This window comes from Lissotriton vulgaris, chromosome 7 (genome assembly GCF_964263255.1).
Source record: "Lissotriton vulgaris chromosome 7, aLisVul1.2, whole genome shotgun sequence".
In the NCBI taxonomy this organism is placed as follows: domain Eukaryota; kingdom Metazoa; phylum Chordata; class Amphibia; order Caudata; family Salamandridae; genus Lissotriton; species Lissotriton vulgaris.
The window spans coordinates 62,996,529-63,140,707 of record NC_141695.1 but is presented as its reverse complement, the minus strand read 5'-3'; the positions used below and the strand labels follow the sequence as shown (position 1 = coordinate 63,140,707).

Sequence of the window (144,179 nt, the reverse complement as noted above, 5' to 3'; positions counted from 1 at the left end):
GCGCTCCGGTCAGCTTCTATGGTGAAAGTTTCGGGGTGATTTGTCAGACGGGGGTCGAGAAAAAAGGGGGTCCCAAAACGTGTTTTCTCCATGTTAATTTCCATAGGAAATTTTTGTTGTAGCTACAGCCCGAACTACTGAATGGATTTACACCAAATCGGGTAGAAACTTAGATATTGGCCAGATCGTTAAGATCCTCAGGAACATCCAACAGAAGCAGGCAGCCCGAAATGACAATCTGGACTGGTTCATGGACAAAATCGATGACCAGACTACTGTGTACAGAAACATTGTCACCTGCCTCTGCCAGATTGCCACCAACATCTCCACACCTTTCTGTGTGCATACCACATCCAGTGCTACAACATCTGCACCATCCATATTTGAATCCAGCATCCAAGTTAGACCCTCCAGCCAATGTGGGAGAGTTTAATGACAGTCAATGAAGTGAATGCTTGGCACAATGGAGGATATCAGGAGCAGATAGTCACTTCCTTTGGGTGATGCGTAGCCATCTGTCTCTCACCGTTTCTTCTTTGGACAACCGACTCCACAGTTTTCCAGGGTTTTTCAGGGGACCCTCATGTGCAGGCAGCCACAAGTGGCTGCCTGGACATGAGGGTCCCGTGGAAAACTGTGGAGTCGGTTGTCCAAAGAAGAAACAGTGAGAGACAGATGGCTACGCATCACCCCCAGGAAGTGACTATCTGCTCCTGATATCCTCCATTGTGCCAAGCATTCACATTGTTGACTGTCATTAAACTCTCCCACATTGGCTGGAGGGTCTAACTTGGACTATGGATTCAAATAACTGTGAATACACTTTGGAATCGCTCATCTACAAACACTACCAACTCAAATCTGCACTTATTTATGACTTTTCTGGTTGAGTACACCATCATGATGTTGAATGATTACATCACATCATGCACTAAAATAAATCACTCTGCACCCATAAATTGGTCATGTTGTATCTTTGAATGCCAAATGTAATAGTTAAAATGATGTTGAAAAATTCAAAGAAGAAAGTGTCTACAACATTGGTAACATATCACTTTGAAGAAGTAAATTACTGGCTTGGGAGTATATGTACCTTGTCATAGCATGATAGGCTGAGTCCCCCATGTCATGACACCACTTGTAGGACATGCTACAGATGCAATGCAAGTCTATTGCTTAAAATTCTAACACCATCATCAAACACAATAAGCCAACATTGTTAGCAAACTAGTGCTTCATGGAGCATGTTCAGTTTCAAAATACCCTTTGGATGTGTGAAAACAGACAAGGCACAACTCATTGTGATACAAACTTGTGCCTTAAACCAATTTCAGAGGGCATCACACAGTAACAAAAGACTCTTAAAGTGAAGAGAAATGTTCATCAGTCCAAAAGGAAGTGCATGCAATGGATTTATGAAACAGACCAATGTTTTACTTGGTCACAGAATCAGGGGTCTGGTGAGGTCACAACTTGCAGGTTGACTCAGTAAAGTACCCTGCTAAGGAGAAACATAGTACAGAGTTAGGCACACAGGACTAAGCCTGTTCACTTTGGCAAACAATCTAATTTGAAGGACAACATTTTCAGTGTGGACACTAGCTATGAGTCACGGTAACACTATACATGTCAACTTTTCCACCCCATTTTTTTTTTCTTCACACAACTAACATCATGGCAATTTTCAAACACTCACAAGCATACATACACATTTTCCACCAGCAACACAGCAACAAACACTTGGGGTAGTCCCCTTCTTTAATGACATACCACGCTATCATCATCATCCCCACTGTCATCATGATTCCAGCCCGGGATCATCCCTTGCTGGGGTCTGCTGGTCTCTCTCATTCTATATGAATGGTATTTCCATCCGTATAGCCAGGTTGTGGAGCATGCAGCAAATGTTGATGATGTGGCACACCTAAAATGGTGCATATTGTAGGGCTCCTCCCGTCTGATCAAGACAGCAGAATCTTGCCTTCAGGAGGTCAAAAGTCTGCTCAATGACTCGCCGTCTCCTACCACGGGCCTCATTATACCGAACTTGGGCAGGGGTGACTGGGTCACAGTGTGGTGTACAGTGTGGTGTCAGTAACCAAGGTTGGTTGGGGTACCCAGAGTCTCCTACATTAAAAACAGAAAATAGAATCAGTTGTTGGTTAGCAGCATTATCTGACATGCAAGCTACACACAACACACACATGCCACAAGACCTACCAACAAGCCAGGCATGGTCAGGTTGTAGCTGAGACATCAAACGGGATATGGCACTGTTCCTCATGATATATGCATCATATGCAGATCCTGGAAAACATGCACAGACGTCGGAGATGGACATGTCCGGCAAACATACCACCTGCACATTGATGGCGTGGTAATCTTTGCGGTTGCGATACACCACCTAATTTGCCTGTAGTGGTACCAATGCAACGTGTGTGCCATCAATTGAGCCAATTTTATGGGGTATCCCTCCCAATTTATAGAAGTCACCCCTGATGTCTGCCAAATCGCCAGAGGGCAGATACATCAAGATTCCGTTTTGCGAATCTCAAATTGCAAAAATTTAGCAATTCGCAAAACCGGATGTATGTATGTAATCGATAAATATTAGCGATTTCTTAAATTTCGCAAAAAAATCGCAGAATCCCGTTTTGCGATTCCTTAATAGCGAAATTAGCAATTTAAGAAATCGCAAAACCGGGAATCTGCAATGCAGGTGCAGCTTGATGACATCACAACCAGGAAGTGATTACCAGCACCTGACGGAGCCATACCCAGTGGCAGTTAGGAGTGTGTTTGGAGGCTGCACAGCAATGCTAGCTCTGCAATGGAGTCACAGAGGCCACAGGAGGGCATGGAGCCAGAAAAAAGAAAAAGGAAGCATACATTTTCAGAAAAGGAGCAGGAAGTATTAATTGAAGAAATGGTTTGCAGCCATGAACTGCTTTTTGGAAAAAAAGCCTTGAAGGTACCAGAGTCAAGAAAACGGAAGATCTGGCTTGAAATACAACAAAAGGTAAATGCAGTTGGAGTCACCACGCGTACCATAGATGAACTGCGAAAAAGATGGTACGACATGTGCCAGAGATCAAAAGAGAGGGTGGCAGCCAGGTTGAAGGAGGCACAAAAAACTGGTGGAGGTACTTCAACTGCTGAGCAACCAACACCACATGAGGAGCTTGTGGAGGCCACTCTCCTGCCGGAGAGTGTTTGTGGAATGGCTGAGATTGACAGCTCCGACCCTGCTTCCAGTACTCAAGGTAAGATGCATGGCAAATACATTGAATCAGCTAGGTATTGCATGCACAGTGTAGAATAAGGGACAATAGGTAAACATATTTGACTCTGTTCCACTCCCTACAACACACATACAAATGCATCATGGGAGTTGTAGTATGATGAGGGAAGTTTTGTAAATGAGAGCAATGACACACATGCTTAGATTGTGGGTTGCATTGAAGGTAAAATGAGAGTGTCAGGATTGATAGTACTTCAAATTTGAAAACTGTATTTGGTCAATGCATTACAAAACACAAACTCATATGTCCTCCTTTACATCCACAGCACAATCAAGGGCACCAGGGGACATTGCTGCGGGAGAGGACTCCCAAATTAATGTTTATTACGGCAATGAAGGGGAACGCAGCGAAGAAGGTATTACAACACCAATAGTACGCAGGAAGTGTAGACATGTGCCCCCTCTGCCTCCTTTGGAGGATGACATGGACAGCACAGGAAATGCCAGAGACAATAGTCAGGACACTCAGGAACCAGGTGAGAGCAGAGGACAACAGCAACCACAGCAGAGATCTCGCACATATGGAGCACAAAGGTCTTTGTCCAGGAGTAGTAGTGTCAATGTAGAGGAGAGCACTGTAATTTGCAGGACTGGAGCAGGACATGCTTCAAGGGCAGTGCCTGCAACACAAGGCACTGCACTCAATAAACAGGCAGCTGAGCACTTTGAATAGAAATCAGCGTAACATGAGTAATGGAATGATGGCCATGGCAGGTGCAATAGAAAAATGATGTACTACACTTGAGCACACCGAAAGTTCCAGAAACAGGGGTGCACAACGTGCCCATGCACGTGTGCACAGTTATACGAAGGCTGTGAACCAGCTGTGCACAGCAACAAGCAACCTCACACAGCGCAGCATCACCATGCAGATGGAGAAGACTCACTGCAGCCAAAACATTGCTAAAGGTTTAGAGCAAGTCACTAATGCTGTGGAACTGTTGCAAACAGCCAGCTCTGGTTGCAGCACCCTAATGGTCTCAGGAGAAAGTGAAGAAACCTCTAGCAGGAGCAGTAACAGTTCTACATTACCACTGACTCAACGCCGGAGTGCCAGACATGGTGCTGCTAGTAGCCACAAAATGGAGAGCACACAGCCTGAACACAGTCCTGCACCCAGCTGCCACCGTAGGAAGTGAAGTGGCTTTGGACACTAATGTTTGAAATGATGAAGCAACCAACCTAACGTTTTTCTTTAAATTACTTAACAGTGCCATGACTGTGTTGCAACGTGTTATGGGTTCTGATATCAAAAATGTGTGTGAAGTGTCAATAAACACAGCACCTGTAACACACATATTTTGGTACAATACATTAATTTCTTACCTTAAAGTAGTTCCGTGTGATCCCAGACCGTCTCTAGCATACAGCCGCTGCCCCTACTCCTGCTGCTGTCCTGCCATTGGGGAGGTGTGCAATCATCATCCGATGTGTCTGAGTAGGTCCCTTCAATTTCAATCTCTTTCCTCATTGCCATGTTGCAGAGCATTCCGCAGCTTGTTACTATTTTACAACATGTTTCAGGGCTGTACTGCAGTACCCCTCCACTTTTATGTATGCATCTGTAACAGATTTTCAAAATGCCAAATATGTGTTCTTTGATGCTGCGCGTTGACTGGTGTGCCCTGTTGTACCTGCTCTGATTTGCTTTTGCTGGATTCAAATATGGCGTTAGTATGAAGTCTCGCACTGCGTAGGCACTGTCACCTGCATGGATGGAAAAGAAAAGTAAGTCAATGTTCCTCTGCAAAATGAGTAATGGATGGATGGATGGATTTGTGATATGTATTTACCTAGCAGGTATCTCGACTTAACATGTATCTGGGCACTAGGGAGCAGAGTGTCGATCCTAAATAACAACACAAGGGGTGAAGGTTTTTGTATCATCAACGTGTACATACAGAAAGACGAAATACATGAGTATAAAGCAGAGTTGGATCATTTAAAAAAGGATTTAGAGAACTTACAAGAACTCTACCCAGGAGATGTGATTTTAATTTTGGGGGATTTTAATCATAGATTTAATCCCCTAAAAACAGATGCCTGGAATAGTGATATACTAAAAGCATATAACATAGAGCCTGCAAAGTTCATCAGCACCGAGCTCTCAAATCAGGATGTGGAGCTTGGACGGCTGCTGGGGGCTATGGGTCTGGTTTGTGTGAACGGTAGGAAAGAAGGAGATCGGCCCGCTAAGCGTACATTTAAAATAGGACAGCAATTGTGCCCGATTGATTATGTTTTTATTCAGGCCTGGTGCTTTCACTCAATTCTACATTTCGAAATTCTTCAAGTAGAGGGCAGCGATCATTTCCCATTATTGTTAGAAATGTTGGTAAATAAGGCTCCCCCAAGACAGAAGGTGTTGAACGTTGAGGTTGAGTATCCGAAGTGACTTACAACTCGGATAAGTGAAGAACATCTAAACAAACTGAAGGACTTTCAGATAGTAGCTGACTTAGAAAACCTAGTAATGGGGGAAGAGTTACCCTGGTATGAGGAAATGATAAGACAACTTGTAGAATGCCTCAGAATAAACATTAAACGGGGGAAGCAAAGTTTGACAACGAAACTCCCATTACATGCTACTAATAACCCATGGTTTGATGCAGATTGCCGCAAAGCAAAGGCCGCTATTAGAAAGAGTGAAAGAAGCCTCAGGCGTAGTTACAATGAATTAGAACATCAAACTCTTAAGAAACAAAGGATAAAATATAAGGCATCAATTAGAGACAAAAAAAATATTTTAAAGAAAATTGCTGGAAGAGCCTATTAGTGGCAATTGAAAAAAAAAATGTCAAAGGCTTCTGGAAATTGATACAGGAATGTACAGGGAAAACAGCAGGGTCCATGCAATGTTCTGTTCCAGAGGATAAGTGGTTAATTTACCTCGAGGAGATCTATGGCAATTGGCCAAGGAGGGAGGCAATACAACCATCTAGTTGGCCAGGAGTGAGGGAAGAAGTAATGGAGCCGTTCTCCCGAGGTCACATTAAAATCGTAATAGCTACCTTAAATTTAACATGAGCTGCTGGCCCAGACAAAATACCCGCCATTATTATAAAAACAAATATAGATTGGTGGGCACGTTTTGTTTGCAAAGACGTTCTTAAGTATACTAAAAACAGGAACTTTACCAGATAGCTGGAAAGGGGCTATCATTAGACCCTTACACAAAAAAAAGGTGATGTAGACTCCCCCAAAAACTATTGCCTGATAAATCTCTTGGACATTGGGGAAAAAGTGTTCTCTAAAATTATTTTGGGGTTGCTAAAAGATTGGGCTGAAGATAATGGTATAGTACCTCCTAAACAGGGGGGTTTTAAAGAAGGTCATTCAACTGTGGATCATTGCTTTGCCCTCTGGGCGGTAGCGCGGATGTCTACAGAGCAAAGGGGTAACCTGTTTTGCTGCTTTGTGGACTTCCGCGCGGCATTTGATCTTGTAAGCAGGGAGCAAATATGGTCTACCTTGAAAGGCTATAAATCACATGCAGACCTGTTAGCCCTTATCCAGGCCTTGCATACAGACAACTGGGCCCAGGTAGTCCTGGATGAGGAGGGTGAATTATCTGGTAGGATCCAGATTGGAAATGGCCTGAGGCAGGGGTGCGTATTAGCCCCGTTGCTCTTTTCTCTGTTTATAGCGGACCTACCTCGGATTCTAAAAGAGGTTAGTGGGGCGAGCCCAAAGTTAGGGGGTAACCATATATCCTGTCTGCTTTATGCAGACGATCTGGTGATCATGGACCAGACGGAGATAGGCTTGCAGAGGAAACTAGATATGTTCCATAAATACTGCGTAAATAAAAAATTGGTAGTAAATATGGAAAATACCAAAATCCTTTGTTTCGGCAAAAGTAAGACCCGGTTCCCTTGGTATTTGGGTACGGAACTTCTTGAGAGGGTATCGGAATATAGATATTTGGGAGTATGGTTCACAAGTAACCTGAATTGGACCACCCATCTGGAAGCTTTAAAAATTAGGGCAACAGCTTCTATAAAGGGCTTAAAAAGGTTTAATAGCTTTTACGGAGACTTGTCAGACGGGCTGGTTATTAAGGCCTATCTGGCAATGGTCCCAGCACAATTCCTATATGGATCAGAGGTTCTCCTCCTCAGTGGGAAAAAAGGTTGGGATAAAGAGGAGGGTATGATCCTGAAAAGCTTATTCTCGTTATCAGCTATGGTACAGGCAGCAAGATTGGAGATGGGAGTCACTTCCTGGGCAATTGCAACCAGGATGGCACTAATACGGTTTTGGCAGCATCTGGAGATAGGTGAGGCGCCCAGAAAAATATCACAGTGGTGTAGAGAGGAAATTACCTCCAGTGAGTTATCATGGGCTAAAGAAGACAGACTCTGATTAAAGGAAGCTTATGGGAAGTTAGGAATAGAACTAGATGCCCAGTTAGGACACACCAATATAGGCAAAAAAGAACTACAGTCATTGGTAGCGGATGTGTCCCGTACATGTGATCACGAGTACCTTTGGCAAAAAATATCAGTGTCCCATATGATCCAAGTATGGACTTCAGAAGATAATCCCTACCCGTACTTGGATATGTTGCCGAATCAGAAACTAAGAAGAGAGGATTTAAAACTGAGAATGGGTGTAAACCCCTGTTATGTAAATACCAGGGTTAAAAACCTCATGATTAATAGTAATGGCAATTGCACATGTACGTTAGGCTCCACCTGTGACATTACTCATGTTTTATTAGACTGTAGGAGGACTCTTGATATACGTAAGGAGATCTTAGGCCCGTTATTCAAACATTATAGGATTACGAATAGGAAGCAAGCTGCAGAGCTCCTGGTGGGGATGGGAAACCTGGATATAGCCTGCACTTTGGGGAAATACATGATTCGAGTTAGGGGGTTCCTCCAGAATACAGGGGTATAGGCGTATGTTATCGAGATTGTACTTTAATGCATGTATTGTGTTTGGAAGGCCTAGTCAAATATGTTTTCTCTGTGCTTTTAACATCTCAGGAGGATACTGTTAGAAATAAGGTTGTCGGGGGTATCCTCCGGGAAAAGACTGAATCGCAATTTTATAAATTTTAATTCGTGTTTTTATAAAGTTTTATAAATGTATAGTGTATACTTTTATGGTTATAACAACTCAAATAAAGTTTTAATGACTGACTGACCTAGCAGGTATCCCTCTCCAAACTGTCCAGCACTCAGACGTCCATGTATCCTACTATGTCGGAAAATGAAAGAGTCATCATGTCTACTGCAAGGATATTTGGCCGCAATGTCATTGATGATGTATTTAGCATTGCACACATCCTCTGGTAGCCACTGTGGCACAAACACCACCCAGGGCCCCAGCTTTCTCTGAGGAGGAGAGCCAAACTGTGCTGGACACACTCCTGCCACTGCACAGCCAGATGTATGGCAAACCAGAGGAGCAGGTGAGTGAGGATAACAGTGCATTGCCCTTGGACATGTTCAAATATCATGCACTACTGGCATTAGGAGTCTCATTTGTACACATTTTATTTGGGTTTTTCAAAGTTTAACAGTGTGTAGGGAACTGTTTTGGACAGGTAAACTCATGTAGAAGTGTGTGCAATGGGGCAAACATATCATCACTGTTGTCATTGGACAGAGTTGTCATTGAAGACAGGACTAATGTACATGGTGCCACACACATGACCTATGTGTAGTCACATGACGCATGTAAACTAAGGGACTATCACCATGTCATCCTTACAGGTTAACTCCCATGAGAAGGCAAGGTTGTGGCTGACCATCGCCAAGAAGTGCATGACGTGGGGATCGCATATTTTCATGTCCCACATTGACGCAAGAGGTGGCAGACCGTCATGGCTGGGCCAAGAAGATAGCTGAGGTCCAGTTGGGCCTGTCACAACCTGGCAAGAGAGGTGGTCAGTGAACTTTGTACCCCACATTCTCCGCATCCTAGCAGTGGGTGGTCTTCCCTGACCTGGATGAGCAGTTGAAGGCCAAACAGCAGCAAGGAGGGGGTGAGTATGTGCCTTGTTGCACTTCTATCTTGCATGTTGTTTGAACTTAGCCTGATGGCACTTTTACAGGTCGTAAGTCTGCCAAAAATGCAGTTATTTTCACCAGATGCATATGCAGAATGATAAATAGATGACAGGTTATGCCCCTTTAATCAGGGGCATGTGAGTGATTTATGTTCATGGTAGTAACAGTAGTGTCATGCACATGTGTTCATCCAAAATCCTGAAAACATGTGGATGAGCTTCAATATGAATCCCATAGCTTGACATGTGTCTGCACATTTACTGATGGGTGAGCTGGTTCTCAGAGTGGTTTGAACAAATCATTGAAAAATGTTTTGATTGGAGCAGTTTTTAATGTAAATCTCATGCTACACATTTTGGCAGACTGTGTTGTCTGGATTACTTTGGCTTGGTCTGTGTAATGACTTAGTGTAATGACATGTATCCCACGGGACAGTCACAGCTAGGCTAACTCTGGGCACATGTCACACTGACCTTACCCATGATATTTTTGAAAATTCCTTACACAACATTGTACAGAGTGAGTCCATGTGCAGGTCTTTGTGAGGGTAAAAACACAAGGCACTCAGTGTCAAACACAGGTTGTCACTGAACACAACATGGCTGCACTTGTGAGGTATGATGTGAGGTACCCAGTCACAACAGTTGACATGTATGTTACTGGTCTTGACTATTCCAACTTGATAGCTTACTAAACAATGTGCTTGATGCATCACTGTCTGATTCAGAGATGTCAAATATGCATCAAATGTGAGTTGGTTACCCAAATGAGATGTTAAACAAGAGCAACATCAGTGGTACAAAGTGTGCATAGTGTGCAATCAAAATGAGGGACATTCAGACTTGCTCCATACAATTGGGGACTTGTCTAGTCTAGCCAAGATTGTTCCACAGTGTTGACTGTACTTATGATGGATATTGGCTCAGTAACTAGAGTCTCTAAAGTCATTGCATCCAGATGTGCCAGTGGAATGGTGTTCCACCTGAGGCATTGTGAAGCTGCAAAGATCAGACTTGGAAGTTTGTAGACATTTTTTACATCTGTGAAACTTGAGCTCTGTTATAATTTGCAAATCATGTGGATTCTGCTACATGACACCATACATAGATGACACAGGATAGTGTTCCACATACCTGTCAGCGCAGCTATGCATAATGCCTTGGTTTTTCCGCAATAATGCTCGTATCCATGAACTGGCGACCCTTGACCTTGCTGGCAGGTCGCTCCCCCACCACACAGCTCCGCTTGTGTGTCCTGACCCTGCACCAGCTGCCGCTGCTGTAGAAGTTGAGACCCTCCTCCACCGGCAGGCTACTAACTGCGCCTCATCCCTGGTGGCCAGTGGTAGGCCTTAGGTTTGTATCAGTGTTGTTGTCTGTCTGTCTTCCCTGTACTGCCCATGCTGTCTTCTAGTGTCTGTGACCGCTGTTGCCTGTGCCTGCAGTCCTATCTGTGCCCATTTTCTTGCCTCCTATTCCCTGATTGTGCTCATTTTTCTTGCCTCCTGTTACCCTGATTGTGCTTGTTTTCTTGCCTTCTGCTCCCCTGATTGTGCTCGTTTTTCTTGCCTCTGCTCCCCTGATTGTGCTCATTTTCTTGCCATCTGTTCCCTGATTGTGCTAATTTTTCTTGCCTTCTACTCGCTGCCCCTGATTTATGCCCATTTAATTGCCTTCTGCTACCCCTCGCTGCCCCTGATTTGTGCCCGTTTTCTTGCATTTTGTCTCCTGATTGTGCTCGTTTTCTTGCCTTCTGCTCCCCTAATTGTGATAGTTTTCTTGCCTTCCAAGCCCCTTGCTGCCCCTGATTTTTCCCTCACCCCCGTGCCCACTGCTCACCTCCCGCCGCTGCTGCCCCTGCGGCCCGACCCCATGCCCATTCGCCATCCCCTGCCTCCCACCTCCCAGCTGCTCCTCCCTCCCAGCTCCCCTTCAAATGCTGGCAGTTGGGCGGCCACGGCACCGGTGCGCAGAAGGCACGCCTAAGGCAAGCCCGTCTGCGCCCATCCGCGCCTGGACCGTGCCCAGCGCCAGAACCCCTGTACCCCAAAAACGCCACGACACCAGACTCCACTACGACCGCAGCTGCCTCCACGCACTCAACACCGGCTGAAACCACACCTGCTTCCAGGCCACCCCGAAACGGACCCACGGACCTTTTTTAACTGCTGCACATGCAGCTTCACCTGCGACAGAACCACCAAACCTCCAAGGACTGGACCCAACCACTTCCGCTGCATACTCCTCAACACCCGCTCTGCACGCAAACATGCCATCAAGCTCTGGGATCTGCTCGACACTTCCGCCCCAGATGTAGCCTTCCTGACTGAGACCTGAGACTCCTCGGCGCCCGACATCGCCATAGCCATCATGGACGGCTACAAGATCACCCACAGGGATCCTGCCAATGGAACCAGAGGAGGAATAGCCATCGTCCACAAGTCCACCCTCAAGGTCGCACCCACGCAGACGACACCCTCCACACCACTGAACACCTGCACTTCCGGATCCACACCAACCCCAACACCACCCTCAGAGGAACACTCATCTACAGACCCAACAGATCCCGGGCTCAGTTCAGCGACTCCATCGCCGACCTCACCAGCACCCACGCACTCACCTCCACGGACTACATCCTCCCACGGGGACCTGAACTTCGACCTCGAGAACAGCAACGACCCCAACTCCGCCACCCTGATCGACAACCTAGCCAACCTCGGCCTCAAACAACTCGTCCCGCACCCACCCACGCCGCCAGCCACACGCTGGACCCCGTCTTCTCCACAGGCATTCACGTTGTCTTCGACCACACCACCAAACTCCACTGGACCGACCACCGCTGCATTCATTTCACCTTCAAGAAACCAACCACGCACCACCGCACCCAACAGCTGCCTCGCCGCTGCTGGAGCAAAGTCACAAATGACCGGCTGATCACCACCCTCGACCAGAACCCACCCACCGACCCCACCAACCCAGACACCGCAGCCCGCAACCTCAGACAGTGAATCAACGACTGTGCCAACACCCTCACCCCGCTCAAGAAACCCTCCAACAGCCACACCAGCAAGATAGACACCTGGTTCACCGACAAGCTCCAGACCTCCAAAAGCGCATGCCGGAAACTGGAGAAAATATGGGCCCATGAACGCACACCGGATAACCACAAAGCCCACAAGGACGCCACTCGCAGACATCACCACCTCATCAGATTAGCCAAGATATCCTCCTTCAAAGACCGCTTGGACAACAACACACACAACAGCAAAGAGCTCTTTAGCATCGAAAAGGAATTCTCCGACCCCAGCACCAACACCAACGACATCTTGCCCTCACAAGAACTGTGCGACTCACTAGCCATCTTATTCCACCGCAAGATCGCTGACATCCACAACAGCTTCAACACCACAACCACCCCGACTACGCCAAACTCCACTTCCCCTGCGAACACCACCAGCGCCATCCACCTGACCTCCTAGTCCAACGTCAAAGGCAACGAGACACGCAAGGTCATGAACTCCATCCACTCAGGATCTCCGTCAGACCCGTGCCCACACCACGTATTCAACAAAGCAGGCGCAGCCATCGCACCCCAACTAGGAAGGTCTTCAACATCTCTTTCGAAACAGCGACATTCCCGGAAAGCTGGAAGCACGCCGAAATCAACACCCTCCTCAAGAAGCCTAAGGCAGACCCCAAGGACCTCAAGAACTTCCGGCCCATCTCCCTGCTCCCGTTCCCGGCAAAGGTCATCGAGAAAATTGTCAGGGGCCAACTAGACAACGGCGAAACATCAGCCCTCATCCTCCTGGACCTGTCAGCCGCCTTCAACATTGTCTGCCATTGCACTCTAAAGACACACCTCCTAGAAGCCGGAATCCAAGAAAAGACCCTTGACTGGACCAAGTCCTTCCTCTCCAGCAGTACCCAGAGCGTCTGCCTCCCACCCTTCTGATCCGAAGCCACCGATATCATCTGCGGCGTCCCCCTGGGCTCGTCCAACACCTACATGGTCCCCCTCACACAAGTGGCCTACCAGCACGACCTCAACATCATATCCTATGCCAACGACACGTAGCTCATCCTCTCCCTCACCAAGGATCCACACACCGCCAAAACCAACCTCCACGAGGGAATGAAGGCCATCGCTGACTGGATGAGGAGCAACCGTCTGAAGCTGAACTCAGACAAGACGGAGGTACTCATTCTCATACCCACTCCCTCAGCCTGGGACGACTCCTGGTGTCCGAAAACAATGGGAACAGCACCAACACCCACCAACCATGCACGCAACCTATGATTCATCCTTGACTCGTCCCTCTCCATGGCTAAGCTGGCCAACACCACGTCCTCCTCCTACTACAACACCCTCCGCATGGTCTGCAGGATCTACAAGTGGATCCCGACCGAAACAAGAACGGTGACACAGGCCCTCATCAGCAGCAGACTGGACTACGGCAATGCACTTTACGCAGGAATCCCAGTCAAACACCTACAACGACTACAGCGCATCTAAAACACCTCCACCCCGACTAATCGTCAACGTCCCCCGCCGCAGCCACATCACCCCTACCTGAGAGACCTACACTGGCTACCCATCGACAAGAGGATCACCTTCAAGCTCCTCACCCACGTACACAAAGCACTCCACAACGCCGGACCAGCCTACCTTAACAGCAGACTCAGCTTCTACACCCCCACATGCCAGCTCCGCTCTGCTAGCCTCACCCTGCCAGCCTCGCCCTCACCGCTGTCCCCCGCATCTAAAGAACGACCTCAGGCGGCAGATCCTTCTCCTACATCGCCGCCAAGACCTGGAACACCCTCCTTACCCACATAAGGCAGACCCAAGACCTACTCGCCTTCAGAAGACTCCTCAAGACATGGCTCTTCGAGCAGTAGCAGCACCCCCTCCCCTCAGCGCCTTGAGAGCCTCACGGGTAAGTAGCGCGCTCTACAAATACTCTGATTGATTGATAGATTGACTGCAGTAGAGAAGCAAAGCTACAGGACAAATGTTATCAATCACTGTTAACTGTGTCACATGACTCATGCAATGACTATGCATTGTGAATGATTGACAAGGTAGACATTTGATAAGTGACATAAGAGGCAATGGTTCCACATTTGATGACTAAGGATAGCAAAATGTATACCATGTCTCAATGCAGATCTGAGATTTATATTCCTATTGTGATGGCTATACTCATCTGCAGGTGAGGAGACAGAAATGTAAGGACACCAGACCATCATGCGCACAAGAGAAAACATCCCCTGCTACAAACTCCCATTAGTCAACCTTGTGGTTATGTACTTTGATGTTGATACACCCTATGCTGCTGATCACATCATGTGTGCTTGAGCAATGGTTAACTGGTAGACTAACAAGTGTCAAGTATGTGAATGCAGCAAGAGCTAATTGCACAACTCATTGTTTGGTCTGATATCTTGGATCTGTGAACATTTGTGATGTTACCTATGTGTCAAGTACATATGGATGACTCATGAAATTCTTTTTTATTCTTGGTCACAACATCAACAGAGGCCACCGGAGAAGACAGCGCATTGGATCTGGTGGGAGCAGTAAGTCAGTCTGGGTCCAGTGAAGAGTCATCAGAGGGGGGACCCAGTGATGGAGAGGGTGAGGGGAGCCTTACTGGGAGCGGCTCTGCAACTCCATCTGCAGGTTCTGAAGCAGATTACAGCTCAGGTGACGAATCCCATGTGGTGGTGGTGGACACAGTGACTGCATCAACAACCTCAGAGTCCACCACCACCATCTCCAGCCTCCCACCTGCTCCCAGTACCAGTGACTGTGGCAGGGGAAAACTCTCCTTTGGGTCAGGCACCACACCCCCTGCACCTGTCTCCTCTGCTGCCCTCAGTGTGGAGGCCAACAACCTCCTGAGGTAGATCTCTGAGGGGCTGACATCCATGCTGAGTGTCTACCACGCACACATCACTCTTTTCCCAGAATTATCATTGTACATGGAGGGCGTTCCCTCTAACATGTCTGCCCTACAGAGATCTACTCAGGCTATGGCCTGTACACTGATGGCAGCGCTGTCCCCTTATTTATTTATTTATTTGCAAAGTTTTATATAGCGCTGGCTAGACCCGGAGGTATCAGAGCGCTTTACATGAGGATCAGCAAGTCACAGGATACATAGTTATATCAGTTGAATCAGCGAGTTACAGGTTATGTAGTTACAACCATTTGGATCAAAGAATCACGGAGTGAGGGGGAGTGAAGGAGACAGGAACGGGAAGAAGAGGAAAACAATGTCAGATGACCGGCTGGGTAGGTGACGGCCAAGGGGCCAGACTCCTCTATAGCAGCAGAGGACAGCTCCACCAGGGATTGGTCAAGGTTGCTGGGTCTCCGCGGTAGGTACAAACGGATTTGGTATCCACCCAGGTGGTGTTGTCATTGTTCCCTCGAAGGGGGAGAGAAGGAGACACATAACGGGGAGACGAGGAAAAACAATGTCAGATGACCGGCTGGGTAAGTGACGGCCAAGGGGCCAGACTCCTCTATAGCTGCATAGGACAGTTCCACCGGGCATCCGCCAAGGTTGCTCAGGCTCTGTGGTAGGTACAAACAGTTTTGTAATTTACATCAGCCAGTTACAGGTTACATAGTTACATCAGTTTGAATCAAAGAATCAAAAGAGGGAGGAGGAGGGGGAGGGAAGGTGACACAAACGGGGAGACGAGGATAATAATGTCAGAAGGCCAGCTGAGTAGATGATGGCCAAATAGGTGCTGGAGAATAGTTACATGAGTTACAAAAGCATCGCATAAACATAGGGTGGAGGGGGTAAGAAATACAACGGGGAGTTGAGAAAAAAGTGTCCGACTTCCGGCTGGGTAGGTGACGGCTGAAAGGTGAACCCAAGCCAAATTCCTCTTTAGCTGCATAGGGTAGCTCCACTGGTCATCAGCCAAAGGTTGCTCGTGCACCGTAGTACATACAGAAGGTTCTAGATTCTGCCTAGGGGGCATCGTTAAAAAGTTCCATCATGGGCGCTGGTCAAGGAGTGTCTCTTGCCTGAACTTGATAGGTGGCGTCTGAAGTGTAATTCTCGGAGCCGGTGGAGTCTCGCAGTCAGAGATGACCTTTTAACATTTTTTTAATCTGCATCCTGTTCATTGCCTCTCGCAGCTGATCCAACTGGTGGGCGGAGCTCAGGGCCTCAAGCCGATTGTCAGTCAGTTTCATCACCTTGTCACGCAGCTCGTTGCGCAGCTGCATGGCGCTCTCGGCCTCGCTCTCCATGCATTTAGATATGAGTGAGCTAGAATGAGAATTCCTCATCAATGGTGTGGCAACCTTGGTGAAGAAGGCAACGAGGAGTCCGCCATCTCCTCAATGTCTGAATGCGAAGACGCAGACTGATGTTTCAAACCACAGACACGCACACTCAGGGGCAGACAGGACACTCTCCACCAGGACGTGACAGCACACGACACACATGCATTCAGAGACACTCCACATACCTCGCAACCTTCTGCATCCGCAACCCCTACCCTTTCCTCTCCTGTTCCCCCCTCAGCCCAGGCACACACCCTTGTCCCTATAGAATTCTTCCCTCCCCAAACACCCCCTCCTCCCAAGAACAGGAAGTACCTACCACCTGACCCAGCATCAGCATCTGAACCTCGGAAGAAACAACCGAACAAAACTCCTGTCCAAAAATCCCACCGGTCCAAAAATAAAACATCCACTCCTGCAAACCCATAGCTCCCCAGACATGCCCAGTACCTCTGTCTGCCAGAAAAAAAAACACAAACAAGACTTTTCCCATTCCCATTCCCAACAGACCCCTCAAAAAATGTTAAATTCCGAAATTAGTTCGGGTCAGAAAATCCCCAGTTCCATTTGCACATACCTCTACAGCAGCCCCTCACAATTAGAGACAACCGCTGCAGTGGAGTCCAACCCTACGACATCAGAATCTACCACTGAATTGGACTCTGACACTCCTCCTGATCTCATTCTTCCCAAAACACAACCCAGTCCCCATTGGTTTGTCCTCTTTGATGCCTGGCATGCTCCCTAGATGCCCCTCCAAGGAGAGGTGTCCCCTTGCAGGCATTGTGCAGGCTAGACTATATGGGCTTGATGTTGATATTTTAGGTTCATCAGGACATCAAACATTGATGGAGTGGCCAATGGCCGTTTGCTATTCATTGAAGTTTGATTTTGAGGCTGAATAAAGCAAGTTCTAATTTTTGTTTACAAATTTCTTTGTCCACCAACTTGTGTCTGAATTAACTGCATAACATGTACTATTGGTTGTTTCTATGTACAATGATGTTAGTATGGCATGGTTTGCATTTGTTCCAGGGAGTATGAGCACTTTGACAGTATGTATTGAAGAATGTTGGGTCTACATTTTATGGATGTCATTGCCAACTTAAGTTTTCGATAAGAGTGCGACATGAAGTCACCAACCTCATAATTGTTTTAACACACTTACTAATGGGTCTTGCTTCCATTTGTCAACATTGTGCAAGTGTCTCAAAGTGCAACAGTTTAGGCAAAGCATACTGCATATGTTTGTGATGTGCAAAAAGGCACCAGTCTCATCTATTCACCTGGAAACATATGGATGTTGACTGCATGGCAGTGACTTTCTACACACTCATATACACAAGGGGATGTTGCAATATTTGTATGTGACTTGAAAGTGGTGAATCGATGTCTGTGTCTTCTTCATATCTCGTAGTATAGTGGCAAGGTCAACCTAGCATCAGATGTCATGCCACTGTGGGTAAAATGCCTTCATGGCTGTAAACACATCTGGTGCATTTCCTGAGCCAATGGTGAGTGTAAGGTGAGCAGTATTCTTACAGTCTTTCAACCCTCTGCCTCAACAGGACTCCAATTTCTGCATGGATTTTTGTTAGGCAAGGTGTATGTTGTTTTAATATTCTATTGATTACTCATTCATACATCGGTCATGCCATCTTGCTTTTGTTTTGTGACATTACAAGTATGGTGTTTATGGATTGTCCCAGCTTGGATTTCATTTTGCAACCTCACACCTGTCGTAGTTGGGCATATGAATTGCACGTTGTTTGAATTTTGTGGATGACTGACAAGGGTGTTGATTTGAGCTTACATCCATGCTGTTCCATGTCACACCTAGCTGAGCTATGAGTGTTGTGAAGTCTGTTGAATTGCCAGGTGGTACATGTGGTAAGGCAAGTGCACAGTGAGTGCACAGAAAGGATGTGGGTCTGTCTATTGTACAGATGCTCTAAGATCTGGAGTTTCTACCATGCTCTTGGATGGCACACATGGGAGGATGTGCTAATGTGAATATGTGTCCTGGCTACAGATGTATAGTCAAGGGTTTGTGTAGCATGTGCTGAGCTACCTTAAACAAGGGTAAAGTTGAGAGTGAGTAGTATTTTAAATTTTGGTTTGAGTGGAGATACATATGTCATGGTGGCATGACAATGTAAGTGATTGTCATAGAATGTGAGGTATGAGTTGAGTGCATAGGCAGATCTTGTGTAGGAGAAATGAGGTATACACATTCACCCTATGTGAGTGTTTACTGATAGAATTATGTGATTCGGGCTATGCAACTGGCTAAGTCCTGTGCAAGGTATAGGATGAATAGGTAGGTATGTAGGTGTTAAAGCACTTAGACAAGGTTTCATTTGGGGAGCAGAGACCAAGGGGTCCATTAGGATGTCGGGCGGTGGCACTACGGCGGTGCTGGCGATGTAGAAAAATTCATTTTCTGCCCGCAAGCAGCGGGAAACACGTCCCCCATATTAGAATAGCAAAACATAGGCCTATTCCAGTCCGCCGCGGTGCGACGCGCACCACCATCAAAGTGCGCCCCCCACTGCAGCGGTGGGAGCCAATGGAAACTCACCGCTGTGCGGAATGACGTCCGCCCCGCTCCACAAATTAGGATGGCCCAAACAAGCAGACGCACCACAGAGGAGACAGCCCCCAACCAGAAACGGCAGAACCTCGACAGTGGAGCGTGATACCAGAGTCCCGGTCCACACCACCCGGTCACAACCGCCATGGACCCAGCTCTACATGTGTTCCCGGTGCTGTACTTGCTACAGCACTATCAACTCATGGGCCGCCCTGGACTCCGCTACAGGTACGCAACTACACAAATATAACACACAACATACGTGCTGACACAGGGGTCCAAATCCACCACAGACACCCTGCTGGGGGCATTAACACAACCACAAGGGCACCCACACATGACCCACCTGCCACCAAGTCACCCGTCTGCATCCAGTACACACATCGACCGCGAACTTGCAGCAACGTCTCAGTCACGTCACCACAGCGGTCAATACATTTGCACAATGCAGAAGGCTGGGCCAGTCCAACACATATGCAGGGCACAAAGGCCCCAGGGACACACATCCCCCACCACACATCAGCACACCCCATGAAGGCACGAGTCAGTTGCCCATCCTGTGCACTACCATGCACAACAACAAGCCAGGTCAATTCACACCCTGCACCACACAACAAACAAACAGGGAGACAGCCACTGCGGGAGTGGCTGCACAGGAACACACGACACACAGCACAGTGCCAGGGAAACACACACATAACAACGCCACCACACACATAGAAACAAACATGAGTTCAAGCACCAAACGAACACATACAAAGAACAAACATACAAATGGACACAGCCTGCATAGTCACACATACATACCACACAGACATCCCAAATGCCAACAGCAATGGAGCACAACAAATCTGCAAGGCAAAGTGGGATGTACACAAATGGAAGTCCATGGAGACACACAACAAGCATGTGCACATCACATGCAAGACAAGGAACACAGAACACCCTCCTCAGACAATCAAACCACACATGGCTGGTACAGTCAGTGAAGTTAAACCACAGGCACCACAGTGCAACAACACATGGAGACAGCAAGGCATACCAGGTAAAGGCACAAGGAAGAAAGGAAGGCCTGGAAGTCCAACTGGGAACAGCCCCACCTACATACAACCACCACAAAGGAGTACACCTGCAGCACAACACACAGGGCCCATATACATACTCCATTACTGACAAACACCAGGAGTCTTGTACACACATAACCCCATCTCAACAGAAGCACACAACACCAGTGCCACACACAGTGAAGGCTGCCAATACTTGCCAGTCCATACACACACAAACAAACACACACCTTGGGTGTAGCCACAAACATCACACACACACAGCGATGCCAGAACAGATGTCTGCATAAAACAACACACAAACACAAAACACAACTGAAACACACACAGAACCCCAACAGAAACAGACATACCCTGTCAGCCAAACTGTGGAAAGGCAATGGAAGCACAGACACAAAAGGAGTGCACAACCTCATCACTCAGGAACAAAACACACACAATATACCACAAATCACACAAGAAGTGCACCTTCACAGAACCACACAGCCACATCAATCCAACTACAGATGCACAGGGAAAAAGAATTAACAAACACTGCAGGACATCAGGGGATGCACATCAGGCATGGTGGCCACAGTCATCAGTTTGGAGACAGTGGCATGAACTGGGGGCCTGGACACAACCCGATACATCCTGACCCAATAGTAACAGGTTGAGTAACAACCAGGGACAGGGGGGACGGGGGAGCTGGGCACAATGGCATACATGCACAATTATGTGTAGCACACTGCACACCCACAATGATCGTGGAACATGTCACTGATAGCCTTGGCACACTGCAGCACACATAGAAATGCCAAGTGGGCCCCCGTCCACAATGTGCACAAAGGGGCCCCTCCAGATCACCAATATCACAACCGACCCATGCACATGTGCTGAATCCAGCAAAGCAGCAGCTCTGTGACCCACACTGAGTGTGCAAGTAACACTGCATGCCAACAGCATGGTAGCAGCCCAAAAACATGAGATGGCCCACGAATCGACATGGCGGTAGCCCAGTGCGGATCACTCTCGTAAAGGAGCAGGTCACACTCTGACATGTCCACATGCACACACAACCCATGCCGTACAATACACGCACACAGAGAAGTAATTTTATCTGAAAAAATATTGTATTGAATTGATCAATGAATACATATATATAAGGGGATATGGTGAACAAATCAAGTGCAAACAAAAAATGTTTTGGACAGAGATATATACAAATCAACACATCAGTTCATAACAGCTCATCAACTCCTGTAAATTATAAGCAATAACCAGGTCAAACAATGTACGATGGTTAATTCTTTGTGCAGATGAATTGCTGGAAGCATGCCGAACTCAGCTCCTCCTGAAGAAGCCATCAGCAGACCCCACCAACCTCAAGAACTACCGCCCCATCTCGCTCCTCCCGTTTCCTGCTAAAGTCATCAAGAAGACCGTCAACAAACAGCTTGCCGCCTTCCTCGAGACGAACGGATCCCTCGACCCCTCGCAGACCGGATTCCGAGCCAACCACAGCACCGAGTCCGCCCTCATCGCAGCCACTGATGACATCCGAGCCCTGCTTGACAACGGGGAAACAGCTGCCCTCATCCTCCTGGACCTCTCCGCAGCGTTTGACACTGTCTGCCACCGCACCCTAGTACAACGCCTCAGCAACGTCGGAATCCAAGAGAAGGCTCTGGAGTGGATCATCTCGTTCCTCGCTGGAAGAACCCAGAGAGTCCACCTCCCCCCGTTCAGATCCAAGGCCACCGAAGTCATCTGCGGCGTACCACAAAGATCATCGCTCAGCCCCACCCTCTTCAACGTCGACATGAGCCCGCTCGCAGCCATCGCACGCCAACACAGCCTCAACATCATCTCCTACGCCGACGATACCCAGCTGATCCTCTCCCTCACCAACGACCCCGCCACCGCCAGAACCAACCTACACGAAGGGATGAAAGACGTAGCCGAGTGGATGAAGAACAGCCGCATGAAACTCAACTCAGACAAGACGGAAGTCCTCATCCCGGGACCATCTTCCTCCGCCTGGGACGACTCCTGGTGGCCCCCTGCCTTAGGCAGTGCACCCAAACCGACGGACCACGCACGCAACCTGGGCTTCATCCTGGACACCTCCTTCTCGATGACCAGACAAGTCAACGCCATCTCATCATCTTGTTTCAACATCCTACGCATGCTCCGAAAGATATTCCATTGGATCCCCACCGAAACCAGGAAGACGGTCACTGGACTACGGAAACTCCCTCTACGCTGGAACCACCGCCAAACTTCAGAAGAGACTCCGGCGCATCCAGAACGCCTCCGCACGACTCATCCTGGACATACCCCGTCACAGCCACATCTCCGGACACCTGAGAGACCTGCACTGGCTCCCCGTCAGCAAGAGAATCACGTTCCGTCTCCTCACCCACACACACAAGGCCCTCCACGACCTGGGCCCCAGGTACCTCAACAACCAACTGACCTTCTACACCCCATCCCGCCAGCTTCGTTCGACCAGCCACGCCCTCGCCGCTGTTCCACGCATCCGAAGAGCCACCATGGGAGGAAGATCCTTCTTCTACCTGGCAGACAAGACATGGAACTCCTTCCCCATCCACCTCCGTCCTACCCAGGACCACCTCTCCTTCAGGAAGCAACTCAAGACCTGGCTGTTCGAGCGGTAGCAGACCCCCTCCTCCCCCAAGCACCTTGTGACCCTCCCGGTGAGTAGTGCGCTATATAAATTTCATGATTTATTGATTGATTGATTGACTGTGAAGGTGAGTATTAGCTGTGGCCCCATTGCATATCAACAACAATCTCATGGCCCCCCAAGTAGGCACACATCCATGTGTTGAATAGAGCTGTGTGTAGGTGTGATCAAATCTGTATCAGGCCAAAAGTGGTCTCCTCCATTACATGTGACAACAGAACTTCACAACGCCTACCAACTTACACACATTTGTGTTGACACATTCTGTTTGATATATGACATTGCTCCACATGGTCAGAGGTTGGACACCATACTCATATTGCTGAAGTCACGTAAGTGCACATGTCAGCCAGCACCTATCCCAAAACAATGTCTGGCTCACAGAGGTTGAGCTTGCAAAAGGGACACACCCCATTGCACATGCATCAGTCAGTTCCTCCCTGTGTAGAGACAATGCTCATTGTGGCACACGAGTGGGCAATCAAATCAACACACCTCACAGTTAGACATCAGTGGGGCGGCATAGACTTTATTGGCATGTGTCAGCACGGACGAGGCAACGGCCACAACAGGCAGGGACTTGCTTAAGACACTTGCACGCAGCAAGGGTACATGTTGAGGCTCAGAAAATGTTGGTGCAAAAATGGACAACAATTATCACGGATGGCAACGCTCCCAGCCCACCATGCCTTGCTGGATGAGTCATGTGTTGTTTGGCATCTTCCCACGACTCACTGCCCATGAGATCTGCATAGTGCCCTGCCACCGGAGTGCTCAGATTGTCTGCTCTGCTGACAGTGAGCAGGTGAAAGGGTCTGACAGGCTCACATGTCATGCTACATTGCCATGTGCGTACTCTCCCCCAGCAGTGTGTCCGAATTGGCAATGTTGCCACACGACGCTGTGTTGCTCCGACAATGGACCTGCATCACCTTGCACAGGTGTGTGTACACACGTATTGTTCCACACACAAGCATCCAGTCCCTGGATGATGGCAGACGTGTCCTCTGTTGTGGTGGGATATGTGAGCAATCCCCACATTGCAACAAGTTGTTGGGACCTGTGTTGTCGGTAACAATCGGATGTGTGCACTTTATTGGTCTTCGTGACCGAAATAAAGTCTTTAGAATAGAATGGAATGGATGTGGCTGCAGGAACGTAGTTACTTGTCCATGAATACCCGCGCAGCTTCATGTGCAATGTGTTCCAATAGTGCGTCATTGTCGTGTTCAAGAAACACCAAGGTAAGCCAATCCATTAACTGGTCCGGGCAGGTGTGCTCAGTACACGCCGTTTCACCAATCCGCAACACAGCCCAATAGGGGAGCGCCTCGATGTGGTCACTGTACATGAGGAATTGTGCAATCTCCCATGCACTAGTGCCAATAAATATGAAGTATGTCAAGGCATCCCATGCATGGTTGTCTCGGTTACACTCCTGTTCGTGATCTAACAAGGGGCGCAGACACAAGTCATAGTCCAATTCATCTACGGTTGTGTTGGATAGGCAGACATCCATGGGACACTCAAACGTGCATGTTCGGCAGTGGAACCAAGGTGTACGCAGGTGACGTAGGCAATGCGGAAGCTGAGCCGGTAACTGATCCGCAGCACTGCCAGTGGCACTGTGCCCAGTAAATGCAGCATACGTGCACAGTACTGTTCCACATGACGGGGGTTGTGCATGTGCCCGGTATGCCCTGCCATTGCCTTGGTGCGTCTCGTGGAACCATCACTCTTCTGAACTGCAGCAGTTGTGTGGAGGATATGCCACAGCTCTTAGCAATGATTTGAATGTGTGTGCAACGTTGGTCAGAATGGGTTGCTGGTTCCGTGAGTGTCAGTGCCATCCCATGTGGGGGTCCCTCAGGCAGGGGCTTCTGTGTGTGGGGAGTAGATAAGTCAGAAAGTTCATTTGCGCAATGCATGGTGTGGGAGGCGTCCCCATCTGCCATGGAATCTCTCTCAGGGTGTTCCAGGTGCATTCTGGAGCAAGGTGAGAGGTGCAGGTGTCCTCCCGCCTTCTGCATTGGAACAATGGAGCTTTCATCCCTGATGTTTGTCTGACTACTACTTGCATTTTCTGAATGTGATGTGGCTTTGGCATTGAGATTGGGACACGGCATTGGACTCATGGTGTACGTATGGCGATACACACACACATGTTGGCATGTGGTGCCAGGTACCATGCAAGGCCTTGCGCTGCTTGTGCAATCTCACCCCGTCTCTCTCGCTCTCTCTCTCCCTCTCTTTCCTTTGTTGGGCACATGGCACACATTCTTCTGTTGGATTTAGTCTTCCAGGTTGTGTTCTACAGATTGTCCAGTGAGGACCCGCTAGGTCTCATCTGAATGGCTGTTTTGGCTTTTGTTTGTATGGTGTTTTGTGTTGGTGATTTCATTGCTGTATGACTAATTCTCCAAGCCGTTGGCTTTTTATTGGGGCTTTGACTGCTGAAGAGACGATACTCTGCCTGTGTGCCTACCTGTGCTCACTCCGACGCTGCAGCTTACCGCACCCGCTTCGCCGGTACCTCTTCGCGTCTGGGGTCTCTTGTGGGTGCTGGTGACCACTGTTGGGGCCGCTGAGCCCGGGACCGTGAGGGCGAGTGTGCAGGCTGCTGGAACATCGCGGGGACTCAGTCATCCAGGAGTCCCTGCGCGAGCCTGCACACCTGGGATAACTTCAACAATTGGCCCCGCCCACTCACCACCGCCTATATAAACGACCTGCCCGCGCTGCACGGGAGCGCGCTAGTGCGCCGGGCTAAGCCCGGGCAAAGGGCCGGCCCTCTGTTGCCCTCCGAGGCCGGAGGAGGCTGGGCTGGGGCACCCCCCTTTCATCTGCCTACAAAGACGGGCTATTTTAGTAAGTAAGCAGAGCTGGTGTTTCATTAGGTCTAAGCACTATAGGGTTTTCATGAACATTTTCTGTAGTTAGTACTGCTGTGGGGGTTACTGTTTATTGTTATTGTAAAGCATACGCACCAACTTTTTTCTTGAACGTCTTTCGCTATTATTGTTAATATGCCAGCGAAAGGGGTCCCAAAAAATGTTATCTCCCAAACTGTGACTCTAAAGGGGACAATTGACCACTATTTAACCCGGGCCTCATCTGCCATAGAACGCGAAATTGTTAGAGCAGAACATAGGTTATCATTAGAATCTCTCCCCAATAAGCGCCTGTCATCAGTCCGTTCTGACTCTGCGAATGTCATCATCACAGGAGGCCAATGAGACAAAAGACTCTACTACTGATATTGGGAATATTGGGGATTTGGGTCAAATCTCTACTAATACTATAGACAGCCCCAACTCTACTAAGGGGGACTCAATTGTTATTTTAGATGTGCCAAATCCCCCTGAGGAAAGTCTTTCTGGAACATTAGGCTCCACCCCTAATGATAGTAATATTAACTCTATCACAGCTAAGCAGATCCCAGCTATAAAAAGGAAGCGTAAGGGTGCCATAAATAGGGGGAGGCTGGCTAAGCAAGCCAATTTGTATCTCAGCCCCCCCAAGGTTCTTACTTTGAACGCATGTGCCCCATTCTATTTCTCAATCCCCCTTTTGGTCCATATTGAAGACTTAGTTAGATCCCTAATTTTGCCGCTGGTTGAAAGACTCAAGAGACTAAATGATATGGTGGGACAAATTAGGGACCTAACTGATGCCAATAATGCGGAAATTAAGAAACTGGTCCAAAATAGTTGTATTGACGACCATATATCACCTAGTATGCCTAAAAATAATTTGGTTAAACATTCTAATTTAAGTCAATCCGTGGTTACTAGACCTATCTACCCAAAGGAACATGATCCAAACCATTCTAAGGGTTTGACCCCTCTATTAAATACTACTCCCGCAAAGATCATGCCCATTATCCCTAAAAAGCCAGTAATTCCTGATAAAGGGCAAAATAACAGAATCAATACTAGAATTGATTTACCCGCAGAGGCTGCCCCCTTTGTGTGTGTCCTCTCTGGGGTTCCAGAGTTAAGTTTCGGGAAAATAGAGAGCCAAGAAGAACTAAAGAATAACGTTGACTTTTGGCTTAGTATAAACAGACCACTCCCCACCAACATTGATGGACGAATTTTAAATGTTAAAAGGGTTGGGTTGCTTGGACATATGACCATGGATATACCGGGAGACTTGGTCATTGTCAATTTTAAGAGTACCAGGGTGATTCCATTTTTAAGAAGTTGGCAACCACAAATTGGTGACGGTTGCATAGTAACATGGGAACTATCTGATTTTTACCCCAAAGTACGATACATTCCACATGTGAGAACTAGGACAAACAGTACACTACTCCCGGGTCCTGCCAGCTTGCTTAATATTCAACCGTTGATAGCTTATGGCAGATATGCTTCACTGTCTCAACTCGATGAAAATGATTGACATAGTGTTGTTAGTAATTTATCTACAACAGGGGTTGACAGGGGTAACATGCTAGATGTGAAAGGTCTAGTGGCCTTGCCACCCTCCCATAGCCCAGGGTCTATTGTTGACTCCAACTTTTATCCCCCTGTAGCTAACACATGCTCAATTTCATCGGCTGAATCAACCAGCCCGACTACGATCATGAATGAACATTTGCCGGCCATGTTATATACTAAGGTTGCAGGCTGGAATATAGCGGGGCTGGAGTCCAGACTGTGTATACCCGTTTGGGGGGTATTTATAGATAATGGTAATTTCTGGTCCTTTCAGGACACCTGGGCGGCTGCACCTGTATTTCGTGCAGGCTTCCTAAATTTTTATAAACCAGCAATAAAAGGTTATAGAGGGCGCCCAGTAGGTGGTTTGACAACATGGGTCCGCCAGTATGAAGGTGTAACGGTTGAGGAAATCACAATAGATAGCTCAGATGTATTGATTATTAGGATTCGGTCGACCAAGGGTCTTAACATTTTGCTTGTTAATATTTATGCCAGGGGTCTCCAGGGTGGGAAAGTCTCCCCAACCTTAATACTTTTGGATGACTTCCTTTCTAAAGTACCGGATGAGGGGTATAAGGTTGTGGTGGGGGATCTCAACACTTGCTTCGAGCCACTGGGTAATGAGGATGGCATACGTACTGAGGCAGAAGATATGTCATGGGGAATTCCCCATTTAGAATTGTCACCCATAAGAAAGTGGTCGCAATCTGCCATGTACATTAAAGGAATATGCCTAAACCTAGGGTTAAGGGCAGCAAATGGCAGGGTGAAATCTGACAGCATGGGCAGGCATACCTTCAACAACGGCAGACACAGTAGCATTATTGATTACATCTTGATCGACATGCAGCTGTGGTCTGCCGTTGTTGATATGGAAGTTATGGCTAGACCAGAAATCGATCACGACCCGCTAGTGTTGGCCCTACTGGATTACAGTTTCCTGGGGACCCCGTCTGATGACTCTAATGCTGTTCCAGCTCAAGTTCTTTTAAAAAACGATTTGAGAAGGGTTTGGTGGCCCAAGATCGGTGTTGACTAAGTAGTCAGAACAGAGATAAGACTCCTAGTTTCTCACACACTTGAAGTATTAAAGAATTGTGGGTCACAGAACTTGATTAACGCTAAAATTCCCAGTGTACATAGCGAGCTGTTTCAGGGGCTTAAAAAGTTGTTCACTAAGAACATTTCTAATCGGGGTAGGAAAAGCACACCAAGAATTGCTACCTGGTATGATGAGAAGTGTAGGCAGTCCCAAGGAGAATTGTTTTTAGCACTTGAATCAAAAGCTCACGGTTTAATTCGAATCTGTAGAGCTGCTTACAAAGAAGCACAAAAAAATGCTTAAACACAATGGGATGAAGAACGCTGGAAGGCCCTGACAGAGGCGTGTGGTGGTAGAAATATGCAACAGTTCTGGCACCTCCTTAAATGGGGTAAATGCCTAGATGATCGGCCAAGTTCCTCTTTTGTGGACCAATAGCAATGGGTAAGCTTTTTTGAAAAACAGTTTAGGATAAATAATGATGCCGTGGTAGTTTTACCTCTCCCAATTTCTGATGAACCGCTTATTTTTACCCACTCAGAGGTAAAGAATATTATGAAATCCATTCCGAGTGGGAAAGCACCAGGCCCCGATTGTATTCCTGCTGACTTTTTTCTGCAGGAGCAGGACCTATGGGTGACTTATATTACTATTCTGGCTAATGCCCTAGCATCTGGTGCGCAGGTCCCCGATTCTTGGTTCGGGGCAGAAATGTTACCGATTTATAAGAAGGGCGATCGATCTGTCCCGTCCAACTATCGGACGATCAGCCTAATAGATGCGGTGCAAAAAATAACCGCCCGCCTAGTATTGGGACGGATCCAGTTATGGATTACTGAATTTGATATTCTGACACCACTGCAGGCGGGATTCCGTAGCCACGTGGGCACCCTTGACCAAGCATTCCGGTTTGTGTTGCTTTACTGGAAGACAGTTTTTATTGGGGGGGGGAAATTATATGCGGCCTTCGTGGACCTTAGGTCCGCATTTGACCTTGTCCCGAGGTGAAGCTGTGGGAATGCTTACTGAAATTGGGTATGCCAGCTGAGCTGGTGAGGCTCTTGGTGAGTCTTCATGTCCAAACATTTGCACAAGTATGCTGGGGCAAGGCTGGTGAGGTCACTGATAGATTTGCAGTTGCAAAAGGTGTACGACAAGGGTGCATATTGGCCCCCACTCTTTTTTCCTTATTTATTAACGGGGTCATAAACTACTTTTCTAATCACCCTACAGACGCCCCTACCCTGGCGGGAATGAAAACACCTTTGCTCATGTTCGCGAACGACACGCTGTTAATATCGAAGACGAGACAGGGTCTACAGTTGGCCCTGTCTAGGTTTGAATTGTTTTGTCGCAAGCATGAGCTAGAGGTCAATGTATCCAAAACCAAGTTTATGGTTTTACGAGGGAAGAACCCTATCTCAGCCAGGGTAACAATGGGTGAAACCACCCTTGAACAGACCTCGCTAAATTGGTGGAGCCCTACTTAAAGAATATAAAAGCTCCTATACAAGGCCTATGTCTCCACTTATGAAGATCTAGTGCTCAAAAATGTTACCTTCAGTGCTTTATGGTGCAGAGCTATGGGGATTTAGCAATCTAGACCCCTTAAAAGTGGCCCAAAACTAATTTCTTAGGACAGCTGTAGGTCTACCGCAATCCACACCACATATTCCCCGTCTTTATGATTTAGGGTGTCAACCAGTGGAGGATATAGCAAGATATAGACCCTTAGCGCTCTGGCGGCGCTTGTGGATTACGCCAGAACTTTCCCTTTATGCGAAAGCGTGTCTGGAAGTTAATGATCTTCAGGGCTCCCACAAGATAGGCTGGTTGAGAGATTTAAGAACCACCCTATATGACATGGGGTTGGGGGAACTGTGGTCTAATCCGGACACAGCTACTTTTCCCCCCAAAAAAGTGTTGAGGATCTTGTATTGGGAGTGGATTGTATGTAAAAGGCATTCCCTATTGACAGACGGTACTCTTACGGCATCCTTTGTGCAAGTGAAGGATGCCTGCCAGCTTGAAAATTATTGGGATTTTATTGCTAGGCCTATGGACAGCAAGTTATTCCACCAACTTAGAGTAGGGTCACTTCCGCTTAGGGGCCTAACCAGGTCCTGGTGGGTCTGGTCACTGCCCACTGTGTTTAGGGTTGGGTGAAACAGTTGATCACTTTCTTTTTGTCTGCCCTTTGTAGCACGTACCAAGACAACAGTGGTTACGCCCAATATGTAGAACACTGGGCACACGTTCAGCGAAAACAGCCAGTAGAATTTTAAAAACTGATACATCATCACTGGTTGTAATTGGGGTTGCAAAATTCCTGGGCTGGGCATGGATCCTACGGGCAAGGCTGATCAAGTCTCTTTGGACTGCCCCGTAAACTGCTAGTTAGAACAGTAGTCTGTTGTCCCATTGAATGATATGTTTTTTTTAACTGTTTTTATATAATTGGATTTATATTGTGTAAATGAAGTCTTGTTGCTTGTGATTTAATACTGTTCATAGTTTGTTCTTAAATGTATATTAATTTATTGTTTTAAAATATTGCTCACATTCTTTTATCTGTAACTTTAATATATTATTGGTTGTGTAGCATGTCTTTTATGATGAAATATCGAATAAAGACTTCTTTGACTTGACTTGACTTGACTGATTCCCCATTTTCTGGCCACGCATGTATGTTGATTTCGCTGCTTGTGTGACATCAGGCAAAATATTTGTTTTGGGATTCGTGGTGTTGGTGTGCAGTTTCTTGGTCCGGGGTTGGTGGTAGGCCTGTGGGGGTTTTGCGGGCCTGGTTGTGGTGTCAGTGGGTGTTGTGGTCCTCTTGGGTGTCCGTGCTGCATGTTCAGTTGCTCAGGGGCATCTGTTGTTCTTCATGTGTGGCTCTGGGATGTGCTCCCTTTTGTGGTGAAGACTGTGGTTCGACTTTACACCAGGTCAGAGCAGGTGTTAATTTCCTGCTGCTAACGTGCCTTATCGCCTGTTTTGTGTTATTTTTGCAGTTCTGTCTGGTTGTTGTGAATGTTGTGGTGAGGTGTTGTTGCGACTTTTGGCACGGGAACGCCTAGTCTGCATCTCATTAGCGATAGTTGCGGGGTCCCATGTGGCGTTGTTTTTTGCGGCTTTTATCGTGCGTAAACTGGTCCTGAGGGCTGTTAACACCTGCTTATGAATGGGGGGTAAATTTATCACAACTTTTTTTTCTTTAAAACTTTGTTTATTGAGATTTTCAACAAAGAAAAAGAAACTATAAACATTACAGATGCAACATCATCTTATGCAGAGTTTCCAGAAAGACACTAGAGAAAAGACTCAAATGAAATCAATTGTTAACAAAAACTACCACCAGTTACCTGTCTCTGTGCCATCATTCCGCTTTGTAAGATTTAACAGAAGTACATTCAATGCAAAGTTGCATCTGATCATTATCTATACCATTGGGCATCGGGTGAGTGTGAGTCAATTACACGTAACAGCAAATTTTGTGTGGGCACACCACAGGAACCAACGCATTTAAGTGCGGGACGGACAGCTCCGGACATCCTGTGCAGTAGATTTTCCATATCTACAAAAACACACATCAACAACAAACATACTTAGAAGCACCCTGCCTATATACAGCTAATATACCTCCTATGCATGTATTTGAGTATCATCTGTGACATCTGGTGTGGGGGAGCTTGCCCTGGCCTTTGCCCATTGCAGAAACGGTTCCCAGATGTTACGCGGTCTGGACGCTGGAGGCATAAATTCCCAGTATACACCCAACTGTGTGTGCCCACATGTTACGTCAGTTAGCCACGCATCAAATGTAGGTATTTTCTGTCTACCCCAATGGATAGGTATTTGTCTCCGTGCATAAAGTAGTAAAAGGGCATGCAGCTTCCTGCTTTGGGGCACAGTGTCACACACCAGTCCAAGTAGGCCCAAGTGTGGGGATGGGGGATCATTCCGTCCAATTATTTGATTTATAGCCTCAAATATCTCTCTCCAGAACTCAGTCAGCTTAGGACAATGCCAAGCCATAGGTAAAAAAGAGGCCGGTTCAAACCCACACCTCCAGCACCTCTCATCTTCTCTCAAGTACATCCGGTCGAGGCTGACTGGAGTTCGGTAAAACCTGTGTAGAAATTTAAACTGTATGAGTCTCAGCCTATAGTTGGAGGACAATTCCAGCAATTGCTTGCAGCAGAAGGATCATTGCTCGTCCGTCAGCTGGGGATCTAGCTCTTCATTCCAAACCTGCATGGACCTTGGGATCACGACCGGGGCTTGATCTTGCATAGTTGTATAAAGTCGAGTCACTATTCTACGCGGTGAAGCCCTAGCAAGAATATTCTGCAAAGCTTTTAGTGTGGGGGAGCAGCCTTCAATTTATGATAGGCAAATGTCTCTTGGAATGAGACCTCGTGTCCCTCCTCCTCCACTGGTGGTGGCCTAAATATGCCATCTGGGTATAAATCTGCAAACGAATGCATCCGTGTATCTCCCATTACCACCTCCCCGCCGCTCTCTTCCAGACAATCCAGAATCTGGTTTTTCCGCAAGATGACAGCAGGTGCATAGAGCAGGGGAAGTCGAGCACAACGTTGCAGTTCCCGCCATGCCCATCTCAGGGTGTCTGCTGTGTCTATAGCCAGCGTAGGCCGAGGGGATTTTTTATAAATTGCTACAGATAGTGGCGTTGGCTTCACTGAGTCCAATTCTACTGCCTCATGTGGTTGATATGGGGTTTGATATATCCAAAAATGTAGGAATTGGGACTGTGCACAAAGTGCGTATAGCTGCATATCTGGGGCACCAAGGCCCCCTTGTCTCAGTGGAAATGTCAGGTGAGCCCACAACACTCTGGCATGGCCTCCCGCCCAGACAAGCGACAGCAGCTGGGAGCAGAGACGTTGAAAGAAATGCTTCGTGAGGGGGATTGGCACATTTCTAAATAAATATAAAAATTTGGGCAACACCACCATCTTTGACAACGCCACTTTACCTGCAATAGAAAGTGGCAGTTTGGACCAGATCGCTACTTTGCCCTCCAGCCAGTCAACAGCTCGCCCAAAATTCAAGTTCCAAATTTCCTGCATATTACGGCTAATCCAAATCCCCAGGTATTTAATCTCTTCTGCTTCCCAGCGTAATGGGAATTCTGACCTGTCCTCGGGTGTGTTGTCCATTAGCGGGAAAATTACAGACTTTTTCCAATTTATGGTCACACCGGACAGTCCTCCAAATTTAATGAATTCACGAAGAAAGGGATCCAAGTTCTCTGCTGGATTCAGAACATATAGAGTCACATCGTCCGCATACAGAGATATTAATAAGCTATGAGTGCTGTAGCCTATTCCTCTGGCCGTATGGTGTTGACGTATTCTGGCTGCAAGGGGCTCCATGGCAATAGCAAAGAGCAGAGGTGACAGTGGACAGCCTTGTCTGGTGCCACGAGTCACACCAAACACCTCCGAAATCATGCCGTTCACCCTGACTCTAGCCAGTGGTGCTGTGTAAAGCAGCTATATTTGGGTCATAAACAAAGGACTGAATCCCATGCACGTCAGCACCCGAAATGGGTATGGCCATTCTAAGGAATTGAACGCCTTTCTGGTGTCTAGGAAAACTGCAGCAGCATGCACCGTAGGGTGGAGGTAATGCAGTACCGAGAAAATTGTTCGAAGGTTATGTGACGTTGACCTGCCGGGAATAAACACCGATTGGTCAGGGAGAGCTACCATCATGAGAAGGGGCTGGAAGTGGTTTTCTATGAGCTTGGCATACATTTTAACGTCCACATTTATTAGGGACAGCGACCTATACGAATCCAATGCCGTGTCTACCTTGCCTGGTTTTAATAAAGTCATTATCACTGCCTCCCGCATTGAAGCTGGTAATATTCCTGTCTCCAATGCCTCCGCATATACTGCATGAAGTCTTGGGGCCAGTTCCTCTGCGTAAGTCTTATAGAACACTGTCGTTAGACCATCAGGTCCTGGGGCTTTATTCAAAGGTAACCCGCTGATCACCTTTGTAATATCTGAAATTGTTGTAGGTAGGTCCATGTATCGGCGATGCGTGTCATTGAACCATACCAGTGTAATGGAGTCTAGGAATTCCTGCAAGTGTCCTGGGATTGTCGGCTGAGTGGTGGTGTATAGGTCAGAGTAGAAGTCCCTCAACTTGTGCGAGACCTCGGTTTGTCCTGTAACGGTTCGTCCCTCGGGAGTAGTGATTGTTTGTATAAAAGTGGCTGAGTTGGATTTGCGGATCATTTCGGCTAGTGTACGACCTGGTCGGTCCCCCTCTCCATATCTCCTCGCCTCAGCATATTTGCCCAAGAACTTGAGCTCTCTCTGGGCCTCCTCTGCAAATTCCAGTAGTTTCACTTTTAATTCCGCCGCCACCCCGGGTTGGGGATCAAGGAAGAACCAGTGATCAAGTTCTTTAATCTGTTTCTCGAGCGTTGTTATCGTACCCCTGATAGCCTTCAGGACCTCTGCTTGCCGGGCTATACATTCCCCCCGTATCACCACTTTGAAGGCGTCCCATAAAGTCGCTACGGTGGCTACCGAACCTGAGTTCAAATAAAAGTAGTCTATGATCTCAGTCCCAATCTCCTCTTTAAAGGCATCATCTAATAGCGCGTGCAGAGGGAGTCTCCAGGTAAAAGCCCATGTGGGTGCGTCTGGGAGTGATAATGTGAGCAAGCACGGGGCATGGTATGATAGTGAGCGAGCTAAATGACCTATTTCTGTTGTCCAGGAGGATACATCTGAGGACTCCAGCCAAAAGTCCAATCTGGACCAGGCCGCATGTTGGCTTGATATACAAGTGCCCTCCCGTGCCAGTGGGTGTCTGACTCTCCAGATGTCAAGCAGATTGCCTTCAAGTATGATATCATGTAGGGCATTACAGGCGTGTGGGTGCAACTGACGTGCTGCCCCTTTTCGGTCTAGTTCATCATTTAATACTACATTAAAGTCACCACCACAGATGACAGTGGAACAGTCTATAGAGGATATACGTGCCCAGAATTCCAGTGAGTCTACGTTTGGCCCGTATACAGCAGCCAGTATCACCGACTTGCCTCCCAAGCGCCCGTAAAGTATTATGTATCGTCCACCCGGATATACACCATATTCGCATTCCAGTCTAGACCTCTGCGAACAAGGATTGCCACCCCTCTTGCGTAGTTTGAGTAGATTGCCGAATGGATCCCCTCCCACCTACTGTGTTTCAGTCTCGGTGATGGTTGCGAATTGAGGTGTGTTTCTTGTAGGAAACAGATGTCAATGCCGTGCACCGCTAAATATGCATGCATTAGACGAGCTTACCTGCCATCATTCAGTCCCCGCATATTCCATGTCAGGATTTTAATAACTTCAGCATTCATCCCCATTGGAGTCCCCACAAGAGTACATATATATATACATCATCCACTCACTCGCTTTCCAACAGAGCAACTCAATATTCTTCTTAGAGCACAGATACTGGTACACTGTAAAACACCCAACAACCCCAGTCCACCCCCCTCCCGCCCCAACCCCCCAAACAGGTTCTGTCATATCCCCCTCATATCCACATAAGAAGTGGAAAAAAATGAACTCAGGGAAACACCCCAAGAGGGCGAGGAAGCGCAGGCATACTCCCCTGTTTTCACAGGGTGGCCGAGTGGAGTGGAATTGCTAGCTGCAATGGAACAGGTAACCTGTACGAATAACAGTGATGGATTAGACTTAGGTGCAACAATAGATCTCCTCAAGGTAGAATTTCCAAACAGACTGATCCATACTGTAAACTTGCAGTCTCCCGGAACTATGCGTGCAGTTCTAAAAATCAACAGATCATGAACATGTCACCTGCAAGTATCACACTGCTAGTATTAACTAGGTGAGGAGGCAAGTCAATCATTATCACTCAAGTGGTAGACCTCAGTTCACGCCCAACCTGCATTGTTTTTGATTTCGGACCGCAGATATGTTTGGCATATTTAAGAGCTGATTTGGCATCAGTAAAGAAATGCGTGGACCCATCATGAGTCACCTTGAGCTTTGCAGGGTATAAGAGTGAGTATGGAATTTTCGCCTACAATAGTAGACGTTTAGCAGGGAGAAACTCCCTATGTGCCGCCTGTACCGTCGGGGTGAAATTGTGGTAAAAAGAGATAGAATTTCCCTTATGAGTTATTTGACCCTTTTCTCTCGCCAGCCTTAGGACAATGTCTCTGTCCTGATAATTCAGCAGTTTTGCTAGGATTGGCCTTGGAGTGCCGCCCACCGGTGGTTTCGGGCCCAGCGCCCTGTGTGGCCATTCGACCATAAACACCGGGGATAGATGAGGATCGAACAGCTCATGCAGAAGGTCCGTAATATAAGTCACGATTTTGGTTATGGCTTTAGTTTCCGAAATTCCAAGGACTCGAAGGTTGTTCCGTCTTGAGCGGGCTTCCAAGTCATCATTCTTATCCCTCATGACTGTAAGCAACTTGTCCATGTGGAGGAGCTGCTCTTTCGTTTCCTGCTGGAATTCGTGAGATTCAGTATGTCTGTTCTCCTAGCAGTCTAATCTGGTTTCGTGCATGGACACTTGGGTTTTGACCGAGTCAAGCTGAGAGGACAGGTTATCTTGCTCAGCATCTATGTTGCGCAAGCTAGAGCGAATCTCCAGCATCAGCAAGCACAAATCTTCTTCTTAGCCTCCTGTTTCTACATCACCACCGGTGGCTCCTTGTGTTTCTGGGTCAGGCCCTGTGGGTTTGCCGATACGCTTGGCCTCAAAGCTAATTTTGGCCTGTCTCGTGTCATTTTTTCCCATGTTGTTTTCGTGCCAGGGGACTCTTAGGTTGGAGACAGTATTATGCACTCCATTGCTCTCGGTCATCTCTTTCCGGCCAAACCTCAGTCCAGTGGGGTACCCCAAGTGGCGGGGGGGAGAGGTTACACCCCACCAAGGCTCGTGTATGAATTGAGGAATCCGATCACCACCACCAGCGCGATCCGGCACGGTCAGCAGGGCCTTCACATTTTGCAGTCACATAAGCTTGTACAGCAGCACCCAGCCCACATCAGCGCGAGCAACATAAGCTATTTTCAGTGCCCAGATGCTGTATATTCACACAGTTTGCACCTCATTTCTTGCAGGCCAATGTTTGCCACCCCCGCGTCAGTTCACAAGGTAGTGCGGGCCTCTGCTCATAATACTATCCCCAGGAGGGGCCCTTTGTTTGCAGCCGCGATCAGAGCGAAACAGCAATCCCAGCTCCCTTGGACTACGAGCCTATCGGTCAGTCCGATATCCTACTGCAGCAACTGGTATTATCTCAGTAGCCCCGGCACCTCTGCCTCTGCTTGTTTGTCCCTTAAGTAGGCCGTTACATTTAGTCCCAGAATGTTAGCAGGTTAACTTTCCCCGCTTCCAATTAACGCGGCGTCCCTAGACGGGTCAGATGTAAACAGGAAGTGTTGCACTATGTCCTTTACTCATTCAGGGCAGCGTCACCCCTGCTCCTCCACCACCCGCCGGGGCTGTCGCAAAAGGTGCAGTGTGTGGGGCTTCCAAAATAGGGTCCTTGCTGGGCCTCAGATCCGCCCCACCGTACCTTGGGCTTTAGTGCTCCGTTGGCTCCCGATTTGGCTCCCTTGGCAATTTGCAGCATGCAGCGGATGTCCTTTGCGCTCTGCTCAGCAATTCGGAAGTGGCTTCTGCTGGTCTCTAGTCACGGTGCAGTTGGGCCCACACGTCCCCGGCCTCGAGTTTGGTGTCCAGCAGACGAGAGCCTCCTAGCATCCGGCCCGCGGTGGCGGAGTGCACCAGCCACTTCAAACACTGACACAGGGGGTTCAGATCGCCTCCGTGAGTCTGGAAACTGCGATCATCTGGTGCACCGGTGGTTCCGCACTTCGATGTGGTGTCACCTGTTCCTTGCGCCCATGATTAAATCAGGATTTTGTCAGGATTTTGCCCTCAGCCGGCGGAGCTCGCCTAGAGAGTGGCCCGGCTAGCCACGACCCCAAATTTATCACAACTTTGGCTGCGCTAAAATGCAATTAATTCTGCGATAGCTCCTTGTGAATATGCCTCTAAGAGGGACGGTTTGCTGCAGACTTAATCAGGCTAAGACAAGAAGTGGATAAGCTGAATGTCAATGAGTCCCACGCCCACCCCATAAGAAGACTGGGTCCTATGTTTGGGAATCTCAGTTTTATCTGGATAAATGAAAGGTGGTTGAAATTTACAATATTTATGCAATGAAACAGAGCCACGAGGCAAAGAGAGGCTAGATCCGACCATAATGGCAAATATCACAAAGAGGGCGTTTATCCTCCAGCCAGAAAAATAAATTCCTTTCACCATAAAGAACTGACATCATATGCGACATATCCACAAAGGGGACAGATATTCCAAACTTCCACGGTGGATGCAGTGGCATTACTGGGGTTTAGTTCACTGACACTGTTGGTCCTGTTCCTACTGTTCACTATGACATTGCCAGTGTCATTGTAATGCAGGAGTGATCAGAGATTACACATGGCTAAATTGAAGTTTCTTCGATATCGGCAGAGGTGTGACTGGAGGTGAGAATATAATCTATACGTGAATATGAGTTGTGGGATAAACGGAAATTGGCGCTTTTTCTGCTAGATGCAGAAAAAGCGTTTGACCGAGTGTCTTGGGAGTATCTTTGGACTTTAATGGTTAAAATGGGTTTTGGACAGAAATATATCAATGCTATTAAAACATTATATGTTAAACCTATTGCAAAAATATCTGCACTGGGAGGACTCTCTGATCCTGTTAACATCACTAGAGGGACTCGCCAAGGCTGCCCCTGCTCCCCGTTACTATTTGCTTTATATATTAAACCGTTTATTGAACAATTAGCCAGAACCCTTTAACTCCTCCCTTTATTGTTTCTGATTTTTCCTTTTCAGTCTTCGCCTATGCGGATGATATTGCAGTAGTAACAGACACACCAGAAACTGCCAGTTTAGAGATCAAAAGGATGGCGAAAGAATTTGGAATTATAACGGGGTACGAACTCAATGTATCCAAAACTCAGATTCTTTGTTCAGATGCCATAACTTGGGAGGATGAGAGGGTGGTGGGAGAGGTTACTTATTTGGGGATACGGATTAAAACAAATATGGTTGAACTGGTTGATGTAAACTGGAGCAATGTATATCATAAAATTAAGACCTATTTGGAGAGATGGGATTGTTTATATTTGACCATTATCGGAAGGACTAACGTTATAAAAATGAACGTCTTGCCTAAAATCCTTTATCTATTTTGTTCAATTCCTTTGGAATTCCCAAAACCCAAGCTACAGGCCCTACAATCACTTTGTGGTAAATTTATTTGGAGTCCTGGGAAACCTAGGCGAGCGATGAAGTATCTGACCCTATCCACTGAAAGGGGAGGGCGAGGAGTACCTGATTTATTTCTTTAATATACAGTATGTTTTTTGCTAAGAATGAGAGTTTTGACAATACGAGGATCTCTGGAGTATGCACATAATTACCCTTCTATATTTGAGATTCTGATAGGAGCACATGTGAGACAAATCTTTTTCAATGAAATTGATGGTAACTACTACAAAAGGACCCGATTTAAGGTCCTCATTAGTGCTCATAAGACTTGGAAATGGTTGACTCGCACTATAGACATGTTAAAGTTGTCGTATTACACTCCCTATTTTACATCCAGATTATTACCTATGATATTCTCAGATGATATTCTCAGATGGGATAGCTCGGAACTGGCAAAAAAAGGGGGTGACTTATTTGGGGGATTTTTTTTCGAGTGAAGGTAAATGTAAATCATTTGTTGAAATGAGCGAAGAGTTTGGTTTATCTAGAAGTTACTTCTTTAATTTTTTACAAATAAGGGATTACCTTATAAGACATAAACTATGTTTAAAAAAGCATCAAGTAGTAGAGGGGATCGCACGACAGGTGAAGATTGGAACTCTTTATCGAATGCTTATGGAGGAGAAATCTGATGACTTGGAGAGAATAAGGGCAAAATGGGTGGATTTATTGGGAGATAATGAGATTGATGTGGAAAATTTGATATTGCTCTCTAAAGATGTTCTGATGTCAGCTAACCTAAAAGCTCAATTTTTCAAAACCTTATTTGATTTATATTACACACCATCACAAACGTTAAAATGGAGAAGAGGCTTTGATGGTAAATCTTTTCGTTTTAAAGCTGATAATGCAGATAGTCTACACATTTTTCTTTCTTGCCCAGTTTTAAGAAGGTTTATACAAGATATTGAAAATGTTTTGTTTTTAGTGCTTAATGTTTGTGTAACGATTACTCCCTCTATGCTGGTGCTGGGGAAGATTCCCAATGACAATCGGTTTAATGAACTTTATCGTTTTCGCTATTTCATTTTTTTCACCATGGCTGTAGCACGGCTATGTAATGCCACAGAGTGGCTTCAAGAAAAACCGCCACTATTTCAGCAGTGGCAAGCACGACTGTATAAATTGTACAAATTAGAGTGGAGTCTTTTTTCGGTTTCTGGGTCAAGGAGGAGGGTAAAAATGGGACGGAGAATTTGGGGGACCTTCTCTGATTTTTATGAAGATTGAAAATGTACGTCTAAATCTACTGTGTTCCTTTATTGAGTAAATTTGATTATGTGGGGTCAGTATTCATAGGTTATACATTTGAGTTATGTTATGCTCTTTCGTATTATGATGTATTCTATGATTTATTAAATATTTGACTGATGTATTTTGTCGTGAACCAATAAAAAAAAAAAAAAAAAAAAAAAGAATATGAGTTGTGAATAGAAAGTGTAGTCTCTCCCTGTGGGATTCTGTAGTCTCCATGAGTCTATCATGTTAAAACGATCCCGAGATTAATGAGTGCTTTATGCGATTTGTTTGAGCGAAAGGGACAGCGAGAGACTGTCTAACAGAGGGTCCAGAGGGAGATTAAGGTCACCACCCAAGATGTGTGTCACATTGTCTGGTATCGTGTTAATATGGTCGCACAACTCCTTCCAGAAACCCGGGTCATCCTTATTAGGGCCATAGACATTGGTGACATAAAATTCCCTATTATCTTTCGAGAGTTTTGTTGAAACACATCTACCCTTGGCATCTGCAGTGCTCTGTAACACGTCAATATTGGCATTTTTGGCAATTAGAGTCAAAACTCAATTTCTTTTCCCTAGGGCATCCAAGCCTAGTGCCTCACTGTACATTCTGTTCTTCATAGAATTAAAATGTGACAAGTCAATATTCGTTTCTTGGAGTAGTATTATATCACCCTTTTGTTTGTAGATATAATCAAGTATTTTCCTTTTTTTGATCAGGTGGTTGATGCCCTTTACATTGAGCGAGACAATTTAAATTTTTTGTGAGCCATGACATTAGAGGGAGTAGCTTTGACAACGAGTCATGCTGTGTGTACTATATGTTTCCCTAATTACCAGGCACACTTGCGGTATTGGGCGAATGAGCCAAGATTTAGGCGCATGTGGAATAAAAGCGAAGGCGATAGTGTAGTATAAACCTATTGTTCCGTCACATATTGAAAAGTACTCAAGTCGGGCACTGTCACTGAAGTACAAAGAGTAGCTTTTTAAGGCTGAAATCAGACTGAAAAATAAAAACAAAAGCACAATGAACTACAATACAATCAGGGTCCCCTCCCAATCCCCCCTCTCCCCAATCCCTCCCCACCCACCCGAAAAGTAATCCAAAGACATGGTGACAAGGGAGAAAAAAGCAACAACTCTTCCCCCATGGCAAATACAGAATTCACCCTGCTTATTTGCTATTAAATATGAAAACAACTAGTACTAACAGAATCCAAGAGCTGAGCCTGGGATTGTTACATATAGGTTTAACGAACATTAATTAGAAGTAGAATACGCAGCTTATACATTAAATGAATGCTAGCAATAGTTGACTCTAACAATACTACATCTGGGACTACATCCTGCCACACCATGGAACATATCATGGAGCATAATACAACTGCGGTTTACAACCACCATAAGAACTGCAAGTGGTCCGGGCTATGGGCCAGAACCAAAGGTTAGATAACTGTGTATTGACAACAGAACTGTAGGATCACAATAAGTGAACTGTAGACTGGAAGAGTAAATATTACACAAGTTAGACCATGTGCCACACAATCAAGACTGTTATCGGTCAAGGAAACCTGTGAGGAGGTGACAGACAGTCAGAGACTGCGACAAGAGAACGTTGATATAATGCCAAATGCAACAATGACAATGGAATGCCTGTGGGCAAAAGAAAGCCTACTGGCAGGCCTGCTGGTAAATTATGATATTGACATACGGTTTGGTAGGATTAGAAAGCGCATGCGGTGATCGTTAAGTGCCCACACCAGGAGCACTCAATGCTGCGTTGTCCTTTGAAGAGTCATCCGGGCCATCGAGAAACTTCTTCAGATGCGTCGGGTCCGTGAATATTTGCGGGACACCTTGTATCAGGACTCTGAATCTTGCTGGGCCTACAAAGCCATATTGATAGTTCAGATCACGTAACCTTGGTCTGAGAGCAAGAAAGGCTTTTCTTGTGTCCACTGTCTCTTTGCTATAGTCTTGGAAAATAAAGATTTTGTTAGCTTTCCATAGGAAGTGATTTTTTTTTGTGCATGAAGGCCATGATTTGCTTGACGTGCTGATATTTACAGACAGTTGGTCTAGGTCCCCTTTGACCTGATGCAATACGGGCTGGAGCTCTGTGGGCCCGATCGAATTCTAACGGGTCGGTGAAGGAGAGGTTAGTGGCTTGCGTGAACCAGGACTCCAGGAAAGATCTGCAGGAGCCATCTTTATCCTCCGAACCCTCTAGGATTCCGAAAATATGCAGGTTCCCAATGCGGTTCCTGTCTTCCAAATCAGACAGTCGTCTTGTAAGGGATATCGTTGTTGTTGATAGCTCCTTGAGAGATTTGCTCACTTTCACTTCAGTGTCTTCCAGTTGACTTATTCTGCATTCTGCCTCGGAGAGTGTGACATTTGTGTCACTGATATCCTGTCTGACAGCAGATATTTCCTCTTTGGTAGATTTAGCCAGATCATGGACCTCAGCCAGTTTGAGCAGTATTGTGTCCAGTGTTGCGTTGATGTCGCGCTTCCCCTTAGTCGGCGATTCTGGGTTCAATGGGTCGGCTTTAGGCCTTTTGAGATTTTTAGCTTCTTTTTCAGCCATGGTTAAGGAGCTGATAGCCGCTGTAAGTTGTAGGTCACAAGTAGTAAGGCACGGCGCAAGATTAAATCAGTATACTGAAGCTATTGTCAGATAGTTGTATTCATATAATTATTTGCAGTTCGCTGAGCATAGATAGCACATAGAGGCTGAATTCCGCACTCCGTTAGATGAATGAGGTCCAGTGATGTGACAAGAACCAGCCCCAGTGCTTCAATGGATCAATAAAGGCAAGAAATGTCCATAGTGTTGGCCATCTTAGGGTCAGGCAATGATATCGATGCTGAAGGATCCTTTCACTCAGCATCCATTTTGAGGTCAGGAATCAACAAGCTGTTAGCATTAGGTGAATTAAGGCAAATATGCAAGTTGTGAAATGTATGTTACGTGCATCAGGAAAAGACATTGTAGAAGTGGAGTTATGTTGGTCGCGCTCTGTTGGTCGCGCTATTTTCAGTTATGACCGGCTATTTCCCGCCAAGAAAAACATGTCAGAACGAGCTCCCTCATCAAGATCTGGCATGGAGCCGTAATTGGGCGCAGAGCCAGTTAGCCTCCTCTTTGTCGAACTGGTGCAGCCGACGAGAGGAGACACAAATAGTTCTTCACGTTATCAGAGCTGGCTCAAACGGCCGCTATTTTGGGAGCTAGCGAGTATCTTACTTCAAAAATGAAGGAGAGCATAGAGGGGCGCTCGCCAGCGTGGAGAGGTGATGCTTGGCCGCTCGGATGGTTCGGTGGCAACACAGGACAGTGGATCGTTCAGGATGCCATGCAAGTAGCTTCTATCACTGCTCAAAGGTACGTTCAGGAGCGCATATAAAGCAACCAGGCGCTACCTTCAGGTGCCATGCATGTTCCCCTGCATTACCCCACTTTTAAGGCAGGTGATTGGTTGCAGGAAGGTGCTGAAATCTTGAACAAACTCAGCGCCACAGGAGGAGAGAAAATCTCACGCTGCGATCTTCTCCGGCGTCCAAACCACATCCCTAATCTCTCAATTCTTTTCCAGAATTCCCATGCTTCATGGAATGTATTCCCGTTTTATTACAAATAGTTTAGTTCCTGTTGAATCTTTGTAAGAAAGCCAGATGTTTGAATTCATGAATGACGTTTCAAGCAAAAAACATCTGTATCTGCGGGTGAATGTTTGATATGTTCAGGATTCCGTCCATCATCTGTTCTTTTTGCATATGTTGCCCTAAGTTGGCAGGATATGCTCAGATGTGCGTCCCTTGCTCACTTTGCCACCGGATTCAAGCTACCCTGGATGATAAGGGGTGTTACCCCAAACCGGTCGCAGGATGCTTGTTTCTGGCTTGGCTGGCTGGGCTGTTCCAATGGGTAGCAGGGTCAAGACTGATTTGCATATTGCTGGGCCCAAACCTAAATGGCATCGTGAGCAAAAAACAATGTATTTAACCAAGATCTGTGACTTCAGATGAATGTTTGATATGTTCAGCATTACGTACAGCATCTGTTCTTTTTTTAATTCTCACAGGAAGCTTTAGCAAGGTCTTTTATCAGAGTGTGGATACTTCTGCATTTGCAAAGTTCACTGCATGTGTTGTGTGTTATCGCTACGACCCTAATACCTGTGTGCAAATGCTTTAAACTTACTTTGGTATGTATTTTGTCCTCCTTTAGGGATTAATAATATCATAGTAATAAAGAGAGTCCAGGGCTAAAGGGGGCTTTTATTGGATTTGTGGAGAGGTACTCATGTAAAGGTGCAAAGATAAAGGGTGTCAGCTTTGGAGGTGAAGGCTCAGTGATGTGTTACTTGTTGTCCAGGGTATTGAGGTGTTTGTCAGTTTTAGTTTTTTTGAGGTTTGAGGTGTTTGAATGACTTCAACGTTACTGGAATTGTGTATGGCTCAGGGTTGTACTGCCCTCCCCAGCCCGGTAGCATGCAAATTACAACAAAACACATGGAGCTCCATTGTGCACTTCTTTAGTCTTCAGAGTGCAACCGTTAACTGTACGCGCTGCATCATAAACTTTAATAACCACACCCAGACACACCTGATCAATTACATCATTATCCTACAGAGTCCATCAGGGTCCAGAAGAGTCCTGCTATGCATATTCACAAGAAAATAGACATCTCCCCCTTTGTTAATTAAAAAGTACAAATATTACATGTATACATCATAGTTCCTTAATGAGGTGTTGGTGCTTTAACCAATCTTCCATATCTCGTTGTGTAAGGGTGAGGTGTAGAAGAGAGGCCTACCTCGGGTGCAGGCAATGCAGAGGCAGATGTATGAGTTGGGCTCTCTGAACATGTCTCACTTATAACATCTGGAGCTGACAAGCATCGAGGCAGGTGCATGAAATGTGATAGGTCTCTCGCGATGGACTCTCTGGGACATTGAACAGTCAACATATGTCCTTTTCTTATCACAAACCTCTTGGGACCAGCAGCAAACAGAGCATCAGGCTTGTATTTCCGTTTTTGTTTGACCAGGACCCAGTCTCCATCCTTGAAACTGTGACCCGAGCACATCAGTATTTGTCAGCATCGGTCTTCATTCTGGACTTGTGAAAGGAATCCATTGTATGGATCTCCTCAGCATCTGTTGACCTATTAGTTGTCCATTGTGGCAATACTGCTCCCATGGCTCTCCCAAACCTCAAGCTGGTGGAGCTTTCACCTGTCGTGGAATGGGAAGTTGACCTGTAAGTACAAAGGGCTGAACATAAAGCTGACTTGCGGTCACTTCCTTCTAGCACAGCGCACTGAACTACTCCCTTTAAGGGTGACCACAAATTATTGAACAACAGCATTTGCCAGTGGGAACAGAGGTGTACTTTTCTGATGTTTAACAATAATATTGGTGAGAAAGTCCTTAAACTCCAGGCTATTGAAAGGTGGGCCATTGTCAGACTTAATAATGAAGGGAATACCCAATGTTGCAAGAATGTCAATTAATGTCCCAGTGACCTTGTCATGAGTGGTTCATGATAGGTCTTCCATAATGGGAAATTGTGAGCGCTCATCAATGACTAATGTTTAGTTTTCCAATAGATTTAACTGAAATCCTCTCCAACACTTGCTTTTGAAGGTTAGACATAACTACTGGATGCTGTGCTGTTTTGGCAGATAAGCAGTTACACAAATGACATGCCTTTAATTCACTGTCAACTCTTTCAACAAGGTGAGGAAACCACACTCTGTCTAGGAGAGGTCGCTTAGTGGCGACAATGCCACGATGACCCTTGTGTGCTTGTTCAATGGCTTGTTGTCTCAGACTCTCGGGAATGACATCTCTCTAACCTCGTAATATAATGCCTTCTTGAATAACAGACAGTGCCTATCTCACATATTTGAACCTTTGATTTTCAAACTCATCCGTAAGAAGATGAGTATGTTTTCTCCAGGAATGCTGTGTAATAATGTCCTTGAGGGCAAGCATATCTCGATTGGTGTTCGTAGCAGCAATTTGTTTCACAGATATAGCTGCAGGTGTGATTTACTTGACTATGAAGTTAATATATGCCTCAGCTTCTTTAGATGTTGTTCTATGACACTGAAATTGTACTCATGACAAATAGTCAGCAGGTTTTTGATCTTTCCATGACCTATTCACAATAGTGTAATCATACTCTTGCAGTAGCAACCCCTACCTCTCAGTTCGAGGGGGCATCTTGGATTTCCGAAAATAGTGAGCAATGCCTGGTGATCAGTGCTGTCCTTTCCATATAGAAACACATGAAAGTATTCACAATCCCACACTACAGATAGGCTTTCTTTCTTAGGTTGGAATAAGCATGTTTGGTCTATTGCAGACTATTGCTCGCATAAGCCACAATGTGTCTCTGAGCATTGTCCATTGCGCTGGGCAAGGATCGCACCCAGCACTACCGGGCTTGCATCTACCACAGTTTCTGTATGGAGTCCCGTTCTCAATTGCATGTTTGATTTTCTTAAAACTCTGATCATATTCATGAGTCTACTTGAACAGAGTTTTCTGTTTTGTTAAATCTCTCAATGGGGCACTGACTGTGGCAAAGTCACAAATGTTCCTGGAATAGTAAGTTAACATGCCGAGGACAGATCACAGCATGTTCACATCCTGTGGGGACAAATGGATGATAAGGTTTGCACTTTAGCTGGATCTGTTCTAATCCCCTTTTTAGTGAAAATATGCCTGAAGAATTTAGGATTTGTTATGTGAAACTTAAATTGTTCTGCTTTCAAAATGAGACCTGTGTCAGCAAGTAAATGGCATATTTGTAAGGGCTTTGTCATATTCCTTTTGAGTGGCCCCAAATACCAGTATACCAGCACTGTAATAAAAAGCAATGGTGACACGCTGTATTATGTGGCGAATAACATCCTGAAAAAGTTCTGCAGCTGACAACACCCCAAAACTGAGGTCCTGATTTAATTCTCAGCAGATGGAATACTCTATCGCAAACTTGAATACTATCCTGTCCACCATATTACAATCTCCATAGGAAATATTGGGATCGTAATACGGCGACAAGATATCTGTCACGTTTGAGATGGATGATTCCCCTCTGCCAAGATCTAAATCAAGCCCTTCGTCTTTTATATCTGAACAAACCAACATAGGTTGGAAAAGGAAGTAATGTACCTGCAGTTTTCTTCTAATTTAAGTTGATGATACCCCTTGTTCAGATCAGGGTGAGAAAATTCTTTGGTGCCATTCAGCTGTGTAATCATGTCTGCAATGTGGGGACCTGGATGTCATTCTCTCTCCATTGCCTAGTTTGCTTGGCGCATATCAACACAAATGCACAGAGCACCTCCACTGTCACTTTTGGCACTACCACTTTGGGCGAAACCCATTGCATCGGACCAGTAGAGTGTTCAATCATATCATGCTTCAACAGCATTTCGAATTCTTTCTCAAAAGCTTCCTGTAGATGGAAAGCAATTAAAATTTCCTACCGTGCCTTCTAGGAATATTAGGAAGAAGCAGTGTTCATTTTCACCAAATATTGGTCCCAAAAAAATAAGAAACAGTTCATTAGAACAGCTGTATTTTATTTTCTCTCGAAGACAAACAGACATTCAGTGTATGAATGAAAGAATGAACACCAATAATGAGGTATTAATAATCCAGATTCCATATCAAGTTATCTACAAATATTCAGAAATGCTACCAAATAGCACAGCACAATACACTATATACGACATTCAAATCATGACAATGCTGCATAAATTGAAACTAACAACCTTACAATGAAAAACAAATGAAAAGGACATTACATGCAATGTGAGAAAAAGACCTTTAAAAGAGACTCCCACAAAATACAGCCCTTATGAATCCAAAGTGAGCAGACTAAATTATCATTGATATTCTAGCAAAGCAGATTGAGGCAATGCAATCTCATAATCATTTTAGTTTTGTATAAAATGATTTTCTAAATTTCCTCCTCAAATTGAATATAATAAAATGGCTGGTTAATTAATGTTATTTATTTATGCAGTGAAGGATTAATGCTGCAGGGTTTATGTCTTCAAAATACCTCTTCTAAAATGTGCTTTAAAATGTGATTCGAATAAAATGAAAACCTCCCACTTTCTTCATGTACTGGACATAGTATGAAAGTTGAGAAAGTCTGCAGTAAAGTAGTTATTGAACTTTCACTTATGGTGGACTGGAAATGTATCTCTGTTGAAGGCTGTTAACTCCTTTTAGCCCAGGTTCTTCCAACTAGTGATGGTATGTCATCGCACTATGTGGAATCAAAGCGTAGTGGAACAGTTTCCTAAAGGAGACCATGTGAAAGCCTAAGTGAAATTTGTCTTGAGGGGTCTAGGTTTCTTGCATTGTGCTGTCCTACGTCAGCCTATAATATATAAAGGCTTGATTTAGATCTTGGTGGACAGGTTACTCTGTCACAAAGTTGACGGATATCCCACCTGCCAAAATATAAATCCCAAGGGATATAATGGGATTTATATTATGGAGGACAGGATATCCATTATATTTGTGACAGAGGAACCCGTCCGCTGCGATCTAAAAAATGCGCTAAGTTTGTTGGTCTTGCTCTGTCGGGGTGGAACGATAAAAGAAGTGAGAACTTTGTGGTTTTGCACATTCTAATGCTGGAATCTAGGTCAGTTCATACCGAGATGCTGAGAACGGAAGCCACCTTTGATCGTAGAGGGATGCTTACTGAGTGCACTGCTTGTAACACAAGAATAACTGGAGTAAGGAAGAAGTGAAGATACCACACCATGCTCATCATCGTTGTAAGCCTTCTGCCATGGGACATAACATTTGCATTGTGTCCCAGCCTCAGGAACAGTGTCCTTTGGTGCCTGAGGTTGCAAAAGACCATCAACAATGTGTTTCCACAAACAAACACTGGCTCTGGAATCCTAAATGTGCTGACTAAACTTCAACCCCAAAGATTTAATGTCTGGAGTGTTCATTAGATGGCTGTCCATAAACCCACAGCTCACATGATTGCATCACCAATTAAACCTAAAAGCAGATTTTACACATATCCACTGGTTCGAGGACATACACGAAGCATGGTGTATCTCTCGTGCTCTGTAGGCTCCACAGCTATCACCCTGGTCCCACAAGTCTCCACTCCGCATTCTCACTCTGGAAGAAATGAGAAGGAGAATAAAAACTGTGCTTTTTATGCACCATAGCTACTAGATAGTTGTCTCTGTCTTATATTCAGTTGAAGTTCAGTTTATCCTTATTTGCATCACTAGCAATCATTAACAATAGGTTTTCCGCAATGTTATTTTGTTTGATGTCATATGCTGAGGTTTTGGAATGTATTGTGACATTGTTAACTGCATGCCCCCTTTACTGTTAAAGTGTTTGAATTATTAATATCGGATCACTTCCCCACCATTTGTTCACCCACTAGGACTGATTGATTGGTCACAAAAGGTCTTAATTACTCTTTCCCACTGTAGGGTATCTGCCACAAGGATAACAGTGGCCTGGATGGACACTGAATGATCGCAAGTTTTACAAGAAGTTATCAAACTGAACCATAGGAGACAAACTGGAATGGAAAGTAAAGTGAAGTAAGCTCCGACCCCCCACCGCCAGTCATAAGCAGCAACTCTCTGAGATGGACCTCGCAGTGAAATATACATGTATACTTCAATATACCCGACTATGCATTTTTCTACCTGTAGTTTCCTGAGGTTATTTACCCACTCTTTACTAACCAGACCCTAGGCTTTTTTTATAGTGTTAAAAACTGGAATGTCCTGCTAATCCATATACCCCTGTGACTAGGTAGCTGTAATTAGTGCAGAATGCAGCCACTTCTGATGATGAGGTGTGTCCCTCTCCTTTCGAGCTGCTTTCAATGGTTATTATGGATCCAACATGTCAATGTCATGTAGATACTAATGGCCTGTAAAGAACTGCAGGGTCCACCTGCACTTTCAATATGTGTGTGTTATAGGTCTGATGTTAACCAGGGATGGGCCTAGCGATACATTCCCAACAGCTCCTACAGGTTTTTGTAGACCCTTGCTAAGGACTGTTTCTTTAGATTTGTTGTCCTTGGTGAAGGTGCAATGGACCAGAGCTGGAGATAGTGGTGATATCTCATCTTTAACTGGAAGAAGATGGGACTCCTATTTCCTCTCTTAGGAAGAGAGACATCATAAGGATTTATGCGTCCCTGGGCAAGCTATATTTTGGGCCCCCCGTTTGAAGCAACGTTGAAGTTATTACCACTTTTCAGCTGATTTAAGCCTGTGTGATGCTAAACAAAATCAAATTGTATGGTAAACCTTCAGAAACATGAGTCAGGAAAAAAAGCCACATAAAACCTAAAGAAAGCTTGAACAAGCATTGATAAAGCCATTTATTTTTAGAGTTTAGAGCTAGATTTTTTTTACTTGTAGCAACAATATTTTATTGTGGAATTCCGTGTCTAAATTGCTTGTTGCTTCCATTGTAGGAACAAAACACTAAGGTTAACTTGTTTTATTTTTAGTGAACTAGTGCCTGATTCTAAAGTAAGACATATGCACATAGTGCTTGAAATTAAAGCTTTAGTATCTGAATATTTGTAACCACAAATATATCCCTCTTCACTACTGGAATACTTCCTGCAGAAGTCAAACTTTAAGGCACTGCTCTGAGGATTTTCACCATTCCATTGGAAAAAATCCAATACTTTCTCTTAATTTTTCATCCCCTCCTTGTCCTTTTTCTATTCTTTATATGTGAGCACTTCTCTGGCTCAACAGTTACATGTTGCCCTGCTGAGTAAAAGGAATGGGACCAGCCACAATCCAAGAGATGTACAGGAACAAAGAGTATTGCAAGAGAAGTGAAGTAGAGAGAGAAGGGGGTAGAGGCATGGATAATATAGCAAGCTAAATGAGATAGTGAGAAGTGAAGTAAATAAAGAAAGGTGCGGTAACCAGAAGAAAGAAAAGTAGATGTAGAAAGAGGACCATATAGGTAGAAAAAGACAGGTAGAGAAAACTATATGGTTTTAAAGTGTGGTAGAGAGAGCTGGCGATAGGGAGAAGGAAATCGATAGGCAGAGGAGTACAAAGCTCCAAAGGGTGGGATCGTGTATAAAACAAGGAATTAGAGCAGTGTAAAGGCAACAAGAGGTAGGCATAGACAGAGAGAATCGAGTAAAAACAGAGGTAAGGTAAAGAGAGCCAAATGTGGCAATGTATAGAAAAATATGCAGGTATTTATGTCTTGTTTATGTTTTGACGTGTTCTGTTTACAATAATCAGTTACAAGAATTGTTTTAGATTATATGTGGACACTTTTATTATTATTACTATTATTATTATTATTATGCTTGTGGTATGGCCAGCCTGGCTATCTTCCATAGATCAAGCTTTGTTGTAATAGGAAAAAATAAAAAATGGGTGTTTGGGCTAATCCACCCACGTCATGTGGTTAATAATGCTAAATGGTGCTGAGAGGTGCAAAGCAGAGTAAAGCGCTATTTGCTCTGAGAAATACGCACCTTTCTACCATAAAATAACTTTTGTGTTGGAATGTAAATGCTCTTTTAAGAATTTGTGTTGCTTTGTGTCACTTTGTGTGCAAATGATTGGTAAACAACGCCCTACATTTCTGCTGGAAAAAGAAAAAAGTGGCTGTTTTGTATGAGCCACAGAAGACGGGAGCCCTGGGAAAATCCCCACTTTGCTCATGTCTTAAAAAGTCTTCGCTTGGGCATGCCAAATAAATATGACACTGGTCTCTGCTCCACATGTGCAAACCAAACTCCATGTGCTCTGATCCCTCCAATGCTAACACCTGTGCTGGTATAGAACGGTGCTTGCTTTCCTAGTAAAGCGATACCAAAGGGGACATGGCTTGGCAGTTCTGGCTGGACTGTTCCCATGAGGCACAGGGTCAGACTGATTTGCATATGGCCATGTCTGAACTGAGGTGGTGGAATGAGCTAAAGAATGATGATGGATTAAACCCAGATCAGTTGACTGTGGGTGTGTGTTTGATTTGCTCAAACGCTCCATTCATCATCCCCTTTGGTATCGCTTTGTTCGCCCTACATTGGCAGGATATGCCCAGATGTGGGTCCCTTGCTCACTTGGCCACTGGATTCAAGCTAGTCTGGCTGATATGGCTGATTAGCCAGAATCCGGTCCCAGGATGCTTGTTTCCGGTCCAGGGAAGACATGGTTTGGCAGTTTGGGCTAGACTGTTCCCATGAGGCAGAGGGTCAGACTGATTTGCATATGCCATGTCTGAACTGGGGTGGTGGAGTGAGCTAAAGAACGATGATGGATTAAACCCAGATCAGCCGACGGGGGTGTGTGTTAGATTTGCTCAAACACTCCATCCATCATCCCCTTTGGTATCGCTATGTTCGCCCTAAATTGGCATGGTATGCACAGACATGGGTCCCTTGTTTACTTTGCCACTGGATTCACACTAGCCTGGCTGATGACGGATAATTAGCCAGAAACCAGTCCCAGAATGCTTGTTTCCGGTCATGGAAGACATGGCTTGGCAGTTCGGGCTGAACTGTTCCCATGAGGCACAGGGTCAGACTGATTTGCATATGACCATGTCTGAACTGGGGTGGTGGAGTGAGCTAAAGAATGATGATGCATTAAACCCAGATCAGTTGACCGGGGGTGAGTGTTTGATTTGCTCAAACACTCCGTCCATCATCCTCTTTGGTATTGCTCTGCTTTCCTAGTAAGGCAGAGTTTTCTATATATTTATAGTGAAATTATCAATGAAATTGTGGTTTGGGCATTGAATACCTCACAATACAAAATCTAGGAATCATATTCCTGTTCACTATGTGACTTCTTTAACATTTTAGGTCTCACAGTTAGTTTAAGTTGTCTGTTGACAAACATAGCTATGAAATCCAGTTTTGAAAGACAGTGGGTTTTGTGTCCACTCTTTGGTCATGATTCGATGACTTCCAATGAGTCTTTAAAGTAATACTTTGACTCTATGTTGCTTCCCTTAAGTTGTATGCCAGCTTCGACCCACGAAGAGAACACTAAGGCTTGACAATTAAATGGGACAAATTGGAAACAGTAAAAATGCAGTCATTTGAGACACTCTGGTGGCGCAGCAGCCAGCTCCATATTTACAAGGCCTTGTAAATTTTGCTCCCTTTGATGCAGTTTGCTGCATTAAAGGGGCATTCCATGGGTGTTGCTTGGGGTTTTCTCAGCAACACCCATGGAATTTTGACACTGCCCCAGATTAACAACAAATTTAACTCTGAGGCAGAGCCAAAAACATACGCCTCCCCAGGGGAGGCGTAAGGGAGGCGTAACGAGGAGAAATACCTTTATTTCTCCTTGTTTTTCCTTTTTCTATATGTGCAGAATTCTGCAGCATACATAGAAAGAGAAAAAAGTCCTTCCTTCACAAAAGCAATCATCCCTCAGCGCAGGTCCCCTTGCAAAATTAGCCAAGGGTGCTTGTTTTGATGCATGGCAGACCCTTGTGCATCAGCACAAGGGGAAAGGACAGGAATCACCATATCTGATGAATACAGCTTATTCCTGCCCTTTGCTTTTGCTGTAGGGCAGCACAGGAGGAAAGCCTGTGGCACTGCCCTACAACAAAATCTTGTAAATAAGGCCCTTAGTTTATATCACTCTGTTTGGCTACTGTCTCACAAACGTCTCTCCAATCTCACTGACTTTAAATCTGTCTAAACACAGTGCCTTTCTGAACACATTCATCTCCAATTAAGATGCACAACGCAACTAACTACCAAATAAGACCCTCTGCATTGTCAATCACAATAATGCCTATGAACACAACCACTAACAATATACAATTCTGATACTCTGGCAATTTCTCCAAAAATATAGATTTACAACTCTTGCCGTATAATCCATATCTGCTGGATAATATACAGATTCGGTGTGGTTTCTAACTCAAATGGATCAACAGTTCCCTAAAGAAGCATCACAAGGTGCAATGCAGTGGCTGCAACTTTGCAAAGGTTAACTGATCACCTTGTAATGTTTTATTTGATGGTATTTATTGTTCAAGTGACATAATAGTGGAAGAATATCACAAAAGAATATGCCATATTATATGACATAATGTGAATTTTTGTAGGATCATTTATTGAGCCGTGCCACATCATTCGGTAGCCCATTGTCACATAATTGTAGTGGCACTGCCTATGGCCAGTCTAGTGATATAAAGGGGCTAGGAAGACATTTATTTGTATACACTCTAACAGGTCTGCAGATCACCTTAGCATGGAACAGTTTGTTCATAGCACTAATCATATGTTATAAAATTGCCTACTTGTGTCCTTGCACCAAGGAGTCATTCGGCCACATCCACCAGTTCTTCGTCTTGCTGAAGCGAAAAGCAGTCCAGAGGAAGTCTGCATCATCTCGCTTCCTGTCCAGTAAATCCTGAAAGGGATAATTGTACATTATTGTGTGGTTATTTATATAGCGCTTTTCAGACCCCTGACAGGGTCTAAATATTGGCACAATGACCACATTTTTCATTTGTAGGACAGAGTCAGAGCCACTAGCTGTATTCCCCAATACGCCCAATGTCACCATGCAAATGCTTCTTCCATTCGCATGCTTTTATGTGCAGAAGATCACAACAGGCTGGTGCTATGTTTCTGGAGTTGTTCGATTGAAGGAGATGGAGAAAGGGAGCAAGAGGTGGAAGGGAAAACGATATTATCATGTCAATCATGCTCCTGATGGAGTTGAAAGTCATTCACTTTATCGGATGTCTATCATTTAGTTGCATGTTCAATGACGGCCCAGACTTGTCCCTATAAAATACTTTGCTGTTGCTGGCTTTTTTGTAGTCTTTATATTAAATTAAAGGATGTATATGCAGGGTGTAGCTCTAATGGGGGAATTTAGGGTGTGAAACGCCCAAATAAAATACATTCTTTGATTGGTAGTTTGGTCTGGGGTCCCTGAGTTGGGTCTGCTATGTCTGTGTTGGGTTTTCTCATCATCCTCATTTCAGTAAGAGGATTTATTGTGTTCATTTTGGATCAGCAATTTGAATATATATATTTCATATAGTGACAGGTTACTGAAAAAGTGTTAAATTTACACCCACAGAAGTTTTACTTAAATGAGTGCTAATTTTGAATTGTTGCTATTCACAAACAATATTCGTAGTTGGCTTGATTCCTGGACCAGTCTGGGGTTTCCAGGCATACTACTGGCAATCAAACACTCAAAAGGTGATGAGACAAATGCTTGCCAATAATCTAGCCACTGGCGTAGAGTTCCACCCCAACATTTTTCTCCCACTGTGCCAATCCAGAGGCCCATCAAATGGAAATCAATACTGACGTTGTTCCTCATGGGAATAATCCATTCGAAACCGTGGCCATCTCACTCCTCCTCCTTTTTTTAGTTAGGAAATTTGAGATTTACTCCACCTGGGTCACACTGACTAATCTTCTCCCTTGTTTGTATAATATCAGTGAAAAACTTACGGTACACTTCATTATCAAAAGTACTTCATACTAAATTGCAGTACAAGAGGAGAACGCAGGGTTAACATGAGATCAGGAAGTTTAATTAATTCAAAAAGCTCATTGGTGAAGTGATGTAAGCCCTACTGCCACCAGTGTCAGGGTAAGAGACTTGTTTATTTTAACCATCCTCTGTTGAAACCTGCAAGGAAACAGGCTTTTTTCAGGTCCCCCCACACCTTTTACCCGCATTTTGACTATTAACTGCTGTTTTTTCAACTCTGAGAGTGCACTGACATTTCATAGCTAGACCTCAGGGCCAGGGTTCTAACCCATTACAAAGTGTATTTGGATTTACTCTCCAATTGGCATAAGCTGATTTACTTATAAGTCCCTAGTTTATGGTACCCAGGGTAACCAGGGCATGTAAATGGAGAGTCCACCCACACCTTCAGCCCTGATTGTGCTCCTTATTTGATATATCAAAATGATATGGTGCATAGATAATAGGGGTTCTCTTATGAGTGGGCACAGGCTTCCTCTATCAATCCCAAGGTGCTCTTCTAGGAGGTAGAGTGGTCAAGCAGCCTTAGGCGTATCTTAGAGGAGCGCAAGACATCTGCAAATCCACGCAATAGTCCACAAATGATACACAAGACTCAAGAAGAAGAGCCACACCAATTTATAAAAATAGCAAATATCTTTATTTATGTTTAGGCACCAGGATGAATATTTTTTAGGTAAGTATGTTTTAAAAGAAACACATTTTAGAGTTCAGAACATTGACACAGTGCAATTTTTGAGATCTGCAATGTTAACCTATGGAAGCAAAATCAATCGTGATTTACCAGTTTTTGTCAGCCATCAAGACTAGAGTCAAGAAGAGTCAAGTCACAGTATAACACATCGATTGTGACACAGGAGCATTATGAAAGGCCTGGAGGAAGAGGTGAGTGTGCAGGGAGTTCCTGAGTTTGAGGAGATCCTTCTCAAGTCTCAGATGAGGTAGGGAGTAGGTTACGTTCGGCAGAACCTAGGTAGGATAGTTTGGGTAGAGCCTATGAACAACCTAGCAGTGAGCCTGGAAGTTTTCACTTTCAATCTTGCTTGTATCAGCAGTCAGGGGAGGAATAACAGTGCAAGCAAGATATGGCCTTGATTCATCAGGCTGAATATCAGTCAAGCCACACAATACTCTTTATAGCCTAAGGAGTGACTTCTTGCAGTTCTTTGAGAGACAGTAATTGAAACGCCTCCTCCAGTCCTCCTGTGTTTGTAACACAACCAGGCACGCTGGGCAATGCACTGTGCTATGCATGCAACAGGTTAACACTAAAGCCATCAACTCATAACCAACTAACTGAAACATGAATACCAATGTTAAAAAATATTGCTATCATAATAAGAAGGCAGATATTTTCAATATGTTTTATAATCAATATCTATAGGAAAGGTGATTACTGCTCTTGTAATCACAGTGATAAAGTAAATGCCTCTATGTAGAAAAAAAAGCAAACTACTATATTAAAATGCGAGAAAGTAAAATATTAGTTGGGGTGGATGGTCGTCCACTGCAAGCAATAATGTTACTATTCTTGTTTGGTCCACAAAAGGCTTCAGCCATTTAAACCTGAGCTCAACGCCTTGTAGCTATGATACAGAATAGATATACTCTACTTAGGAAAATAAGTAAAGCATTTACAAGTACCAGAAGAGTTAAAATTATGAAAATACAACACCATGACAAATCCCACTACAACTTATAAAGCAACAACAAAATTACAAAACTCCATTAAGGGAAACCAGAGATATACATTTGTAAAGTTTTAAATAAAAATAGCTCTACAAAGCACAACTGCAGGTAACTGGTCGCGCTAGACTGAGACAAGAGTAAGGTTTAAGGACAACCACAATGGAGTGCGGATCAGATTTGCTCCAGTCGGAAAGTTACCTTCAAACTTACAATATTTCAGGAAAGGGAGCGACCCTTGACCTTGTTAGGTAGGTCGCTCCCCCTCCACACAGCACCGCCTGGGCGCCCTGACTTTGCCCCAGCTGCCGCTGCTGAGGAAGTTTAGGCCCTCCTCCACCTGCAGGTTACCACCTGCGCCTCATCCCTGGTGGCCAGTGGTAGGCCTTAACTTTGTTTGTCATTTGTCATTTCAATGTATTGCACTCTCTTGGTGTCTGTGACTGCTGTTGCCTGTCTCACCCCTGTGCCTGTATTCTCTCCTGCGCCCTGTGTTTTCCTTCTGTCCCCTTCATTGCTCCCGTGATTCTGTGCCTCTTTCTCCTTCTGCCCCCTTTGTTGCCCCCTTGATTCTGTGCCTTTTTCTCCTTCTGTCCACTTCGTTGCCCCCGTGATTCTGTGCCTTTTTCCCCTTCGGTCCCCTTAGTTGCAACCTGTGATTCTGTGCCTTTTTCTCTATCTGTCCCCTTTGTTGCCCCTGTGATTCTGTGACTTTCTCTCCTTCTGTCCCCATTGTTGCCCCTGGGATTCTGTGCATTTTTCTGCTTCTGTCCCCTTCGTTGCCCCCGTGATTCTGTGCTTTTCTCTCCATTTGTCCCCTTCATTGCCCCAGTGATTCTGTGCCTTTTTCTCCTTCTGTTGCCTTCATTGCCCTGTGATTCTGTGCCCTTGATTGATTCCCTGCCGCTGGGTCCCCTGTGGCCCCGCCCCCAAGACTGCCCATTCGCTGCCCCTGCCTCCCGCCTCCCAGCTGCTCCTCCCTCCCACCTCCACGTATATGGAGCGCCGAAGGCGAGCCTAAAACTAGCCCGTCTGCGCCCATCCGCGCCTGGACTGCACCCAGCGCCAGAACCACTGGCCCCCACGTCCGCCACGACGACTGCCGCTGCTACGATGCCAAAAGCAAAAACAACAGTTGATGGACAGAATGCAGAACAATGTCATACATTCACCCCAGTACAGAGATCTGGGCCTACATCCATCGTTTTTTTGCTCACCACACCACCCCAGTTCAGACATGGCCATATGCAAATCAGTCTTGACCTTGTGCCTCATGGGAACAGTCCATCCCTTACTGCCAAGCCATGTCTTCCCTGGACCGGAATTAAGCATCCTAGGACCGGTTTCTGGCTATCAGCCGTCTTCAGCCAGGATAGCTTGACTCCAGTGGCGTGGAGAGCACGGGACTCAAGTGTGAGAATACCAGTCCCACTCGGGGTGACAAATGCACAAACAACAGTTGATGGACAGAATGCAGAACAATGTCATACTTTAGCCCCAGTATAGGGATCTGGGCCTAAATCCATCGTTTTTTTGCTCACCACACCACCCCAGTTCAGACATGTCCATATGCAAATCAGCTTTGACCCTGTGCTCATGGGAGCAGTCCAGCCCGAACTGCCAAGCCATGTCTTCCCTGGACCGGAATCAAGCATCCTAGGACTGGTTTTCTGGCTATCAGCCGTCTTCAGCCAGGATAGCTTGATTCCAGTGGCATGGAGAGCACGAGACTCACGTCTGAGCATACCCGTCCCACTCGGGTGACAAATGCAAAAGCAACAGTTGAGGGACAGAATACAGAACAATGTCATACATTCACCCTAGTACAGAGAACTGGGCCTAAATCCATCGTTTTTTTGCTCACCACACCACCTCCGGACAGACATGGCCATATGCAAATCAGCCTTGACCCAGTGCCTCATGGGAACAGTCCAGCCCGAACTGCCAAGCCATGTTTTCCCTGGACCGGAATCAAGCATCCTAGGACCGGTTTCTGGCTATCAGCCGTCTTCAGCCAGGATAGCTTGACTCCAGTGGCGTGGAGAGCACGGGATTCACGTCTGAGTATACCCGTCCCACTCGGGGTGACAAATGCAAAAACAACAGTTGATGGACAGAATGCAGAACAATGTCATACATTCACCCCAGTATAGAGATCTGGGCCTAAATCCATTGTTTTTTTGCTCACCACACTACCCCAGTTCAGACATGGCCATATGCAAATCAGCCTTGACCATTTGCCTCACGGGAACAGTTCAGGAGAATATTTAGATTATATGTTGCAGTGCCAGTATGACTGTATGGTGTGTACGAGCATCGCACCTGGATACCCTCCACCCCCCCCCCCACCCCCAGGTGATTAGCATGCTCTACACATCCCTGTTTGATTGATTGACTGATTTACTATTTACTGATTTTTATTTAAATATTTCAAAATGGAACAAAATGACTCAATAGGACCCCACATTCCGAAAAATAATTGTGCAGAGCACAGATCAAGGTCATTATCTGTCCCATTATGTAGCCTGCAAAATTTGAGTGCAAATTGTCACTAATTACCTGGGGCCCGATTTAGGTAATCCGAGATTACCGATTCTTAAATACTGAATCATACCGATTCGGTATTTAAGAACTGCAATCGGGATGTAGGTAATTTTACCGAATTAATTCTCGAATCGGTATGATTTGGTAATTAATGAATCAGTATTTACCGATTCTGTAATTGCCATTGATTCCTATGGGCCTTGAGGCCAATAGGAATCAATGTCAATTACCGAATCGGTAAATACCGATTCGGTAAAATTACTGAATTTGCAAATGGGACAGGGTGTCACTTTGACACCCTGTTGCACCCCTGATTCAGGCTTGTGTGCCATGTGGCACACATACATGCCCTAAGGGCCATATGCAAACCTAAGGGCATGTATGTGTGCCACATGGCACAGGTGTACATGCACAGATGTGCATGTACACAGGAATTCGTTATTTACCATTGTTAGACCTGTCAGCCTTAGGGTGGGCTCCCCTACATTTTTGCCCTTTTTGCCTCCCATTTTGACCTTACATTTTGTTGGACTTAGGACTCTGGGTGCCTCACCACTGCTAAACAGTGCTGACGTGCGGGTGCTCTCCCCTAAAAACCTTGTGAGGCTGGCATATCTGCCACAAGCCACTGCTACCGCAGTAAGGCTAATCCTCCATAGGCTGATATTGGGAACCTCTCCTTATGGGATAACTTCTGACAGGGACATAATAAGTCTGTCATGTTTGGTCTTGTTGGACTCGGGGCGGGGAACCCTTTCCAATGATATATAGGGTTTGGGCATTACTACGCTAGGGATCCCACTTTTATAAAGTAGACCTTTTCCTGCCTACACTTAGATTAGGCTGCAGACTCCCCCCTCCCCTCTGCATACTGATAGCCTGCCTGGGTTGGGAGGTGGGAGTGGTGATTCACACCTTCTTCCCTGGGATGAGCTGTGATGGGCTGCCCACTGTAGCCTTTACGGCCTGTCTCTCGTCACTGTGACAGCTAGGTCAGGGAAGGCAGGGAGCATACCAGAACTCCCTGGACTCTTCCAGAAACCCCTGCCCCCAGACCCTTCCAGAGACTTCTACCACTTTCTAGCCCTTAGACTGAAAGATATATAAGGGAGGGTCCTGGCCTCACTTCTTTGTTACACTGCTGGACCTGGAAGAATCCCTGCTGGAGTGAGGACTGCTGCGCAAGAGGATTGCCACTGGGGAAGGAGGCTTACTGCTCCAAGGAACTGCTGCCCCACAACCTGCTGAGCTGCCCTACTGTCTGCTGATCCTGCCCTGCAAGAGGAGACTGAAGAAACACCTCCAGAGTGTCTCCACATCATACACGGAAGCGTTGACCGTGTCATATAACTTTGTTTCCTCTTTAAACCATGTTGCAAAGCAGCCTGTGCCAAGTAGACGTTACCGGGCACCCGGGGATGGGGCCCCCAGGGCCAAAAGCAGCCTGGGATGGGGGACTGAGCAGCCCCCTCTCCACCATTGAATTTTGGCAGAGCCCCTGGAGATGGGGTCCCCGGCCCTAAATCAGCCTGGGTTTGGTAGCCCCTTCCCATAACAAAAGAGGACAAAACAGAGTGCAGAAAAACAAGCAGAAACGTTGGTCAGCTATTGAGAGGGAGACCTTTGCTGTGGTTTGGGCCCTGAAGAAGTTGAGGCCATACTTGTTTGGTACTCACTTCCTAATTCAGACAGACCATAAGCCCCTCTTGTGGCTAAATCAGATGAAAGGTGAAAATCCCAAACTGCTCAGGTGGTCCATTTCCCTACAGGGGATGGACTTTACAGTGGAGCACCGCCCATGGACTGACCATGGTAATGCAGATGGTCTCTCCAGGTACTTCCACTTAGAACATGAAGACTTATCTGGTCAAGGTTAAGTTTAATGTCCCTGCGTTTGGGGGGGGGGGGTTGTGTAGGAGAGTAGGGTCTGCTATCCTATGGTCACCCCAATTTTTGCTTTTTGCTTCACTGGTTTTCGACTTACTGAGGCTGTGGGCCTGCTAATAAGACCCCCAGCCTGCTGTTCTCTCTCTAACTTTGCAATACATGTGCTATAGGTGCATACCACAATTGGAAATGGACTCCTTGTCAGCCCCTGTACCATGCACTATAGGTGCTCAGGGCATAGGTGCCACCAAGGCCTACCAGGGGCTGAAGAATAGCTTTTGCCACCCCTGGCTGGTTCTTAAATTGACACAACTGGCTGATCACTCAGCTGGGGCAAGTGGGTGTAATCACCCCTTGCTTAGATATAGTATACCTATATCTAAACCTATATCTGGACACATATATAGCCTGTAAGCCACTCCTATGGAAGGCCTCATCAATCCTGGAGGCAGAGTGCGTGGTTTTATGTGAGATGGAGCTCTGGCATAAGCTGAGCCTGTCTGCAGCTGTCGGGAACAACTGCCGAAGCTGATCCGGGATAATGCCATACCATATACTCTTAAGCGCCTTATAATCCTCGCGGTTATATAGCAACTTTGGTTTGGCTTTATCAAAACATGTCGTGTAAGGTGTCATACGAATTGGAATACTACCCCCTCGCCAATTCTGGCGACGGGGGTAGCCTTCCACCCTTCTAGAGGGATAAGACATGTTACTTTACTAAAATGCGGTTGATTTAAAATGAGCCTCGGATCCACAAAATGGATGCCTCTGCCACAGACACAGGTCTGGCCTCCTGCGGCTGACCGAAACTCAGCATATGGTGGCCTGGACAAAGGGTTTCCTGTCGCAGACAGGAGATAGTGGATTGTAGTAGGGAGGTTTCAAAGAAACCCAACACTGCCTGGGGAGCACAAGGCTGCCCCTTGCATAATCCGGCCAAACCGGTTCTGGGGCCTCCCAGCCCCAGTCCCAGCGCGGCCTGGATCAAAGGAAAAGGGTGTAACCACCCCCTTCCTGGGTCCCACCCATAGGAGGGGACCTAGCAGGATGTCCAGCCCACCAGATTCGAATAAGAGTGGGAGCAGTGCCAATGCAACTCAGATCATCCTGAAGAAACATAAGAAACGAATTCTGGACCCTTCGACATTCTATTCATCATAGAAGACGGAAGAATCTCCCTTGTGGTCAAGGAGTGACCACCCTGTGCGAACAGGTACCAACCAGCCCTCGACCCTTGCTTTGTTGCAGTTCCCACCGGAACTCGAGCAACAGAGATGGACGAGATTAAGCTTGCCTGCTTTCTCCCAGCCCGATCCACAGTCCCTGCAGATCTGAGACCAGTGGAGGCGACCGGAAGCGTGGGGCACGCCATCTTGAAAAGGCCACGAGACGCAGACCGTGCAGCCCACGAGTGATCCTCGAAGCTGTGCACCGGGGTTTGAGAAGCCCCCACCCGAGCTACACTTGCACCAAAGCTACCCCCTCCACACTTGACGAGTGCTGCGTGGGGCCCTTCTGCTTGTTTTGGCTCGACGCGTTGGCCCAGTCACTTGCCAGCTGGCTTGTGGCCCCTGTGCCGACGAAAACTTGAATACGACTCGCTTTTCTGGTTGCTCCAGATCTGCACCAGCTCCTGTAAAAAGGAGCCCCCACTCTGACCCTCCTGGTTCGAGTGATAAGCAATCTCCCGGTTCCGCGTGGATTGCTTTTGCCAAGTGCTGTTTGCTGCAATCTTGAAGCCGACGGTGCTGACGGCGAGAACCTACGTGGGACAGATCGTGACCTGCTCCTGGACGTCGCAGATGCCCCAGAGCCCATGTGACAACGGAGAGAAGCCTATCGACAACCACCTGATTGCGCCCGACATTGCCTGGTTCCGTCCTGGTTCCACCCTGGTCACTGCTGAGTGACCCAGACTCTGTCCTCTCTGCTTTCAGGTACTTTTCGACTTCGAACCACCCTTGGATCATACCGGACACTTCTGCTTCACATCGCCTGCAGCCTCAACAGCTCCAAGCACCAAGAGCCTGCGTGTCAAAACCCGACGCCACTTCGACCCTGTGCACCCACGGCCTGTGGGTGAGGTAACATTGCAATGCCGGTGTTCCTACACTGGTACACACCTCTAGGGTCAGTGTCTAAAGTTTTGTTCCTCTAGGTTCAGCGGAAGTATCTTTTAACTCACTTTGTGTAACTTTTACGCACCATTGACATTGCATTGGTGCAAGCCGCACTTCCCGTGCTGCACCCGAGTCCCGTGGGCTACTCCCGACTTCAGCATTGCTAGTCCTGACTGCTCCCAGCGATTCTCTAGGCCCTAGGCCTAACCACTGTTCGATTGGTATCTCTTATACCACTTTTTTAGTATATGGTTTAAGTGGCCACCGGCCCTCATCCAAAATTGTGCAACTTTGTATGTATACTGTGCTTTTGATTTAACGCTTGTGCCCCTTTCCTCATAAAGAGTACTGGGGATTAATTTAGAAATAAACACATATATTTTTATAATATATACTTGTGTGGTGTCCTTTCATTTGATTACAGGATTGTATGTGGTAAAACAGCTCGCTTAACACGACCTCTTAAGTTAAGCCTTTAAGGCTGCTTAGTCCATGCTACCACTAGGATAGCTTGTCTAACAAGGTTAACTTACAACCAGACATCTTTGGGGTTTGTTTGGACTGATACTAAGTGCTTTCAGAATTGGAAACACTACATATCAGGCCAACTTCTCACACATGGTCATGACGAGCTCAGCTCGTCTTGAACAAGGGGATTCAAGGAAGTTCAGCACACAGGCAGAGTTCCTGTAGCATTGAAGGTGTTAAGTAAATATGGTAATGCACTTAACACCTCTACAAGCTCTTTTGCCCTATCAGTTTGCTTTGACGAGATATTTTATATGCATTACCACGTCAGCAGACTGCAAGGGAGGCATGCAGCTTCACTGGTCTATAGGCCATCAGGCTGTTCTTACAGGCCCAATATTTGGCTGTTTGTGGCCGGTTTTATGGGCCGGTTTTTACTGTTGATTTCCCTGATGAACACAACCACATGGAGTGTCGCCTGTCTTGTAAAACACTTATGGCCTGATTTAGATCTTTTGGACAGGTTACTCCATCATAGCGGTGACAGATATCCCGTACACTGAAATTTAAATCCCACTTTTCCGATGGGATTTATATTTCAGCGGACGGGCTATCTGAGAACTAAATCAGGCCCTTAAACAGCATCTTTTTACATGTTCAAAACTGCCCTAATTTGCAAATGTGGGCCACCTTTTTAGAATTCTCATTCACTAATGGAGGCTGCTTGCTGCCCAAACCACACCTGAAGACACATGCATGACTACAGTAACAAGCATTGGCAAAGTCAATAGGTGTTACCCATGCAAGATCTTTTGGCTTTGTCAATGTTTTATTAGATATTTGGCACAGCAGCACAGGCTTAAAGTACAGAAAAAAAAGTGACATGACACAGCCAGCGTTGACCGCATCATAGAACTTTGTTTCCTCTTTAAACCATGTTGCATAGCAGCCAGTGCCAAGTAGACGTGGCCAGGCACCCGGGGATGGGGCCCCCAGGGTCAAAAGCAGCCTGGGATGGGGGGCTGAGCAGCCCCCTCTCCACCATTGAATTTTGGCAAAGCCCCTGGAGATGGGGTCCCTGGCCCTAAATCAGCCTGGGTTTGGTAGCCCCTTCCCATAACAAAAGAGGACAAAACAGAGTGCAGAAAAACAAGCAGAAAAAGCAAAATGCAGGGCAGAAAATCTAGTAGAAATGGCAAACAGGGGGCAGAAAAATGAACAGAAAGCCAAACAGAGCAGAAGAGGTGCAAAACAGAGGGCACTCACACACCCACTCACAGACCCACTCAGAGACTCATGCATGTACTCACAGACCCACTGAGATACTCGTACACACACTCACAGACCACACTCAGACACTCAAGTACCCACTTACAGACCCACGCAGACACTCACGTACCCATTCACAGACCCACTCAGACTCACACACCCACTCACAGACCCACTTGGAGACTCATGCACTCACTCACAGATCCACTTCGATACACATGCACTCACAGACAGATTGACTCGCACATTCCTGGAGACACTCATGAACTCACTCAGACACTCATGCAGCCACTTAGACACACACTCAGACACTCTTGTACCCACTCACAGACCCACTTAGACTCACACACCCACTCAAACACTCAGTGAGACACTTAACACAGCCACTCCCAGATGCACTCAGACACTCCCATTGAGGCACGCACACTCCCTCTGAGACACTCATGTACTCACTCTCAAAGATTCCAGCTTCCAGTTAGCAAATACAATTTTTAAAAACTTAGAAATTTACTGAAAAAAACAAAGGTTACAGGGACATTATAGTTAGGCTCAGATTTCACTCTTACAAAACCATTGAAATTCAGCAGTTATAGTTACCTGAGTTTACTATAACTTATGCCCCTGGATTGCACTGCTTATGATCTCACATATTACATCAGTCAAAACATGGTCAGTGACCTCACTGATGACATCTCAAATGACATTAAGATGACATCATGATGACATCATCCACTAACCCCTCACACCCCTATACAGCCTCTGGGACCTCGAGGTTATATATATTTAAACTGTGAGCTAACAAAACAATTTCCACATTTAATTGTATAAGAAATAACGGAGCATCATCATATACTATTGTGATGTAAGATTTACCAGAATACCATATTTTGCTTTGGCGATACAGTCTGTTAATACTGCCCAAGTTACCTATACATGCTAAAGAGTGATGGACTGTCTGTATCATCATTGGAAAATGTTTTATTCTGGCAAACCTTGGATTATGATATTGTTACAGTGTTCCTTTGTCTTAGTGCCCATTTGTTGGAGTAAGGAATATGATGATGCTTCATTATTTACCAGAATGCCTCATTGTTGGCAGAACTGGACTGTTTATAAGTTAACCTCAAGAAAGGACTCACTAACCGTGAGCAAGACTCGTCAAGAATCGAAACACAGTGGTGTTTGCCAACTTCCTAATAAAGTTGTGCATTTTATGAGACATTGGAGTGTGGCATGATTATAGATTGTAAGCTGTTTAAAATCTATGTGGCTTGGCCTGTCTCCATCTGGTACTGGACAGATCACGTTATCTAGCGATTTTAATGTGTTTTATTTAATGTATTTAAATGTAATTGCTCTATAAATGTCTCATATAATTTGAAAAATCTGTACCAAAATGTGCTGATTGCTGGGGTGTGTTGCTAATATAATATGCAGGGTATGTGGGTCTTATGTACTTTTTAGGATTTTACATATTTGTACTTTTATGATCTGTGTGTAGATCAAAATAAAATTATGGTGATGATGCTGTTTGATACTCGAGATGATTTCAGATGGCTGAATTGTACTGTAAATGACTAAAATTCACTGGACATTCAAACATGAGTAAACATTTGTCAGATAAATAAATGTCCAAACATATTTATTGCTGCATCATTCTTTACGCTAAGCACAATAAAAATGTGGATAAATACAAATAAAGTGAGCAAAAAAAAAACCATGGGCAAATACAGACAGAACTGTAAAAAAATTCAATACCATATGCCGGGAGCCCTAAATATAATACAACAGAAGAAGAAACAGATAGCGCAGACTATGCAATAACAAGTACAACGCATGCATTGTGGATACCCTTCTGTGCTGTGATGCTCTCAATGCCAGTAGCTGGGGGGGTTGAATTGGTCATTGTGACGGCGTTCAAGGGCTGACACACCAGTACATATTGACATGCAGGGGCGGCTTTAGGGCAGTGCGACTGGGTGTTGACTTGGAGGGGAGCCCTCACCTCGGGGTGCTGTGTTTAGCAATAACTGACGATTTACAAGCATCAGCTGAAGAATTCCTTGTGCGTCCATATTTAAGGCAGTAATAAAAATGGCAAGTCAACTCTTGTGATTAATGTTCCTGCTGGAGAGAGAGATCAGACATTTGGCTGGTGGCAGTTTTGACTTGCCATAAAATAGTGCAGAGGGTTAATATGCCTATGTCAAAGATCAGGGGTGCTTTTTATGTTGATAGCTTAGTGAATTGAAAAAGCCAGCTTTTACCAGCACTTCAAAACAAATTAAATGTTTGTGACCGAGGGGCTATGGAGAGGTAAGGGGCACTTTTGGTGGTAGTGAGGGAGTCTGAGGAGGGGTTCATATTGGGGTTGGCAAAATAGTTTGTTGCACCAGGGCCACCAGCGCTAAGGTCAGCCCTGTTGACATGACTGTTAAAATTTTATTGGGAGACTACTTTAAAGGCAACATCTGCACAAGTAATGTCTTACCATCTCAGTCTCATCCTGAAGGTCAAGGAGGTTGGATGTCTGTGACCGACAGTGCTCCCAGCTGGACTGCCATGACTTCTGAACCTCAGAGAAGAAGAAGCACCGTCCTCTGGATAGGATCCATCCGCTGGGGCAAACTTCACAAGGAGATTCTCCTGGGAAGAAGAATATGTTCAAACCTTAGGAGCTGTGTTAGACCTGGCATCTTTTGGCATGTTTCCCCTGTCTTTTTGCTCTCTGAACGCCTGTTTTGATGGTATGCTGACTTCATTTTTGCGGGTTTAGTATCTCTGTGCACTTTTTCACTGCTATTCAGTGCTAAAGTGCCAGTGCTCCTAAGGTAAATTGTGTTATGATTGGTTTTCCATTACTGATATATTTGGTTTATTAGTAAGTCCCTACTACAGTGCACTGTGTTTGCCAAAGGCCTGTAAAACAAATGCTACTAGTGGGCCTCGTGCACTGGTTGTGCCACACACACAAGTATCCTTTCAAAGGAGTCTCTTACCTGCCATTGCAGTGTCTGCATGCAGTTTTTACTGCCATGTCGACCTGGCAAGTGCGCCCACTTCCCTTCCCTTTTCTGACAAGGTAGCCTGATGGGCAAGGTGCAGTGTATATGAAAGGTGGGACATGCAGTAGTGTGTGTTACATGTCCTGATAGAGAAATACTGTGCATTTTGTTTTTCACTACTGAAAGGCAGTCTTTTCTATGGGCGGCTCCTCCAGTAAAGCGGAGGAGCGCCGCCCCACTGCTTTCTCTTAGTGCGAGAAAGCCAAAACATAAAATGGTAATAACTTTTAGTTACATTGTGCATTGTGAGTAGGCAGATGGGTGGGCTGCTCTGCTCTTTGAGCAAGTTAGGGGAGAAGTAGATTGCACACTCTTCACTTCTCCATGCAGGCTGCATTGTGCCCCACCCCATTAGCCCCTGGCTGGGTGCCGTCCCAACCAATCACAATTCTGCTTGCAGAGTTGTAATTGGCTTAGGGGAGGGAGCCTGGCTATCAGCTTACTGTTTCTGTTGGAGGCAGGAGAGCAGGGGCATTGAAGACAAGGGACCTGGCGGAAAGGTCGTTTTTTAATTATGATTTTTTATGATCCCCCTCCCCGCATGACCCCCACATGCCCGCCCCCCGCCCCCACCCACAAGCCTTTCCGACTGCTACTGCTGTCTTTCCCAAAGGTGATCATTGGAGCTGCCTTGAGACGTTTTACAAGTGTAACTTTCAATTGGGTAAAGATAGAGAAATGTAGTTTAGGTTGCTTGAGCTCAGTATTTATTAACACATATTTTGATAATAGTGGTCTTTAAATTGTGTATTTGGAAATGCCACTTTTAGAAAGTGGGCATTTTCTTGTTTAACCCCTTTTCTGCTACTGTCGGGTGTTGGCCGTTGTGAGCACTACCTCCATAGTGCTGCACACGTCCGTTGGTCGACGCAGCCCTGTCCACTCAATGGAACGCCCGCTCCGCTGCGGAATGCCCGCCGCGGTTAAGGCGGTGTCCATTCTGTGTACCTCTGCCTGTTTACGTATTCACGGTCTGGGTTTGAAGTGGCAGGAGCTGGGGATGTGTATTCACTCTAGACAGTCACAAGGGGGGGATGACGTGTGTCCTGCCTTTCTTAGGTCATTCATAGACAGGCTGAATAGACCTTTCTGCATTTAGAGTGGTGAGAGAAGTTTTCACTAGCACCTGAATAGGCTGTGCCTGCTCTCTACAATGCTTTCTCCACCTCCTGTAGTGAAGCAGGACTAGAGAGAACAAAACGGTTTTCTCATGAGCAAGAGGGACTTGTTACCTAAAACTTAAAAGGGAAAAATGTAGTATAAATATTGGGGTCCTGACCCCAGAACTTGTCGACTAAGGACCCTGCTAAGAGGAAGAGCTGGAAGAGCTGCCAGGAGGCGCACTCCCCATTTGCTTTTTGTTGCTATGTTGGGTTGGCCTGCAGTTGCTGCTTTTGTCTTGAGCAGTGAAAAGACTGGACCAAACTAAATTGAATCCTGCTGTTAAAATTTCTCCAAGGGCTTGAAGTAGAGCTTGTCTCCTGTTGGAAGTCTCAGACACACCAGACTCTTACCCATCCTATGGGTACCCTTTTCTGGAACTGCATGTTTCAGCTGCCACAGAGGAACAAGAAACCCAACACCATCAACAAATCCGCTGCCTGCTCCCTGACCTGTTGGCACCACAGAGATCCCTGCTCTGCTTTGCACCACAACCCTGCTCCCACCGACAATGACACCCAACACCACCACTGAGTGCGCTATGACCTGAGGGCTCTGCACTTCGCACTGCCTTGCTTCACATCGCTGCCCTGGTAACCCAGATGATGCCGCTCCACACTGACATCAATGTCGCTACCTGCTCCATGGCCTGGGGCCACCTCTCATCAGTTACTCAAAGCCCCACCCAATCCCACACCACAGCCTTGGCCCATCGACGGCGGCGCCATCGACTCAAGATCGTGTACAGATGACAGCGTTTCAGCTACAATGATGGCACTACTTGCAGCATGTCCTGCCAGCAATGTGATGAGCACAGCCCACTTCGCACCACAACCCATGTCTCCCTGATGCCTATGGACACCGTCTCCGAGCTGCTACCTGCACTGTGACCTGAGTGCACTGCACACCACACAGCTCCACTTCACACCCCAGCCCAATATGTGCCAACGCCGGCGCTCCTGACTTCAACCTCACTGAGTTCGATCTACAATGTGTGTGATTTCAAAGGCCCGACAACTCCTGCATCGTCCCATGGTACCGATGTCTGCCGACATCGGTGACGTCACCTTTTTGGAGCTCATCGCATTTCCAATGTACTGTTTGCGAGTCTTCCCAACACCGTAGCTGGCCGGCGATGCTGCAGTCAGCCTGAACTGTTAGATTTGTTTGTTCATGATTTTGTGATAGCCCCAGACGGAGCTATCAACTTCAAGCAACTCTATTTTAAGTCTGTTTTTGCAATATTCTTATCTTGATCACTGAATGTTGGTTCGTTAACGTTTTGGTCTTGATTTACAGAGATAAATATTGCCTATTTTTTTTAAACTGGTGTGGTGTCCTTTTGTAGTATGTTCACTGTTTTACTGTGTGTTATGTGCAAGTGCTTTACACGCTGCCTCTGAGATAGCCTGAGTGCTCATTCCAAGCTACCACGGAGGCGTGCAGGGGTTATTTTAGATTGGTAATCTCCTTACCCTGACTAGAATGAAGGGTCCCTATTTGGACATGGTGCATACCTCAGCCAACGAAGGGCTGCCATTTCTAACAAGCTGCCTCCAGTGAAGTGAAGGACACCAGGTTCATCTGTCCTAGGGAAACAATGCAGATATTATTCTGCCCCCCAGGCCACTGGTGGGTTAGGCCCTTCTGAACATTCTGCGTTAATCATTTGATCTTTTGGATGGTGGTGTAGCAAGGCAGACAAGGGATCTAATGTCAGTAAGGAATTTACCCCCATCCCTAGGCTTGGCAGTAAGAACAGCTGTAAATGGGGTTTAATGTACCTCCCAAACACCAATGCACCTGCTGCACTGATGATACCTTCCTCCCTGCTCTTGGATGTATTAGCAAAATAGAGCATACTGAGGAATTAATTCTGCAGCACACACAGAAAGAGGAGAAAACCTCTTGTGATTGTTTTTGTGCAGTGAGGTTCTCCTTCCTGCAGAAATAAATTGTACCAACAACACGGACAACAACACGGACACCCTTGCACCATCATGCAAGAGTGCCTGCGTTGACGCATGGATGGAAAATGTGAGCCGGCTGAAAGGACAGACGTGCATTGTATCTTGTAAATACAGTGCATTTCTGTCCTTTCAAATTGGTGTAGGGCAGTGCAGCAAAATGATTTGCGACACTTCCCTACAGCACTTCCTTATAAATATGCACCTTTGTTTCTCACTCCCCCCCAACCCTCACTTTAGTGTCACATCACTGACAGCCTGAGAGGGGCAATAGAAACGCAGCCCCTAACAACACTGCAGTGTGTTACACAGTCATTGGAAGGTGTATTGTCCATACCACTAAACTGCATCAGTGAGGAAAAGGTGGGACGGAACATCAACCTCTTCCACCTATTCCAGCTGAACAACAAACTGCAAGCTGCGAGGGCGTTTGGTGAAAGGAACAACTGCTCAAAAGCCAACGCAATAATATTGTTTGGCGCCCCCCCCCCCCCCCGTGACCTCCTACTTTATGCATTCCCTCACCACCCTCCAATAGTGCCCGCATCTCTCCAAAGCCCCTCTTACGTTCATATAATTTGTTTTATAGAGCTACTCATTCCAGTTTAAGGTGTCAGAGCACTTTGCATCAACACATTATATAGAGACAATGAACAATATGGCTGTAAATCAGGTTTTGAGAAGGCCAGCTATGGACAGTACAACTGCTCTTTTGTTTACTTCTGAAGTCCTATTGCCAACTCATGAGGGAAGCAGCTTCTTAAAACCCTCCCACAAGCACTGGAACCTGCTTGCTTTTTTGTGGTATCTTCAGTGATCACACTAGCAGTTTGGAGTTATTCCTGAACCCTATATTTTTAAACATGTAGCCTATTGTTCTTCGAAGGTCTGCAGTAGCAGTAATAAATCCAATGCCTACACGTATCGTTTCTCACATAGCTGTTGTGGAGAAGCGCTTTAATTCATAAATTTATCCATCCACTCATTTGTTCATTGATTCATTCACAAATTTCAACTATGACACTGTCCTCAACAGATCTTTGTAGAACTACTTTTACTAAAGGTTGTAGGTTATCAATTGGGAACATTCACTATGTTTTACCTAGCTTCTCCTTAGTTAAAATGAAACAACATTAGAAACATGCCTGGATTTTGGGGTGCTGTTGAGGATGATGCCAAATGGTTTGGTTGAAAAGAAGGAAGAATTTGAAGGCTTGTTTCGGCATAAAGTGCAGTCCATCCCCCTTGACCATAGTATCACCCCATCAACTCTAAAAAGCAAAAGGTAAGGTCATTGGCCTTCTGCTGCAAATATAATTGATATCACCCTCCCTCATCACTTGCACTCACCCTCATTACCACTCTAAGAAAACCCTCCCTCCTAGCCCCTTAGCATAATCACCACAGCAGCACACATGACCTCTAATGCTCCTTAACCACCCTCATTCACTTTTCCTTTTCACTGCCCATTTTATTCTTCTTTTATTCTTGCACTGCCCCCTCCCAGCAACCGCACAACAACTCGGAATCATTCATCCAGATTACCTTAATTTTCTCCATCTCATCTACACTCCTACATTTCCAAATGCAGACATCTGCACATTTCAGTTCTGTAATAATATATATCACCCAACAGTCTTTGCATTTCTTTCATGCCACCAACTGGAGGGAAAACTGAAATTTTCCATGGCACCCAGCACTGTGCCTCTTAGCCCCTCTGCAGCCTGTCCAGCTTTACACCACGTTGCCAACCGCTTATGTCTCCACCATCCTCTAAATGAAGATCCTTATTCACATATACCTGAAGGTGTAAAGAAGGCTAATCCCTATAGTGCTAGCCATTTACAAATATGCCCTTCAGCAAATACAGTGTTTTGATGAGAATCCAATAAATATTGTTTTCTCTGCTCTTTGTGTGTCTGGGGCCCATGTGTTTCCTTGTCCTCTTCGTGCTTCTGAAGATGGACAGATCCTTTCACCCTTGTGCAGACAACATGGTAAAAGGGTTCACACCTATTAATCTTACTTGTTTGTAAATTGGAATAGCAAACTAATAATTGTGCACCCTCTCAATGTGTTGCTGGTATGAGGCCCACAACTTCTGCCAGCACTGTTGTATATTTACCAAAAAATGTCCTTCTTGTGTGCTTCTTACATCTATGTCCTGGGATTGTGATATTTTCAATGCACACGCTTTTGGATTGATAAATCTCTGCCAAAGTCAATATATCCTAAAATGTGAATGTATTTGTATCTTTCAATGAAACTTCTAAGTCAGACATTAGTTTGATAATATCTTCCTTCTATGAGAAACATAGGAACAAACATTACTCTAGTTTAGACACCTCCAAAACACTTAGGGCCTTATTTTGAGTATAGCATTTCAATGGACCACCAAACCCATGGTGGGGTGGTCCCGCCACTCTATAGCAAGTTGGGTGGTCAGACCACCATGGGGCCCATTATAACTGGTGGTGCGGATGTGGCACCACCTATGCCTATTAGGAGTTTCCTGACCGCCACAGCTTTGATGGCGGTGAGCCAGCCATGATAAGTGTGGCGGTGAGGAAACAAAGGAGGCTATCCAGGGGTCCACTGGTGACTTTGCGGCAGGGGATGCAGGGCATGGACTTGACAACCCAAGTCCTGTAGAAACGTGCAACGGCGTTCCCATTGTGGTGCCTAGCTAAGGTACGCATAGGAGCCTTAGCACCGCACCACTGTGAGCCAGCCTCTGCAGGACTGCCCGACCTGGATTTTGTCAAATTCCTTGGGGGAGTCGCATTGTGGCTTTGGCTGTGTGGCAGCGGACTGCGGGCGTGGCGGCCCGCTTCCATCCTGCCAAAGTCTTAAAAGGCGCAAAGCCTTGACTGGGTTTCACTTGAATGGATAAAGTTGTATGTGAAAGAACCTCTGTTGGATTCTCCTCAGGTGTTTATCAAAATTATGCATATTTTGTGTTTACTGACCAGGGACAGCTTCTGGTTTAATGGCCAACACGCGGGTTGCACCATCTGGCTCACCTTTAGCTTCCTCTTTGGCATACAGGGTAAGGGAGAAAAAGGGAAACCAAGAGGCTCTTCAATCATGCATATTAATGTAAATAGCTTGGGATATTTTGAGTCACATAATAAGCAAAGTGAGTGACGATCAGCTTGAAGAAAGACCATGAGGAATACATTTTAGGATTAAAATTGCAACATTTAAGTTCCATCTGTTCTTTCCTTGTTTCCATTCGGGGTCTACCGACCATTGTGCACCTATGAGAATGAAGATATCCTGGCTCATATGCTATATAATTTGAAAACATATTGCCCTTCAACCTTAATCGCCACTGCACCGAAGATCATCTACCAGGGGCCTCATCATACATATGGCACACTTTCCTCATTTGCACCAGGTGCCCCTTTTAAAAGGTGTGTCCGGTGCAAACAAGGAAAATGCACTGTACGAGGTGAATGCACTGCCCCATGTGAAAAATGGAGCGGTTGCTTTGAAGCCGTTCCGTGTTTCACAGTGCAGGTTACTACCCGCCTGCACTTTTAAGGGGAATTTCAGATCCCCTTGCACACGGTGCGGTGAGTGACTGCACCTGCCTGCAAGGGGATGTCTGGGGGTCTATCGGACCCCCCCCCCCCCCCACAGAGCTGCCATCCGACACTCACTGTGCACCTCATGGCAGCTTCTTTGCCTCTAAGCCGGGGTCTGTAATACTGAGCAGGAACAGAGGCAAAGGGATTCCCGAATTTTCAAGGCACCACGCCCTATGTAAATGATGGCACACCCTCTGATGATAGCGCTGGCACTTTGTGTGCGGTAGCGATATAGGTATTACAGAAGGGGTTGCACAAGCACCTGCATCCCCTCCTGTAATTTCAAAGTGTCCGAGTGGGCATGAAAAGCAGTCGCAAATGCCTGTATCGCCCCCGGGACACTTCTGTAATACAGCCCCAGGTTTGGACTTGGCGCTGTCTTGAGCCAGTGAAGTAATTGCTCTACTACTCTACCCTGTCCACTCTTTGCAGACCATGTGAACTTCCATGTGCCTAATCTGAGGAGTGAGTGCATGTCTGATTGTTAATTCAGGCATGGCCTTTATTGACTGAATCCTTGACCCATTGGGACCCTCCAGCGGATCGTAGAGACCTTCGTTTGGACCTTGGCGCTTTGTGTGGAGTTTGCGCGCCCTGTCACGTAAGGATCCAGCCAGCGCCTCGCCGGACCCGCTTCGCGGGTCCCGCAGCGCTTTGTTGCCTGATTGACTGACTGGGCTAGCCTTGTGGAGTGTGGGGCAGGCGAGCGAGTCAGCGGGGCTGCGAGCATTGAAGCAGGGACTCCAGTGTCCAGGAGCCCCTGCGCGCCCAACCAGCTACACCTGGGCTGGTCTCCCCGCTGGCCACGCCCCCCGCCGACGGAGCTAAAGGCGGACTGAATCCTTGACCCATTGGGACCCTCCAGCGGATCGTAGAGACCTTCGTTTGGACCTTGGCGCTTTGTGTGGAGTTTGCTCGCCCTGTCACGTAAGGATCCAGCCAGCGCCTCGCCGGACCCGCATCGCGGGTCCCACAGCGCTTTGTTGCCTGATTGACTGACTGGGATAGCCTTGTGGAGTGTGGGGCAGGCGAGCGAGTCAGCGGGGCTGCGAGCATTGAAGCAGGGACTCCAGTGTCCAGGAGCCCCTGCGCGCCCAACCAGCTACACCTGGGCTGCTCTCCCCGCTGGCCACGCCCCCCGCCGACGGAGCTAAAGGCGGACTGAATCCTTGACCCATTGGGACCCTCCAGCGGATCGTAGAGACCTTCGTTTGGACCTTGGCGCTTTGTGTGGAGTTTGCGCGCCCTGTCACGTAAGGATCCAGCCAGCGCCTCGCCGGACCCGCTTTGCGGGTCCCGCAGCGCTTTATTGCCTGATTGACTGACTGGGATAGCCTTGTGGAGTGTGGGGCAGGCGAGCGAGTCAGCGGGGCTGTGAGCATTGAAGCAGGGACTCCAGTGTCCAGGAGCCCCTGCGCGCCCAACCAGCTACACCTGGGCTGCTCTCCCCGCTGGCCACGCCCCCCGCCGACGGAGCTAAAGGCGGACTGAATCCTTGACCCATTGGGACCCTCTAGCGGATCGTAGAGACCTTCGTTTGGACCTTGGCGCTTTGTGTGGAGTTTGCGCGCCCTGTCACGTAAGGATCCAGCCAGCGCCTCGCCGGACCCGCTTCGCGGGTCCCGCAGCGCTTTGTTGCCTGATTGACTGACTGGGATAGCCTTGTGGAGTGTGGGGCAGGCGAGCGAGTCAGCGGGGCTGCGAGCATTGAAGCAGGGACTCCAGTGTCCAGGAGCCCCTGCGCGCCCAACCAGCTACACCTGGGCTGCTCTCCCCGCTGGCCACGCCTCCCGCCTATTGGCCACCAAGTAGGCGTAGTAGAGTACAAGACTGAGTAGGGCTTCCGCTTCGCGGGAGCGTGCCGGGAGAAGCCCGGGACAATGCTCGCAGCCCCGCTGACATTAAAAGAGTGGAAATTAGATTAACCATTCTCGAGGCCACACTAAGCAGCATGAAAAACCCGGCCAATTCCCACGAAAAGGCTCTTAAACCTATTGTCACCCCAAAAGCCCCGAAAAGCGTACCACATCCTGCTCCCCCACAGGCTGCCACTGCGGCCGTCCCATCACAAACCCAGAGGAATAACCCTGCCCCAAATAAGCCATCTAACTCTACAGGACCTAGCCCCCCTGCAACTGTAAACACCGTTCCTCCATCACAGCCCAAAGACAGTGTTGCACCCACCCCATTAATGAAGCCGCCCTCTAGGCCACGCAGACCCAACTTACCACCAGAGGCGAATGACTTCACAGTAGTCATGGCGGGCGTCCCCCCACTAAAGGAGGGTGAAGCCGAGGATTTTTGTACCTTAAAAAGTAGGGTGGTAAAGTGGTTAAACCTGAACAGACCCTTACCTGCACATTTAAGTAACAAGATAATAATGGTCAGAGGGGTACCCTGGATAGGGAGAACACGTAAATCCATCATAGGGGATTGCATATTGGTGAGCTTCAGGGACACTGGAACAGTTGCTCACATATGCCAGGGAAGGAATAGATCACAGGTGACAACAATCCAAACCCTCCCCGTATCTTTTTTCTTTCCACCTGTCCCGGTTCGTGCACATGGGACCCGCCCTTATGACAACTGGGAAAGGGTGGGCCGAAGGGGTGTTCACCACGAGTTCAATCCCAGGCCCCCATTTAACCGCCCAGAGCCACCCTTCCATACATTTAATCGGTTCCACTGTCTGGATGGCCTTGAGGGGGTGGACTGACAAACAGAAAATGGCAGGCGGGTCATTGGGGGTAGAGGTGCCCAAAATGCAGAGCAGCAGAAGCACAGCCATGTGCCACCAGGTGGTGTCCGGAGCCAGGTGTTGGATGTACCTAGTGTTGCTGATATTGCACGCATAGGTGGGGCTCAAGGACTGGTCCCGGGGGAACAAGGGCGAGAACCACTAGGTGGGTTGCAGCGAAGCGGGGTACGGGTGGGAGACACACTAAAAATTATTTCATGGAATATAGCCGGTTTGGCTGGCAAAGTTAATAACAAAGAGTGGCTCGAATACATCAGGAAATTCCATATAATATGTTTGCAGGAGACCTGGGCCCTGGAGAACAATTTCCATTTGCAAGGGTACAAGTCTTTCTTTGTACCTGCGCAAAAATCAAGATCAGGGAGAGCCATGGGAGGTTTGGCTATTTATACAGATTTGAGCCTACCGGGAAATTATGCCTGCCTTGATTGTAACTCTCATAGGATTCAGGCAGTCAGGTTCACCGGAAAAGGTCTTAGATTTATCGCTGTAAATATCTATAATAATGAGACTGTGGTATTTAATACCTCTCTTGTTACCGAACTAGATAACAGGTTGGGCCAGGTAACAACAGGTCAAAAAAATGGGCTCACATATGGGTTGGTGGTCATGGGAGATTTTAACTGCCATTTGTGCCCGGCACTGGTCCAAACAAATATAGATTGGTCCCAATGCCCCATGGAGAAGGGACCGCATTTCTCTCATACGCCGTTGGGCCTAGCTCTTAGGACATTACGGTTCAAATATGATCTTGTACATACCATTAATATGGTAGGGACACAGGAGGATGGTACACTCCCCCCTACATTCAAGGGCAGAGGATGCTCTTCCTTTATAGATTACATCTTGGTGTCTAGGGCACTAATTAATAAGACAACCAGTGTAGGGATCGAGTGGAGTGGTTTTAGTGACCACAACCCCCTTGTTCTGGAACTGCTGTACTTGGCAGGTCCCAGAATTAGAGCCCAACCTACAGTCACCGAGAGAGTAACTGACCAGGGCAGGAGATTAAAATGGGCAAAAATAGACTGGGAAAAATTTTATAAGGGACTGGTAGAGGCAGGGAAATTCGCTATTAACGATTGTCTGGACATAGAGGTCCGCGGACCGAGGGTAATGGAAGCTTTCGGACAGATAGCTAAGCTGGTCGATGGTTTATTAAAGACTAGTGTGCCACTCAAGAACGACGGGAATCCCCGTTGGTTCGATAAAGACTGCTCTAAAGCTCTGAGGGAGTTGAAAAGCTGCCTTAAAACCAAACCAAGGGTCCCCCATAAAGTTAAAGAGTGCAGAGACGTCTACAAAAAGGAGATTAAGAGGAGGAAGCTTGCTTTGCAGGCGGAAGCATGGGCAGATTTGCGAGAAGCGGGGGAAAGAAAGGACTTAACAGGTTTCTGGAAAATAATTAATAACCCAACTTTCCAGGAAAAAGATTCCCCGGATATAGGGGCCAATATTCTCCCAGAACAGTGGGTCAACCATTACAGGGGCCTGTATAATCATGAGTCTGGCTCTACTGTAGACCTACCGGGCAGCTCAATTGAGGCCACATTGGTGGAATTTTCCATCAAAGAAATTATTGCAGGGATTGAGGGTCTGACCAAAAACAAAGCACCGGGGCCTGATGGAATCGCCCCCGACCTGTTTTAGAGTAACATCGAACTCTGGGCCCCTCTTATGACAAAGGTAATAAATACTGCTATTATTCACGGTCTGCCCCGGTCCTGGTCCATGGCAGTAATTGTGCCAATCTTCAAAAAGGGTAATAGGGACGACCCAAAGTGCTACCGCCCGATCTCCCTGATTGATGTGTCAGCAAAACTTTTGGGGAGGGCAATCCTTAATAGACTGTCCGAGTGGACCGATGAAAGAAACATCTTCTCGGACACTCAATATGGATTTAGGGCAGGGAGGTCCACTAGCGACCAGTGCCTGAACCTATATATGCTGACTGCCAAGTACACCATAGCTAGTGATGAACCCATTTACATGGGTTTCATGGATCTGGCAGCAGCATTCGACCACGTCAATAGGGACAAATTGTGGGGCATGATGCTCAATATGGGGATAGAGAGCGGTCTAATTAACATCTTGAGAGAACTACATAGTGACACCACTGCCAAGGTCCGCTTTAACAGGGAGGGGAGATTGACTAGTTCTTTTCCCTGCAAGAGTGGAGTCCGTCAAGGCTGCATTCTTGCTCCTTTTTTGTTTTCCCTTTATATCAACAACTTAGAGCAGTTCCTGCTCGGTTTGAAGGCAGATTGCCCAAGGGTGGGGTCGCGTCACATTCCTGTACCGCTTTATGCAGATGACGCGGTTCTGATTGCACGCACACCGAGGAGTCTACAAACCCTGATTGATGGATTTGTCAGTTTTATGAGTGCCTTGGACCTCTCTGCAAATCTAAGTAAATCCTATGTGCTCCTGGCAGGGAAAAAAACACCTCCAAATTCACATACAAAATAGGGAGTCACACTCTGGAAGTGGTCAAAACGTTTCCCTACCTTGGCGTAACATTTGATGGCGCCTTGCGATTTGATACCTTGGTGGAGGAACGCTGTGGTAAAATGGTTGCATCTAACGGGGCAATCGCTAGCTATGGCAGGAGGCTAGGAAGATGGTCCCCGGAACAGGTGATAAACCTGTATAGCTCTGTATCATGCTCCAAGGTACTCTATGGGGCAGAAGTGTGGGGCTTTGTTAATACCACTTGCATCCAACGAGAAGAAAATAAATACCTGAAATCACTTCTGAGGGTTCCACAATGTACTGCTGGTTTGATTGCCCATAGAGAGTTAGGGAGACCATATATAGAAGATCTGATAAAATTGAGGCCTATTATCGCCTGGCTAAAAATTTGGGTGAATCCGGAGGCGACACTAGGCAGAGAAATCTTATCAGATTGCCTAAAGAGGGACAAGTGTATGCGCATTCCTTGGCTCCTTTATGTGAAAAATACCTTAGAGGAACTAGGTTTTGGGAACCTCTTCTTTCACCCTGCATCGATTGTAGCCCAGAACAAACAGAATGTGGGGAGAATTTTCCTGGAGCGGAAAACCCTGTGCAGAGATGAGGCCGAAGGGTGTAAAAAGACTGTGAGGGCCCATCACCAAGTAAAAAGCGTGGAAGGTATGGAGCCATACTTGTTTCTCATGCATAATGTACAGGATAGGTTCCTGATGTGCCGATTCAGATTGAACCTACTCCCATTCATGTTGGCATCTCCAGCGGGGTTTGTTACATCACTAGAACAGAAGGGGCCCTGCGGCTGCGACAACAGGTCTCCGCAGGACTCCCTTCATTTGGTTTTACTCTGCCCTTTTTACTCAATGCCCAGACGCAAATACCTGGTAGATATTTTGAGAAAAGCTAACCTGGTCCACGCTAGAGATGCATTACTTTTCTTACAGAAAGCGGAGGACCCCTTGACACTGTGTAGTATTATGAACTTTATTAAGGTAGCACTACGATTAAGGCTCACTAGAGGGGAAGATTGAAATCTTTTTATTCTTATTTTTAAATGTTTAACATGGCTTTACTGTTGCAGTTATGTCGTGTAAATTCATTGTATAAAGAATCCTGAAATGTTTAATGACTTTTTACTATGTAAATATGAATGTGCTTTTATGGTGTTTTTTAATCACCGAATAAAGATTCTTGAATTGAATTGAATTGACTGCAATGTTTTGTCAACCTCCCTAATACCTAAGTATGTACTATGGTAACCTGTAATTGGTAATGTCTCCACTGGACCCTGAGGCACACCTTTATTGCATTACTTATGCAAATAATCAAACTGGTGTGTTCCTAGTTTTCTTGTAATTCGTTTTTTGTTGTTTGTTTGCAAACAATGTTTAGTTTTTACTCTTTGCATTGCAGATTTTATCTGAATTGATATTCTCATATTTATACAGTGTCATCAGTCCAGTCAGGAAACATCTACTTCTTCATCAGGCTCAATCAATATGTTTCCACATTTTCTAAAGATTATCTAAAATAAATAGCAAAAACACATGCCTTTATTTTCCCTCCTACAAAACTGTATACAGTCTAATTATATGTGTTATGTTCTAAATTAAAAAAAATGGAATCCGATTTTTCATTAAACCTTCAAGGGGCCACTGTCATGAAATGTGTTTCACCCTTGTTCCCTTTGTAACATATCCTACTCACATTTGACTACTTTATGGATTTCGTCTGGTTAACCTGGTTAAGATAGTGTCATTGGTTTATGAAGTGTCCAGCTACTGCAGATTTTTCATTATTTTACTGGCCTCCTCCATACCTTAAAGTGGTGTTATTGTTTTTCCAACATATATCAGCGAACAAGGACATTTAATTCTGTATACATAAAATGTGTATTGTTGCAAAACACCTTATTTGTGCTTTCCTTTCTTTCCAAAATGTAGACGTGGATAGATGCAATTGTTTTGTGCTGCATTCTGTATGTTTACATTCTAATATTGATATACAATGATTTTGAATTGTTTGAATGCAAAGCAAATATTGATTCTTGTTTAAAAATACTATTCAGTTCTGCATCAGCTTGTAAATCTTTCGAATGCCCCAGGACTAATTTCTGAGCATTTTTGTTTGTGTTTGGAGTATCTCATCCCATGTTCTGGTCTAGCATCCTTCTCTCCTGGCATAAAAAAACAAGCTTCTCCTCAGTTACTTCTGTTACATTTTTCAGGATCTTCCAGTATTTCCTGAGGGTACATGCTTGCTTCAAATTTTTTTATCACATTTTTTAGCACTTTCATGTGAATCAGACTGAGACGTGACTCGCTGGATTTGCAATGACTATGAACATGGTAAAAGTGACTCTAAGATATTGTACTGCTCTTGCATGCTCGATAAGTCCTTCCATTTTGCATTGCACATGCATGCGTTCCAGCACAAACTCCCCCTTCACCTCACTCACCCACCGACTCTTTCTCACACAAATCAGACTAATGTTCAGAGAAACACAGAGTTCTGTTCAAACTCCCAACAAGTTATTATAATATCTATTGATTTTCCTTCCACAATTCACCTCCCACCTTTATTGACTGCAGTCAATTGTACCCCCCTCCCAGATTGTGTTTTGAACACATGCTCCCCTACCTTATCCCTGGAATGTCTTACCCTTGACTTCTGCCCTTTGACCTCCTTTTACACTTTTGCACTTTAAAAATAGAGCTCTAACATTTCTTGGACCATGCAGAAGCTGCTTGACCTCTGCAACATCCTAGAGCTAGGCGATGTTTGTGCTCTCCTCCCACAGTTACTGAACCTCTGTGTTCACCTTTTTTCTTTGTTACTTTACATGTAGAAACCATTCAACCACATGTTGCTGTTCTTATATTTGCCATTTTATTCTAGTGGGTCCTGTTCTATAATTTATATACAGCATTTGATATGTCTGAAAGAATTAATAAATAAATATTATAAATACAAAATACTGATCTTCCGCTGTACATACAAACTTTCATCATTAAACTGTATATACACAACTTCATGCAGGCAGCCTCAGAATGGAAGATGTGTTCAATCCAAATATGTTTGACTGAAACACGATAAAGAGTAGAAAGTTCACAAACAACCACAGCCCACCTTAGGGACAGGAAAGATGAATCCAATTCAGATTTCGATATACTCACTTAACTATGAAAATATGATCCTTTCAGATCAAATGCATGTACGTTTATTTTGGGTTAAGCCACTGGGTTAGAAAGCCCTTGAATAATCACAGAAATGAGTTCAGATTCTGGTGTACAATTCTTTCTCCTGTCACCTCTGTCCTTCTTCAGTGCTCCTCTGAAATGTATCCTCCCTTTACACTTCACTGTCAATTTATCATGAATTGTTTTGCTCAGCTTCAGGGACATTAACTATTCAGCTGTACTAAACCTTGAGAATGTAGGTGAAGTAGTTGATATAGTGAGACCTCAATTAACAGACTACACCACTACATCACACTAGGATTAGGGTGGAGAGGTGAAATACCTACACATACACTGTGATACACACCACTGAGATGAGGCAAAATGGTGTATAGCAGGTTGCAAGACTCAGTTGACAAGATCCATGTGTAGGGAAACTGTTATACTTGTCCCTGCTGCCCAGCTTAGAATGTGTGATGCAAGAGCCTGTTAGAATGTTCTGTGTGGATGTCTGGCAGTTGAATGTGGGCTGAGTGGCAGGAGGCCACTCCTGGTGGGGTTTCCCCTTTAATATATCTTACCTAACATCTTACCTGAATAAAGGAGCATCAAGAAAGCATATGGACTACCTGGCCTTACTTACAACATTTTTGGCGACAGAAAGAAGAACTAACAGTGCGCAGAAATCTACAATTTAAAACAGATGAACCTACAAGGAGACAAGAGTCTTGAACTCAAAGAAAAAAAGAAAATATAAGAGAAACAGAGAACGAACATAAGAGTATTCAAGAAAAGAACTGACTAGGAACATTTAAAAGGTAAAAACTCACTATTTTAATGCGTGTTTAAGCTTACTGGCACTAGGAGACCCCACCAGTGACCACGAAATCGGTCGCCCAAAGATCTGAAAGTGCAAATTTAAGCTTAACATCAAACGACAGTGTTATGCGTGTGGCATGAGTGTTTGACCCCCGTAGTGCCAAAAGACATCGCATCAGCCCGAAAGTAAATGGGAAATGGGAAGATCCTATTCCCCTGTTGTGAGTGATTCTACTGACTAAAGGGGACAGTGCTGGCCGGTGCTAAGGAAGTTTGGCAGCAACTACGGCAAGATCGGCCGTCACCCGACCAACAGAGAGAGAGAGAGCAGCACTCGTGTGAGTTCCTGTGGCAGTTTGGCGCAACAGTTGTTTTACATTATTTTACATTGTCAGTGCTTTATTTTGCATTGTCAGTGCTTTATTTTGCATTGTCAGTGCTTTATTTGCGGTGCTGTGCCATTTGGTGCCACGGAGAGAGAGTTAGCTGTACACAGTATGACCGAGCGGCAGTTGAACGCTACAGAGGGAGATTTCATTTGGGACAGCTCTGTTGCGATGTCGGAGCTAATGGTTATTCTACATGTCAAATTTAATGATGTATGGCCAACTCCAACAGTTTTTTTTAACTTTTGAAATTCAAAAGAGTACACATGCGCTACTCACTGTCTCACGATCAGTCTTCTGTGACGTTCCTATGCGCTGCTGGTACACGTTGTCATGCAACAGCGTGTGGAGAGCCACCCGGAGCAGCGTCTGCAGAGTGCCACCACTGCGAGTACAGTTTTCCTCAGTTTGGATGTTCTCCGGTGGATTGACGGCCTTCCGGACAGTGAGGACAGTAGAAAATCGTTGGGAAACACAGGAAGTTTCTTGTGTGCTGCAGTTGATGAAATCTTCGGCAATGAACTTCTGGCCCGGCAAGTTAATTGACGTAGCTTAAAATGATTTCGAAAACGAACTTGCTAAGATGGTGTTTGAACTTGTACATTCTTATTGACATCTAAATGACTCTGAGGGATGGGCCTCGGGTGAGACATCGCTCACCGGAGCAAAATAATTGCTGTTTACTTGATTTTCTTGTGACTGTATATTGCCTATGTGCTATGACAAAATGGTTCTGTGAAGGTGGTGGAGGGGGTTGAGATGAGTTTGTAGGAGCTAAGTGCCCTGTATTTTTGTTCATAGGATGGTCTCATTCTTTAAGGTTATGGGAGTTATGTGTTTGAAATGTCACAGGGCATTATGTGCTCTGTTGCTTTTAGGTTGTGGAGTGATAAGTCTTCCACTTTTTAATACTTACTTGAAGTTTAATGGAGCTTGGAGTTCCAATTTTCAAATATTTTACATGGAGTTTCAGGGAGCTTAGAGTTCCACCTTTAAACATTTTTTATGGAGTTCCACTTTCAAATATTTTTATGGAAATTGAGGGAACTTGGAGTTCCACTTTTAAGTATTTTCATGCGGTTTGAGGGAGCTTGGAGTTCCACTCTTAAATATTTTTTTTATGGAGTTTGTGGGAACTTGGAGTTCCACTTTCAAATATTTTTATGGAAATTGAGGGAACTTGGAGTTTCACTTTTAAGTATTTTCATGCAGTTTGAGGGAGCTTGGAGTTCCACTCTTAAATATTTTTTATGGAGTTTGTGGGAACTTGGAGTTCCACTTTTGAATATTTTAATAGAGTTTGAGGGAACTTGGAGTTCCACTTTTAGATATTTTCATGGAGTTTGATGGAGCTTGGAGTTCCACTTTTTAATACTCTAATGGAGTTTGAGGGAGCTTGGAGTTCCACTGTACTGTTACGCTGTGAGTTGGGACCTTTTTGCCTCTTACTGACCTGGCCAGTCGATTTGTTTGGTTTCTGGGTTGAGTATGTGATGCGTGGGCGTGATAGTGTGTTGGTTATTTCGTTGTGTGAGTAGTGTTTGTTTAAGGAAGAGAGAAGGTGGTGTGAATGTTATGTATTAGTTTGAGAGATTGGTTTGTGAAGATGTTAATTGCCAATCTTATCTGATTTTACATTTATGTTGAAATTGCGTGATGTGACTAATTATCTCACTTACTCTCCGCAATTTCTATTCATCTCTCTCGTTCATCAAATTAAAGAAGGGAGATGTGTTTTACTTGTCCCTGCTGCCCAGCTTAGAATGTGTGATGCAAGAGCCTGTTAGAATGTTCTGTGTGGATGTCTGGCAGTTGAATGTGGGCTGAGTGGCAGGAGGCCACTCCTGGTGGTGTTTCCCCTTTAATATATCTTACCTAACATCTTACCTGAATAAAGGAGCATCAAGAAAGCATATGGACTACCTGGCCTTATTTACAACAGAAACCTCTCCACTTAAACACATTACACTTACTTATTGAGTCAGGGCCTCTTTATGTGCAAACCCTCAACCAAAGACAAGCTCTAAAGTGATGAGAACAAATATTTGGTAAAAGGCTGACCGAAAAAAAATCTAACATGAATTTTGTTTGTAAAGTACTATGGTCAAATACATTCATTAGCAAACTCTCTAAAAAACCTTATGTTAATGTTTTGTCAATGAATAAATATGATAAAATAGTTCAGAGTAAAAATTTGATTTTTCTGGATGATCATTTAGTTTATTCCTCTGGAACAGTTATTTTAACTTTTACTTTCTTACGTCAAATGTTATCTGGCCATCTCCAACTCACAATATTTCATAGTATGCCTTGGTTTTTAATACTTCCTAAGGATTAATCCTATGGACTCTACGTGTGGGTGGTGGTGGGGCTTGCCAGTGTTCTTTGCTCATTCAGTACAATTCGGAGAGCAGCACCCTCATGTTTCAAATCACAGCAGCTACCACTAGGCCTTACCCTTTTCCTCCTGACCTGTCTCACCACACAAATGGTCCCTCAGTCTTTCCAGCATCATCAACGCACTTCTGTCGGGGACTGTGGGATTCAGCATAATGTAGGAAGTGGCTGAGAAGAAATAAAGATGACGTGAGTGTCAATTTTAGCAATGAAATAAAGTTTAATAATATATATGCAATCCAGGAACACTTACAGATGAAACCCCATTTTAATGCAAATGAAAAAAAACACAAATTGTAGTGGATACAATATTAAATGCCACATATTGTCTGAATGTGGCACCACTTCCTTAGCAACATGATTGCTTGTAAGAACTCGCTTCCAATTGAGACATCACTATCCTCCTTATGAAAAATTCTGATCAAGATTGACAGGGGGTTGCACAAGCAGGTATCCTCCACCATCAGAAGCCATTGCCAAGAACCACCAGGGGACCTAGGCCGAAGCACTGAGTAATGCCCACAGCCTAGGAACATCCACCTCTGAAGCGTTGCATTGAAATGGCTGAGTGTCTGATTAATGGAAATCACTCACTCTTATCCAGACATTTCTGCCTTGAAGACAGACATGCCTTCCGCCTTTTCAGGTGGTACCTCTTCTGTAGTGACTGCTCTTCTCTTCATACTGCAAAGGCCAGAGATTTATTTATTTTCTATTGTACTCTGAGTATTTGAATCAAACCAGAAGTTTTTTTTAACCCCAAATTCTACCTTGAAATTTCACATAGAAAGTCAGCAAGAAGATAAAACTGAGAAATGAGGCAAATCATTAAGTAGAGTCTTCAAAAATGATGTGTGGTGGTGACCACTTGTGGTTTCACCCAGGTGGTTACTAGAAGCTACAAATATCATTATCATGGACCCTCATCTAATCTGTATTGCAAGAATGCTGTTGAGATTGGCTTCTGTAGAATAAGGTTTTAGTGAAAAATGATACTCAACTCAATGATATACGAATATGAAACTTACATTCCAGCTTTATCTATTAGCGACCTTTTAATGAGGTAATATTGACAGTTTTATAAGTCATGAAGCCGCCATCATAGTGTTCAGTGTAATTCTAAGCCAGAGTGAGGACACATTTATCAAGTTATTAAGCTCACCTCTTATATTAGTTTCAATTACGGCAGATGGTCAGCTTCGGCTTACCTTCTTGTTTACTGTCGGGCTGCCTGCACACATGGTCTGCCATTTTTCCAAGCATCAGTGAGGCATTTTTGTTTGTGAGAGTTGAATTCTGTGATATCTGAAATGCTCCTGTTGAATTAATTTTAAAACATTTAATTGTCAATGCTTTGTTATGCTATGTTATGTGGATTTGAACAGCGTGCTAATCACCCGTGAGTGTATCCACGCATTAGATAAAGAATGCAATACATCAGGTTAGAATCACATATAGGGCCAGAACACAAATGAGATCCAAAATAAACATAAAACATCTGATGTTTGAATACATGCAAAGATTTAGGGTGGGGAAGACCTAATGACAAATATTGTTTAATAAACTAAAACATCAGGAGAACAACAGAACATGCCATGCAATTAAAGATTAATACAGCAAAATGCATTGAAATGCAAAATCAATCAACCATATTTTCAAACCTTTTCTTAAAAACCTTTGCTTCTAAAAGAATAGCTTTCATTAAAGATACCCAATTTTTCTAAATAAATTGAATACTTTACAACTGAGTGTGTCAAAATATGGTGTGCTCAACAAACCTATTAATAAGCAGGAGTGTGCAGGAGTATGTCAAGCTATTATAATAATGGTTGGAAAGGCTTAGATGGGCTGGCAGTTTTTTAAAACATTATCTGGGCAGATTTCACCAGTCGAAAACAGAGTCTTCAAATGAAATATAGTCATTAAAGTTTTTCCAAATTCTGTGAAGACACAGGCACTGCTACTGCTCAAAACAGACATTGAATATTTAATAACTACCCTGGGTCCGTTTTTAGTCCTAGATCATTAACTAACCTAGACCATACATTACTCAGCCCATGAAGACCATTCTGGATTTATTTAAATCTAGGAATGGAGCAAATACTATTAGACAAACAGTGAACATGTTATGTTATGTTATTTTTGATTTCTGTAGTGCACGGCTACTCCATTGGAGTGTCCCGGCGCTTTTTATTGGCAGCTTGTAAGCATAAAGACATAACACAGTGGGATAAAAGAAAAACAGCAAAACAAAGGAGGGAGCATGCTAAGGGGCAATGAGCCATGTTTTAGGGCCCTTCCTAAAGGTCAGCAAATTAGAAGTGCTACGTAGAGCCAATGGCAAAGCATTCCAAAGCTGCAATGCCTTCAGCTTGAAGGAGTGACCCCCTACGCGGGCCCTCTTTATTCGAGGGACCACCGCAAGGTTCGGATCACAGAGATCGGGCCGGGCGATAAAAGCTAAGCCTCCGCTGCAGATATTTCACGCCCGAGGCATAAAGAGCCTTATGAGCCAGCGTCAACGCCTTGAAAACTATCCGCTTCCGGATAGGCAGCCAATGAAGCGACTGCAAAAGGCCGGACACTCTAGCTCACCTGTGAAGGCCGAAAATAGCCCTGGCAGCCGAATTCTGCACCACCTGAAGGCGCTGTAGTAGATACTCCGGTAGGCCCAGATATAGGACATTGGAATAGTCCAATCTGGAGCCAATTAAGGCCTGCACGGTGATCTTCCTGTGCTCTTCTGAAAGCAAAGGAAGAAACTTCCGGAGCATCTTCAGGAGGCCAAAACATGTTCCCGTAAGACCGAGGATCTGATATCTCAACGTCAGACCATTGTCGATCTTAATTCCCAGATTTTTTGCCTGCTGGGAGGAATGTGCAGGAGGAAACATATTAATCGGCCACCATTCCTGCCAATCAGGATCAGAAGTACAACCGAAGACAGACTTATCTGAGTTGAATTTGTGGCTGTTCAGCTGGAACCATTTGAAAACAGCCCCAAGGCACTCACGAATACTCTCTCCGTCAAACTCCTCTCCTTTCCCACACGTAAAGAGGAGCTGGGTATCATCGGCATAGGATACGATCTGGGCCCCCAAGGACTCCGCCAGTGCCGCCAATGGAGTCATAAAGATGTTAAAAAGAGTCGGACTCAGCACAGAGCCCTGCGGGACTCCGACTCCCAAAGGTGGCATCACGGCAGAGCTTGAGGAGGCCCAGACCGTTTGTTGACGGCCCGCTAAGAATGATCTAAACCAGCTGAACACCGTCCCCTTCAGACCGATCTCATGAAGTCTGACGAGGAGACCCTCATGGGGGACGGTGTCAAAGGCCGCCGACAAATCAAGCATGACAAGCATAGCTTTACCTCCTGAATCCAGTACCTCCTTAATGGCTTCAGACACCTCCAAAAGCGCCGCCTCGGTGTATAAATTGGGGCGGAAGCCAGATTGAGTGGGATGATGCAGATCGCTGGTTTCCAAAAAGCCAGAGAGCACGGTATGCACGTGCTTCTCCACAATTTTAGCCAGCGCAGGAAAGAGAGAGATTGGCCTATATTTGGCCAATGCCTCAGGGTCTAGGCCAGGCTTCTTGAGGAGGGGGATCACCATTGCCTGCTTCCAAGCCTGCGGGACCACCCCCTCACACAAAGAGACATTCAAGAGTGGATTAGCCAAAGGATTTACCACCGCCGCCATTTTCACCAAAAATTTGGCGGGTATGGGTCAAGAGGCGACATGCCTTAACATACCAGAAATATGTCAGACAATCATCTTTTAGTAAGTTTAAAGCAGAAACCTGCTTATGACCATGCTTGTTAGAAGTGTCTGACCGACAGAACTAAAACGAATTAATTTTGGAGCTATATGTTCTTTTAAAAGCAGTTATGCTCATTTTCATTCCGGCTCTTCAGTTTGACTCTCGAATATTTAGCAATTGCTATTGCAGCCAAAAGAGGTCTAGAGGAAGTAAGCGTAGACTCTTACAAATTTTGCTGGAGATTCGGTTTCAACAATTTTGAAAATTTGAAGTACCAACAAAAGCTTTATTACAAAAGGTTATGGGGTCTATTTGTATAGCGGGCGGATCGCCACCGCCCGTATGGCAGTGGCAATCTGCCTACCAAATCCCACCGCCCACCTACCATTATCCCCCGCCATATTACGATGGCGGGGGGGACCCCGGCGGATGGACAGACCGTCCGCCGATTTTCCACCAGTCGGACAGGCAACCTTGCGGAAAAGGGCTCAGATATGGTGGCGGTGTCAGCAAGAAACCGCCATCCAAGTTAGGATGTGCGTCGGTTCAGGGCTTTCCATGGCGGAGACACTACTATGGAAAGCCAGGCGGAGAACACTTGTAGGGGCCCGTTGCTGGTCCCCAGGATGCTTTAGGTGTGGGGGGTGCACATGGGAGGTACCTATGGTACCCCCCTCATTTGCATGTACAACGTGGCAGGCACCACGCGGTGCCTGCCACGTTGTGCATGCAACTGCACATCATGCCTTTTTTACATTTCGTTGGGTGCTGCTGAAAGCACCGCCCGCCGCTATTTAAAAAATGCGCATGTGGCAGGTGCATCCTAATCTGAATAACGAGACCGCCGCACATAGGGCGACCGGCCCCTTTTGCCGCTACAGTGGTGGGCCTAATAGACCCCTTAATGTTTGAGCTCAATATCTGGGATATTACTCTCTGGAATAGTCAGGCTTAATGGTGATCTTGGAAATGCTTAACCAATCAGATTAGGAGCACCTTTTGTTTAAAAAGAAATGAAAGAAAACAAACTAGTTAGGATTAATGGTCATAAAAAACAATAAAGATAGGTTGCCTTAAATGTGAAAAGACACTAAGATGATCTAGTTGTTACCAGATGTATTTTTAAATGTAGTTTTAATGATCTAATCTCCCCTTGAGAACATTAAATGTCTACCAGTTCAAGTCTTACCAGGGAATTCAAACACTGAAGAGAAGAAAAGTGTAGAGAGATAAAACTTGCAAGGGGAGAAAGAAACAATCATTGACACTGCCAACTGGTTGTCTTTTTTTGTAAGCCTAAATGTAACACTTGTGCCTGAGCATCCGGATGTATCCTGTTAATGATTTTGTAATGATGTGTCACATGACATTGAAACAAATGTGGTTTTGTGGTTAAGACGAAAGAGTGGTTTGTAATATTAGCTTCTCCAGTTGACTATACTTCATAATTATATATATATATATATAACAGAGAATCACCTGATTCGTGATTAGTTAGAAACATGAAAAAACAAAAATGAAAAAACAAAAATATAACGGGATGCATAGAATTGAATGTAAATAATGTATATACTATAATTTAGCTTTGAATTTCTTTGAACAAGTATAGTACTTTACTTAAATGTTTAAACGAAATAATATATGTTAAATGGCTGCTTTGAGGATCCGGTAAAAACTGTACAGGGTTGATGGTCTAGATGACCATGGAAAGGGAAGAGGGTACTTACACTGAGCACTTTAAAATGAGGTCTAGACCCAGGGACTCTATGGTCCAGTGGAAGGCTAGTAGTAGCCGAAACGCATAGGCCGTCCGTTATTTGATGCACGTTTATTTTGCACATGGTGTGTAAATAAAAATATTTATAAACTGTCCTGTTGCTGTGCCGTGACTTCAGCCATGATAACTGTGGTGAGAAGAGACGAAGCAATATATATATATATATATCTGTATCTTTAGGTGCCTCTCTATTTTTATGTACTAACATTAGAAGTGCTACAGAAATAAGCTAACATCTGCATGTGTAACACTTGTTGGTTGTTTCACTTGTAAAGGTGCGGACTAAAAAATCATGGAGTCTCAATTACCTCTTTACCCTCCTCAAGAGAAAGAGAGATACATGGCTCTTCCAGTTCATTATATATAACTACTACAAAATGTTTTACAGTCGGGCAATAAGGTTCTATAGTTGTAAAAGCGTGAGTAATTACTTCTTTGTGGATATTTCTGAGAGCAAGTTGCCTCCTCCCATCCTTTTCCATTGCAAACCCACCCAGCATATAAGAGAACAGCACTGTTCAGGTTCATGAGAAAATCCTATCTTTAACCTCAAATACCATTGGTGCTATAGCCAGTGGGTCCATTAAATTAACATGATTTATGGTGTTTACTAATTGCCATTTCCCTTCCAAACATTTCCCTTTCACTTTTCTTTACATCATTCCCTCAGGCCCCAGAGAGCTAAAGCTATCTTCAGCTAAACACATAAAGAGTATCAGTGGTAAAGGCACAGCAATATAGAGGGGTATAATCAAAAGGGGATATCACCACCAGAACGTCACTTTTAGCGATGTTCTGGTGGCACTATGCCCTTCTCCATATTTACAAAGGGGTGCTAAAAGCTACCTTGTAAATATGGCCCCTTTGCACGCATCATTTTGTGTGGATAGAGCGTGCAATATATGTTGCTGTGGGTGTTCCACAGCAACACCTATTGCATTTTGACACTGCACCGGATCTGCAAATCTGAGGCAGTGGCAAACACTAACACCAAGCAATAGCTGGTGTTAGAAGGAGAAATACATTCTGCAGCACACATAGACAGAGCATAACTGCATTAATGATTGTTTATGGGGAGGATGGTGTCCCTTCCTGCACATAAACAATCATTCCTTGAAACGCATCTCCGCAATGTGACCCTCAGATAAGCCAGAACTCTCTTTCTCTCATATTCACATTTTTAATTTCCCCTATACTTTACTTTAGGAAGACTTCACAGTCGGTGTGAAGATCGCCATATAGCAAAGTATAACGAAAAGTAAAAAGGTAGATTAAACTTGGAAAAATGTGTAAACATTGGTTTATGTTAACTATTAATGAAAATTAATTATACATATTTATATTACATGTAAAACAAAAGAACAAATATTGTAGCTCAATTAACTAAATTTTGACTTCACTATTTATTTAATTTAAATATATTGAATTAAATAGAAATAATATTGCATTTATAATTATTGTTATATTAATTTAGAAATTCTCTGTAATTTACCACATGGAAACTCCTTAGTGGGTGGAGATCGCCCTATGGTAAAGTTTGAGCAAAATAAGAAAGTGTATTAAACTTTATAATAAATTAGTAACAATTTGTTTATGTTAATTAGTAATGTAAATTAGTTTTAACGTATTTAAATTTTCGTTCAAAATAAGAAAATGCTACAGCACTATTAACATAATTACAAATGTGAAGATGCAGATGGAAATTTACACTCTTAGGTTTGTTAATTGCATTTTGTACTACTATTAACATAATTCTAAAATAAATAGTTAACATAAAATTATTAAATGTAATTAAAAAATTATGTTTCTGAATATTAAATTAAAGAAAGAAATTCCCATTTAAAGTAAAATAAAAATAAAATATCAAGCATTAATAATTGGGGAAAGTTTTGTTCAGTTATTCTCTAAAAAATGTAACGTTAATATTTTAATTAAAAAAGTTTATACAAATATTTCATATTTAAATCAGTATTACATTTCAAATAATTTACTTTAACATTATTTCTAATGGGATTTTGAATCCCTGCCTCAATTAGTTTCAATAAAAGGGTCTTGCAGTACCAGAGTTGGACATGTGTGGTGTTGGACTCACTCCAGATCTGTGCTGGAGTCATTTCTTACTATTTGGGGTCCTTTTTGGCTGTAGTACCTATAGAAGTGCTGTTTGGTAATAGCAAGGGGCTTACCTTTTTGAGGGTTGGTGCATGCCCCTACTGAAAACCCCTCCTTAGTGCTACCCTTACTACTTACTAAGTCCCTTCCATTTAGTAGTAAGTATGTTATGTTATGTTAAAACGATTTTTATAAGATAGATAGAGTAGATAGAGTAGATAGAGTAGATATCTTCCTAAGAGTAAGCGGGAGAGAGTTCCAGAGCCTAATGGTGCTATGACTGAAACTCCTCTCCCCCCATTTTGTCGTCCTGATTGTATAAGTGGGCGTCAGGAAGGCAGTGGCCGATCACAGCTGTCTATTAGGGGAATACCAGATAAAAATATGCCAAAGAAATCGTGGACCTACTCTTATGTGCTGAACACAGTGCCTTAAAGTTCAGACATTGAGCTACTGGCAGCCAGTGCAGCTTTTGTATTCCTGCCCTAATGGACTGATGATTGGGGACATCTAGCACCAGTCTAGCAGCAGCATTCGGTGTCGACTGCAGTCTTCTAAGCTGATTGGACTGTAGATTCATATATAAGGCATTACAATAGTCTAATTTGGATAAAACAAGGGAGGTTAGAACAATCTTTCTAGCGCTTTTCGGAACAAATGGAAGGATTTTACGCACTGTTCTGATAGTGAGAAATGCAGAAGTCACCACCTTAGAAACTTGTGATTTAAAATTCAGCTTCTCATCTATTGTGACGCCCAGATTTTTAGCTTTCACTACAAGCGTAGGATGCTTGGCCACCAAACTGGTGACCAAAGAGCACCACCTCGGTTTTACTCGAGTTGAGCTTCAAACAATGCTTGCTCATCCAAGTACTCAAGGAGATCATGCATTCGTGCAGTTTGTTAGCATGATCAACATCTTTATCAATGGTTGAAATAACCAATTGAGTATCGTCAGCATATGAAGTCGGAATTAAATTAAAACTTCTAATCAGGGATGCTAGTTCAGACACATATATATTAAAAGGTGTAGGGCTCAAAGAGGAGCCCTTTGGCACCCCAAAGGCAGCGTAAAAGGTGTTAAAATTGCACAATTGCACTGTCTGAGACCTGTCTGCTAAAAAGGATGTTGAAATCGACAAGGCCTTCACTCCAAAGCCCAATAGCTTTCTGCCGTTCTATCAGTAAGTTGTGGTCCATGGTATCAAATGCCGCAGACAGGTCAAGGAAGATCAGAGCTGCTGATCCCCCGCCATCTAGTGCGGTACGAATCTCCTCCGTAGTCTTAATTAAGGCTGTTTCGGTACTATGGCATGTACGGAAGCCAAATTGGCTATGGTCTAAGACAATATTATCTAAAATGTATGTAGAATGTTCCGAGTTAACAATTTTCTCAAATATTTTGGGCGGCAGCAGTAATTTTGCAACTGGCCTATAATTGGCTGGATCCTTTGAATCAAGATTGTTTTTTTTTAGTAATGGTAGTATACACGCCTGTTTTCCACAAAGTAGGGAAAGTACCTTGTGAGAGCATTTGATTAAAAATGCCAGATAGCTGAGGACTGGTGAGCCAGACTAAGGCTCCATTAGGATGGCGGATGGACTTTGCCCACCCGCCACCCTCGCGGAAAACAGGACCGCCCGTGAGCTAAGCGGCGGCCCCGCCCTGCATATTATGATGCGCCCGCCACAGTGGCAGGCGCATCATGCATTTTTAGCATTGTGGCGGGCGGTGCTTTCTGCACCGCCCACCGCAATGCTAAAAATGCATGTATGCATTTGCATACACTAAGCGGCAGGCACGGTGTGGTGCCTGCCGCATTGTGTATGCAAATGCAGGGGGGTACCACAGGTACCCCCCATGTGCACCTCCCACGCCCCCTTCACCATGGGGGACCGCAGGTGGCCCCCGAAGTGAAGACCGCCTGCCTTTCTGTTGCGGCCACGGAAAGGCTTCTATTTCAGCCCATTGTAATATGGCTGGCGGTGTTTGATAGACACCGCCACCATATTAAACCTTTTCCACCCCAGTCGCCGGGGCGAAAAAGCGGTGGACAGTCTTTCCGTCTGCCGCGGCCCCCCCGCCATGCTAATATGGCAGGGGGGAAATGGGTGGCGGGCGGGCCAGGATGTCAGGCGAATCACCACCGCCCACATGGCGATCCGCCCGCCACCCTAATGGGTCCCTTAGTCTGTAGGAGAAGGGTGGCCACCTGCTCTGGGGAAGTGAAGGTAAAATTAATTAAAGGTGTTATAACATTAACTCCCTGATCTATGTCAGCATTGTGAGGAATATGTAAGGCGAATTGGTCTTAGATCTGATCCACCTTTGTTTTGAACGTCTGGGCCAATAGGTTGCAAAAATATTGAGTACAGTTCACATTGCTATCTTTTTTAGCAGTCGTCAAGTTATTTATGACTGAAAAGAGTTCCTTACTGGAGTTTCCCGCCCTCTCTATTGTCTGCGTATAGCAATAACTACTATACGCGTCCACTTCACGTGCGCTCCAACTCGACCCTAAATAGGCGCTGATGGAGCCTAGAGCGCTGACCCAGCAGGAAGAGTCCCGGAAATGAGTTACGGCCTTTGGTCCTCCCTCTGCAACAATCGGCAAACGCCACAGCGGACCGGGGAGGACCAAAGAGTAGTAGAAACAGGCAATAAAGTGCTGGATCAGGGTAAGGTAAAAATGTGCAAAGTCGCAAATCAGTTAATACGTTAACACCATACAATATAGTTTAAAACACAAGAGCAGATATAAATAGGCTGCTAAAAACGAAAGGTGTGCAACAAGCGCTGAATAGAGGAGGCAGTTCAAGCATTAGCTTTCAGTAGAGCGCGTCCGCTGTGCGTGCGCTCCAGCTCGCCCCTAAATAGGCGCTGCTGGAGCCTAGAGTGCTGACCGAGTGGGAAGAGTCCCGGAAATGAGCCACAGCCTTTGGTCCCCCCTCCGCAACAATCGGCAAAAGCTGTGGCGGACCGGGGAGGACTGAAGAGTAGTAGAAACAGGCAATAAAGTGCTGGATCACAGTAAGTTAAAAATGTGCAAAGTCGCAAATCAGTTGATACATTAACATCATACAATATAGTTTAAACACAGGAGGAGATAAAATAGGCTGCTAAAAACGTATGCCCTTTTGTTTCAGCGACTACTCTGGTCTCTATTAAATTTACTACTAGGTAGTAAACCTACACATGTGAGAATCTTCCATACAAAAGACGGAAGATGGAGGTGTAATTTTACACTCATAGGTTTGTAAATAGCATTTTGTACTACTTTGGTAATACTAGTGCAGAACTACTAAACATACCACAAAATAAAGTTTGCGAATAGGCACATTGTTTTCTGCAAAACTCAAATAAATAATGGGAAGAAACCAAGGTCATTGTTTTATGGGACAGTCACAGGATCCTCCCAGAAGAGTGCATAGTATTTATTTAAGTACTTGATTAGTTGCTTAATTAATTAAGCATTTAATTACTTTAGAGCCACGATCACTGCTTGCTGGCATCCTTACCTGGCAGGACATCCTGGGTAAGCCCGTTGCAAAGAGAGCTGTAGGCAGCTTGGAGAAAAGACTACCTGCCTGCTGGGGAAAGGTAATGAGAATACATCTCCCAGAGAAGAAACCCAACATGTGAAGTTATCATTCCAGCTGCCAAATGCTAACCCTTCTGGGAGATGCATCCATCATGAAAGAAGCTGCTAAACTCACTGAAAAAGGGTGCTAGAAGTGTGCCCTGAAAAATTATGCCATCAGAAAAGAGCCACAGTTGTGCAAGGAAGTAAACAAAGCGAGATCAGCAAATCATGGGGAACAGGGGCCTAACTCTGATAAAGGCAATGAGTGGCTGACCCTAGCAGACATTACTGGGTCTTAGGAGTTTCTAGGAAGCCTAGGTGCACAAGCAGACGTTGCAGGAGAACTGTGATTCACACAGTAGAAAACTGAGTCATCTTGATGTTTTGCTTAGGTCTTAGATTAGAGTCGATTGATATTGGGCTCTGGCAACATTTATTGTTTATTGTTTGTCTCTCAGGACCTTGATGTTAGTATTGAAATGAATTAAATTCCTCTGAAGATCACCTTGGGAAGAGGCCTTAGGTCCATTCTGTTTGCTAAAGTCTGTAAGTCTGGTTTAACAAACGTTAATGCAATGGCAAAGGCAGTAGGCCTTACTTATTGTGATTACTTTGACTAAGGGGCTGATTATGAGTTTGGCAGTCCTCCAGTGGCACTACCACCGCTGCGCTAGCAGCAGGACCGCCAAGGGTGCAGTGAACACGCCCACCACATTCTGAGTTCAATCCAGGGTGAGAGGGTGGGCGGTACTTCGGCTGTCTCACAGTGGAGGCTATGTTAGGCTCATAAGAGAGCCTTACCAGCAGACTGCTGCCGTGACAGCACCTGCAGCGCGATCCTGCGTGGTGTGGCATGCACCATGTTGTGCATTCTACACTGTGCAGGAATGGGGGTGCAAACCATGCCCCCCCCTGCATGCACCCCCAGACCCAGAAGGGGCAGGATGTTGCATCTCAACAACTCTTTTCATAGCCGGCTTACCGCCATGAAATGGGCGGAGGAAATACCACTGGGAAAATGCTTGGCGGTGCAGCAGTGGCACCACCAGCATATTCCTCCCCTTTCTGCTGTGTCCCTGCTGTGGTATCCTGGATCCTGGCTGAGGCGCTGGTCCTGAGGTGGTCAGACTACCACAATTGAAATACAGAATTGGTTGCGGTGGTTGGACCACCACTGCGAGTACGCCGGTCCTGGGACCGCTGTCCTCTGAATAAAGCCTTAGAGTGTAAGACTAACTATGTTGTTCATAGAAAGTTCATGTAATTTCAATATGCCTAGTTAGGGAAATTGTGATTTTTTTTGGCATTTATTCACTGGGTACCTTGCAGGTAATGTCAGTAGACTAAATTTAGGGGTTAGTTCCCCACTGTGATTTTTCTTTAGTTAGGTGGTTTGTGCCTTGCTTATCTGTGAGGACACTCTCACAAAGGGTTTGAAATTGCTATTCCTACAAGGAATCCTATACTATTTTATATTGTTTTGCCTACAGTATATAAAATTCATGCATTCATAATTGTATGTGTAGCTTTAGATGTGTGTGCATTAAAGCACTTTTCCTTTATTAGAGTAAACATGACGTTTCTGCTCCCCTTGAGACCTCCCAACAGAATTCTTAAAGGGAGAGCTGCCCCAACTAGACTGAATTCTATTTCTTAATAGATGTTTAAACATATTTTTCATTTGTACACTTGTTTGATAGTAAATGTATAAATTAACATATTCAATATAATCATATTAAAATAAACACTTACTTAGTGCGCCAAGGGCTATTGCAGTCACCATCAACAGAGCTGCCAGAACCTCTAACACTGTAATGAACAATGGGTCTTTGGATGATTCTGAAAATAAAAACAAAACCATTAGAAAGAGCTTCAGCCGCACCCCTTCCACACAGACAGATGCTTCAGGTGAACCAAGCCTTCTACTGAGGTAGTTCTAACCTCATCACAGCTCCACACTGGTTCAAGGGATTGGAATGAGCTGGTAATTACTGGTGAGAGATGCCATCCACTGTCAGATAGCTCCAAACAGGAGGCCTACATTGTACAGAACTGTGGTGCAGGCATTGAGCTAATATTCAAAGGAGGAGGGCTGAAAGAAAGTGGTCAAGATTATCTGCCGCATCTCCATCAACCCACATATGAGGGGTATGTATATGTGCATGTGCGCTTACATGCATGTGTGTGTTAGTAACAGAACTCTGAAGCAGGACTGAGACAGGCAGTAATCACATGGCGCAAGCAGATGGAGAGCTAGCGGCAATGGGCTCCACGCTGAGTGCTGCATTTGTGTGGATGGTAAAAGCACACTGGGTAAAGCACATGTAGCAGCTTTTCATTTGGACAATTACCTCCATCTTCTGAGTTTCCCATGGAATGACAAATTATATGTAGTTCCAGTATGTTATAACTGTGCATTTTTTCAATTAAAGCTGTGTAAAATTAGAATGAGGAGGAAATGTACTGTGAGATTTCCTCTACGTTGCACCTGGAGTGATTGTTGAGGGGTAGTTTTGTGAGTCAAGTTGGTAATTCTAAGAGCCAAGCATCAGACACAAAGCACAAATGAGGGGTATATTTATTTATACTAAATGAACTGTACACAAATAGTTATATAATTTGTAAATGTGTATTTGATTTAGGTTTTATTTTATTGTTTATATTTGTAAAGTGCACAAATGCCCTGAGTGGTTTCAGCGCTGCTTTCTGACTTTGGGAGGATAGAGTCACTCAAATGATTAAAAAAGCCAAGATTTGAGAGATTTCCAGAAGGAAAGAAGGTCTGGGCAGTTCTTCAATTTTATAGGGGGAGATTTCCTCAACTTTGCCGTGCCTTTTATTGTCCATATCTTCTTTGTTTTGATCAAATCTGAACAATGGCATCTCTTTTTGTTGTAACATAGGAGTCGTTGAAAAATCTTGAATAGATTGGACTTGAATACAGATGGACTAATGGAGTGATTTGTCTAATTCTTGTTCATTTGTAATTGTTTATATGATTAATTTTTAATGCTGATCAGTACCCTTAAAGAAAATAATATAAAGAATAATTTTTCTATGAAACAAATTTCCTGTGTAGCTCTTTTTTGTATTAGTGTTAATAATTTTCTAGTCTTGAATACTAAGACATTAAAAGAATTTCAACAGATACCAATTAACTTGGATAGACCATAATCTATAAGAAAAAACTAGGTCTATATTCTGCGATTAGTTACTAACAAATAAATCCCCTTGTAGGCACTGTTGTTTTTAACGTGCCTGTAAAGAGGCTCCTACCTCCCCAAGATGCACGTGTTGTCCTGGACAGCACTAAAAACTTAGCATCAGCAGATCTAAGTGCTCTAGATGGAGTGTACCAGATAATTCGGTTCTGCATGTAGGTTGGGCGACTTTTATGCAGTACTTTATAAGAGATGCATAGAGCTTTAAAATGAATCCTTTTTTTAACTTGCAGGCAGTGCAGCTTAACCAGGGAACTGGACATAGATTGATGTTCAGGGATTCCTAACAAAACCCTAGCTGAAGTGTTTTGAAGCATCTGAAGTTGGTGAAAAAATCTCTTCTGAAAGCCCATGAAGAGGGCATTAACATAATCCAATGTGGATAGTGCTAAAGTAGTCACAACCATCATTTGTAGATTAGGTGGAATATAAGGGCTGATTTTCCGGCTAGTCCTTAAGATGAAGAATACAGAAGATACAGGAGCATTAACCTGATTGTCAAAGTTAAGTGTATTGTCCAAGACACTTTCCAGGTTATTAGCTTTCCTGGCTGAAGCAGGGTGTGCTCCCAATTCCTGAGGCCACTGGTGGGCCCCCAGAATGAGCCGATGTGTTAGTGCTGTTTCTTCTATATTGCTGGATAATGATATCACAATATAGGTATCGTCGGCATATGATACAACTGAGAAACCATGTGACTTGATCAGCCTTGTATTTGGGGTGACATGAAGATTGAAAAGGGTAGGGCTCAATGAGGAGTCCTGTGGCACCCCACATGGAAGGCTAAACTGGTCAGATGTGAATTCTCCCAAAGCAACTTGTTGCGTTCTTCCGAATTAAAGAATTTTAACAAACACCAAGCCCCACCTCTGATGACTTGGTCTATAAACATGATCTAAGTCTGAGATCTATTTTTCATATTATTCATGTTTGCTTTCTATTTATCATCACCCCGATAAACAGATGTAGACATTCACAAAACAGGTGCTGGTTCTTCACAGATACTTTCTCAAGAACAAAGAAAACATTACAAATAAAGTGCACTCAACTTTATCTTCTGGATTAAGAGTTGATATGTAATTACCATGACATTGAGGGACTTTCCAAGTTGCGTGTCTACCTCAAATGCTGTTTATGATTATGTAACATGCTGTAAAGGCATTGGTGCCAGGCAAAACTAAAACAGTTTCAGATTATTGTCAATTCAAAACCTTTGATTCATTTACATTGGGTGAAAACACTTTATGCCTGATTTTTGAGAAGCCGAATAAGGGCTTAAGGGGGTGTCCAATGTAAGTCTAGTAGCAAGTGTATCTGACAGTCATTACCGCTCTCAATATCTACGCATTTAGCGTTGTTCCACTTCTTTGCCCTATCTTTGGAAACGAATAGGCTGGCCACATGTACTAGACAGACCACAAACACTCAAGCCACTCCAGGTATAAAAAGCACCATTCATTTAAAAGGTTATGGGGATAGTTATTGATTTCTGAAATTCTTATCCCAAAATCCAGAGAGGAAAATGATTTATGAGGGGTTTTTAGGCAGTCTTGTGGTAGCCCTTTCTAGATTAAGACAGCACTAAAACCTTTCATGTTTTAACACCTTAAGTGCTGCGCCTATTCCAACGGCCGACGGCACCACTACCTCGGGAGTGCTGCCCTCGGCCGTTGGACGTTCCAACTGCACCTGCGCAATGGAACGTCCAGCACTGGAGCTGGACGTTCCATAGCTGCTAAGGTGTTAAACAGTTTTTGGATTTTGCTAACCCAGGAAAATAATAATAAATAAAGCCATGTTTCTTAGAGTAAGGCATGTTTGTCAAGAAAATCTTTTGTAAACCTGGCAGAAAACTACTACAAAATGCAATAACATGGTCAACATAATCTTGCTTGCACAGCAGAGGAGGGAGCATAAAATATTGGACATAAAAAGAAGACAGTGACTAAAGGCTTCCCTTTTTCACATGTAAAATGGACACACAAGGTTTTAAGAGCACTAAATGTCTTTTATCTCCCAGAGACTTCAAACAGGAGGCAAGCTCGACTTAAGGATGATGAAAGTACAATCCAGTCCTTTCCCTGCCCAAGACAGAAGCAGCAAGCAGCAGGCTAACACATTAGAGTACGCAGCAAAGCAGTAGTTCCTCCTGACAGCTTTTCCACTGCTTCTTCCTGGCAGGTTCCTTAGTTCAGCAGCTATCTAACGTTCTGGAGGTGGGTCCCAATATTCATACCACCAATGCTTTGTTCTATGAAGGCAGAGAGTGTCTGTACCCAGCCCAAACCAGTTCTGTCCTCTCTGGCCATGCTCCCCGGCAGGAGTTGGAGACAGCATTGTCTAAGGCAGACAGGGCCTATTCAAGTGCAAGGGAAATCTCTTACCACCACTCTAATGCAGAAAAGTCCTATTCAGGTGCTAGTGACAACTTATCACACTACTTTGAATGCATCCCAAGTCTATTCAGCCCAGCCCTGACTCATTCAGGAAAGGCAGGACACACATCCCCCCCCCAGTGGCTGTCAGAGAGAATGCACATCCCAGCCCCTGTCACTTCAAAGACAGACAGTCAATCCGCAAACCAACAGAGGCACACAGGATGGCTAAGTAAGAAAATACCCACTTTTTAAAAGTGGTATTTTCAAACACACAATACAAAAATCATCTTTAATAAAAGATGCATTTTTATATTCTGAGTAGGTATTTTTTGCTTAGCCATCCAGTGTGCCTCAGCTAGGTTGTGTATTGACTGTCTGGTTTTGGAGTGACAGGGGCTGGGCATGTGCATTCTGTTCAGACAGCCACTTGGGGGCGGGGGTTAGGTGTGTCCTGCCTTTCCAGGGTGAGTCAGGGGTGGTCTGAATAGACCTGGGCTGCATTTAGAGTAGGAGGGAGATATCCTCTCACCTGAATTGTCCTGGTCTACCTTGCACAATGCTGTCTCCACTTCCTGACAGGAAGATGCACCACAGAGGACAGAACTGATTTAGACTGGGCACAGGGCTTCTCTGACAGCAGAGAACAAAGGATTTTGGTGTATAAATTTTGGGGCCCAGACCCGAGAACTTTAGACTGCTTCTGGAAATCAAGAGGAACCTCTGCCAGGGAGAAGAGCTGGAAGAAGCTGGAGGAGGAGTACTGTCCCTTTGCTGTGTGCTGTCTGGAGTTGGCCGCAGTAGCTGTTTTTGACAAGGAGAGGAACTTTGTGTGTATCCTGCTGTAAAGTGTCTCTAAGGGCTTGACGTGGAGCTTGCCCCCTATTCAAGAGGTCTCAGGAACAGCAAAGACCTCACCATCCTTCTGGGCACCGTCTCTAGAACAGCTGGTTTCAGTCGCCACAGAAGAAAAGGGCAACCGTCTCTGTCACCAAGACCGTAGCAGGATTCCGTGTCCTGAAGGCACCACAGAGAGCACCACCTCGCTTCGCAAAGCAACCCTGGTCTCACTGACTCCGAGACGCTGCTTGCCCCGCAGGCTGCAATGCTTCCATCTCACATTGCAACCACGACTGGTGCCCCTATGACTGGCATCAGTGCTTTGGCCGCAACAAAAAAGGCACTGTCTCTGAGTCCATCGATGCTTTAGCTGACCCGTACAGACACGGTTGGCTGGAATTGTTACACTCTATCGTGTTCAGTATCGCCGTAGCCCCGAACAGAGCTACAGAGTCAGAGGAATTGTGCTTTCATTTGATTCCTACCATTTAAAAGGTTATTTTTCACAGTAACTATTTTCACATCATTGTTTGTTGCATTTTTCTCGTTTTTGGTCTTGTTGGTTTAGATAATGTTTTGCTTATTTTTCTAAACTGGTGTGGTGTCCATTTGTAGTGTTTTCACTTGTACTTGGACAAAATGCAAACCATTGCCAACAAGAGACCCCCATTTTTAACACCTTACAATAGTGAAAAACGAAATACACTGTAATTCACTATCTGGACATGTCCTATCTTTCACAAAGATTGCACCCTTCCCATGGGGCTACATTGAGCCTACCTTAAGGGTATCTTATATGGAAGTAAAGGGAAGGTTAGGACCTGGAAAGTGGCCGCACTTGCCAGGTCGACATGGCAGTACCACACTGTGCACAGACACTGCAGTGATAGGTCTTACTTACATTTACAGGTTGCTCGGGTCTGTGGCAAAATCAGTGCTACAGGACCAGTAGTAGCATTCAGTTTGCATGCCCTGGGCACACACAGTGCACTGTACTAGGGACTTACCAGTAAATCAAATATGCCAACCATGGAATCACCAATCCATAAACACAATTTACAGGGACAGCATATGCCTTTTAGCACTGAATAGCAGTGGTAAAGTGCCCAGAGTCCTAAAACCAGTAAAAACAGGGTCAAAAACACGAGTCCAAAAAGCAGAAGGTCTGGGGGTAAACCCACTGAAAAAGCCAAGTACTACATGCGTTCACTCCAGAAAGTCACACAAAGGAAGCTGGGGTGTGCCCTGAATATCCTAGATCAGAGGTCTTCAAACTTTTGTCGGCCGAGACCCCCCATCGAAACCTTTTTACACGTCGAGCCCCCTCCCCCCCACCGCCAACACCACCTGACAAAAAAGTTCTGGAAGCTGGTACTCTGCATCATTGATGGCCATTCCCTCCTGCAGAGCCCAGGTCGTATAGGGAAAATAATATTAAGTAAAGTAAGAGTGTTTAGTAAACGGAAGTTTTGTAACGCATTTGCTTATTCTAAAGTTCAAACGAAAAGTCTCCAAGAAAAAAATTAGCACAAACAATTACATTGGTGCTTTATTTTTCACATAAAACACAAAATGTAGGATAGATTAGCACAGAGACAATGTGTGGATGGATTCTTGCTTCTGCCATCCTTAGGTTGGGCTCCACTTCCATTTTGAGCAGTGCCTGGAAACGGGAGTGCTCACAAAATGTTGTAATATATTTTTTGCAGTTTTATATAGCGTGAACATGACCCAAAGGTATTGGAGCACTTTACAGCAGCATCTTTTACATTACACAAGCACACATTCAATTTTTGTAAGCACAGGGAGATTAGTGATATGCCCAGAATCACAGGATATTTAGCAGACATCAAGAACTTATTCTGGTTTCCCAGCTCAACAGTCATCAGCTCTGGCTGTTGTGCCACTTCCTTGCCCCTAAACAAGATATCAGAAAAAGATGTTCCACAAAACATGCTTTCTGACACAATTGAAAAATCCATTATTATGTGGAATATGGTCAGGTGTTGCCATGTCAGTAGGAGGCCAGCCACAGTTTTCCAAAAAGGCCTAGGGGACATTGACATCATACACATGTGATATAAGTGATTCAAGAGGATATATACATCTTTATTCTCTAGCAGCATCAAGAGTCAATGTGTTAGCATAGTTGGCTCATAAAGGAGATCGCCTTCCAAAGCTTCAGAAATACCTGCACAAGAAAAAATTTACATTTGGTCTACGAAATAAGTGAGAACAGATGGTAGGCACACTTCACAATATCTGTTATATTAGGCTTGTGGACTCAGCTCTAGGGATTGGAACATGATAAACAAGCACCAGCGACTTTAATCAAAAGGTCAAATACATTTTTCGTAGGATCACAAGATGTTGAGCTGATATCAGGACTCAAACCGGGTCGCCAGAACCAAAGTCAGCACCTATGGCATTAATGCCAAATCTGCTTCTCCTTGAAACCTCCAACGTTCTCACTAGTAGTGGGAGGAAGGAGAAACGAGTGAGGCTTAAAAAAAAAAATACATAAAGCTCTTCACTCTTACCTGCCAGAGAATGGAATCTTCAGGAAGGATACAGCCATTGTAAATTCCTTGCAGGGAAACATACTTCCGACGTGGGAAGCAACATGGGGCGCACCTAGACCCGAACTTCGGGGGGGGGGTAACACTGATTGCACACGTGAGATGGACAGGTGAGTGAAGTGTTGCATGAGCAGGGTTAGTAGTGTGCTCATGTGACTGCAGGGTGATCTTGTGTGGCTGCAGGGTGAGGTATAGGGTAAACAGCGCAAGAGCATTGTGAGTGCAGAGGGATCACTGTGAGTGCAGAGTGTGCGGTGTGCTCATGTGACCGCAGGATATGTGGACGGTGTCAATTCATGGTGAGTGGCAATAGTGCAGTGTTGTCACTGTGAGTGCAGAGTGAGCGGGTGGTTTGAATACATAGTGATCAGTGTGAGAACATTGTGATCCTTGTGAGTGCAGCGTGAGTGTGAAAGTGAAGGGTAAGAATGAGGAGTGAGTTGTTCATTCCCAGACACAGTTGAAGTTACTCAGCATGTTATTGAGGCCTGGCATAGGGTTACAGATATAAGTTAAACTATTGCTTCTATGAAATTATTCAGGGTCCAGGGCTCGAGGGTTGAGGAAATAAATATTGTGCTCATCCTGAAACAAACTTCCAGTCGTGCGATTATGGTTGACAGCTCATTATATTGATATCCCAGACGGTACAAAAGTAAGCAGTCCCCTAAAGCCTATTTCCAGCACTTATCTGTGCATACTTGGAACAGCAAAAATACATTGAAAGCATTTTGTAATGTGTTCTAAGGTTGCCTGAATGATCTATGACTTATAATTAAAGGGAACAAAGATTGAAACATCACATTACAAATGAATACATACTTTTTTTTATTTTTAACCCTATTTAGTTTCAAGACAAGGCCTTTGCAGGCTCTTTAAACAACACATGGCTATAATTTTTATTTTGGTAACCCTACTTGCATTCTCACATTAAGGCAGTCTAATTTAAAATGTAAGGAATAGGCAGAGTGTGGGCACAGGGGGTACTGGAACCAGAAAGCAAACAGCCTCTGTAATCAGTTTACAAAGGTATGTAAATAGGCACATGGTTTTTAACAGGTGCACAATATGGGCTCAAAGGGATTCAGCCCACCCCCCCAGTTGTGTGTGTCAGCCAGGGCTGATACGACTTCCCAGGTACACACACAGACAGTTTTTGAGCTGCCAGCAGCACCCGAGTACTGTACAGGTCTTTAAAAGACCATTTACGTGTTAACAAGGTTTTGTTGTTATGTCACCCCTTCTTAGAGCTCCTTCAGCTCCACTCTGCCTATTGCTGAAGGAATTAGCCCCCAGCCCCCCATCAAATTGTTGCACCTCTGACCTTTAAAGACCTGTGATTCCAGACACTCAGCCGAGCCCCCAGCTGCTGGAGTTACAGCAGCCCGGGCTGACATTCACAACTTGCGCCTGGAAGCCACATTAGAAGGTGAAGTACGCGCTCCCCCTGAAGGGATGCTGCGCCCCCCCATGGGGGCGCGCCCCACAGTTTGAAGACATATGTCCTAGATGGACCATCACCAGGCTGATGAGCCTTCATGATCTAGAGTGGTGGCAGGAATTGTCACTGACACCTGAATAGGGCTATGCCTGTCCTCACACAATGCTGTCTCTGCACCCCTGTAGTGTGTCTGCATCCAGGTCAGGGCAAGTCAGGGCATTGAGCACTACAAAGACTATCCTTTGAAGTATGCCTACTTAAAGGGTGGAAAGTGGAATAACTCCTGTTAAAAGTCTCAGTGCCATTAAAACCTTCATCTGCAGCCCCTGAAGTCCTCTTTTGGGAGTTCTGACCAGCCAAGTGGTACCAAATCCAGTCCTGGGCCATTTGAGTTGGCTTCTGCTGCAAAAGAAGATACATATCCATGCACTGATCTTTAGCGCCTGTTTTTCCCACCAGCAAGCCTGCCGTGCGGTTAAAAAACCAATGCATTGCCGCAGCATGGCAGAAAAATCAACGCAGTGCCTGTTGTGCAGCTCCAGAATTGCCACAGCCTGAGTCCTGTGTACTATGTCTCCGACATAAGAGACACCCACTCTGACTCTGATGCAGGCCCTGCTGTGTGGCGAAAGATTTGATTGGAAAATGTACGCAGTGCCTGTTTCCCTGCCGCTGCATCAATCCAGCGCAACTAGATTTTCCATGCATTGTACCTATGCACCAAGTCTACATACAGGATGGGCTTCAGTAAGGTACTGAGGCAGGTATCCAGAGAAACAATGCATCACCTCCCCTCACAGTTCAATACCAACGCATTACCTCCCCTCGCAGTAAAGAAACTGATGTATCACCTTCTCTCACAGTAAGAAACCAATGCATCACCTCCTCTGCTTGGCAGTAAGGAACCCACACATCACCTCCCCTGGGACCAAGGAACAGACCATCACCGTCCCTGTGAGTAAGGAACCAAAGCATCACCTTCCCTGAGAGTAAGGAACTGATGCATTGCCTTGCTTTTTCCGGCATCTCACCACCCCTGCACCTTTTTCCATCTTTGATTTTGACCTATCCCAGGTACTTTGCACGAAAATGTGATGCATCCATAGTTTTCTATGGACTGATCTGTTTAAACCTTTCTAAAGTGATATATTGATTTATGGATGTTGGATTTTTGTCAATTTGGTCTTGTGATTAGATAAATATTGTTCTTTTTCAAAACCTGTGTGAAGTCCTTTTGTTGTGTTTTTACTGTGGTACTGTATGTATGCACAAATGCTTTATACATTGCCTCTGTTGTTTAGCCTGACTGATCTGTGCCTAGCTACCAAAGAGTTAGCACAGGAAAACTTAGGTGTGCACTGGTTCCTGCTTGTACAGGGTGCATTCCGAATGAAAACCAGAAACCCCATTTCTAAAAGTCATGGTAAAGGAGACAGGCGTTGGAAAGAGCTGGACAGGCGGGTTTGAGGGAAGAATGCCCATGATGTGTTGTTAGTGCATCTGGGCAAAAATAGGATGTTCATATAAAAATGTTTGACATTGTTAAGGGCCATGAACAAAGATCTGAACGAGGTCAAAGGGCAATGTTTAGGGTGCTTTGTAGAGTAGACGGAATTCGTTCCCAGGATAAATTAGAGGGATGCTAAGAAACTGGCAGCATTGGACAAGGTGAGGAGGACAATTAATGGAAAGATCTGAAGGTTTTGTAGAGACGATTGGCTAGGCCGAGTGCAGTATTCTGATTTAAGGTACAAGACGCAGATTTCTTTTGGGGCAATGGGGTGCATCTTTCCAGGTACATGATGGAGTTATATTTGCTGGAAGTGAAATAATTTTTAGCACGGACATTGTGAATATGAACGTGAGTTGGCCAGGCAGCGGGGTGGGGGCAGAAAATGCCAAGATAGTGCCTTTTTCTGGTGGTGGTTGGCCTACAAGTTTGCAGGGGTTCAGATATGGGTATTGTTGTTGCCATAGGTGAACTGGGCGGAAAAGGTGGCTGTGAACAAGGTCACACAAGAACAAGGCAGGAAGTTGAAGGTTAGGTTATAGGAAGTTAAGTTTAGTAAATGTTAATATATATATATATTTTTTTAAAAAAATGTTTTTATTATACTTCTGATCACACACATTATACATTCAGCAGTTTGTTTACACCACAGACAAAGGTTATCTTATAATATTATAGCATAGGCAATAAGCATAAATAATTTACAATCAGAAAATAAGCAACAAAAAGGTAAAACTGAATTAAATGAAAACCATACCATCATGCTTTACATAATTCATAGATCCCCCTATTTTAAGCCAAAATCCAAAGATAAACAAAATCCTAATCATAGACATGTTACCCTATCCCATCCCTCCAGCGAGCTAAGGGCTGCCAAATTCTACCTCCTCGGACTCTCCCTACCCTTCCCTTCCTAGCATATATAGGTTTCTCCAGATTATGTTTCGCTATTAGATTCGCCAACCAGACTTGTATCAGTGGAGGGGTCTTGTCAAGCCAAGCCCTTGCTATCATTAATCTGTAAACTGCCATAGCCAAAAACAATAAATCGGCCTGTGCAAGATTACTCCCTTCTGGTCCAAATCCCAACAAAATCCAAATGGGGGTTAAAATTATCTGTATCCCTAATGACCTATCTAGGAAACCCTCAATGTCTTTAATTAAAGTGTGAAGCTGTGGACAGGTAGCAAACATGTGGACAATTTCTTCATCAGGGGAATTACACCTGGGGCAAGTGGTCCCCTCAGAACCCCCCCATTCAGCAATTCTAGCTGGTGTGTGGTAAAGCGAATATAAGGTCTTATAATGCTGGGATTGCAAGGGAGCTGAACACAGAATAGTGTGACCCAGGTCCAATGACTCCTTAAAGGCTTCAGGATCAGCCCCTATTTTCCCTATCCATTTACTGCTATGCTTAACCATATCATCTGGTTTACCACTACTAAGAACGCATACACTGACCTGATCGTGGATTCGCCACCACTAGATATATTCTCCATAATATCATTACCATTGTACCCTGCTGGACCCCCCTGTTTGTTAATATATTTAATGTTAAATGGTAGGGAAGTTCAAATGTTGCAATTGCAGGAGTGCTGTATGTCATGATGTAGATGATAGCTGGGTTAAGTAATGTCGGAAGTGGAAACTTACGGGTGGGGATAGGAATGCTAGATGACGAACTTCTCTAGTGAGGTTTTAGTTTTGTAAGGCGGTATGCCTAGGTTATTTTGTGATGCACACCTGTTTCAATAAAGCAGCCTTTTTCACACATATAAAAGTGTCAGTGGGCTGTGCTTCTTTTCCTCACAATCTGCATGTTTAAAACGTTCCACTGTCCTACCAGCACCTATCTAGCAGCTGTCATGCCTCCCAGCGGGAGCACAGTGGTCACACGTCTCGGCTACCGGTCATAACCCATGCACAGTGGTTGCATGACTCGGCTCACAGTGATGGCCAATATCTTCAGAGTAAGCATTGATAACTCCCACCAACTCGCAGTACAATTCATGTGCACTCCAGCTACTACTGAAGGCGACATATTTGTTCTACAAGATACAAGACTAGAAGCCGAGGACATAAAGCGCCTCAAAGCAAGCTTCGTAGGCGATGTTGTAGGGTCGCCAGCACAGAACAAGAAAAATGGAGTGGTGACAATAGTCGGTAAGAAGTCAAAACTAACAGTAGTGGACACACAGGCAGACACCCAGGGAAGAACCCTTGTGACCAGCCTAAGGAGGGCGGGAGAGACAATACACATGGCCAACATATATGGCCCAAACACTGACGACAAACACTTCTGGGAAGGAATAGGAGCGCAACTGCACACCCTGCCACTAGACGACCTCATGGTGGTTGCAGGAGACATGAACCAGGTCCTAGACCCAGCGATCGACAAACACCCCCACAGACCGAGCTCAACCACACACGGGGGCAACATCCTAAGGAACTTATGCTCCAAGCTCAGCCTGAAGGACCCGTGGCGTCTATGCAACCCAGACGCTCGAGAATACACCTTTTACTCCAACCCCCACAACTCCTACAGCCGAATTGATTACATCCTCATGTCAGAAACACACACGCACCTAATAGACCACACAGAAATTGGCCCTAGAACTATTTCAGACCACTCGCACATTAGCCTAACATTATCAGGGAAGCACAATGAAAAACCATACCGAAGATGGCGCTTCGACGATAGTCTACTCAACAACACCTCTGTGAAAGCGGAGATTGAGGCGGCTATAAAAGAATACATAACAATAAACGACACTCCAGAGACAGACAGAGGAATCCTATGGGATGCTCTGAAAGCCACCATAAGAGGGACCGTCATGACAATTAAGGGCAGGATGAACAAAGAAAGGAATAAAAAAATTGCAGACCTAGAAAAAGAAATGAAAAGCCTAGAGAACGGCCACATAGCCAACATAGAGGATAAGAACACCCTCTCATGCCTAACTAAGCGGAAATACGAACTCAACAGAATCTTGAGCGAGAGAGCAGGGACCTGGGTCAACAAATACAAATCAGTCAACCTGTGTACTGCAAACAAAGCAGGGAAAAACCTAGAATCTACCTGAAAGGGAGACAGAAACAGCACACGATTGGGGCCATTAAAGACAGACACAACAAGTCACAGACTGCAAACAAGGACATTCTGGAAGTCTTTAGAGACTTCTACGAGAGACTATACACAAGAGACGACACACTAAAAGCTGATGGAGGGGAAGAACTACTAAGGGGCATATCTACTCCAACCCTATCAGAAAAGGAACGAGATATACTCGACCTAGCCATAACAGAGGATGAAATAGGGAGAGCCACGGCTAGCCTGAAAGAAAACAAGGCACCGGGGCCAGACGGCTTTACGGCTGGCTTCTACAAGCAGTACCTACACATTCTCAAACCGACCATGCAAGAAGTATTTACTGGTTGTGTCCAGAATGGACGCATGACACAGTCAATGGCAGAAGCAAATATTATAGTCATACCAAAGGAGGGGAAGGACACTAGCGAGGCAAAGAACTTTAGACCAATCTCTCTCATAAACGTAGACTGTAAAATATACGCAAAAATACTGGCTACCAGACTGAATGCTTACCTACCGAAACTTATACACAACTCTCAAGTAGGCTTCCTCAAAAACCGGATGTCCCACGACAACACAAGATTATTATGCCACATAATAAACCACTCCTCCAAAAGCAGCAACGCAGCTGTTATGATTGCCCTAGACGCGGATAAAGCCTTCGATAGGGTGTCATGGCCATACTTCGATCAGTGCCTGGGGAAATTTGGGCTGGGAGCCAACTTTAGGAAGATGGTAATGGCACTCTACAATGACCCCAAAGCACGGGTGGTTGTAAACGGAGGCACATCAGAAATACTTAACCTAGGCAGGGAAACCAGACAAGGGTGCCCTCTCTCACCAGCCCTTTTCCTGCTAGCGATAGAACCACTATTGACTATGATCAGAACCAATAAAGACATTGCAGGAATACCGGTAGGGGAGGAAAACTTTAAACTAGCGGCATACGCAGATGACGTACTAATAGTCACGGAAGACCCAGAGAGATCCATCAAAGCACTGATGGACACAATAGAGCAATACGCCCAGGTCTCGGGCTACAAACTGAACAGGGATAAATCGGAATGCAAACCACTGAACATATACACAACAAAAACAATGCTAGGCTCGTCCGGGCTAACATGGCAGCAGAAGCCCATAAAATATTTAGGCCTCCTCTTCGAGAGGGACCTAAAAGCCACACTAGAACACAACGAGCAAGCCACACTCCAGAAAATTAAGGACAGAGTAGAAGGGTGGTCTCCCAAATTCACGACGTGGTGGGGGAGAGTGGAAACAATTAAAATGATGCTGACACCAATGGTCAACTACATGCTGTGCATGCTGCCACTAATAAACACGGAAAACTTCCACAAAAGACTTGATAAAATGCTGAATAACTTCCTGTGGAGGGAGAAAAAGCCCAGAATAAGTCTACGCAAGCTTAGACTGCCAAAAGACCTGGGAGGCCTTAACTTAACCAATTTCAAAAGATTCCAGGAAGCGTGCATTGCCAGACAGGGGCTCCATTGGCTAGACCCGAGACCAGACTACTCCCCCGCATGGCTCACGCTAGAGCGGGGACTACTAAAAGGCATGAATCCAATCAGCCTTCTCACAGCCTCCAAACACCCAGCGGTCAAGGACAACCCAGTCCTAAAGAATACAAAAATAGCGCTACTAAGGGTGGACAAACTGATGGAAACAGGCATAAGGAAGAGTCAACTCGAGTCCATCTGGCATAACCCTACAATAAAGTATAGGGACAAGACTCTGAACATGCCCTCTTGGTACAGACACGGAATACCCACGGCCAATGACCTTCAGAAACCTGGCACGTACCTTACTTTTGACCCACTAAAGGAAGAGCACAACTTACAGAGCATAGAACTATACAACTTCCTGAAGATCAAGGTAGCTATAAGGAAGGCAAACCTGAAGGGCCTAACACCCTCACTCATACATCACGCCGCCAAACTCAATACACTAGGCCACCAAGTAGCACACCTCTACAGAGCCCTCAGTCCCAAATCAACCAAACTCAAAGACAAAGTCATGAACTTTTGGGGTACAGTAGCGGGCAGGGGACTAAGTGAGGGCGAGAAAGCGGACCTATGGAGATCCACAACTAGGAGAAAGGTAACTGCAACCCTAAACCAGACCAAATTCTGGCTAATACATAAAGCCTACTGGACACCAGCCCGCCTAGCAGGCATGGGGATCCGGGAGAGCGACTCATGCTGGAATTGTGGCAAGGGGGGAGGGAACCTAGAACACCTACTCTACAGCTGCCCTAAGATTAAAGAGTTCTGGGAAAAAATTGAAGTGCTAATTAACGAGATTATAGGGGTAACCATCCACATAGACTTCCAAGGCCTAGCACTCGGTTTCACCTCCTCAGCAATCACGACCAAAGAGAACCGCGACTTAATTGATCTACTGCTGACTGCAGCTGTCAAAATGGTTCTAAGTAATTGGAAAGACACAGCAAAAGCCACGCAGAAAGCATGGCTTAACTGGATCACCTTTCTACGAGCGGCCGACAACATAACAGCGACACACACACCAAAGACACACAGGCAGTCGAACATGTGGGGCTCCCTAGATGACTACCTAGAATCGCACAAACCTCCATAGGCGGTGAAGCTGGATAACCCAGCCAGTCCTGTGCGCACAACACCCTTACAACCAGCATCTGCTCCTTGATCTTTCCCTATCTCCTCTCTCCCGGGGCAAGGGTCCAAAGAGATAAACCAAGCATAACGAAGGGGTGGAAGACGACATCGGAAATCTGAACTGGAAAACCGGAAATCGGACTAACGTCAATAAGACTGGCAGCGAACAGTTCGAACAGTTATGTTCCTCCCCCCCCTCCCCCCCGGCGCTTCTTTTTCTCTCTCCCTTTCCTTTCTTCCTCTCTTCTCATCCATGTATACTGTATGCTCCATGTAAATATATATTTTTCTACAATAAAAAAATTAAACAGAAAAAAAGAATGTTTTTGTTTTTTTCCCTCTGATTGCAACACCCAGCATGACGTGCGCTGTAAATACACAGAATGTCCGCAGTAAACGAGTTATGCTTCCACCACAGCTGGCTTTGAAATTCAAGCAGGCCCTTGCCACCGAAGTAAAGTAAACAATTTGACAAGAAGGTGAAGTTTACACAAGTTTATTGCTTAAATAAACCAGCTGTGAAGCAAAGCTCCCTCCCTGCTCTCCAGTAACCGTTCAACCCTCCTGAACCCCGTGACCTCATACATCATAGCAGTAGGGCAATCAGGAATGTTGAATGGACTCTGAAGATCAAAGGTTAGTTACCCCACCATAAACACAGGGGGCCGAGTGGGCGGGATCAGCAAGAGCACGGCGTGCCCCATCTTTTTAAATTTATTACAATCCATTCCCCTTCTTTGTCATTTTAAAAATGCGTCCCAGGACGGCAGGAATGGTCCTTGCTAGAAAGTGATGACATGATCATCCAGCCCTGCATGTGCACATCGAGGATGGCCTCAGCAGTCGCCACTACCGTCCCCACCCCCCCGCCCCCTCTGTATCTGGGGCAGGGGCCTGCCCAGCAACACTGGAGAGGCCCTCAATCTTTAGCATGCAGAAATGTTAACCTATGGCGGCCTTGCAGTGATTGACACCTCACTAGTGATGCTGCCTGCCTGCCCCCTCTGTGACCAATACAAGGGCCACATCAGGATGCATTGGCCTCATCTGGCCTTTATTTTTGGGCTCTCCTGGACTGATGACGTCACCAGGAAAAGACAAAGATGTCTTCAGTGTGAATATCCTATCCGACTCCACCCATCCGGTCTCCACCCTGCTAGACCTGGAAAATAGGGGGAAAGGAGGCTGAAGTTGGAGAGACCCTGCGCTGGTTCCTGTACCCAGTGCCTTCCCAGCCCCACCAGCCTCTCCTGGAAATCGTTTAGTACGCGCACAATGAAACACTCACTCCCCTTCACTTCTGACACCCCTCAGCAACCACTGGGCCCAAGAATATCCAAAATCGGCTTTCCTGGGTCCAAGGAGACAAAGAGGAGGAGACCCGAGGGACGCCGCCTTATAAAGCTAAAGGCGGTAAGTTTTGGTTTTGAAACGTGTACCTACATGTCATCAAGAAATCTGGCCACTGAAACCAGCCCCTCCAACTGAAGCTCGGTTTCATGGCGCGACCAAGGGCGCCCCTCCTCTAGGCGAGGGGGGGGGGCATAGTCAATTCATGCCTGCCTACGGGTCCCCAGCGCCTCCTTTGCTTTTCTGCTCTTTTCTCAGCACTGGGGCTGCCAGAGCAGCCTGGACTGCCAGAAGCTGAACTCTGTGCTCTATAGAAACAAACATCAAGTAACTTGAGAAACAGAAGAAACCTGAACTATTTAATTAATGACTGTGGGAAACGCTGAATATGATCCTTATCAGCTGTTTTCTTGATTTTAGTGTATGCAATGCGTACTGCTGCTCTGTCTGTGTTCAGGGATGTGTTTTTTTTAAACCATACTGCTTACCTTATAAGGATATAAGCGATGTACATTGAAACGGGTCCCTTCTGTGCCTTGTATTCATGTAATTAACTTTTCAGCCAAAAACACTCATTGATTTCTGAATAATGAGTTTAAGATCATTAAGGTAACCATGTTGTTCCTACTTACGTTTCACATGTTTTACTTAGTCTTGCATTCCCTATGAGTGTTAGCTTGTTCCAGGTTGTTGGCACCTTTTTTTTTCAGGCAGCGTATTACACTTGTGAAGTGCATAATTTGAATCGAGTCACACTCAGGTGTTTATAACAGGGCACAATTAGGTTGCAGCTGAAGGCAGTGCAATTTTCTCTCAGTGGGTCAGAAAGGTGTTCGGGGAGAGAGGATGTGGCGCTATGGCCAAAGCTGCCGAATTTGGAACTGGGGAACCATGTTCAGCCTTCAAGACCAGTCCAGCAGCCCACTCCCCTGAGGGTGCACTTTCCTCTGCTAAACCTTAGAATGCCTTGCTAGACCTTAAAAGCTCTGGACTCTAAGCACCAGCAGGTGGGTCCTAGTGGTGGCCACTGTGGGTTGACCTTGAAGGCCTGTCCACCATAATCCATACTGATGTTCACCTCTAGTCTTGTGGAAAGGCCGACGAAGCTGCACACCCTTGAGAAACAGTGACTCTGTCATTGAGGTCAAAGGACAACTATAGGATAGTCCGATTCTCCCATTGGTGCCTCAATTGTTTCAGCAGTAGTAGTGCAACTCACCAATGATTGTCAGTGCAGGATTTTCACGCACACCAAACTAAGTTCACAAACTTCATGGTCTGTCTGTTTCATGCACAAGCACATTTAACATGTGCTGCCTACTTTGGGGGCACTGGAATTGTGCAACAATGGAGGACAAAATGATGTTGCAGTGTTGAATAAATTATGCGGCAATAAAAAACGCTGCAGCATAACATGGTACGTTTTTTGATACTTTATTATTTTGATATCTTTACACATACTAACAGTACCTGCAAAGCTTTTGCCTCATTAATACAAGTGTAACATACAAGAGCAGCAATGAGAAAGGTGACCAGTCAAACTTTGCACTGGGCCCTCCACCTCGCAGCAACCCAAGTCACATTTTTTTGTAACTTTCGGTTCGTTTGTGCTACATACAATTTTTTTGTTAACATTGCCAGATTATGCAGCAGGTGATGTATTATGTGGCAAATGTGGCAGGGCCATAATAATGTGGAAAACATTTGCAAACTAGGATATTTTGCCATTCTTGTTTGAACTTCTCTCATGGAAAAAGGGAGAAGTGCTAATGACAGAAACTGCACGGCTTGGAGACAAATGGCTTGTGCTACCACTTTTAAGCGTCTGTGATTGCAAATGTATCCCACTTTGTGCATGTATTTTAATGTCAATAACCTTAAATAAAGATGTGTATTCATTGGTTGAATTAAAGAAGGTAATAAGCTGTAACTAGTCAGAGATATACCAAACAAATACAAAAAATTGGGATGTTTTGATGTTTCTAGCCACACCTCTGACTCCGCCCACTGACCTGATCCTCAGGTTATTTCCACCCTAATTCTCCGTCCACAGTTCCCCTACTTTTTCCCCCCACTTCGACCACTGCATAAACACATCATAACAGAGTGAAATGGTGTAAAATGTTTAGTCATAACATGAAAATGATCTATCAGCCTTTCTAAATCTTGCATTTTCATAAAACTGTTAAAATGGTACAAATAAAAAGAACTCAGCTGAACCTAAATGACAAGCGATAGAGACAGACAGGGAAGGAAGAGAAACCAGCAAGAAAATATAAAGGGACGATGCAGTAGAGAAAGAGAGATAAAGGGATAAAGGGAAAATAAACATAATGTGTTTGTGTGAGACACCGAGGGAGAAAGTGAAAAATGTTTTCAGTCAAAAAAGAACATTGAGCGAAAGAGAAATAAATCAGTCAGATTCCCATATCAAAATGTATAAGTGTTGAATTTTAGAGTTGGGAAGAGGTCTTGAAACGTCCACATCCGCTTCAGCTAAAAGGACAATCTATGGGCCCCCCTTTAACTGATAGCAGCGAGGGTTGCTGGGCTGAACCTTAAAAGGTGGCTCACTCTGAGGTCCCTCTCCCTCACTGAGGGTTCAAGTTGCTCGTCTTGGCTTCTATATTGGGTGCCTCCGAATGAGAGGTCCCTGTCTGCTGTCCAAGACCCTGTTAGCCTTTCATCTGTGCGATGTGAATAACATCAGCGCCACTGAGCTGAGACGTGACAGCATGTGTGATCTGAGCAGAAAGGGATAATATATCAGCCTTTGTTGTGCACTTTACATATGAACTGAGCTATATCGCTGGATATGTTATGAGTTAAAAGTCTGACAAATGTTTCAGTAGTTACTCTTGTGTCTTAAAGCGGCTCTCATCAAAGTTACCATTACCAAAGCCCCACCCCACCACTTGACCCAGTTTGCATGGGGGGTTTGCAGTTCTCTCTAAGAAGGAGATGTTCCCCCTGCTCACCTTGCTTCTGTGATTTTGAACCGCTTCCGGGTCGCCCAGCCTGGCATCCACACGGATGCCCTGCGTGGTACCCGCCTCTCTCCTCTGCCATCTGTGCCTGGTCCTGGGGAGCGGGGAAGGGTCTGCTGGTGGAGCCCTGGTGCTGCCTGTGAGGTCTGCTCACAGAAACAAGCTCCTCTGCACTCACAGGAAGGGCAGACCACAGGAACCACAGTATGCTCCAATTACAAACCGAGCAGAGGAGGAAGCGGGCTGTGGGGGCGGCCGGACAGGAAGTGCCTTGAAAGTGCATGTGGCCAAGGCTGACAAACAATGCCAGGGTTATGGGAAATCGAAACAAACACTCCTAGCTCAGAGCTGTCAGGCAAGCCTACCAACCTCTATTACTTTTAGGGTTTTTTGGAAATACTTCTATCATCAGAACTAACCGAGGAAGGCGGTGCGGTGCTTTCTGTAGGTGAGGTGGTTACATACCGAGACGTGTGATCGGGAGATGGTTTAACGCAAGTCAACACGCTGCTCTGGTGTGTGTGGAAAGGATGCTTTAATGAGGCAGGTGCATGATACAACAAGCATAACCCTTGGACATCGCCTCACAGACTAACATTAAGGGCTCACTATACACAGCAATACCTGTAGCAACATTTCAAGAAGGCAAGCTTCAAATTTGCATCAGCAAAGTTTTACTGCACTTAAATCCATATGTGTATATGTTATAATAATAATACAGACACTTATAAAGTGCGACAGCTACCTCAAGCAGAGGTGTCCGGGCACTAAGCGATCAACAGTATGCAGCTTGGAAACCAGTACGCAAAGCCACAGACCCATTATTCTGCCCTAAAGAGCCAGGTCTTAACTTTTTTCCTGAAAACAGGCTGAGTCTCAATATTACGTAAGTCGTCTGGCAGGGAGTTCCACAATTTTGTTGCTCCAACTGTGAAGGATCTGCCTCCCAGGCGGACCTTGTCAAAACGGGGTATGCAGAGCAGGTTTTTTTAATTAGACCTTAGCGATCTCTTCTGCTTATAGCCAAGTAGTCTTGATTTCAGGTAATTGGGGCAGTTACCGCGGGTAGATCGGAAAGCCAACGTCAGCACCTTAAATTAAATTCTTTTAGCAACTGGTAACCAGTGAAGTTCTTTTAAGTGTGGAGAGACATGATGTCGAAAAGGGACTCGCCTAATCAGTTGCCCATCTGCGTTTTGGACCATCTGAAGACGTCTGATCAGATACTTAGGTAGGCCCAGATAGAGGCTGTTGGCATAGTCCAGCCTGGAAGTTACTATTGCATGGACGGTAATTTTACAGCATGTTTCTGGCAGCAAATGTTAAAATGTGAGCAGATTGCTGAGTTTACTGAAGCATGTTCCTGTCACCTGTCGGATCTGAGCCGAAAATGACAAGTCAGACACCCACTTCACCCCAAGATTTTTTATATGTCTGCAGGAGACGGGGGCGCGCCCATTTCCGAAGGCCACCAGAGATCCGGTGCTGGAGGTGACCTTTTCCCAAAAAACATCACCTCCGTCTTTCCTGCGTTGAGCTTCAGTTTGTTGTTGTTCATCCACAATGCAATATCTCTTAGACAACCTTTGAAACTCCTGAAGGAGTCCTCAGACTGCTCTTTGTAAGAGAAGACCAGCTGGGTGTCATCAGCATATGATATTGCTTTTACCCCCCCAGCTGGCTACCAGAGAGAACAGCGGAGCCAAGTAAAGGTCAAACACCATAGTGGTTTTGGCTTTGACACAAATGGCTGTAGTAAGACCTTCTGTGAGCGATTGCTTAAGTAGTAATTCAGCCAGGCCAGCACCGTACCCCCTATGCCCTGCAGTCTGTGAGATATCAGGGTATGGTCAACCGTGTCGAATGCCGTCGATAGATCTAGGAGCACCAGCATAGCGGATGCCCCTGAATTCACTGCCAGCCTCACTGACTCAGCCACCTCCAAGAGTGCTGTCTCAGTACTGAAACCCGATCTAAAACCCGATTGGGTATCATGCAAGCTACCTTTATTCTCAATGAATTTAGTCAGTTGCCGCTGCTCCAGTTTTTCCAGCTTCTTGCCTGGGACAGGTAGCAATGAAATAGGCCTATAGTTGTTTATATATGTATATATATATATATATATATATATATATATATATATATATATATATATATATATATATATTACTCAAACTTGTAACACTTCTCTCCGCCTTCTCGCAGAATGTCAAGCGTAGACCCTCTAGTGTGCCAGCATTATTTTATTATCAGCTTGTTGTCACGACGCATATCGGCTGTCCAAGCAGTCTTGATCACATGATATAAAAATATTTATCTCTTCAAGGTACATAGAGGTGGGGTTAAAAAGAGTAAATCTATACTTACCTATTTGTACTTACCTCCTCAATACTTTGGTCCTCAATATTGTGCCCAAGTGATATTTGGAAATTGTAGCAGTGACCCACTCTTTCTCGACCATTACATACATACTCATAAGAATCATAAGAAGATCTGTTTCTTGGTTAACTAGACTCCAAAAGTCCCCTCCTGAGCTGATCGCGAGCCCAGGAACCAGCATTAGTGGGGCCTCCAATCTATCTATCTACTTGAAACCCTAGGAAAACCTTCTCTGCGGGCGTTTTTCTGCAGCTGAAGAAGGAAGAGCCGAAACGTATCGACCAGAGGTTAGTGATGAATGAGATGTTGTAAAAACCACCAATGACCCCCATCCTGCCCATCTTAATACTGTACTAAAGGGACAGAGGAGAGAATAAAAAATATTTTTCCACGCTTAACACAATTTTAAACAAGTGAGACCAACAATATATCCAATAGAAAGCTTAGGAGCTTTGAATGAGACCACCAAGAAACAATATTTTTTGGCAAAGAAGCCAAGGATTAACCATGTCACTGTGGGTGAGGGATTATAGCCCTTTTTTAGGAAGAATCCGGTGAGATAGAAGAATGTCCTGTTATGAATGGGTTAAAAATGGCACCCTGTTTCTAGAGCTTTCCTGTTATTGGTGGAAGTATGCTTATGTTTGGGGGACAGCATTGGGCTGCTTTTAAAAATCCCATGTCTCTCATTTGGTTACTGAAAGAAGAGAAAGCGCTCTGGTCTAGGATTGGCGCAAGATGGTCTTGCCCATATCCATTAATCCATGTCAGGCCCCAATTTGAGTAGAATATACTTCTCTGGGTTGTACTTCTCTGAATTTGTTTTATTCAGAAGATGGCATTAATAGACAATATTTTTTTTCTAAAATATACAAGGGTGAAATGCCAATAGAAATGTCCTGGTAACAGGCAAAACACCATCCGGGCCCATGTTTACGTAACCATTAGGGTTACACAAATATGGGCCGGGTGCTGGTTGTTGGGAGGCCATACACTTAGGGGACCCCAATGGGCCCAGTAAAACATGCCTTGATAACTTCATGCTTTGAGAAGGGATACAGGGACGGCTGTCACAGATTGACATGACAATTAGGGTCCATTGGGTGTGTGCGCTTGTTTGTAATAAAAAGCTGGCATGTATTGCAGTTAAAGTGGTGGGGTCAAATACCTCTATGTAACCGCGCCCTAACAGTATTACAAGGGATTCGCTCTCTCTGCCGACATCCCTGTTTCTCTTTCCTGGTCAATTATTCTGTGCCATAAATCCAGGTTATTACATAGCAATGTTTACCTACATTCCCAGCTACACCGCATAGATCCACCTGGCATCTTCATGCTTCCGGATAATGAATCTCCCACAAGCGCTGACATTTGTAAAATTGACAATGGTGATGGTGCAGCACATATTGCAACTCTGTACCTCTTTATGAACAAAGCATGTAAAGTTCCACAATACGAAAAATAGATAATCAAGCAAGTGCAAAGTGTGGCGCCCTGGTGCAGGTATGGCTGGCAGCCTAGCCCAGCATCCAGCAGGGACACACACTACCTCTGGTGCTCGTCTCGGCCAAAGGTCACGTGCAACCTTAGCCCATTTATTTATACCCTCGGAACAAGCCCGGTCACGAGGGGTGCTTGCACAATACATTGTTGAGGAGTAGCCGGATGGCTCTCTACATCCCTCCTTTATTTTAGATAGATGCTGCTAAACAGAGAACGCAGAATAAAGAGGAAAGAAAAAAGCAAAAGGAAGGAAATGACACTAAGCACCATCATAGAGGGTAACAATGTCTGCGCTTACCAGCATGATGCCTGCTGGTGCAGAGATTGTTCAACACATAAAGTCTCTCAGTCTTTGGCTGGGTACAGGATTTGGTTGTAGCAGATATCTCTGACTCCGGTGATTTTCCTCTCCAGAGTGGCATGTTGTATTCTCAGAATGCCCCACTGAGGCTCTTGCAACACTTGTTCACCCTGATTACTTCTAGGGATACTGGACTCTGGCGGCGTCACAGAGGGCGCAGGATTTTGGGCTTTGTCAGGAGTGGATGTCATGTGCGCATCTCGACTCTCTTGCAGAAGAACTGCTCCGAGCCCTACTGGATTGGCATCCACCACGAGCTCCGTCTTCCTCTTGGGGTGAAAATACGCCATGGTTGTCTGATCCAGAAGGGCCTTCTTGATGTTCTGGAATGCCGATTTGTCTCTGGGCCATTTCCAGGGTGTCCCAGTCTTTGTGAGCTGAAGTAGGGGCTCCAAGATCATAGTCAAATTCGGGATAGATAAACCTCACGCAGTACCCCACCATCCCAAGGAAGCTCCAAATTTCGGTGGGATTCTGCAGAACTGGGGTATTTCTGATGGCCTCAGCTTTGCGTGGGTCAACATGGAGTAAAGTGAAGTCTATTGACCCTTGGTAGAAGCACATTTCTTTTTATGTAAGGTAAGTCCGTAGTCTGCCAGTCTTTGGAGATGTCATCACTCAAGTTTATCACTCCGACCAGGCCTGAGAGGGCTTCCTTGATGGCATTTTGAAACACCTCTGCGGCAGAGGACATGCTAAGCTGGATATACTGTCGGAGGCCAACTCCAACTGATGATACCTGGAATTCAGTTTGGAGAACCATGTGCCCCTTTGAGGCCACTACAATGTTGTCTATCGTCGGGGTCACGTGTCTGTCTGCGGATGGCCTGATTGGGAAGTCTCATATCGACGCATGGGCCTTAGGACTGACCTGTTGGCTGTTGGGGTTGTGCCTCTGCCAGTACCCCTCTATCATGGTGCATGGCATGGGCAACTGACACAGGCTAATGGTGACTGCCTGGAGTCACTAGGCACGGGCTGCGGGCTGCAGGTATCTGTCTTCCCACACTGACTTGGCTGCCAGTGGATGCCTTTATTATTTTCATTTTTTTTCAAGTCTTTGTTCGTATATGATTTATTTTCATTTTTGGCATCAGTATGCCTATTCACCTGCCTACTGATGGCCATCCAAGGTCCTCGATTGTCCCCGGGCTCCCAAACGCCTGGAGAGGGGCTGCATTGCAGGGCCTCAAGCTTCATCCTCGCGCCGCACGTCCTACGTGGGCCGGGTTTCAGGGCTGAGCAGCACACAATTCAGAGCTCTTCTGCTTCGACCCAGGGCACGTCACTACATGACCCCAGGCATCACAGCTTACCATCGCTCTTCAACACCTCTGCAGAGCACCTCAGCAGTGAGCTTGTGAGGGGCAGGTGGAGCTGACAGGTGTGTCTTCGGGCTGATCTCCCGGCAGCTGTTTGAAATGGTCATATCCCGCCAGACCAACGCTGTAACCGAGCGGGGACATCACGAGGGTTCAGACTCCCCTCGTCTCGTCACCAGTGTGGCGTGCTGGTGCAGGTATAGCTGGTGGCCTCGCGCAGTGAGCAGCAGGGACAAACCTGACCTCTGGTGCTTCTCTCAGCCAAAGGTCATGTGTGACCTGGGCCCATTTATTTATACGGTACCCTTGGACCATGCCTGGTCATGAGGGATGCTTGCACAATACATTGTTGTGGAGTAGCCGGATGGCTCTCTACACAAAGCAATAGGACTCACATTTGAAAAAATTTCTGCTATTGGCATTGTAAATGACAATGCCTTTTATTTATCTGTTTTAAAAAAAAACACATAGACAAAACGTTGTCATTTACAATGCCAATAGCTCATACTCTCTCAAACGCGAATCCTATTGCAGTGCAAATGCTTGTTGGCAGTTGTAGTGGCTGTTAGCGGTCTAGCTTACCACGCACACGCACCCACACATCCGCAGGCCAGGCGTGGCCTGCGGGGCTCAATAAAAGGGGTGCGCGCGCTCGAGCACGTCACTTCCGACAGCACTACAGTGTCGGTGCCTCCTTCCTGCTGCGGCGCTGCCAGCCCCTGCGCAAGGCCACCAATCACCCAGGCCTCGGGTGGCCACTAGAAGGCTAGGGCACAACACTGGCGACGAGCGGAGGGGGCCCAACCCTCGCTCGCACGCTCGTGCCACCCCGGAGCTGGTCCGCTCTGACTCGCGGTGCCTACCGCGCGTCCACGGCTCTCTGCACTTGGCCGAGCTGGGGCCTGTCCACCTGTCTGGGCCTTGGCTTAGGGCCCATCAAACCCCCTGGACCGCTGTGTGGGGATCGCCTGGGTCGGAGGACCCCCCCTGCACCGAGGGGCTTCAAGCGGCTTCAACGGGTGCTGAGCCGGCCTCCCTTCCGTGCCTACCTGCCATTTCCCACGCATTGCGCGTGAGCCGCGGATCGGCCCGACACCCTGCTTTTCCTCACGCATTGCGCGTGAGAGGCCTCTGTCTGCTAGGGAGAGACTTCCAGAGACTTCCCCAGTGCCTGGGAACGGAGGACTCGCATGTGGCCGGCGGCTGTGCAGCCTTGGGGCCAACTCGCCACGTCCGTGTGCGTCTTCAGGATCATCGTTGCCTGGGGAGGAACGCACCCTGCAGCCTGCTTGTCGCGAGGCGCCCCGAGGCCTTCAACCACTGCAACGACGCTAAGGTGAGCTACGCGACGTCGCAGAGCCTGCGCGGGGAGGGAAAAGTGTCTCGTTGTTGACGCCCTGTGGCACCACCACCATGACGGAGGAAGACGCGCCGGTGCCGGTCGTCACCATCCCATTCCAGCATGCTGCGACAGGGGTACTGCCACCATTCAGCGAGGCGGCGGACCCGTCGACGGCCACCCCGAGATGGAAAATATGGCTAGAAAGGTTGGAAAACTACTTCATCGTCACGAGAGAAACAGACAAGACGGTGAAGCGGTCACTTCTGCTACACTACGCGGGCGATGAAATCTTCAGGCTGTTCAAACACCTGCCTAACACAGGAGATGACTATGACGCAGCGGTCGCCGCTCTGAACGGCCATTTTGACCCCCAACTGAACGTAGACTTTGAGGTCTTCAAACTGGGCCAAGCACGCCAAAGGGAAGGCGAGACGATGGACCAATTCCATACCCGTGTTAGGGAGCTGGCCAGCTCCACCGATGAAGACCAACCAAAGGCCATAAGACGACAGATCATCCAGGGATGCCGGGATAAAACGCTGAGAGGGGCGATCCTCCGCAAGCCAGGTATAACGCTAGAAGACATCTTAATTCTTGCTAGGTCTCATGAACTCTCGAGTGTCAGGGCTTCTGCCATGGAACAGGCACTACACCTACCACAAGTCAAGGCGGAGACCATCAAAGTGGAGCGGGCAGACGCTGTACGACCCCAACCACGGGGACCACCGCAAAGGGAATATCGGAGAGACCCACCGCGGGCGCGATGTGGGTATTGTGGACATGAACCTCAAGGGGAAAAAGACTGCCCGGCTCAAGGTAAAACCTGCGCGAACTGCGGGATACCAAATCATTTCGCCTCGGTGTGCCGCAAAAGGAACACGTCAAAACCATTCCGGAGGCCACGGGCGCCCACAAAAGCCGTCCGTCAACTGTCAGGACAGAGAAACACCTTCCCACGGTGTACGATGACTCAGAGTCGGAGGATGAGGAGGCGTACATCGTGTCGTTCGCACGAGAGCTAAAACAGCGACGACGGCCACAGCCCACGTGCATTGTGCAAATGGCGGGAAACGAAGTTAAGGCCTTAATTGACACTGGCGCTACTGTAAACGTAATGGGTTTGCAACAATTCAACAGACTACACCCACGGCCTGAAATATTACCGTCGAAGACCAGGATTTTTGCTTATGGAGCGGACACTCCCCTGCCCTTAAAGGGAAAAATAACAATACCCATCCAGGCCGATGAGACACGGGTAATGGCGACAATCCACATCATCAACCGTGAAGCCGATACCTTGATCAGCAGTCACACCGCAGAGGACTTGAAGCTCATCGCGTTTGCTAACCGGATAAGATCACACCAGGTGGATGAACTTTTGGCGCGATTTCCCGAACTGTTCCAGGGCCTAGGCTGCATCAAATGCGAGCCTATCAAATTGCACATAGATAAATCAGTCACTCCCACCGCCTTGCGGCACCGCCGAGTACCCTTCCATCTACGCCCACTGGTGGAAAAGGAACTGGAGAAACTGGAAGCTCTCGGGGTCATCGAGAAAGTCACGGGGCCCACCCCATGGGTATCCCCCATGGTGATCGTAGAAAAACCTAAACAACCAGGCGCCATCCGCCTATGCATCGACATGCGACTACCAAACGCCGCCATCCGGAGAGAGAGACATCTGACCCCAACCATGGATGACATCGTCGCTGATGTAAATGGGTCGAAGTGGTTCTCGAAGATAGATCTGAAAGCCGGATACCATCAACTGCCCCTAGCGGAGGAGAGTCGCTTCATCACCACCTTTAGCACTCACCTGGGACTCCGGCGTTACAAACGACTAAACTTCGGCATTTCATCAGCGGCAGAGGTGTTCCAAAACACCATCCGTGAACTTCTCTCAGGACTACCCGGGGTCATCAACGTCAGCGATGACATCCTGATACATTCTGCCACAGCATCAGAACACCACAAGCACCTGAGAGACGTCCTGAAAAGACTGAGCGTCCATGGAGCCACACTCCACAAAGAGAAATGCCAATTCTTTCAGCCCTCGATAGAATTCTTTGGCTACGTATTCAATCAGGAGGGCATTCAGATTGATCCGAAGAAATCCAAAGCCATCAAAGATGCCCTCGCGCCAAAGTCCTCGATGGAGGTGAGGAGTTTCCTTGGTATGGCCACATACTGTGGCCGGTTCATACCGGGTCTGGCCACCAGAAGTGAACCACTACGTGCACTAACGAAGACGGATGTCTCGTGGCAGTGGGGCCCGAAGGAAGAAGACGCATTCCGCGGGATCAAAGACGCGCTTTTGGAGAAAGCCACACTGTCATACTTCGACCCCAAGAAGCGTACAGAGGTGATTGTGGACGCTAGCCCGGTGGGGCTCGGCGCGGTCCTGACCCAAGAACATGAGCCCGGCCAGTGGACAGCGCTAGCGTTTGCCAGCAAGGCCCTTACCCCGACGGAGACCAGATATGCCCAAATCGAGAGGGAGGCGCTCGCCATCAAGTGGGCCTGCGGCCACTTCCACCTCTACTTACATGGCCACCCATTCGTAATGGTAACAGACCACCAACCACTAGTGTCCCTTTTCAAAGGGACTGCTCCACACCCCCCACCTCGCATTGAACGATGGGTGATACAACTACAATCCTACGAGATGGAAGTCACCTACCGCCCGGGAGCCAAGAATCCCGCAGACTATCTGTCACGCCACCCCTCTCCACAAGAACATGAATCGACGGAAGATGACCGTGAGGAGTATGCTCAGTGGGTAGCCCTCGCGTCGTGCCCGATCAGCATGACCATTGATGAAATAAAAGAAGCCGCGGCAGACGACCATGTGTACCGGAGAACGACTCAGGCAGTACAAGACGGATCGTGGACAGAATACCTACGCCCGCCCACATCCTGGGTCGCGGAGGACAAGGAATCACTCACAAGATTCTGGCGGATCCGACATGAGTTGAGTACCACGGATGACGGAGTGCTACTGAGGGGCTCACGACTAGTCATACCCCACAGTCTGAGACACCGGGCGATACAATTAGCCCACGGAGGACATCAAGGATCGACGAAAATGAAGGCGCGCATGAGGGAAAAGGTATGGTTTCCAGACTTAGAGCCCAGGGTGGAAGAGTACGTACGAGGATGCATGGCCTGCCAGCTGACGAGTGATCTGGAGAGACCCGTGCCAATAATCACCGAAGAGGCCTGTACCTCCCCCTGGACCAAAATCAGTATAGACTTTGGAAGTTTTCCGGGAGAAGGACATACCCTGGTAGCCATTGACTCTTACTCCAAATATCCAGTAGTGGAGAGAGTTATATCCACGGCTTTTGCTCATGTGGGACCGGCGCTAGAAAAGATCTTCTCCATGTTCGGTTACCCGTCGGAGGTCCAAAGCGACAATGGGCCGCCGTTCCAAGGGGCAGAATTCGCCACGTTCCTTACGACCAGGGGAATTCGGCACCGCCGCATTACACCTCAGTGGCCACAAGCAAACGGAGACGTGGAGAGGTTTATGCGGACCCTCAACAAAGTATTCCGAATCGCTCTGGTGGAACAAGCCGATCCCGAGCAAAGACTGCACGAGTTCCTAAGAGAGTACAGGGGCACACCCCACCGCGCCACACAAAGGAGCCCGTGGACCCTGATGTTCCAAGGACCACGGAGAGACCTCCTCCCAACCGCGCCAGGATGGGCACCACCCCCGGCCGACACGGAGGAGACCCAGTCACGGAGGCAACAGGAGAACCAACGTGCTAGCAAGTACAGGAGGGCCCAGCCGAGGAGTCTCAGCCCGGGGACCCGGGTGATCATTCGGAACAGACGTCCATGCGGGAAGTTCCAAACCCGTTACGAACCAGGCCCGTGGACCGTCACATCCACTAAGGGTACCATGGTCACCGCCAAAAGAGGCGAAGAGGAAGTATCAAGGAACACTTCGTGGTTCAAGGCGCTCCCGCAGGAGTCCAGTCAGCGACCAGAAGCTGTTGGAGAGGAGATCCGACCCAACGGAACGGCGACAATCAGCAGAGACAACGTCAACGTCCCGGAAGATCAAGTAGAAGAAAGTAACCCCGCGGCAGCGCCCCAAACACCGGCGGCTGCCATCAGAGACACTTTCCAGACAAATGAAGGTGGCAGGGGCAACGCCCGAAAATACAATCTGAGGCCCAACCCCCCACCGAGCCAAATGCTGAAAGACTATGCCTGCCAGCTGGTGCCTTGAGCACAACACCAATGGACACGCAAGTACCCAGGCGCTCCTATATGACATGTTGTAAGACTGAATCTGTTTATCTCATTATCTGTTTGAAAAAAAACAATTGCAAGTTGGGGAGGGATGTAGTGGCTGTTAGCGGTCTAGCTTACCACGCACACGCACCCACACATCCGCAGCCCAGGCGTGGCCTGCGGGGCTCAATAAAAGGGGTGCGCGCGCTCGAGCATGTCAATTCCGACAGCACTACAGTGTCGGTGCCTCCTTCCTGCTGCGGCGCTGCCAGCCCCTGCGCAAGGCCACCAATCACCCAGGCCTCGGGTGGCCACTAGAAGGCTAGGGCACAACAGCAGTGACTGTCAAGCATGAAAGAAAACTAAAATTGAAGGTGGCGATTTCATTTGCACGAGACATTATTCTTTAGGGCATGCTCAGAGGCAGTTTTAGAAACATTAATCAATAGAACATGACAAGAAAAAGTCCTTCTCACAACATGATGCACTAAACCCTATGGCACACGAAGACACTGCACTTAGATGTCGGGACCACGTTGTCTATTATTAAAGAGGCAGCAGACGAATTGAAAGTCACTCTGAATGTGAAAGTGAGTCTGTCCTTAAGACGGTGCAGGGGCGCAGCTCAGTCAGCAGAAACCAGTGGCTTCATGCAGAACTCACAGACAGGTGCTGCCAGAGCATACTAAAAACACAAGCATTCTGTAGGAGAGTAGGGTCTGCTATCCAATGGTCACCCCAAATTTTTGCTTTTTGCTTCACTGGTTTATGACTTAATGTGGCTGTGGGCCTGCCAATCAGACCCAGAGCCTGCTGTTCTCTCTCTAAATTTATGCCAAGGCACTTTAGGTGCCTTACCAATTGGAACATGGATCACCTTGTGAGCCCCTGTAAAGTGTACCCTAGGTACCCAGGGCATAGGTGCATCCAAGGCCTACCAGGGGCTGCAGCACGTATTGTGCCACCCCTTGCCTGGCCTTACTATTTGACACAACTGGCTGATCACTCAGCTGGGGCAAGGTGGTGTAATCACCCTTTGCTTTAGGTATAGTATCTCTATATCTAACACATACAAGGACACACAGTAACCTATGTCACTCCTATGGCAGGCCTTATCAATCCTGGAGGCAGAGTGCTTGGTTACGTGTGAGATGGTGCTCTAGCATGAGCTGAGCCTGTCTGAAGCTTTCGGAACCATGTCCTTTAGCTGTTTCCTGATAGCGTCATACCATATACTCTTAAGTGCATTATGAACCTCGCGGTTAAATGCTAACTCTGGTTTGACATTATCAAAACATGTCAAGTAAGGTGTCATACGAATTGGAATACTACCCCCTCGCCAATTCCGGGGATGGGGGTAGCATTCCACCCTTCTAGAGGGGCACGACATGTACAGAACCTGAACCCCGGTTAAAGTTAAACAGAGCGTCAGCATCACAAAATGGATGCTGCCCCCACAGACACAAGTCTGACCTCCTGTCCTGCTGCTGGGAGTCCTTCCAGCGAGGGAGGCTTGGACAAAGGGTTTCCTGCCTTGGGAGGTGCTAGCACCACCGCAGACAGGATTTTTTGTATCTGGTTAGGTAGGGCTGAATAGAATCAGACATGCCTGGGGCACACAAGGTGTTCCAGTGCATAGGCCAATTTAAACCGGTGCTGGGGCACTCCAGCCCCAGCTCTGGCGTGAAACTGGACAAAGGAAAGGGGGTGTAACCACCCCCCTTCCTGGTCCTGAAGGACTGGGTTCTTTTGGACCCAGCGGTGCCAGGGCACAACACCTGAAACCTTCGTGGGTAACCTGTTCCGGCGTACAAATCACAGAGACACGGGACACTTCCTTCGGCGTCAAAGAGTCAAGGTTTATTTACTGCAGGGAACACAGAAGTCACAGGAAGTACATCGAGTGTAGTTCGGGGAGACTGCTTCAAATTGGTTATGTGGATCGCTCCTTTTATACAGTTTTTACCCATAGGCTAACATTGAACACAAAGGTTTACAACTCAGTTCCCACATCGAGCTCCCAGAGGGGTCGTTTTGGTCGCTTTCAAACATGCAAGGTCCGGAACATAAGTGCGGAAACATTTGGCGGTTCCCAACTGTAAAAACCCATCTTCCCACCATTAGCAAATTCCAATCAGCAATCAAGTAGATCAAAACAGGAACGAAGACAGGTGCAGAGGAAGACGGAGACAGTGGGGAGATCGGAAAGGGTGTAAAAGGGGAGGTGTCGGGAAGCACGAGATACAGGCATCAAAGGAACGTGCCTAATGAGATGCACGGCTGAGACAATAAGTCCGTGCGGCAAGATGAGCCTCGAGCGGCGCCACCTGCCTTACAGTAGCGACCCCCTCGTCATAAAGACACTTTCAAAGGACATGTGTCTTCCGCAAATATCTTGGGAGTCCCAGGGTCGCGAAGCGGACAGCGTCCGTTCGCTGACTACTTGAGGGCAAGAGACAAAATGGATGCCGTATCTAAGATGGAACCCGTGGGTACAGATAAAAAGCCCACGTAACAAACGAACGGTTTAAGTTAGCACAGCGAAACTACGCACACTTACCAAACTCGTCTTTTGCGGTTCATAGATACTAGACTCGACCATATTCGTGCGAGTCGGAAACACCACTTACAATTGTCACGGAACCTCAGACGCTCCTTTTGCCCTCATGTAGGCAAGCACTAGTCGGAATCATATTCGATATTCATCAGACCATCAAGATGTCGCTGTAGCATAGCCTTGTCCGACCGAGTCCCCTTGGTAACAGGTGGTTGTCTCATACACGCTGTAGCACAGAGGCCACATAAGGCAGGACCACACTGCACACAAAGGCAACACGTGAACAGGAACACTACCACAACCCCGATGATCATCAGAATCTTCCAACCCCAAGTCGACATCAGGCCCCAAAACCAACCGAGTAGCGTCCAATCCCCTACATCCACGTGTATGGATTCGGAGATCTTATGCAACTTCGAGATGGCTTCATAGACAGTAGGAGCATTATCAGGTATGAAAATGCAACAGCTCGAATGGATCACTTTACATACCCCACCGCGATCTGCCAAGACGACATCTAAAACCATACGGTTTTGTAACGTCATGAGTCTCTCCGCCTGAAGTTCTGTGGTGATATTACCAAGGGCACTGGCAGTAACATTAGCTGTCGATTCTACCACTCGAGTCAAATGTCTCAGGTTCCTACTATTAACCATAGGTCCCCAAAACGGGAGGAAACCCTTGAAAAAGTCTCCTGCCTCTTGACCGGCAGTATCCTCTTCGCTAATTACGCCTCGTACAACTCTAGTCTTATGATAATCGGCATCTACAGTGAACGTCGGAGGCAACAGATTTGCAACAAAACATGAGCCCATGAAGTCTGAGGGCAACCATGTATATGCACGATCATGACAGATGAAGTACGTACCCTTGGCAGCCAGAAACACAGGGGTTGGGGACATTGGCAGAACGTAACTTTCAATGCAAGCACTTACTCCAAGTGAGGCTTGCGAACCACGACCCACAAGACAAAGATTACCAGTGTGGGGTACGACCCATATTGGAGACGAGCTTTTAAGCTGCCTTTCATTAGCGAACATACTATATTCCCCTCTGCTCAGGACCCTATAGGCTTGTACCTCTTCCTTAGGGATGAGAAAAGCATCATGGATCTCATCCTCCAAATCCTGTATTGCCATCGATAGCACCCACTGGTACGAGGTAGGACCAGGTTTGGGGGAACGTTGTTCTGGAGTGGGGTGGAAACCTAGTGCGCTTCGAAGCATTGTTTGGAATGCTCGAGCTGACCCTTGGGAACTATACGGTAGCACCAGATATGGAATTCCCTTACCGGTAGTATGTGGCATCAACCCACACACCCAACAATTAGTAGTGTTAACCACTAACTGATGCTGGTGGAGGAGCTGGATAAAGGAATTGTTGCGGAATTCCACACGTCTAGCCTGTTCGTGTTCCGGTAAAATGTGAAAGGAATGGGGAGAAGCAGTAGTAGCAGTAAGAGTAAGATTAGGGTAAGGAGTAGGAGTAGGGGTAGGAAGTAAAAAGTAAGACGTAGCGTAATACACCCCACCCGCCAAGAATGCAGAAGCAGTTAAAAACAATACAAACAATTGGAATACAAAACATTTAGTACGACTGAGTTTCTGCAGTTTGACTCTATATGCCTGAGCTCCTTCCAAATCGTTCAGCTTCGAAAATGCCATTTCCCTACGACCGTCCGCAACGTTTCTTGACGCACTTCGTTCTGTGCAGCAATGGTCAATCCCCAGGAGTTCCTAGGAACCGACGGCCTTTAACCTAGCGTCAAGACCTACTGTCCAGAAGGAAGTACGCGCGCGGCCCTACGGCCCTCAATACACAATATGTATTTATTTAGCACAATAATTCAGCTGTGAAAGGAAAAAGATTCAAGGAAGAAGCTTAATATATATACAAACAAGTTTCAATGATACGAAATGTTCAAGGTTGATCAGGGGAAACGAAGATATTGCAGGTATCAATTTCAGCAAAGCAAGAAATTTTATTAGTCCTTAATGCGAGAACGCAAAGAATATCGATGTTTCCCGGGGCGTGTCTGCTCGTCAAACAAAGGATCCGTTGAAGAGGCAGCGTCCTGTTGATCAGTTTGTTGATTTGGTCTTGAGTCTTTTACTGACAATGTTTCAACAGGTACAGAGCAGGAATATCGCCGCAAAAATATCGCCTAACATAAATATCGCCGCAAAAATATCTACAGGAAGAAATATCGATGACAAAAATATCGTCTGACCAAAATATCGACAGACAGGTAAGTAATATCGTTAACATTAATATAGTTGTAATAAATATCGTTTACAAAAACATAGTTTACAATAATATCGTTTTTTAAATAATTATAAGTAATGTAGTGTTTTTAATGATTATTTTTAGTCAAAGTACTATTTTTAGTAGTATATTATTATTTAATAATGTATTTTCAGTTGAATTTAGTATTAATAGTTCCGTAGCGGGTTGTGGGTTTATAGGGGAGTAGGGTGGGAAGTAATTTAAATATAATGAAATAATACATTAATTAATGTTTTAAATGAATATAAATAGTGTAATAAATAATAGTTAATTAATTTCAATTAGTTAATTGAATAATAATTATGTAATTAATTGTGTTAGTTTTTTTAATTATTTTTAGGTGTGTGTACAGGATTTTTTTAGTGAAAATGTTTTTGGGTAAAGGGGTATTTTTAGGGTTCAGGGTCAGTTTTCAGTTTTTGGGTAAAGGGGTATTTTTAGGGTTCAGGGTCAGTTTTCAGTTTTTGGGTAAAGGGGTATTTTTAGGGTTCAGGGTCAGTTTTCAGTTTTTGGGTAAAGGGGTATTTTTAGGGTTCAGGGTCAGTTTTCAGTTTTTGGGTAAAGGGGTATTTTTAGGGTTCAGGGTCAGTTTTCAGTTTTTGGGTAAAGGGGTATTTTTAGGGTTCAGGGTCAGTTTTCAGTTTTTGGGTAAAGGGGTATTTTTTGGGTTCAGGGTCAGTTTTCAGTTTTTGGGTAAAGGGGTATTTTTTGGGTTCAGGGTCAGTTTTCAGTTTTTGGGTAAAGGGGTATTTTTAGGGTTCAGGGTCAGTTTTCAGTTTTTGGGTAAAGGGGTATTTTTAGGGTTCAGGGTCAGTTTTCAGTTTTTGGGTAAAGGGGTATTTTTTGGGTTCAGGGTCAGTTTTCAGTTTTTGGGTAAAGGGGTATTTTTTGGGTTCAGGGTCAGTTTTCAGTTTTTGGGTAAAGGGGTATTTTTAGGGTTCAGGGTCAGTTTTCAGTTTTTGGGTAAAGGGGTATTTTTAGGGTTCAGGGTCAGTTTTCAGTTTTTGGGTAAAGGGGTATTTTTTGGGTTCAGGGTCAGTTTTCAGTTTTTGGGTAAAGGGGTATTTTTAGGGTTCAGGGTCAGTTTTTAGTTTTTGGGTAAAGGGGTATTTTTAGGGTTCAGGGTCAGTTTTTAGTTTTTGGGTAAAGGGGTATTTTTTGGGTTCAGGGTCAGTTTTCAGTTTTTGGGTAAAGGGGTTTTTAAATATAATGAAATAATAGATTAATTAATGTTTTAAATAAATATAAATAGTGTAATAAATAATAGTTAATTAATTTTAATTAGTTAATTGAATAATAATTATGTCATTAATTATGTTAATTTTTTAATTAATTTTAGGTGTGTGTACAGGATTTTTTTAGTGAAAATGTTTTTGGGTAAAGGGGTATTTTTAGGGTTCAGGGTCAGTTTTGGGTTTTTGGGTAAAGGGGTATTTTAATTATATATATGTATTATTGTTGTTATATAAAGTAATGTGTAAAATTAATTTATATGTCCACATTTATTAAGTTTATAATTAAAAAGTGTAGTAAATTTGTTTGAAATAGTTAAAAAATAAAAGTAATGTAATGTATTTTGTTAATAGTACTTATATTTATTTATTATTTAATGTAATTTTAATTATTTTAAAAAGTCGATATTTTTTACATCTATATTAATTACAACGATATTTTGGAGTCGATATTTATGTACTTACCTGTTTAAGTATAGGGTGTCGATATTTTTGTAAACGATATTTTTGCAACGATATTTATGTCAGCTATATTTTTGTTATCGATATTTTAACACCCTACCGTTTCAACAGTGGCTTTCTGCTGCGCTGAGTGTTCACCAACAAGCTGTGCGTCGCTAAAAGGTACAAACGCCGGCAATGTTTCTGTTTCTGTTGACGCAATGCCTTTCCTCACCCACGGGTCTGCCGGTAAAGGAATAGGGACTCGTTTACAATGGGTAGCATGTACCCAATTCTTCCGCCCCTCAAGACGAACGGCAGTCCTCGTGGCCAGGAGTACCTGGTAAGGTCCAACAAAACGGGGGTCCAGATTCTTCTTGCGTGAGAAGTTACGGGTAACTACCCAATCACCGGGCTGGAGCTGGTGGCCTGGACCCTCCGTCTGCGTCGGCAAGGCGTCGTAAACCTGTTGATGAATTAACCTCAGTTTAGCAGTCAAGTCATGTAAGTAGTCAATCAACATCGGATACTCAAGATCAACGAATATACCTGGCCTAGGAACCCCCCACACATTCGCAGGACGGCCGAACACTATTTCATAGGGACTAAGCCCTATTCGGGAGTGTACAGTCGCCCTAGTTGACAGTAATGCCAGAGGCAAAGCGTCGGGCCAAGACAGTCCAGTCGTAGCCTGAATCTTCGCTAATTTTAGTTTAAGGGTACCATTGTACCCTTCAACCAATCCTGCTGACTGAGGATGATTGGCGCTATGGAATTTCTGATTAATTCCAAGGCCCTTACACACACTCTTCATCACACTTCCAACAAACTCACTTCCATTATCTGACCACACGACTCTAGGCATTCCATACCGAGGGAAGTATTCCTTCAGTAGGATTTTCGCAGTAGACAAAGCAGTATTGTCTTTGAGGGGATAGGCCTCAATCCATCGGGAGAATGCGCAAACCACAACCAAAACATATTTCAAGTTATTGCATCGCTCCATATGGATGAAGTCCAATTGAATCACCTCAAAGGGATACGAAGGAGGAGCAAAACTGCCAGGGGGAGTTGGGGTTCCTTTGCCAGGATTGTACATTATACACACCATACAATTCTTCACCAGACGTTCAGCACACTTTGTAATGGCATCATTCTTCCACACAGGCGACAACAACTTGCAAATGCCTTTCGCGCTAATATGTGCTAACCCATGTGCCATTGTCACAACGGCCAGCACATACGCATCAGGCAACATCCATCTTTTCTGATCCGACAAATCAATCCAACAACCATTCACATCCAACTTTCCCGTACTTTCTTTCCACTTTATCTTTTCCGTCTCGGTGGCCTCATTCTGAATTGCTTTCACGCTCTCTATGGTATTCTCACACATACTTGATTCTGTAGGCCACCTAACCGAACTCGTCACATACATTCGAGTACTAAGGTTCCGGGCAGTCTCCTTAGCAATCTCATCTGCAAACGCGTTACCACGACCAACATCATCCGTCACTTTACGATGCGCACTACACTTAACAATCGCAACTTGAGCAGGCAAAGTCAATGCATTTAAAAGATCATTCACAAGCTGGCCATGCTGTATTTTAGTACCGTGTGACGTGAAGAAACCACGCTCTCGCCACAATCGTCCAAAGCTATGCGCTACACCGAAAGCGTACTGGCTATCGGTGTACACATTCACACATTTCCCTTTCGCTAATACACATGCTCTAGTAAGAGCAATCAGCTCTGCAGCTTGGGCAGAATTCTGATTCAATCTCGCAGTCTCAACAACAGTATTCAACGTCACAACAGCATAAGCAGTAGTCACATCACCATTCGGCAATTTAAAACATGACCCATCCACATACAAAGTGCCGTCAGGGTCTTCCAATGGGGTGTTTTTAAGGTCCACTCGACCTTTTGTTTCCTCTTCTGTACGCAAGTAGCAGTCATGTTCTGTTACTTGATCTGACTCTGCACTAATCGGTAACAAAGTTGCCGGATTTAGGACATTACAACGTTTTATTTGAATGTGGCTTGCCAAGAGCGTCAATTCGTACCCAGACAACCTCGCACTCGTCAAGTGCTGAGTTTTCGTTCGATTCAAAAGAGTATCGACTGCATGCGGAACCATCACCGTAAGCATATTATCCATGACCAATCCTGCTGATTGTCGGATGGAGACCGCAGCTGCCGCAGTTGCTCTCAAACAACTCGGCAATGCTCTAGCTACCGGGTCTAAGGTCGAGGAAAAATATGCACATGGACGTTGCTTACCACCAAAAGGTTGCGTTAAGACACTCAACGCACAACCTTCTCTCTCGTGAACATATAACGTGAACGGTTTACTGTAGTCAGGGGTACCTAACACAGGAGCCGAACACAATGAATCACGTAATTCAGAAAAACTTTTCTGACATTCTTCCGTCCATGGTAAAGGAGTTGAAACATCCTTGCACGTAAGAGCCACCAATGGTTTCGCTAGCAATGAAAAATTCGGAATCCACTGCCTACAGTACGACGTAATACCTAAAAAGGCACGCACATCTCTTTGGGTTTGTGGCACAGCCATTCGCGCAATTGCTGCAATTCTCTCTGGGGTCAATCTCCTTCCCTCCTTTGACAATAAGTGACCTAGATAGGTTACTTCTTGACAACAATATTGGAGTTTAGAAGGTGACACCTTGTGATTTAACTCACAGAGATGTTGCAGCAACGACACCGTAGCAATTTTGCAAATGTCCTGAGTATCGGCAGCCACCAATAAGTCGTCGACATATTGGATTAAGGCCGCACCAACCGGCAACCGAAACGCATCCAGTTGTCCCTTCAAGGTTTGACTGTAAATCGACGGACTTTCACAGTAGCCTTGAGGAGCGCGTTTGAACCGGAAGCTACGTCCACCAAGAGAGAAACCGAAAAGGTCCCTGCTCTCTTCGGCGATCGGGATGCTGAAAAAGGCGTTTTTCAAATCAATCACCGAAAACCATGATGCAGTAGCCGGAATCAGAGTCAGTAGCGCCGTGATGTCAGGCACAACAGGGAATTGAGGAACCACAATTTTATTCACCTCCCGCAAATCGATAACAAAACGATAAACAGGCGGTTTGGTAGGATCAGTACGTTTAAGAATGGGCAATACAGGGCTATTGCACACGTTTCCCCGAGTCTCCTCAATAACATCCTTCTCGATCAAGTCATAGATGATCGCTAACAAAGCTCGCTCACCATCAAGGGAGATACGGTATTGGGGAATACGTGGCAATCGCACATTCGATTTCAACTGAACAACATAAGGGGAGATATCAAGTAGGCCCACATCGTTTGGACCCGTCGCCCACAAAGACGCAGGAAGAGAGTCCAATTCCGGTGGAAGCTTATCGAGGGACAAATACATGGGAGAGACTACTTTCTCCCCAAACGTAAGCTTTACACCCGCAGGAGAACAATACAAAGTTGCATACAAACGTTTAAGCAAATCCAGACCCAAAAGATTTTCGCCACAACCAGTGGTTAAAATCAATGGAGCTTCGAGCTCACGCGGCCCAATTTTAAGGGGCAAAGGGCGCGAAACTGGATTGCTAACGGGGGCGCCAGAGAAACCAACGGAAACATTTGTTAAGCCAGACAAAGGTGCGCCAGGGAGTTTCGAATGGATAATGGAACTTTTCGCTGCACCAGTGTCCAACAGAAAAGGCTCAACGACGCCCGATGTAGCAACTGCGACGTAAGGCCCTCTCTGATCAACCGGAACTGATACCACTCCCTCTCCTTGTCTTTGGCTGTCCTAGTAATTACTGTCGTCAGTTCCCTGATCGACGTAATAATCGTCTACATTGTACTGCGCAGATCGTCCTTGCGATGATCCACGTTGGTCGAAACAGTTATTAGAATTTGATGAGTTGTCAGAGCGGTCGTTCTGAGGACCACGACCTCTACCACGTGATGCATTCTGTGAACCACCACGGCCTCCTCTAGACGAATTACCACTATTACGATCATTTAAAGCAGGACAATCAAATTTAATGTGTCCCTCCTGTCTACAATAAGCACATTGGTTGTACCCCAACGAAGATCTGTTGAAAGAGGAATCATTACGCGACTGCGATCTATTCGATTGCGACTGTGATCTATTCTGCTGAGACGCATTCTGATTAGAACGCGGCGGATATGCTTGTTGTAACAACACTTTAGTTTTCAGCTCTTTTGTCTTTTTATCAGCTCGGTCATTTTCTTCTTTCTCTCTATTTTCATAATATTGTGCCGTAGCCAGAATCTGAGCTGAGGTAGAAACGGCCCATGCACTTTCTGAATTCTTTAATTTATTGCACAAATCGGGCAATAAGTTCGACACAAATTTATCCACAAACAGCCGTTGTCCACCCTCAGTGCCCATATCCTGTCCACTATGATCAACAAATGTTTCCTCAAACCTCGTAAAGAAGTCTGAAACACTCTCATCTTTCTTTTGCTTACAGGCTGACAACTTGTCCCAATTTACCTTCATAGCTGGCATAAGCGTTTTCATTAATGTAATGATTCGCTGGGGAAGAAGTGCAATCAACTGATCGGGTTTAGTAGCAGCCGCTTGTCCAGCGTCTGCCGCTGTAATGGCAGCCCAATCACCACCTAATTCATTTGTGTGATCTTGATGACGAATCTTGGCCCATACTGGTTGCGGTACGACATTGCCAAACAACATGTCAATATCGGCAAGATTCATTACCGTAGCATCCACAAGCTGCGATAATTCTTTGTAATACCCCGCAGGATTTTTGCGAGGATCAGGCAAAGT

At 45.6% G+C, this 144,179-nt stretch overlaps 1 protein-coding gene across 2 annotated transcripts; it reads right to left on the bottom strand.

Moving 5' to 3' along the window:
- Positions 1 to 48,670: 48,670 nt before the first annotated feature.
- Positions 48,671 to 121,874, bottom strand: LOC147700726 (killer cell lectin-like receptor subfamily B member 1). 2 transcript variants are annotated; one of them, XM_086929736.1, is made up of 7 exons: positions 121,702 to 121,874; positions 101,415 to 101,501; positions 89,636 to 89,743; positions 88,488 to 88,595; positions 69,125 to 69,279; positions 55,437 to 55,549; positions 48,671 to 50,267 (listed from the first exon to the last, which is right to left on the bottom strand). In XM_086929736.1, exons 1-7 carry the CDS (start codon positions 121,790 to 121,792, stop codon positions 50,129 to 50,131), a joined length of 801 nt encoding a protein of 266 aa, XP_086785862.1. In that variant the 5' UTR covers positions 121,793 to 121,874; the 3' UTR covers positions 48,671 to 50,128. The 2 variants fall into 2 exon arrangements, with proteins under 2 accessions (XP_086785862.1, XP_086785863.1); XM_086929737.1 differs by having other exon boundaries at positions 88,503 to 88,595.
- Between the last annotated feature and the right edge of the window lie 22,305 nt (positions 121,875 to 144,179).

What these genes read in the sequence shown, in the direction of transcription:
- LOC147700726 (XM_086929736.1), bottom strand. Translation starts at nt 121,792, where the DNA reads ATGGCAGAGGAGAGAGGCGGGTACCACGCAGGGCATCCGTGTGGATGC. An exon ending in AATAGCCCTTGGCGCACTAA is followed by an intron (nt 89,744 to 101,414) that starts GTAAGTGTTTAT and finishes TTAATTCAACAG; the next exon opens with GAGCATTTCAGATATCACAG. An exon ending in TCCTTGGTGCAAGGACACAA is followed by an intron (nt 50,268 to 55,436) that starts GTAGGCAATTTT and finishes CATTTCTTCCAG; the next exon opens with AGTGAGAATGCGGAGTGGAG.